The sequence below is a fragment of the Telopea speciosissima genome, chromosome 6 (assembly GCF_018873765.1).
Source record: "Telopea speciosissima isolate NSW1024214 ecotype Mountain lineage chromosome 6, Tspe_v1, whole genome shotgun sequence".
In the NCBI taxonomy this organism is placed as follows: domain Eukaryota; kingdom Viridiplantae; phylum Streptophyta; class Magnoliopsida; order Proteales; family Proteaceae; genus Telopea; species Telopea speciosissima.
The window spans coordinates 54,116,513-54,241,932 of NC_057921.1; the positions used below are offsets into that span (position 1 = coordinate 54,116,513).

At 39.8% G+C, this 125,420-nt stretch overlaps 8 protein-coding genes, 3 non-coding genes and 2 pseudogenes across 17 annotated transcripts; 7 read left to right on the plus strand and 6 right to left on the minus strand.

Annotated features, from left to right (window-relative positions):
- Positions 1-4,434: 4,434 nt before the first annotated feature.
- Positions 4,435-7,078, minus strand: LOC122663761 (probable purine permease 11). Of its 2 annotated transcripts, none has more exons than XM_043859403.1 (2): positions 6,943-7,078; positions 4,435-5,640 (listed from the first exon to the last, which is right to left on the minus strand). In XM_043859403.1, exons 1-2 carry the CDS (start codon positions 6,948-6,950, stop codon positions 4,515-4,517), a joined length of 1,134 nt encoding a protein of 377 aa, XP_043715338.1. In that variant the 5' UTR covers positions 6,951-7,078; the 3' UTR covers positions 4,435-4,514. The 2 variants fall into 2 exon arrangements, with proteins under 2 accessions (XP_043715338.1, XP_043715339.1); XM_043859404.1 differs by having other exon boundaries at positions 4,435-5,632; positions 6,944-7,051.
- Positions 7,079-16,216: 9,138 nt separating this feature from the next.
- On the minus strand, positions 16,217-44,860 carry LOC122666209 (ras-related protein RABH1b-like). Of its 3 annotated transcripts, XM_043862357.1 has the most exons (7): positions 35,590-35,896; positions 33,334-33,404; positions 32,185-32,273; positions 31,716-31,827; positions 28,503-28,593; positions 27,933-28,091; positions 16,217-16,235 (listed from the first exon to the last, which is right to left on the minus strand). In XM_043862357.1, exons 1-6 carry the CDS (start codon positions 35,704-35,706, stop codon positions 27,945-27,947), a joined length of 627 nt encoding a protein of 208 aa, XP_043718292.1. In that variant the 5' UTR covers positions 35,707-35,896; the 3' UTR covers positions 16,217-16,235; positions 27,933-27,944. The 3 variants fall into 3 exon arrangements, with proteins under 3 accessions (XP_043718292.1, XP_043718293.1, XP_043718291.1); XM_043862358.1 differs by lacking the exons at positions 16,217-16,235; positions 35,590-35,896 and adding an exon at positions 44,549-44,860 and having other exon boundaries at positions 27,660-28,091; XM_043862356.1 differs by lacking the exon at positions 16,217-16,235 and having other exon boundaries at positions 27,660-28,091; positions 35,590-35,894.
- Positions 19,270-19,465, minus strand: LOC122666482. Its single transcript, XR_006333665.1, has one exon. It is a non-coding gene; the product is annotated as a U2 spliceosomal RNA (small nuclear RNA).
- On the plus strand, positions 20,983-22,656 carry LOC122666208 (probable purine permease 11). Its single transcript, XM_043862355.1, has 2 exons — positions 20,983-21,079; positions 21,526-22,656. Exons 1-2 carry the CDS (start codon positions 20,998-21,000, stop codon positions 22,641-22,643), a joined length of 1,200 nt encoding a protein of 399 aa, XP_043718290.1. The 5' UTR covers positions 20,983-20,997; the 3' UTR covers positions 22,644-22,656.
- On the minus strand, positions 22,806-22,967 carry LOC122666470. The gene has a single exon (XR_006333655.1). It is a non-coding gene; the product is annotated as a U1 spliceosomal RNA (small nuclear RNA).
- Positions 26,477-26,672, plus strand: LOC122666485. Its single transcript, XR_006333668.1, has one exon. It is a non-coding gene; the product is annotated as a U2 spliceosomal RNA (small nuclear RNA).
- LOC122664422 lies at positions 41,127-58,409 on the plus strand. Its single transcript, XM_043860225.1, has 2 exons — positions 41,127-43,089; positions 58,395-58,409. Exon 1 carries the CDS (start codon positions 41,127-41,129, stop codon positions 43,086-43,088), a length of 1,962 nt encoding a protein of 653 aa, XP_043716160.1. The 3' UTR covers position 43,089; positions 58,395-58,409.
- LOC122666207 lies at positions 50,954-58,409 on the plus strand (annotated as a pseudogene).
- On the minus strand, positions 57,506-111,828 carry LOC122666203 (SH2 domain-containing protein A-like). 3 transcript variants are annotated; one of them, XM_043862352.1, is made up of 13 exons: positions 109,419-109,814; positions 107,017-107,208; positions 106,519-106,725; positions 106,348-106,437; positions 101,168-101,245; positions 100,901-101,065; positions 98,647-99,033; positions 91,552-91,835; positions 90,855-91,017; positions 90,139-90,482; positions 89,716-89,781; positions 89,467-89,498; positions 57,506-57,572 (listed from the first exon to the last, which is right to left on the minus strand). In XM_043862352.1, exons 1-12 carry the CDS (start codon positions 109,569-109,571, stop codon positions 89,468-89,470), a joined length of 2,160 nt encoding a protein of 719 aa, XP_043718287.1. In that variant the 5' UTR covers positions 109,572-109,814; the 3' UTR covers positions 57,506-57,572; position 89,467. The 3 variants fall into 3 exon arrangements, with proteins under 3 accessions (XP_043718287.1, XP_043718286.1, XP_043718285.1); XM_043862351.1 differs by lacking the exon at positions 57,506-57,572 and adding an exon at positions 111,815-111,828 and having other exon boundaries at positions 89,285-89,498; positions 109,419-109,755; XM_043862350.1 differs by lacking the exon at positions 57,506-57,572 and having other exon boundaries at positions 89,285-89,498; positions 109,419-109,813.
- Positions 60,096-87,886, plus strand: LOC122666205. Of its 2 annotated transcripts, XM_043862354.1 has the most exons (2): positions 60,096-60,629; positions 86,593-87,886. In XM_043862354.1, exons 1-2 carry the CDS (start codon positions 60,096-60,098, stop codon positions 87,847-87,849), a joined length of 1,791 nt encoding a protein of 596 aa, XP_043718289.1. In that variant the 3' UTR covers positions 87,850-87,886. The 2 variants fall into 2 exon arrangements, with proteins under 2 accessions (XP_043718289.1, XP_043718288.1); XM_043862353.1 differs by lacking the exon at positions 60,096-60,629 and having other exon boundaries at positions 85,930-87,886.
- Positions 77,439-79,294, plus strand: LOC122666206 (annotated as a pseudogene).
- A 3,025-nt stretch (positions 111,829-114,853) lies between the features above and the next one.
- Positions 114,854-117,140, plus strand: LOC122663741 (acyl carrier protein 1, mitochondrial). The gene is made up of 2 exons (XM_043859380.1): positions 114,854-115,154; positions 116,707-117,140. Exons 1-2 carry the CDS (start codon positions 114,951-114,953, stop codon positions 116,881-116,883), a joined length of 381 nt encoding a protein of 126 aa, XP_043715315.1. The 5' UTR covers positions 114,854-114,950; the 3' UTR covers positions 116,884-117,140.
- A 3,206-nt stretch (positions 117,141-120,346) lies between these two features.
- LOC122665156 (putative invertase inhibitor) lies at positions 120,347-120,919 on the minus strand. Its single transcript, XM_043861232.1, has one exon. It carries the CDS (start codon positions 120,783-120,785, stop codon positions 120,348-120,350), a length of 438 nt encoding a protein of 145 aa, XP_043717167.1. The 5' UTR covers positions 120,786-120,919; the 3' UTR covers position 120,347.
- Positions 120,920-125,420: the final 4,501 nt, after the last annotated feature.

Sequence of the window (125,420 nt, forward strand, 5' to 3'; positions counted from 1 at the left end):
TATATTTAAGGCGAGTACAGGAACTGGAACCGAAACCGAACCGAACCAAATTGTGTAGAAACCAAGTAAGAAACAAAATTGAATAGGTCCCATATGAGTACCAAATTCTGAACCGAGGTGGGACTTGTTCCGAATCTGGATCACACCAACACTCCCTAGAACTGAACCAAAACCAAATCGAATACCTGGTTCCGGACCTATTTACACCCTTAGGCCCCCTTTGTAATTATCACATGCCAATTTAGATAGGTTTGAAAATTTGTGGATTGGTAAATGTTAAGATCTTTTTATTTTTATTAGATCCTATCGAGGGCCCATAGACCCCTAGGGGTGACAATACAAGAGTGCAGCCATGGTGGCATCTCAGCTCCAAGAGGGGGGGAGGAGGGAAAGAAAGGGGAAGGGGGGTACCGAGGTAATAAGGATGTCTGACATCCGATGGGGGGGGGAGAGTTGAATCAACGACCTCTCCGTTGGACTTAGGTCAGCACCCTAATGCATTGACAACCACCACCATGCCAAGAGGCACTTCCCCAATATCTTCTATTCACATGTTAAATTTCAAACAAATTCGAGTTCAGAAATTGAAAAGTCTTTAGATTATCAAAAGGGTGTATGAGACAGTAGTAGGACTTAACTGAATGGAAATTAACCGGAGGGTATACCTGCATATGGCGAATATATTGAGTTTTGATTTGAAATTTAACATGATCAATCTAGACATCGAACGGTCAATATTGCTATTTGACCCTCCCCAGACCCTGTAGTGACTGGAGCCTCGTGGACTGGGTACACTCTTTTTAATCTAGACATCTAACTGTCAGAATTGTCATATATCAAATATATATATATATACATAGAATTGTCATATCACATTTTCATGTATTTAAAAAAAAAATCAGAATTACCATATCACTTTTTCATGTGGCAAAAATACAAAATGTACTAATATAGAAATCAACATCAGATGTGTAAGAAACATTTTTCTCTGATTCTTAAATCAGGGACCAACTTGTACCGAGAATTTATTATTCCACAGTGGCCCCATTCCCTAGAAGGGGCTAATTGCATATATATCAAGGATTGCATCTATTATGAACGCGTAGGGAAAACACTCACCATTAAAAAGTTGGGATAATGCTCTCTGTGCTGCAGCGCAGCCTGTGCTCAGGCACATGGGCAGCCTGTGCAGGGGGAAGGGTGATCATTGCACCCATCCCCATGTGCCAGGACGTAGGCTGCGCTACGGCACAGAGAACAGCGCCCCTAAAAAGTTATATGATTCATATTGCAGGAACTAAAAGAGTCAGAGGTAAACCTAAAATGACTTTAAAAGAAATGGTGAGAAAAAACATGCTTAACAGGATTAGTAACAGGTATGATCTTGAATAGAATTGATTGGAGAAAGAAGATCTATGTAACCTTAAATGTGTAGAAATTGAAATCCATTCATGATGCATAAAACACAACACAAGGATATACATAGTTCGGCAAGGTGTCTACATCCACAGAGAGATGATAGTAGTTTTCACTAAGAGAAAGGGTTGCACGCTCTGTTCCTAACGTCTCTCTGTCTTTACAAAGAATTCCTATAACCCTACTAACCCCCATCACTACCAATTTATAGGAAAAACAAAGAGATACAATTTTCCAAATTACTCCTGTATAAACCCTAAAAATTCAGCCCATAAACCCAAACTACAGAATGCAAGACATCAACCCTCAAAAAATTTATGCTTGCCACAAGGAGATTTAGAGTTTTGGACTATGATTCCAAAAGGGCAAGTAAAATTATTTAAAAAGGGGAATAATCGTTTACATGGTCATTCAATACTGTCCAAATATCTACCACACTGATGCTCCATTTACATTCAAATTTTGTGGAAATGCTATTCACAGCATCTATCAGTTTGGAAAGTTTCATGGAGATACGAAGATATATTTGTTTGGGGTAACTAGAAAGTGAGTTATATTCTTACCTCTTAAAAGTGAATTAGATCTGAATTTACTAAGCATCGTCCAACCTAGGATTTTCCTAGCATCAATCATAATAGTTAGGAAAGACAACCCCAAGCTATCTCCCATGGAAAGCTGTTCATTCCTCTTTGTTGAGCAGTTAAAACTTAGAAGCATGGACAACAGCAAATGCTCTGGCTTCACACCATCAATTTTATCAGAGGAAGCTACACTCTCCATCCACTTTGTCATGACAAAACTACACCAAAAATAGAAAATTAGTGCAACTTACACAATCACACCAATATGAACAGAAAACCAGTTCATGACACAGCATTCCAAAGTTCAAACTAAGATCATCGTGTAGGCATACTCGGACCTCCAAACTGCTCAGTTTCTCCATTAGACTCTTCTATTCCCCACTAGCAAAAGGCCAACCAGGCAAACACACGACATGAAGGCGAGGAATGATGAATTCAGCAGAAAAGAAGTGAATTCAGTGAGTTGAGGAAGAATCGGAAACGAGCAGGGAGGGACACTTGCATTGCAAAAGAGGAGAGGAGAACTAGAATGGTTGCATCTAGGATGAGTATTATTATCGATTACTGTATCTAGGTCTTGGTGTGGTGAATGATGGTTTGGTGATTATAGTTGCATCATAGGCCATGTTCAGTTTTTGTCCTAAGTTGGCAATTGCATAGAAAAAACAAGAAATACTAGTGTTCAAGGAAAGGAAAAACCGTGTAAAAGCCACAAGGATGCACCATAAATTCCTGCCAAAAATGCATAAAAATGCATGTTTCCTTACAAGTCTCAATACATTTGTCCTGGCATTTTTGTCTTAAAACCAATATCTCTTTAAGAATAAATAAATGTATTGACACACAAAGCATCAAGTTCTATCAAATAAAGGGCACTATTAAAATGCACAAGGGAATCGTTCTTGAACTCACTCTGCAACACAACTGAGATATGTTTGATGGGTCCCATCAGATCTGGGACCAAAGTTTGGTAGAAAGCCATCAACTGTTCAAATTGTGTTGCACAGTGAGTACGGGTAGACCATGATATTTTTCTTTCAATGAAACTTCAATTAGAAATTAATGATTAACTACTAATCAGTGATATACTTGGATAAGAATTGATGTTGGCCATAAATTTGAAAGATTTTTCGATACAATAATATGGTATTCTATAACAGTGTAATATATGGATGAGCACAAAGTAGATAGGCCTTTTGAACTACATGGAATTTAATTTTAGTTTCACTTTGAGGTTCTCCGATGAGTTAGAGGAAGAACAGAATTGTAATAACAGAAAACAAGTGGCTTCTATCAGATACAGAATGGGGATGGAGATAGTAGCAGGTTCAATGCAGAGTAAAAGCAGGAAAAAACTGCTTATAACTAGTAAAACAAACAATTACAACTTCAGATTCGCAACAATACAATATTATAGCATCTTTCTTGCTTTCTCCAGCCCTATAGGCCAGGGTGCAGCAACTCTACCACCACTGATCATAGGGCAGTTGTACAAGGCCTTCAATCATTGAGGGGGACTCCAATGCCATGATTTCTTGGTTGAATATTTCTACAGGTGGGTCTTGGAGATATATGCATCTCATCTGGTAAGCCCAGTCCCTATTTTCCCAAGGAGACTTCTCTCTTTCTTGGAAGCTTAGATCAGCAAACTATCTAGCTTAAGTCAGCCAAGGAGGAGATTAACAGGGACAATTTATATGTGGGATCACATCAACTAATGTAAACCCCCCCCCTCTTCTTTCTTTCCTGCCTCGGGCTTCCCTAAAAAATGCACCTTAGGGTGCCCCCATTTTGTTGTCGTCGTGCAATATTCCCCTGGTTCCTCTCTTTTCTTTAATAATTTTTTAATTGTTATTTATCAAAAAAAATTGACACAATAAAATAGATAACTTAGAACCCTCTTGATCACATGAGGTCATGACCAGGAAGTTATTAGTTGATAAAGCTTGTCTATGTAAGGGAAGTTTGAGTTTCAGAAAGGTTCCCATCTGCCATCCACTTGCAGACAGTGGCTTGTTTTGGCCTGACTCTAAATAGGTGAGGTAGGAAGGCCATAAAAAACTTGCAGCTACATTCCAGAAAAAAAAATGCAATCAAATATCTAGTGCTCAGAATCAGTCACAACTAAAAAACACTTGAATTCATTGCAGCATAATAATCACAAAATCGAGAAAGCACTTAATAGCCCCAGATTCAAGAGAGTGCTTTAGTTTATTTTAAGACCAAGTCATATCAGAATTTGGATTCTATCACTATAGACAAGTACAGAGTTCTGAATTGAACTATAAGTCACATTTCATATCTAAAAGATGAAATTAGCTTTTAACAAGCTAAAATCCCCTAGCCTAAAAGCCATTAATGCCAAATAAGTCTGAAAAACAGGAAACACAAGAATGAGGATGAATCAAGGGACCAATACCAGTCATGCAACAATTTGGGAGGAAAAAAAGGGAGAATATATCAACCATTAATTAATTTCCAACAATCTTTTCCATTTCTGTTTGATACAAAATTTATTCAAACGATCTGCCTCTCTAAAGTAGACTCATTACGAACTTCATTAACATTATTTTGTTTTGCCTTCAGCTTAGAATCGTCAAGGTATTGCTGATACAAATAAGAAGCAAAGCCCCAAAAAGCCATCAACATTGCCACCACCTTCACCCCATCCATCTTGTCATGGAAAAATAAAACAGCAGCAATAGGACCAAGAGCCAAAGCCAAGGTACTAATTACATTGGAGAAAAGTGAAGATACCACAAAAATCAACCCCACAACACCAACAGAAGACACTTGCCAAGCCACAGCTGTCCAAACTAATGTCAGAACATAAGATAATCTCCCCTTACCAAACCCATCCATCTCTCCTTTCAAGCCCCTCCATTCACCACTGGCAAAGAGGCCTACAATGCAACAACATGTGGCAACAAGTGAAGTGTAGATCTGCATTTCCAATACCACAGAAAATGTCTCACTTTTTAAAACCTTTTGGAAGGAAAGCTGCATGAGTGAAAGCTGTAGGGAGTAAATGGCTGATGCACCAAGGGTGCACAAGAAGCTCAATACATACTTCCCTCTCGAGACTCCAGCAGGTTCTGTGGAATCAGAATGAAACCCAATTAGGGCAGAAGATAAGGTAAGGACAACAACAGAATTGAGTATTAAAGCAGTGAGTTTTTGAGAATTGATGAAGAAGGCGAAGACTGCATTAAATGCCAATTGGGATGCACATATAAGGGAATAAGTTGAGGCAGAGAGGTATAAGAGCCCAATCGAGTACATCATGTTGTCACCAGCTAGAAGAATCCCAAGTGAGACATAGACAAAGATGATAGTGGTAACAGAAGGCCGACAGGAGATGGTAGTTTTGGGGGTGATCGAAGATTCCTGAGAGGAGAGGATGAAGAGTGGGATAAAGAGTATAGGAAAGGCTACAGTTTGGACAAGCGTTGCCATCCATTTACTATTTCCACCTTGGTCATAGTAGAACCTCCCAAGAAGAACAGCAGTAGTTTGACCAACAATAAGAAAGAAAATATTTACTGCCACCAAAAGCCACCAATGCCAGCGCCTGAACCTGGGTGATGATTGATGAATGGCCTGTCTGTCTGCGAGCAAATGTGGTTCTTGAATCTCTTGTACTGGAAAGAAGACACAAAACTTAAATAAATTTAGTGTGTTGATAATTCAATTGAATTTAAAAAGATCGCTGCAACTGTAGAATTTCAGAAATAAAATATTGGAGAATGCAAAGCAGAGAAAGAGAAAGAGAAGAGCTGCTAAAGTTATTGAAAATCCTTGGATAATGAACCAAGTAATCAAGAATGAGAAATGAAAAAAATAAAAAAAATTCCAGATTAAAGTTTGTCCAACAGGTTAACATTTTTGTATTCTCAATGACATGATTGTTGGATTCCTTTTACACTCAATATTCTAGCAGGATTTTCATAAGGGAGAAAGCATCTGATTGTCCAAGAAGCCACTGGATGCGGTGAGCTTTGTAGTAATCTTGTACTCAAATCAGTGTTAGGAATATTCAAAACTGTAGAATAATTTAATAGACCATTCAGTATTGTAATCCAATTACCTAGAGAATATGCACCAGGGAAAAGCTGTAAGAGCCTTTCTGTCAATTTTTAAAAGATAAATTGCTGTTATTAAGGATAAAAATAAGACAGGGTAAAACTGGATGGAAGCCATATATCTATCCCATTGGAACTTGGAAAAGAAAAAGAAAATTTATGCTTGGTGAATAAATTCTCTTAAATTATTAGTTTGATATGAGGAACAGATAAAACTCCAAATGTATAATAATAATAATAATAATCCACAACGAAGCACAGTGGAACTAGTCAAATGGTAAATTATTGGAAGCTTGAAAACTATGAGAGGGAATCCATGGTTTTTCTTCAAAACTGCTTGGAGGAAGAACAAGAGAGGCTGGGGAAAAGTAGTATTATGATTCATGGGAAAATAGTAAAACCTAATTTCTTAATACTTCTCAATTATTGGAAATCGTTTAGTTCTGATGGCTGTACAGGAAAAGCAATGAGAAACTGTGAGAGAAGATGACCAATTTGTTATCCTTAGCAGGATGGAAAGCAAACATTGGTCTTCTTCTTTTTCTCTCCATCTCCACCCCTCTTCTCCCCCTCCTCCTCCAGGGCCTACTTCTTTAGTGCCCAGAAAGTGTATCAAATTCAAAGCCCACTGCAAACCAAAATAGTTAAATAAAAAGAAATTCAAAACCCAGTTTTGGTTTCATCATCCCTTCATTTTGACTGCTCAAGGAGAAATGAACGCACATGGGTTTCGGCTTTTTTTATTATTACTTCCGTAATTAGGAACTCAGCAGGAATTCACCATAGAAGGAATTCAAAGCCCAGTTTTCTCTCGTTTGCTTATGAAGCATTACGAGAGATGGAGAGAGAGAGAAAGAGAGATACCTGGCATGTTGAGTTGCAGTGGTTGAAAGCTTGGATTTCGGCGAACAATAAAGAAGACGAGACAGAGAAGGCAAAACAGAGGAGAATGAAAGACAACCCTTCTCCTCTCTTCTTCCTGTTATTCCGTTGTCGCATTAGAAATCAGAAGAAAAAAACTCGTTAAACCTTACTAGTAATTAGGGTTTCTTTAGCTTGCCTGAGATGAATCACAAACAACAACACTGAGCAGAATCAATCTCCTTCAGAGAACAGAGCGCTATTATAGCGGGAAACCCAAGCCAGGAGAACACTGTGGAGCCACGTCAGAAAAAAAATATTTTCTTCCAATTTTGAAACAAAACCTGGATGACGTGGAAGGTCTTTAAAATAAGCCAACCAAACTGTGCCAGCATGAGACATGCGGAGATCCTTCTCCATATTTGTACTAGAAAAGACGAATTCTACACGTGGCAGTAAAAGTCTGCTAAAATTAAACTATTTTTATGTCTCTCTCTCTGGATCTCACTGCTCCGGTAATTATCATTGACCAAAAGCACTGTAGAATATATGCTCTCCATGTATGGACTTATTGGGCAATTTTAGTTGGAGTGGGGAAAAGCTTGTTGACTAAATTTAGTGAAGGAAGGCTTTGTACCAAAGTTTTTCAACAAGAACTTTTGAAAAATGTTCTCTTATTAAAGATTGGAATAAGTTTCCTCCACTCATAGAAAATGGTTGATCCACCATTCTAGGGTTTATAAACTCCTTCTAGAATTTCTAAAATATTCTCTAGATTTTCTTTCTTGTCCTCTCCTAGCCTGCAATGAATCACCATGGATGGAAGGAAACTTGGTCTAGAAAGATTTATGAAAATTTTTAGACAAGTAGACCCAAGCATTCTACTTTTATGTTAATTTCCAGTGAATTTACAAACTGATAAAATAAAATATTGAGAATTTGCGAACCACTAAGAGGGTGGTTAGAGCCTTAGAGAACAAGGGTTTGTGAAGTGACAAAATAAATTATTTGATTTTTGTTATTTGAGATAGAATATCAGAAAAATCTTGATTTGATTCATCATCCTTTCTTTGACTCTTGCTCTTTCTTTATCTGGGAGATGATATGATCCCAAATGAACAAGTGTGAAAGTTATAATTGTAAATTACGATCGAATCTATGGAAGAATTGGTTTATACATTCCTCTTAGTCTCGACTCTAGGGATAATTTTTTTCGCTATTTTTATGATAAAATAATATAAAATAAAAGTTAAAGAATTATTAGAGTGTGTTTGGAGTTTGGAGTTTATAGCACAATACATGGGTTTGCCATTACAAACACGGTTTTAAAAATTGAATGGGAATCAGTAGAATCAGCCGTTCAAGTCAGAATCAACCAACCCCGATTTCGATTAATGTTGATTCCTATAATCTATTTTTGTAAGCAGTCATAAATGTTCTTTGAAGTTTGATCTTCATTTTTCGTGAATTTTTTTTCATTAGTGAAAATAGAAAAAAATCAATGAAAGTAACCTATTGCATCTTAACACCAAAAAAAAAAAAAAAAAACCACCCTATTGCAGCAAGTATTATTACTCTTTTATGTAAAAAAAACTTTAAAAAAAAAATCTGTGGAATTCTTTGCTTCATTCCATTTCAATTACTAGGGTTTCAGACGATTCCAATCCAATTTGAATTGAGATCAGTGAAGGCCGGTCATGTATCCATTTCAATTTTTTAAACCTTGTGCCTACCTTTGTTTATAAATTTTTTTTACATAAAAAAAATTCTCTATATTTGATCAATATATTTAAATTTGTGTTATGTATTGTAGTTTAATTTTTCTTTTAATAAAATGCAAGCATAAGTATATCTAGACGATAATATCTAGACAATGTTTTTATATGGACGAGGTTAATTTTGCCACTTGGAAGAGTGATATGTCAATTCTTACTGTTGGATACATAGGGAATGGTTTGGAATGGCTAGGTGTAAATTTCATGTCAAATTTAATCATTTATCTTAATACCCTCTCTTGTAATCCTAGTTTCAAAAATCATATCGAAATGGTAGAAGTGGCCAATTCAAATCAAGGTTGTCAATTCGTGCAACATATTTTGGAACTAATTGTGAATGCTCTTTGATCTTCAATTTTTGTAATAGAAAAATAATGAAATATATTTCTGTTAGCAAGATCTACAAGTCTTTTGAATTAAAAAACTTCAAAAATCATAAATCTACGAAAATATTTACTTCTTCTTTCCAATTCATATTTCTAAAGTGCCAGGTGATTACAACAGATTTTGAGCCAATTTCAACTGATCTTTTATCCAATTCAAGTTGGAATGAATGGCGGCCAATCATGTGTACTATTCCGGGCATTTAATCCATGCTCGAGGCTTTAATTATGCATAATGACCAGCATTTCTTGGGCATTGAATAAAAGTGAAAAAGTAGCTCGGAAGGTTCTCTTTCATATAGGGTAGATTGGCCTAATTCCACTACTTGGCTCCAAGAGGCATGTCTTGCAGATGCTATGGCTTTTGCACGCCTATCTCAATAAACTTCTACTTACCCAGGAAAAAAAAAATAAGGGTGAAAAAGAAACATTGAAAAGTCATTCATATGACCATCCAGCTTTGCATAAAAAAATATAAGAGAAAGAACGGAGCTGGACAGAGAACTCAATCCCAAAAATAGTATATTCTTTTCAAAAGCTTGGGCAGTTAAGCTATAAGTCTAAAGTAGTGATATTTTATTTTCTCTTTAAGTCATTCTAGCAAAGCTTGATTGATACTTTTATTGGTTTAAAGGCATAAATGACATCTATTTCAACCCTGTGAACGGATGATATGACTTAATTTGAACCGTAGGTTACATTGGATGGCCCTTAAATTGGTCATATGTCAAATGATAGTTTAGGTCAACTATATGAGATATCTTGTATTGATTTTTTTGTCAATATACTTTTAGTTTTTAAATTGTCTAACTTCTTTTTTTCCTTTTCAATTATTTCTTAAGCCATGAAACTTTTTGTATAGCTTAAATTTCAATAATTGTTTAGAGGGTGGGTCCCCAAAATTGTATCAAACTTTTTTTTAATGCGGAGCCAAATAATATCCATTATGCTAAAAAGAATAGCATCCACCTTTTGCTAAAGCAAACTTATTTGTTCAGGATTTTAATCCTCTCCAATGTTGTTGGTGAAGTCTGATTTGGTCCAGAAAGTGCAGTTGAATTCTTCGGAGGGTCGTTTCGGCCTCGAAACGATCTCGGAATGCTGAAAAATGGCGGGGCACCATGTCCAAAGCTGGAGTTGTGTTGGGCTCGTCGAGATCTTCGAAATGATTACTTTTGAACCATGTGTTATGTTTTGGTCTAGCCCAAGTTTTTTTGGCATTTTTTGGGCTAGGGGCATTTGTGTACTTTCTGGGGTTAGGGTTTTCTTATTTATTGTTCTTATCTCTTTGAGATAGGGTTATGAGGGTTTGTAACATTTCCAGAGAAAATAGTGAAACATGTTCTACTGCTTGGCCATGGACGTAGCTTCCATTTTGGAGGTGAACCACGTAAATCTCTGAGTTGTACGTTGTGTGTTTTCTCTCTCTATTTTTCGTTTTTCTTCTGCAAATCGTCATCCTGGGCGTTGTTTTCTTAACATCCAATTCCTAAAAGTGCGCAGTGCGACAGTGCTAGTGGAGATGTCGACACCTGTCAGCTCGGACATCCAACAGTCCATATCAATGAGTTTGGACCGTTGGATGTCCGAGCTGCCTGATGTCGACATCTCCACCTAGCACTGCCACACTGCACACTGCACACTGCACATCTTTAGGAATTGGAGAAGATTATTTTTTGTTTAGTCTCACAATGCTTAAAGAGAGGGGTTCACTAGGTGTTGATTATGAAGATGAGACCAAAGATTTAAAACCCAGAATCGGGATCCGAATTGGGTCAACTTGTATGAGCCTAATCGATCTGCTTGTTTTAAATCGGTTAGTAAATTAGATGAAAATTTATTAAAAAATAAAAATCTAGAAAAAAAAAACATATGTTTGAACTTTAAAGTTTAAATATGAAAAAAAAAAACCTTAAAGTAACTTTTTGCTAAATTAAAAATTTTAGGGAAAACTTCACGGACACCCCCTATAAGTATTCAATATGTCACGGACTTACCAAACTTGAAAAAAATATCACAGACTACCCTTATTTTATGATTATATTTCAACTTAGTCCACTTTGCGGTTGAGTTGTTGTTAGTTTTTTCATAATGGCCAAATTACCCTTAGAAGGGATAAACTTACCATAATACCCCTTAAGGGTAAAACCCCCATTTACCCAAAAAACAAAACACATCCATCGTTTTCACCCTCACTGGGCTGAAGGAAGAAGACGCTAGAACTGTGAAGTTGTACAATGAGAAATCTACGATGTGTATCCGAGTCGCAGACTCTGTTGCTTCAAGAATCGCCTGGTTTGTAGTTAAATGGGCGAACTTCGAGTAAGGGCAGGCATCGTTTAAAGCTTTGTAACAGAGTGTGAAATCCTCGGGAGATGTTTCAAATGTAAGAAGGCTTTTACCAGTTTTTGAAGAAACTCGACTATAAAGAGCTTCTGAGAAGTAATACACCAACCGCTCTATTGGACTACCATGTTTGAACGCTAGCTGTCGGAGTTCAACGAGGGATTTCACGGCGTTTTCTGGTTCAGAATCAACGACCCTGGCACAATCTAGTAGGGATTTCAGTAGGGGTGAGATGGACTCGATTTCTAGTGATTGAGCTGCGATACTGGTTGCGGGTTTTTTACGGTCAGTCTCGACGTTACACATTGGAATCTCACCTCAAGCCATCGAAGAAGAGAAGGGATTGGTGATCCAGAAGCTGATTGACGTCGATAATGAGATCCCTGCAATCTCCGACTTCAAATTTGCCATCAAGAAGCAGTTTTCCAACCTAGCAAGGCGATTGAAGCTCTTATCGCCCATGTTCAAAGAGCTCAGGGACAACAAAGACCCCATCCCTGAGGATGCTCTATCACACCCCAAACCACCCCCTAGGCGGGTCGGGCAGATGACCTGGATGTCGAACCACATCCACCAATCCCCAAGGATCCAGAAGTAGTATTTACATGTCACAAACCACACAATGAAGGTAAAAGATAATAAATGAATATTAGAGTGCAACGGAAGATAAAAGAAAAACTACCCAAAAGATCGATTATATTAATTACAGTAAAATCTCAAGTACCTATGTTATATCATATACATATCCATTTATGCTCAAAAATACAGTACACAAGAAGATTATGCTTCCGAAAGGATGGAAGCAATAGAACTACAAGATCTTCACGGGGCAGCAAAGTACGAAAGTTCTACAACTTCATCTCACATTGGTAAGCGAATTGGTACCTGGAAAATCATCTAAAAGAAACAATCCATAAGGGATGAGCTCCACCGAGCCCATCGAATGAATAATAAATCATACAAGTAGGTACAACCATCATCATCATCAATCTACATGCTGGGTTCAATTTTATTACTCTAGTCCACCTAACATCACAACTAAGTCACTAGGTATATGCTACTTGCAATGACTCGGGCAACAACCTCAGTCGCTCTCTTATCGATCTTCGATTGCCACCTCAATCATTGCGGGTGGAACCCGCACTGGTTCGGGAGCACCTACTCCCTCCCTTGGCAGACCCCAAGTTAACCATGATAACCTGACCCGATTTCTGTTGCCCTCGACTGTTCAGGAGGCCATGATCACCCAACACCTGCACCCCTGTTGGGAAAAGCTGTAGCATAAGGGTATGTTCGCCTAGCCCAATGATCTACATGATAAGTATGAGTTGAGTGGTGTCAACCGTATCCCATTCTACGGGTTACCACAAACCTCATTTCTAGTATGAAATGTACGGTGCTCCCACAGCCCATACTACGACTCACCATACCTTTCGTTTCCAAGCCGTCTATTACGGCATCTAATCTAATAGTTCACATAGCCTGCATTTTAGTCATCAATCATTTTATCAACATGCTCATAATCACAATCCACAGTTACATCTATAATTTCAATGTCCAAAAGCAAATAAATAATAATATACCACAGATATCAATAATGAAAAGTAATTTTGTTATCTTTGGCATGTTCACAAGGTTACACCTACAAGGATGATCCAATATCCACTCACCTTGACTATACTCCGCTGATTCCAAAGACTGCCGGTCCACAAAGGTGCTTGGATATGCGTCACCAAGCAAACAATCAAAGTCTAGGTAAATAAATTAGAAATATCATATTAATATACACCAAATTATCCTAAGAGTCTAGGGGTGACCTTGGTCCAACTTCTAGACCAAGCAAGACACAGAACTGCCATGACAGCAGCAGTGGTTGATTGGTACTGGTCTATCCAATGGACCAGTGGCAATGGACCAGTAGGTTGTTGTGGCCAAAAGTCAAAAGGGGTTTATGGTTTTAGACCCAAAAGAGTGCCCAAGTACTATTTTAAGTAACTACAGGGGTTAGGGTCATGTTCTTCATTCATGGTTTACATTGGTTGATTGGACTGGTCTATCCAATAGACCAGTGACAATCAACCCATTGCTCCAAGTGTAGGAACAGGGCTAGAATGATGTGTGTTGTGTTAGGGTTTATACCAAAGGCTTTGGAAAGGGTATTTCAAACTTTGGGGTAGGTCAGGGACAACACAGGTTTAGGTTCCCTACAGTGGTTGATTGGTACTGGTCCATTCAATGGACCAGTAGGGGGTTACAGTCACAGAATTGGAAAAGGTTCACACCAAGGGTTTTAGATGGTACTGCAATAGTTCCATCAGTGATTTGGGTCATGGTTCCATGCCAAATATGAGTTTGGTTGCCCGAGACCTGTCCCGGGATGTCAAATTGGCTCTAAACAGGGGTACAGTGCACTATTTTTAGCTGGGGTTTCATATAGGACCCTATGCATGGCATCACAGACCAAGAGGTAAGTCAGGGGTAACACAGGTTTCAATTTCCTGCAGTGGTTGATTCACAGTGGTTGATCCAATCGACCACTGCAATCAACCAATGCATGAATAGCTCAAAATTTTAAAAGGTTAAGCTGTTTTGGCCTAGATCTTTGGATCTATGAGTTGCATGAATGATCAGGACACATCATTGGGTTCCATGTGTTATACCTGGACCCCGGGAGTATAATTAATTATTAATTCTTCCCCGTGATGTAGTTATCACTGTCACGTATGCCGGTGAGTTGTTCTCACTGGTGGTCAAACCCAGCTATAAAATTATTGACCATAGTACGAGTTTACCTGTGGAAACTAGTCGGGATCACGGAGGTTGCACCTTGACATGTCAGGGGTAAGTAGTTGATCAAATTTGTTGTGTACTTACTGCCCTCTCAAAGCCCTCGAAGTGTGGTCCAAAGGCCCTGACCTCTTATGGTGGGAACCACCTTCCTACTCGCATCGGAGGCAAGGTTCTGGCGCCTCCGACCACCGCATCCAATGTCGCGACAAGGACCCTTGTGGGTGAGACCCTGTGGCTAAGGTACTATTGGTGTCCTGCCATGTTTGACCCTACCCAAATAGACCCTAGGTTACATTTATGAGGCCTTATCCAAATAGGCCAATAAAGGTGATTTTCTATATGAGAGAGATGGGTAGTACTATTCCTTATTCTCTTTTTCTTTCCTAACCTAATCGTGAAAGGAGAGGAGGCAACAAGGAGGAGAAGAAGGAGAAGGAGGGGAAGAAGAAGAAGGAAACGGCTGCTGGGTTTGGAGCTTTAAAGAGGGCACATCTTGTGTATCTCAGACCAGGTAAGCCAAGTGCCCCTTTTCCCCCCTTTTTCTCTCTTTCCCCCTTGCTCGTTTGAGCTTGGATGGTTCTTTGGTTGCAGCCCCAAGATGGGGATTTCTTTTTGGAAACCCAAAGGATTAGCTCGAGCCATGTGTAGTTTCCCTTGTAGGATGCTGTCTTATTTTCTTTACATCCCTTGAGATCTCCAACTAGGTCTCTTGACCTAAGGTTCCAACCACCAAAGGAAACCCCAAATCTGGATTTTTTGAGCTTTTGATCCTTTAAACCCCCTTTAAATCTTTGGATGTTGGGTGTTTCTAACACCCAAATATACTCCAAGACACCCCCTCCCTAGTCCCTTGAGGCTTAGAGAACCAAATGGGACAACCCTGGGCTTTTAAAGACCTTGAAATCACACCTGGATTGCATCAGAGGCAAGACTGCGTGAGTTCGATGTTGCCTCCGATATGGCCTGAGCCTGCAGGGAAGGTCGGACTCAAGGTCAGAGGCAAGACTGCGTGAGTCCGATGTTTGCCTCCGATGTGGCCCGAGCCTGCAGGAAGGTCGGACTCAAGGTCAGAGGCAAGCCTACTGAGTCCGACGTTGCCTCCGATGTGGCCAGAGCCTGCAGTGAAGGTCGGACTCAAGGTTGGAGGCAGATCTCTACTGAGTCCGACGTTGCCTCCGACGCAGTTTTTAAGGCTTATAACTTATGTAAACTATGGGGTTTCTCTATGAGGCCTCCCCTACACTCTCTCACACTCTTATTCACTTCTATAGGCGCCAACATATGTGCAATGGAGTGATTTTGAGCGGGAATCGTTGCGCTTATATAAATTCTATTTGAAGTAATTGGTGAGTGGGTTTGGGTGACTGTTTGAGCTTGTTTACTATTGCTTATTCATGCATTTATGAATTATATTGTGACATTATCATTCAAGCATGATTGCATATTTGCATTTATTCTTATTCGATGATGATGATGATTGATTAGGATGATATGGATTTGTGTTGGGTTACAGTGCCAGGAAGTACTGGCACTGGAACCCCCGGATTACGTGGAATTGTATATTGCATCTCATTCTTGCCTGTATGAGCCGTGTTGTGCTGGTACCTGGGTGTTACATGGAATGGGATGTTGACACACCCGGATGTATCTCAACACGATAGGATTCATGTAGTATATCTGTGGTTAGGCTCGGTTTCCTATGCTACGACCCTTACCAGCAGGGGTTTAGGTGTTGGGTAGTTAGAGCACCTGCTGCCTGTGGAGAGTTAGAGAGGCCAAGCCAGGGGTAGTAATGGTTATCGGGGTCTGCCTCTGGGTGGTGATGACTACGATCGGCGCGGGCTACATAGTAATAATTGAGGTTGCATTGTGGTGAGAATGGAAGGATCCATAATGTCTTCCCGAGTTATTGCAGTAGCATATACCCATTGACTTAGCATTGTATGTTAGGTGGTAAATGAATTAATAATGGCATGCACCATGGACTATTTGTGATTGTGTGATTGTGCATCTCCTTTTCTCTCTCACTAGCTCGGTGGAGCTAACCCCCGTGTACACATTCTTTTTAGATTTTGATGCAGATGATTACTGTGGAGCTAGAGACCGTGACTGAGGATCATGGCGATGGTTGCCCATGATGATTGTGCCTACGGGCTGTATTGATACTTGGGACTTGTTCTCTTCATTTGTTTTTTTTTTGGGTCACGTGCCTTATATAAATATGTATTGTTATACTTGTTTTGGGGTAGTTATGCTATGGTCATTCGGGATATCCATCCAAACTATTTATGTATCACTTAGCCGTATGAACATGAGGTAACTACTGTAAACGCTTCCGCTTATTTTATGATCGTTGGAAATGGAATATTCCTTACCTTTTGTACTCTGAATTTTATGGTATGTTCATATTAGACTAAGACTTAATTATTTCATTTACGCTTCTACAAACTCTAACCTATCTTGGAATGTAATATTCCTTTGTCTTTCGCACTCTGATATTATTGTATTGTAATATTGGTTTATGACTGTGAGTTGGCCATTGCATCGAGATCCTGGCGGTGAGGTGGGATGACATGTGTCACCCCAATCATACCCTGATACTGTATTTTATCCCTTGTCGGGATAGGGGTGTGACACCGTGCATGCTAACCAACATATTCATGGTGGAAATTTAAACATGCATGGGGGTTTGGAGCTTTTGGCTCATGGACATCATGCATGGGCACAATACAAAGGTCTGTAGATTTACACATGTTTTAAGAAGGTAACAGATCTGTTATGGTAGGTAAGCCATGAACTCAATATATAATTAGGTACAGAAATTCATACACCTATAAGACTAATCTAAACTTAGCCATGGGTGTGAGGATCAGCCATCTAAGGCTAGCAATGGCAGTAACAGTGTGTGTTCCTCATGAGCATGATAGATAATAAGCCAGACATAGCAAATCCATGCATGCATGCAAAGATCTAAGCATATAAGGCTAGCAAAGCATGGTTTTCATTGTAAATCTCATGAGAACAAGGTTGGTTTCATAGTTCATAGCAGGGTTACAGCCATGGAAATTGGCAAGAAACAGTGGAGAAAGGCTGGGTTTGGGCTTGCCTTGAAGGATCCAAGCTCAAGGATGAGTTCTAGCTCTTCCTTCCTCTTCTTCCCTTCTCTTTCTCCTTCTCCTTCTCTTCCTTCTCTCCAATGAACTGAATAGGAGAGATTTTTGGGCTGATGCTGGTTTATATATAGGCCCAGCCACTAAGGCATGTTTGCCAAAGGTGTTTTTATGAAAAACACATTCTTGAAACCCATTCTCCCATGCAAATGGCTTCAAAATGGGCCCCACACGATCACATGGTTAGGCAATATTTCCCACGGGTCATTCTAAGTACGGGGAGGTGATCCGAGGTGCGAGACATTGGGCCCCATGCATCTGAGATGCATTCTGTGCAGTATAGCAGTACTGGTTGATCCAATAGACCAATAGGGATGGACCAGTAGGTAAATCCCTGCTGTTTTTACATTTGGGTCCCACTGAGGTCTGTGCCATGCCTAGGGCATTGTCCTCGTATAATTTGCGGCCACTAAACCAAATTTAAACATTTAATCTTGGTTTGGTTAAGCAGGGGTTGTACCTTAGGTTGCCCATCAACTGGTGTATGGAACAGCAACACAAGTCTTGTAGTTGCCTCCGGATCGGTAGGTATGACATCACCGGAGATTCTCCTTAAAAAATGATCATCGGGTCAGTGCACCACAGGTTGCTAGTGGGTAAGACCCAGGATCCATCGGGTTCCGGACCTACATTCGGAGTTCGGGTCAGGGTCCGGGCACAGATGCAACACGCTCTGTGTCCCCTCACGTCTTTGAAGGATGCCTTGGAATCAATTAAGGAGCTCCTTAGATTGGGTAGTTAAGGGAGCAAAACTTATTTGGTCCGTTCTCTATTAACTTCCCTTCTTTTTTTTTTCTTTCCCTCCTTCCGTTTGCCTTTGCGGGGGTTGCTTGTCTGGTGGAGGAGAGTCGTCAATCGCCGCTAGTGCTGGTGGTTGTGTCAGTGGTGGCGGGTGTGGCGATGGGGTCCATGTAGGTAATTGAGCTTGAAGAGAAGAGGGGTTTTTATGGGTGTCCGAGAAGATGAGCCGATTGAGATCGGAGGGAGGGGATGAAGAGAGGTTGAGTCGACTCAAATAGGAGAGGACGGGATCGCCACCGTAAAGTGAGAACTCGGAGTTGCTGCGCCACGTTTCGCAATCGGAAGGAAGCTCTGAGCTTTCCGTCGACTCTCCGGAGCAAGTGATGGTCCCCGGAGCCGGTGATGATGAAATGACAAATTTTTTATTTAAATAACTGAGGGGTAAAATGGATATTTCACCTTTAGGTACTAACTGTGCTTAACGTCAAGGGGGGAGCCAAGTTTGATAAGTCCATGACATATTGGATACTTACAGGGGGTGTCCGTGAAATTTACCCAAAATTTTATGATCAAAATACACTATTTATGTTAAAAATTAGCAAATTCCTAATAATAAAAATACAATATGAAAATAGAAAAAATAAAATGTATTTTTGTGGTAAATTAAAAAATCTAAAGGACTTAGAACTAGGGGTGTAAATAAATAGCCAAAATTCGATTCCATATCCGTATCCGTTTAGCACTATCCGAATCCGTTCAAAAGCTAAACGGATATGGATATGAATAGATTATAGCTATCCGAAAAACTATATTTACATGTAAACGAATAAAATATCTGATCCATATTTGTTTAGCACTATCCAGATTTGTCCAATAACTTATTAGATGCAAATGTGGATATAACACTATCTAAACCAAATCCAATCCGTTTACAACCTACTTAGAACTTATGAGCCAAGCTGCACGTGCAGCCACATACTCAAGGTGATACGTACTTTGATTGTGCCTTACCTGCCCAAGAACCTTGCTTGAACAGGGGTAAAACAAGCGGGCTGCCTTAGGTCTGGCACTGTACCTGCAACCCGGCCTCCCAAATCTTTTTCCAATGCTTTTACTAGGTTTTAGTGGGGTGCGCCAGGCCCGTGCAGTAGTGCAACGCATGGGCGACGCTTGAGAACCCCAATAGCAAGCTACCGTAATGGGAACTCCCCCGAAAAAAATTAATTTAATATCATGTGGGTCGATGACCCACGTATCAGATATTAAACTGATAAGAACAGATACTACACTTGATCTTAGCCAAAAGGCCGAGAAAGGTATGCTTTTGTACGTGTTTGCATTTCCCTTTTATAGGCTACATCGGTTCATCCTCTCTCATCGTTAGGCGATGTGGGACCATATCCACTATGTCACATGGGTTGCTTCTGGGTGTTGGACATTCTCATGACTTCGGTAAGGGCTTCATGACCAAATTAGGCTACAGGTTCTTCATTATAAAACCATTTATATAGGTCCAAAGTATGGCCAAGAAACATCCGTGAAACCAGAATTTCTTCAATTCTGATAAACCTTAGGAAAGGGGTTATTCTTACTAGAGATATTCTTATAAAGGGTTTTAGATTCTCAATTGGAAATGGAAATTCTATACTAATAAGGTGGACAATTGGATAATGAATCATGTACCCTCCTCTATAGATGAATTTATATAAAACCCAGTAGAAGAGTTGAAAAACCAGTAGATTTGGTTTTGAGGGCTACTAGTTCCATCCCTACCTTGATGGAAAACAGAGATTTAGCTCAGTTCTCTCTCTAAGTACACCCATAAGGAAAGAACAAAAAGGAGAAAGTAAAAAAAGGCTAAAGAATTAGGTAAAGAAACTAATGATCTCACACGGAAAGGATGATACATTTGTTGAATCATGGATAGCTTATGACTGCATTATTTAGTGAAAACTACAATAGAATTTCTGAGTTCATCTTGAAAAAGCACAAAAGAACACCCCTCCCCCCACCCAAAAGAGACCTTCAGTATATGAAAAATGGGTCTCTCTGTTCTAATTGAAGAAGTCTGCTTCATGAGAAGAAACCAAGCATGCCAAAGTTGTTACACCTAGATGAGACTAGAGACAGAAGTTAAGCCATCAGTTGTTTTTTCGGACAGGAAAGAGAGATCGTTGCACTCGCAAGTGGAATCTACAAAATTAAGGTGACCTAGAAATTCTTTGCACAGAGGCCGGCCTTACCCAGTGCACAAGGCTCCCGCGTTTAGCAGGGTCTAGGGAAGCTCAAATGTACGCAGCCTTACCCCTGTTTCCAGAGAGGCCATTTCCAGGACTTGAATCCGTGACCAAGCGTTCAGCAAGTGAGCACTTGACTAACACGCCAAGCACGAGGCAACATCTTTTAATAACCTTAGACCAAGTGAGCTTTCTCCACTAGATGATAGGAAGCTTTGATAAGTAGAGGAAGATTACTAGAATGGCCAAATACCTTATTTCACAAGTATTCAGACTCCATATATGAACAAACCATGTATTAACCATCCTAATAACTCAACTCAATCTACTGATATAACCAATCTGTTTTCTGGTTTAGTTTTGGATGACTCCAGAAAGGAGAAAGAAAGGGAAATTAATATAGTCTATGGTTTACTAATGCTTCACCACCAAGTACATTTTATTTGATGCTTTGGTTAGAAACTAGGAGAGGAAATGATTGATTTGTATCAAACTTTTCTATGCAAACATTGACTTGATTCAACTTTCAGAACCCACATGGATTTATGAACTACACTAGTAACAATTATCAAATTTCCTTACTCTCCTGATACCTTAAAACTTCTCCAAACTATTATGTTGAACTACGATTTTGCCTTTGCTGTTGCATGTTCAATCTCAATGGGCGACATTCAAGCACTGCAACTCAAGATGCCAGGTATCTCAAACTAAAGAAACTAAAACAATTTTCATTCACCATCTTTCATCAAAAATTTTATTGAATTCCAATACTTGAATTCCTTCTAATTATCTGGCAGTCAAGAAAGCCCTGAATTCACATTCACACACACCCTCCAACTCATAATCATTTTCTCTTTCAACAGAACCAGAACTGGAGGTTTTCCCTTTATGGATTGAGTACTAACCTTCTATAAGTCCCCAGTTTATCCATCAATGTTTATGAGGATGAGTTGATCATTTATCTCATAATTATATCTGCATTAGCAGCCTCACCCTCCATCTTCCAAACAATAATTAGCAACCTAACTCTGCATCTTCCAAAAATTACCATCTTTTCCTTTGCAAATTTGTACTGTTCTGTTAGAACTATCTTTTTAGATGACTAAATACATTTCTTTTCTGTGTTTTTGCCCCCTTTGAAAGAAACCCAGGAACTGGATATGCTCAAAGATGCAACTGTCATTGATCAACAGACATTCCTCAAGCCCAAACAATGGAAATTGTTGCTTTTTGTGGCACTCAATGGTTTCTTTCTTCTCCTGGGACTATCAGTTGCAACACTTCTAACAAGATACTATTATGAGAAGGGTGGAAATAGTAAATGGCTGGCAGCACTTGTCCAAACTGCAGCTTTTCCAATCCTACTTCCCCTCAGCCACTTCCCCTCCTTTGCCAGTACTACCACCACCACCACCACCACCACCAACTCACCCTCCGTCGCGATCACTTCCCTTGTGTACGTGGCTCTTGGCCTTCTTGTAGCCGGTGACAATATGATGTACTCTTATGGGCTATTTTACCTTCCTGTCTCAACTTATTCCATCATCTGTGGGACTGAATTGGCTTTTAATACAATATTTTGTTTCTTCATCAATTCACAAAAATTAACAGCTCTGGCCCTGAATTCTGTAGTCCTCCTCACCTTGTCAGCCCTCCTACTAGCAATGCATGAGGATTCTTCACAGCCCACAGAAGTTTCTAAAGTAAAACTTGTAGTTGGCTTCCTATGTACCCTGGGTGCATCAGCTGCTTATGCTATGCTGCTTTGCCTATTGCAGCTCTCCTTCCAGAAGATTCTAAGGAATGACACCTTTTCTGTAGTGTTAGATATGCAAATTTATACATCAGCAGTTGCTAGCTGTGCTTGTGTTGTTGGGCTTTTTGCCAGTGGGGAATGGAGAGGCTTGAAAGCTGAAATGGAAGGGTTTGGGAAGGGCAGAGTATCTTATGTGATGACTCTAGTTTGTTCTGCTGTGGCCTGGCAAGTCTCTTCTGTTGGTGTTGTGGGACTGATTTTCACAGTTTCATCCTTCTTCTCTTGTGTGATCAGTGCCTTAGCTTTGCCTATTATTCCTATTGCTGCAGTGATATTTTTCCATGACAATATGGATGGTGTGAAGGTGGTGTCTATGCTAATGGCTGCCTGGGGATTTGCTACTTATCTATATCAGCAATATCTCGATGATTCTAAGCAGAAGTCAACTAGAATCGATGCCAATGAATTCTCTGTTATTTCTACTTCAAATTCTGAATCAGAGTAATTGATTGCTTCCCTCTATTTCATTTGTACTCACATATCAGTGAAGACATCCAAACAGATTCAATGAGTAAAATTTTCTATAATCGATTTAATTCTTGTCTAACTACAATACTCATAAATTATTATGAATCATAACAGAAACAAAATTTGAACTTAGAATTGGGTAGGGGCCGCGCGAACGCGTACCCCCGCTGCCACAAATTATGACGTACATTCTCCCACTTGGGGAGATGTTAGGCGGGGCACCCCTCCCAAGTGCAATGGAAGTCACCAACCTAGGCAATGGGCCTTCTTGATCACCCATAGACCCCGTCCAGGTAAGTATGTTCTAAATCTTCTCCTCCCCCATTATTGTACACTTCTCTTCCTTATCTCCTTTAGTAGCGGACCGATGTGGGACTAAAAGAGCCAACCTCATGTAGCATTCCACCTGAAATGAGTGGAGGAGACTATTAAAGAGGAGGAGCTGAGCAACGTGGGGTGGAACAAGGAAACCTATCAAATCAAATCATATATAAAAACCCAAAAATTTGGATGTGGGTTCTTACTTTCCTTGTTTGCTGTTGCAAGTGTCTCTGTTTCAGAAAGTGAGTTGCTTTATTCCCTGCTTTAGAAGTTTGGAACTTCAAATTTCAGATAATACCTCTCTTCTTTTTATGGACAAAAGACATTGAAAAGAGGAATACTGAGAAAACATTGATGAAAGAGGAGTAGCCGAACCTCTGCTCATTCCTCTTTTCTCCCTCACTTTGTTTTTCTGTCTCGGAAAGACAGACATGTTAATTCTCGTGTAAGGCCACATTAATTAGTTGTAGTTGTGATCCTGACGGTTGTGATAAGTAAGGTGGTGGGTCCAACTTTGAATCAATTTAAAGTGTAAGTGTTAGAATCCAATTTTGGTTTCGATCCATCAACACTTTCCAGCACAGTAGTGAACTGAAAAAAACTCAACCAAACCATATCAGGATTCAGGATCAGAATCTCTTATGAAAATGGTAACAAGCTACCATTTTGGGCTCTTCTCTAAAAGAAAATTTGACCTTAAAAGTGAAAAAGAAGGCTGATAAGAACAGGTACCACACTTGATCTTTAGTCAAAAGGTGGAGGAAGGTACACTTTGTTTAGTAGGTCCCTCTCCTTTTTATAATCAGCACTCCAGTGACCCCTCTTCTCTCCTCTTTAAGAAGTTGTGTGGGACTAATATGTTTGCTTTTTAGCATAAAGTCCAATGGATGCTATTTTGAGGGTCGTTCTTTAGCATATTGGATATTATCTGACTTTGCATTCGGATTTGGTCAATTTTATTTTTAAGGGTGCTGTTCTCTGCCTGGGAGCACACGGAGGCGCAGACTACTCCCAAACACATGGGATGATCATTTCGGCCATTCAAGGGGGCAGGGTGATCATTTTGCCTACCCCCATGTGTTTGGACGCATCATGCACCCCCATTGCAGAGAACATTTCTCCTTATTATTATTATTATTCTTTTTGAAGACCATTTGGTCCATTCAAGTTGAATGTCGATATGGTATGAAATCTCATCCCGTGCATAGTAGCAATTCTAAACGCCACACTCTAAAGGAGAGGAGTCTCTGAACAACCACATAGGTAGGGGTGTAAATGAATAGCCAAAATTCGTTTCCGTATCCGTGTCCATATCCGTTTAGAACTATCCGAATCCGTCCGAAAGCTAAACGGATGCGGATACGGATGGGCTATAGCTATCCGAAAAGCTATATTATCATGTAAACGGATAAAATATCTGATCCGTATCCGTTTAGCACTATCCGAATCCATTCGAAAGCTAATCGGATGCGGATGCGGATATAGCACTATCCGAGCCAAATCCGATCCGTTTACATCCCTACACATAGGGAGTGCACGGGGTGCAGTAAAATGGCATTGTATATTGGAGGGAAGGAAGGTCATTTCATGTGAGGAGAAGAGAGAGATAGAAACAATGGGCCAATGGCACAGAGATCCTTCTTTGGGGAAAAAAAAGAAGGAGAAATGGTTTATGTGAGGAAGTGTGGTCCCTGCACCCAAACACAGAGGGAATGAAATGACCGCCCCACTCTCATGAAAAAAATATGCCCCTACAATTAGTGTTTCCACGTGCACACAGAGGACACATTCCACCACAAAGAACTCTTCTCCCAAAATTAATAATTAATAATGAAAAGAAATGGAAAAACAATGTCATAACGATCATGTGGTAGCTTGTCTAACACTCAATTAGATGTTTTGAAGGGGCTGATCAACCTGAATCATCTAAATCAGATTCAAGAAGTGATAAATCTCCCAAATCCAGGCAGCCATGCAAGTTACTAAAATAGTGCAATCATAAGTTATATGTGATTCATCAAATGGATCTTTCCTTTTGAGACCATTAGTTTTGTTACCCAATTTTTTTTGCCTTAAGTCTGACGTATCACTATGCCTAGTGAAGTATTACACTTCACTATTTGTCACTTGGCAGTACGACTTTATATGAAATGCTTCCCTCGTCATCTATCACATGGACTAACTTGTGTGTTGTCATATGGCAATAGTGAAACATTATACTTCACTAAGCATAGTGATAGGGAAGAAAACCATTTTGTCTTTGTTCTTTCCTTATAGGTATACTATGTTTTTTTTTGAGGTAAAAACCTTATGGGTATACTTTGAGAGAAGTGGGATAAATCTCTTTTGGGGGACTGTTCTTTGCATGGGAGCATAGGAGCAATGAATCTGTGACAACCAATGAGAGCGCATGCACTAACACATTGGGGGCAAAATTTCCGCCATTCATGGGGATTGGGCGGTCATACCGCCTCCACTGTGTCTGGGCGTGGCCCCTGCATCCCACACAGGGAACTTTTCTCCTTCTCTTTTTTTTATTTATATTTTTTGAACTGCAAAGTTATTTCCCTTATGGTTAAATGTTTAAGGGAAATGGTTTAACTTATGAGTAATAGCCTTGAGGTCCTAGTCCATTTGCACTTTGGGAAATGGTTCTCTAAGTTGAGTGCGGAGGGGTGCATTAGCAACCTCTCTCTCTCTCTCTCTCTCTAACTACTCTGCTCCCTATGAACAAAATTGTTTCATCGATCCTCATTGATGTGCTCCCTAATGCCGCTTCCTTAATGAACGGTCTCCCTTGTTTTTTTTAATAATAATAGTAACAAGAGAGAGCAAGGCTACAAAAACCATGTCTATTTAAAGATAGTCTTGGTTGGAAAACTGCTTAATTATACCACTCATAATGAAACCTGGGTTGAAACAATTTCAAGTTTCTATATCCAATTTAATAGATTTAGGTTTTGTGGATCTTCTAAAGGAAAAATTATCTACTCCATTTCCTGCCCGCTCCATTTTTCCAAGTACCCCTAATAGAGGGGGTGGACCCTACTCGGGCAGTGTAGTCGGGCAAGGGTAGGGTGGTCATTTCTACCCCCTACTCCTTTTTTTGAGGAACTTGGGAAAATGGAGCCGATGATGATACCTTCTAAAGAAGGCCAAGGTAAAGTGGCTAAATAAATTGTGGAATTTTTTTATCAAGGAAGGGATGGAACTATCCCTCAGAACCAAATCTACTGGTTTAAACACTTCAAGTGGGATTTTATCTAAATCCATTTATAGGTGGTACATGATCCATTTTTTTATTGTTTCCATCTCCAATTGAGAATCTAAAACAATCTATAAGAATATTTGTAGCATATAAATGGTTTTATCATGAAGAACCTTTAGCCTAGTTTGACCATGAAGGCCTTAGAGTCCCACATCGCCTAAAGATGAGAGAGGGTGAACGGATGTAGCCTATAAAAAAGAAATGCAAACACTTAACAAAGCATACCTTTCTCGGCCTTTTGGCTAAGATCAAGTGTAGTATCTGTTCTTATCAGTTTAATATCTGATACGTGGGTCATCGACCCACATGATATTAAATTAATTTTTCTCGGGGGAGTTCCCACTACGGTAGCTTGCTGCCGGGGTTCTCAAGCGTCGCCCATGCGTGGCACTACTGCACGGGCCTGGCGCACCCCACCAAAGCAGTAAAATTTTTTATATTTGTGTTATATTTAAAAACAATTCGTGATATTATGTTATTCTGTCTAGTTTGTAACCTCAGACCTGTGAACCTAAGCGCCACAATTCAACAAACACTTGGTCTTCTCTCGGCATTTGGATGTTCACATGATTATGGATGCGAGCTTCAATTGTTTCGGTGGAAAGGCATTATTTTTTGGACTTGCCGAGGCATGGTTTTGAAGGCGGCCAATTGGGAATGTGTTGGTTACACTTACCTATGGTACGCCCTCTATGAGAGAGAGAGAGAGGCGATCTAACGTCTGCTTTGGCTAGAAAGGCTTCAGTGTGCTTCAGCTGCTGTCCCTTTCCAACTCTAGACGACATTTTTTGTTTTAAGCATCAAAAGACTGATTATAGACTCGTTCAGATGGCCAAAGTCACAGATCAGAATGAAGAAAAAAGAATACTAGCATGGGGAATTCCATTATATTCATCCATATAGAAATGCTTGTAGTTGATCAGAGAGATTCTATAGAAGAGGCCCCTGGAAACGATGGCAGGTTTCTTGGGCAGAAAAGGCTGAGTTCTATTGACTAATTAATGTTTCAAGTTATAAATTTCTAGTCTGCAATCACTCGTCACTCCCTCAAGTAACTGGATCCCTCTCCTAGGCAGAACTTGAATTTCAAGAGAATTTTAAAAGGCTTATCAAGCTGAATCATCTAAAGATCAGATTCAGGAGGTGATATCAATTTCCTAAATCCAGGCAAGGCAACCTGCTATCCTATGATCATCTGATCCATTTTCTACCGAAGAGACACAAACTAGCAGATCAACTTCAGCAACAGAAAATTCTCATTTGAACTTGTTTCAGAGGTGATCAAAGTTTGAATTGTCACAACATTTCAAAGGTGCTTTAATTGTAACGTATCAGGCCCCAAATTGCCAAATAGAACATGGCTCGTTGACATTGAAATATGTAAAACCATTTTGCATCACAAACTGCTCTGGAATCTTAATCTATTAAAGGGTTCATAATAGATCTTAGTATCTTACAAAAAATCACACATATTAAAACCAATTCACCCACTAAGTTTCTCCTCAATTACTAGATCAATTGTCAGCTGCTTCAAAACAATTCTTGCAAAAGACAGCTCATCATGCAGGCCGACCAACAAACTCTAATACTTCAAAAGAAAAAGTAACAAAAACTTTACAGACAAGCAGCCCAGAAACTCAAAACCAGGTAAAACAACAGAAAATTGCGAGTTACTACCCTGTCTTGGCATTAACAAGAACAAACCCCGGACTGTGGCTGTGACTGTGATGCATGACCAGTGGTAGATTTCAGATTAACATCAACCATGTCTTCTTGCTTCGTTGAAGAAAGTGTCTCCATTCCTGGCAATGCAGCTGCTATCTTGCGGAAAAGTGCCTGAAGAAAGATTCATCAAGACAATAAAAAAATAGCTTAATATAACAAACCAAAAAAAGAGTAATGACATTTTTAAGACTTCTTCAATCAGTTACTCCAGAAAAAAATTTCATGGAGACTTGATAGAAAGAATAAATATATTGGACACATGCACTAAGGAAAAGGGGGTGGGGGGAGGGGGAAATTCGAGGGCACAACCAGTATTTCAAGAACTGGCCTGGAAAACTGGTTTAGCCAGTCACTTGATAACCAAGATCAGTAATTCAACCTTGCAACACCTTGTCTCTTAAGTAGCCAACTGGCCATTCGAGTAGGCAACTGAACCTGTAAACCAGTTGATTGGACAAGTGTCCTATGGAGACCAGTGATCCTACATAAAGCAGAAAAGACAATTTAATCTTACATGCCTACCTTAATGTTGAAGCCGGCTTTGGCACTGGTCTCGATAAACATTACGTTTAGGTCACGAGCTTTATTTTCTCCTTCCTCAATCGAAACTTGCCTGTTAGATCATCCACAAGATGTCGAAGGTGTGACTAAACGAGAACAGAATATCATTAGGAATACAAATATTGGTTGGTTCATCACAACAGAGGAGAATCATGTACTCCAACATATGTCCAAGAGAAATTATTGAGCTTATACACACGTATTAGGATCAGAAAATGAGATTCATTGTGCTAGACACAGCAAACCAGAACTATAATAGGTTAAGTTCATTCACAACATTAATCACAATTAGGAAGGGAAAGGAAACAGCAAAAAAAAGGTAATAATGAAAAACACCAAAAGCACTTCAATCAATACAGGTAACTAGTACCAGCTTAAGTCCCCTTTATGAAACCACATATCACAGTTTTTCACTCAGTTGCACTATTTCATCAGTCTCTGTGCATAAACTGCAACAGCTATCTGCTCATGCAGATAACACCATGCATCATGAGAGGCTTACAACTGAACCAAAGGTAAACATATCACTCTAAATCGAGTCATTCCATACTAAAACCATGACAGGACCCTATTTTAAATTAATCTATTTTGTACTTTTGGCACCCTCCTAACACCAAAGATCTTTGGTCCAATCATTACCAACTTAAATGAAATAAAAGAAGATTCATCCCGGAATTCCCTTTTTTGAATGTTTTGGTAATCAGTAACCGTTAAAACCCAATCCAATTCTTGTATATCATTCTATAACCAAGCAGCACTTGGAGCAACAAATATTTACATGAATCATCACAAAGCAAGTTTTAGCGAGGTTATATTATAGTTGATGCAGGCATCCTTTAGATCCAGCAACCGCCCATCAAAAAAGGCCCAGTCCAAGCCCACAACCCAGCTGCAGATTAAGGCCTAGCCCAGCAAGAAGTTCCAGCCCGAGTCCCTAACAGGGACTTGGGTCTCATCCTCAAAAGCTAGCCGTTAAGGAGAGGGTGTCCAAGTACCTATTAACCCACCCACATCACCATACATATCCCATGTGGGACTATTTTTTCTGCCTTATGCTTGGATATCCCAACAGTTCCCAATCGGACCTAGCAAGAACTAAGCATTATTTTAGACCCAACCAGTCCAATCGTGGACTCTTGGGGCTGCCAAGTTGGACCCACAAGTCAACAAGAAGTCTATGACTTCTCATCTTCCTAAAAGTCTTTTCAACTTTCTAGACTTATTTATTGTTTTCGTGTTTATTGTTCCTAGATGCATGGGGAATGTTTTCTATGTAATGGATACTCCACTAAGTTGGGAATACCAACAGTCCATTAATTACCATACATGTATCTATGGGGTTTTTGGGAGTTCTTCCTCCCCTATAAGTAAAAATCGTGGAGGCAGTTTCTGCAGCCAGAATTTTTTTAAAAAAAAAAAAAAAACCTTGTCTTCTTCTCCTTGAAGAGTACTTGTGAGTTTATCAAGCTTGCTTGGGTGAGAGTGTGAGACTCCTAAAGCGTGCCCTAGGTGGGACCCCTACGGCTGAGACACTAGTGGGACTCTAGTTGTCTAAAACTATCTTATTTGTTTTACATTATCAAGCTCCATTCATCACCAACTACACCTGCCAAATTCACCCAGTTAATCATCTTCATCAAAAACCTTCCTTTCATTCCCCTTTCATTTGCTACCTTTTTTCCACATCCAACCCTCTAGCCGTGGCTCTTTTTTTTACCTTCCATAGAAAACATTCCCCATGCATCTAGGAACAATAAACAAGAACCTAGGAACTAGAAAACAATAAACAAATCTAGAAAGTTGAAAAGACTTCTCGGAAGATGAGAAGTCATAGACTTCTTGTTGACTTGTGGGGCCAACTTGGCAGCCCCAAGAGTCTACGATTGGACTGGTTGGGTCCAAAATAAAGTTTAATTCTTGCTGGGCCCAAATGGGAACTTGGGCTGGAACTTCTTGCTGGGCTGAGCCTTAATCTGCAGCTGGGTTGAGGGCTTGGACTGGACCTTTTTTGATGGGCCGGTTGCTGGATCTAAAGGATGCTCTGCATCAATAGGTTGTGACCAGAGGATTTTATTTATTTTCTTTTAATTTAATATATTTGTTCATTTATACATTGTATATGTTATATTCTCTTCCTTTATGTAGGTATGTCCTTTTGAAATTCAAAACCATTGAAAGTAAAACCTAAATGCCACTACAGCATATTAGACATTAGGATTCACAGCTCAAAATAATATATTGACATTTTGTAGATGAATGTAGGGTAGCCAGTTTATCATGGAGGCTCCATCAGGCTGGAAGCAAAGTGAGGGAAGGAAAGCGAACTAAAAAAAAAAAATTGTAATCATTACAAATAGCCAAATAATGCTTGAGCAACTAACTCAACAACTTTCTAAATCCAATAATTAAATTTCTAAATCCAGAACTAAATTTTAGTTTACTTCTCAACCATATTCTTGGATTTGAATAAGAAAATAAAGGTTCTATTTGAAAAGTTCAAATAACATAACTGGAGAGATGTTAAGTTAGTAACAACTAACAAAATCATTATTACTGAAGTTCTATTTTCTTTCTTGAATTTATTTCACTTCCTTTCATTTCCCTTTGCCTACAACAAGATGGAGAGGAAACCATTTTTTTGCTGTCTAGAAGTTTGATTTGAAGCGCAGTTACCCATCCCCACATCACTATACCCAACAAAATTATTGGCCCTTGATGTAAAGTATCATATAAGCCCTGAGAGTAGCACTGCTATGTTGAATTTGTATTTTATTGTGATAATGATAGCCAGAAGCCATGGTTTAGTATGAAAAGCTGTTTGGTTGTCAAGGATTTAAAGACCGGATAATGCATTACTAACCTCGAACCAGTGTATGCCAAGAAATCTATTTTTTCTCTAAGAACACTATCTGAATATCAACAAGGTCGAGATCTTGAAATTGTTGTATTTCTGTCTTTTCAGTCCTTTCAACCCAATGAAATGCATATACTAAGGGCAGTTAAAACATGTAAAGCATAGTGCATTTTACTTGCACCGTTTTCCATGAAGAAGAATGTATTTTTCTGTATAGCAAATAGCAAATTAAAAGATCCTCAAAAGTCAAAACAAGTTTGGGGATGAAATAGAAAAAAAAAAGTTCAAGACAAAAAATCTAAAAGATAGGTTAGTCTTACCTTTTGTCAACAAGATCTGTTTTGTTGCCAACAAGAACAATAATAACATCACTACCCCGCTCAGTGCGAACCTCTTCAATCCACTTTGCAGTATTTAGAAAAGACTGTCGACCTATACCATAGCAAGTTGCTAAAACAGTTAGCAAACAAACATGCCAAGGAAACTAGAAATGTGTTTATAAGAGATAGTCAGAAAAGACTGTCGACCTATACCATAGGAAGTTGCTTTAGCAAACAAACATGCCAAGGAAATTAGAAATGTGTTTATAAGAGATAGTCATTGAACAAGGAATAAGCTTCATGACCTAAATTTTGACCAAAGCATTACAAGAATAGATACTTTGCTTCTAACTAGCATACTGAAGTACCTTCTATTTGTTTTTAAGAAAAAAAAATTCAACTTGCAGGAGTCAATGTATGAATAGAAAGGGAATTTCTAAATGGAAGAAAATCAGGGAGATTTCTGTACTTGCAACATCAAATACAATGACTGCAACGGAGGAATCTCTGATGTAGCTTGGAATGAGGCTCCTGAATCTTTCCTGTCCAGCTGTATCCCTGCAACCAAATAAAACACATGTGACAAACCTTTAAAAAGAAGACATCTTGTGTAGTGTTAGCAGAAATATCTAACATCACGCCCAATATAAATTTAACAACTCTTCTGACTTCCATGGATGTTTAGGTCCAGTGGTTCGTTCTTGTAATATGTAATTCATTTACAATACATGCATATATACAAAAGTTTTCTTATCAATCTCTATCCTATAGCTACATGTCATGCACATGCATGGCAAAGTTTGCAGATTACTTAAAATTAAAATAAGTCAAATGTCCCATTCCCATTTTATGGATACATCATCTAGTTACCCTGTATGGATGCTTGCTTTTAAATCTTTAAAAGACAGGCATTAACTTTTGCTTGAAATTAGCCTATCATGATGGGGTTGAGCATGGAACTCATTTTGCCCAAACCAATCTTGCACAGGCAAAGTCGCAAAGATTTAAGTATCGGTATCGGGTATCGTACCGGAGAGGTGATTTTAAGAGATATTGTATTGTATTGTATCCTATCGGAGACATGCAAGATACACCAAATATACGAATGGAAATGGTCAAGAAATGCATGGATGTGCTCATGATGCATATAAAATACAGTTTTGAAGCATAAAAAAAACTTATTATACAACAACAACAACTTAGGCTTATCCCAACTAAATGGGGACGGCCACAAGCATCCTTGCCCTCCTAATCAGCTCTATTCAAGGTTATACTTGATACAAGACCTAAGCTGTACATGTCTTTTAAAGATACCAATAAAGTGTTACTGCATTACCAACCCTACTCATCAATAGTGGGAGATGCAGGCATGATTTATTGGATCACTTTCTTTTCCCTATTGAAGATTTTCTTGTCTCAAAAATATAAACAGAATTCAATTTATTTTTAATCTCAAACAGGAATCAACTTCACACCGATATAAGACCTCCCTCATAGTGAAACCATCCTCTTAACCTCAATCTGATGATTGATAATCACCACATCTACAGATTGGGTTATTGTTTAGCAATAATTTTGAATGGACAGACTTTATAAATCATGAAGTACGTAAGCTTACCATAGCTGCAGCCGAACTGTTCGATCTTCAAGGTACATTGTCTTTGATAGAAAATCGATACCAATTGTAGCCTGATAACCAATGAAATGATGCTATATAAGTTTGAATAGGAGTAGAACAAAGCTACAATCAACAAAGTGATGTTATATAAACTTGGAAAAGAAGGAAAAGAACAAAATCACCACTGCTTAGAGCTGGACATAACTGCAAGAATAAGAAAGATGTACTTAGGTAAGTAGCCCTTAGTACACCAGTACTACAGAATAACAGACCCTGTAAAAGGAGTTAGGATGGCAAATGAGGAAGAATAGGAGGCTGAAATCAATAGCCCTTTCTTGGAATTGATTATTAAATAGTTTTTTATAGGTAGACAGGTAGTCATTAAAATAGTTTCTTTTGTTCAAAATAGATTTAAGCATCGTTTGTGGGAGTGGAAGTAACTTTTTCTTCTTCCTCTTTTTTTTTTTTCCGTTTATCTTATGACTGATTAAGTAGTTGTGTCAACTCAGTAAGTCTTAACGGTCACGAGCATCACAGCATCATATTGTAAATGATAGAGAGCTGGGAACAAGAAAAAATATGGCATGGAATGAAAACAGAGTATACGCAGCATATGAAGTTCTAACCGATAAACCTGTTCATCCCTATTGATGGCCATGCCAATAAAGTGAGATTTTATCAAATTTATAACAATGAAAACATCAATATGTGTTCTGATCTCATATTGTCTGCCTTGACCATTACTTGGGCAGTGACAATGAAAATCCAATTAGCTCTGACAAATTGTTAATGAGATATATTTTAATAAGTTAACATTTCATGTGTTGCTTAGTCTTGTAAATAATAGATTAGAAGGTAGGAATTTAATGCATATGACCTGACGAGTACAGGGCAGGCAGGCTAGGGAGTGTTGGGATCATTTTGCTCTCTGGGGTTATTAGCTTCATTTGTCACTTTTTGCAAAAAACTTCTTTGCTGTTGATCTGTTGTTATAAGAGGCATTAAGGCATCAACCCATTTGGTTCTTACAGCTCGAATTTTTTCAATTGCAGTTCAGTACAGTACTTCAGCAAACTATATGTCATTTTCTCCTTTTTGTAATAGGGGTGTTTGATGCTGAATATCACACTCTAGCAAATTTTTAGTCTTTTCCTATAAGTTTTACCCAAAATAAATAAATAAATAATAACAATGAGAATATCCCTAATGTTCTTAAGAAAAATTAATCTTTTATGATTTTCTCTTTTGGTAGTGGGCGAGACTTGGTGCAACGGTTAAGTTGCGCTATTGCAACCTGTTGGCTGTGGCTTCAAAACTTGGAAACAGCCTCTACTGCGAAGCAGGGGTTAAGCTGCATACATTTGCCCCTCCCAGATCTTGCAGTAGCAGGATCCTCGTGCATTGGGATGCTCTTTTATGATTTTATCTTTTGGTCACTGTTTGGCTATTGCTTGGCTGCACTTCACCTAGAGGAACCAAAATGCATGGACATCAGCTACACGATACCAATTATCAGAAATGTCACAACTGTTAGATGTTCTCAAGTCTAAACATAGGCATCAGCTACCCCCTTTAGCTAGCTTGAAAGAACTTCTTCCACGTACCATTTATCAGAAATGTCATAACTGTTAGACATTTTAAAGACTTTTCCATCAAAATGTCACCAGACACACTTTCAGAGCCAAAAAAATCTTTGTCAGCTTCTCTATAAGATTGACATTTTCTCAAATCTCTAAACTGGCAAAACGCTGGAATCATTAAGCAAGGCCCAATTTTTCCCATAAATAAAAGCTGCGCTATATAACAGAGCAGAAATCATTATATCAAAGGTTGTCTATGAACTTCAACCCTAAGACACGAAGTAATGACGTACGAAAGATTCACTTCTCTTGTCAAATCAGTAAACCATATCCGAAAGAGCGTGTTTTCTGCTTTTACTCAGCAATTCCAGAAAAAGGAAATGTTCAAATTATGAGAAAACACAAGTTACATGATTGATTGCAACTGATAATTTCAGATCAGCTAAACTAAGCAACCAGGATCGTCACAAAATGAGTCAAAAAGAAGAAAGCACGAGACAGCAAAAAACGATGGGTAAACAGCACATAATCGACAGATCCAATAACTTAAAACGAAATTCCCAATCCGATCTCGCTACAAAAAAAAGAAAAAAAAAACATCAGGATTTTTTTTTTAAATGACAACTTTTGTTCTACTATCAACGACGCGATTTGATTCTAATTGCTCTCGTGATACCTGATAAGTATTGTCGAATTTATCGTACATGAAACGAGTAATGATGCTAGTCTTCCCAACAGATTGATCTCCCAAGAACACCAGCTTATATTTTGCGAGGGCAGAAACCGGAGCCATCAGAGGGACGAGATCTCTCCACTAACGACTAAAAACACACAACAAATTAATTCTCAAGATCTCCGACGAATTAATAGGACTATCGTCGGAAATCGTACGAAAATGTCGCCGGAGAATTCGAGGAGCTGCTCTATGCTCTGTGCTATATCAGAAGAAACCGCAACTTTGCTTCGCTTCTGACCGTGCTTAGGCGTTTGAGCCGATCCAGAGTCCAGACCTCAGCGAATGGAGCAGAGAGAGAGAGAGAGAGAGGAGAAAACGTTTATTAGGAGTAAAGGGAGTATCGATTTGAAGCAACGCTGACTTGTAACAAGTTGTCTTTCCGCGTTCAATGGTGGTTTCCGTTCCCGAATCTCAACGAAACCCTGCGTTCTTGGAACTTTCTACCCAGGTTCTAAAACCCGGGTTTCGATTAGGTTTCGAGTAGTTAAGAAACGAGTTCGTCTCAGTTTTGATAATGTCTCAATCGAAATCTAGGACTTTCTCCAGATTAACTCGAACCTTGATTTTGAGGCCTAGAAATTGTTTTTTTACCCTGATTCTTATTGTGTTGCCTATTTTTGATATTTTAAACTCAATCCATGCATTAGTTTTACATAGAGAATACTAAAAATATTACTTATGGTTTTGATCCAAGTTTGATATTGTATATTGTTCTTGAATATGGTATCGAATAAAGTTTGACAGGAGCATAACTCCTTTAATATAAATGAGATTTAAGTAATATTGGATTTGTTAGAAACTTTGTTTTGATAGTTTTCCAACAAGTGCAAGATTGCTTAAATCTGATTTACATTGAAGGAGTTATATATCAGTCAAACTTAATTTGGTATGCACGAATGCTGTCAAAATCTCTCTGAATAAAAATATTTTTCTGGACATCAAAACAAATGAATATTTTACTGTACTTTTGGTTTTTTGCAATGTTTTACCATATTAAAATTTATGAAATTTTTAGATTTGAGAAAAACCTTAGTATTAAAAAGTTGAAAATTGCTCGAAAATCCAATTTTTGTTTTTGAACTGGGGGTGGGGGGTTGACTTTTTTTCCTTTTAGAATTTGATTTTTTTAACTATTTTTATTGGATTCGAATAAGGGTATTTACTTATTTATGAATAATATCTTAAGTAAATGAAATACAAATAAGAGCCAAGTTCCCCTTAGTTTCGATGGGCATATGTGTCGAAATTACCGAAATATGGTTGAAACCCAATCGAATCCAGGGATTTTATAAAATCCCCCTGCAACTCGTCTCGAAAACCTACGAAACCAAGTTAACTCAGTGGTTTCGACAGGTTTTGGTCGAATTTTTCTTCCATATTTTCTACTTTAGAACCGAGATACTATGTTGGTTTGGATTATGTACCGACAAACTTTCGGGTTCAAATCGTTTACAATTTTCTTATGTACCGGCACGTTTTTGTTAGAGTTCAAATGGTCTTCAATTCTCTTTTTTTTTTTTTTTACGTCATAGTCTAGAAAATGGTTTTAAAAAGGAAGACAAAAAGATTTACAAAGCTACCATATACACACTACAACCAATGAGGGATTGGAGAATGTTATCTGGGGTCTACATTAGCCCACATGGTTAAAATTGGAGAAAAAAAAATATTAGTATGGGTCCCATCATTTATCATGTGAGGGGGTATAAAGGAATTTGTATAAAGGTCAGTGTAGCAATCTTTTTATGATTTACGTCGCATGTTAAAAAATGGGAGAGGGTTTGCTACACGAACAATGTGCAGTTTCATGCCTTGGAAGAGGAATATTATGGGAAAACATTAAAAGTAGGGAGCATATGAGATATCTTATAGGAGGTGTGTTACAGTAATCTGAGTCTTATGAGGTAAATTTGAAATTAAGCTGATGTTGTGCAAATCTTTTGCCCTAAAAAAATTCATCTAATCCCCATATGAGATATTTTCTTATATGCCCAAAGTAAAAATAAATAAATAAATAAAAAGCTAAAGGAATAACAATTTAATGAGAAAAAGGACTTGTCCAAGAGCGTGACTTTTGCGCTAAAAAACATGACGTAAAAATGACCACCTCTCTCTGTTAATGCTTTTTTTCTTAACCCGAATATTATCTGGGACCCAAGCCTCCCCTGTTGCAGCTTTTCTATGTGCTCCGTAGGTACCATGCTCCAGGACAGAAAACCCTTCCTCCAACTTCAAATACTCCTAACATCCTTTAGCTCCCTTACCAAAAAAACAAAGAAATCCTTGAGCTCCCCCCACCCACTCACCCAAGTTCTTCTTCATTGAATCTTATCACTTTTGTTGGTGGAAATAATCTTGATGAGATTGAAAAATCAGCTCAAGTTTTTGGCAAATAATTCATCCAAAATCAGATCATGATGCAACAATCATTACACCGGTTGTATTAACAACTACAATATTGGCTTGTCATTTTTATTTTACAGCCATGAATAGTGTATTCAATATCAGGTCAAAAACTTGGCAAGATACGATTTTTTCATTTTCAGAGTCTTGTTGAAGAAGATAATTTTCGATCAATCACTATTGCACATTGTGAAGCAACGACGTACACTCATTTCCAAGATGGGATATATAGCCAAGTACACAATTCCTGAAGGTCTATCGGGTTATTCACTTCAACAGATCTATTGGGTACCTATACATTTGCAAAGAGATCGAGGTTATCAATTTCTTGGGGTTCAACTCTCGTTGTTTCTTTCATGTTTTCGCTGGTTCTTCACCTCTCATAATTTCTAAAATCAGCAACAGTAGAGAAGCCATGACGAGATATAGAAGAGATACCTTATGACAACAGTAGATGCCAAAATCTATGCCTCCTTAAGGGATTGGCCAAGGCTGACCCTATGCTGGTCATTCGGAATGTTTTAAAATGGTTATGTGATTTAAATATCCATCTCCCATCAAATGTAACCCCCTAATTGCATCCCCACAGTTCACACAATCCATTCCTAATTTGCATCAGATTACTAATCCGGTTCTTCAACTACCTGATTTAATGTGCGCAGGCATATATGAACCTCAGCTAAGATTAATCGATTGGGTTTTTTCAAATTTGCTTGTTGGCCACCCAGTTTTAAAATCTTTTTTGTCTCCCAACTCATGACGTGAGAGAAGCAGAATTGTATGGACTTTTGCAGGGGTAAAAACATGCTAAAAGATCTAACATCAAAATAGCTGAAATTGATGTTGTGATAGAGAGCTATACTCCTACCTTAGACCTTCGGACCAACTGTGTTTACTATGGAACTTAGTTAAAGGTTTTTTTTTTTTTTTCAAACTCGATGTACAGTTTGGCTCCCGCCACTGTGGGGTCTGGGGAAGATCATAATGTACGCAACCTTACCCATACTTTTGCAGAAAAACTGTTTCTAGATTCAAACCCATAACCACTTGGTCACAATGGGGCAACCCTTACCAATGCACCAAGGCCCACCCTCGATGCACGACCATGCAAAGCCCAGCAAAATTATAAGGCATTGATTGCATTTACTAGTTCTTTTTCTAGCCAGGTCCCTCTCCCTACTGGTATCCAGCCCAACCCATTTCACACCATCCATGGGTGGTCCCCACACCCCATGGAAGGTGTGAGATGGGTTGGGGGTGGTTGCACAGTTGCACGGCACCTTAATTGGTGGCGAATTATTATTATAACAAGGGAATGATATGTGGGTGGGTGGCAGCAGGACGTACGTACTGCAAACTTATTTCCACGTATTTTAATATTAACCGTTGATTAACCATGAGATTAATCTCAACTATTCATTGAATGTACATCTAGTCACCTATTATTAAAGTTTTTTTTTTTTTTTCTTTGAACTAGCAGATGCAACTGATAATATTTACTAACATTAATGTCAAATGGGATAACAATAGCCTTGTTTATAGTAAAGTTATGGACTTGGCTCTTAAAGCCATAAGGACCTATTGTAATGACCCTCAACTCGATGTATAATTTCTTTAAGTTAAGAATGCACGGCCATGCAAAGGGTGTACCCAGTGCACGAGGCTTCTGCCACTGTGGGGTCTGGGAAAGGTCATAATATACGCAATCTTACCCCTGCTTTTGTAGAGAGACTGTTTCTAGACTCGAACCCGTGACCACTTGGTCACAATGGAACAACCTTACCATTGCATCAAGGCCCACCCTCGATGCACGGCCATGCAAAGCCTAGCGAAATTATAAGGCATTGATTGCATTAATTAGTTCTTTTTCTAGGCAGGTTCCTCTCCTATAGGTATCCACCCCAACCCATTTCACACCATCCATGGGTGGTCCCCACACCTAATGGAAGGTGTGAGATGGGTTGGGGGTGGTTGCACAGCTCCTTAACAAGGGAATTATTATTATAACAAGGGAATGATATGTTATTTTTCCAAATTTTACAAGACATTTATTCTACAATGTAGATAGTTGATATGTCTATTCAGATCATTGGATAAAGAGGACATGATCTAGATTAGTTACATATCAAATTTAAGACTCTATTTCAATGAAAAGAATATGTTCTCTATTTGGGAGTGCACCTGCACCTAGACATAGGGACATACAAAATAACCACTACATTTAAATGATTTGAATGAACTTGACCTTCTGAAAAATGCAATTTTTCCTCAATAGAATAATTGAGTTCCATGGTTTCTAATCTCAGATTGGATCAGTTGATTTTGGTCGGATCGAATCGATATCAACCGAGATCGATCCCGAGACTGATCCGATATACGGTGTGTGGTCGGGTTGTGGTCATCTTCAAAACTAATACGACATGAAACAGCCGTATCAGACAAGTTTACCCTTGGATTTTCTTGACTATTTAACCCCTTGTCCATACCATGGTATCAGTATTGGTCACCTTCAAACCGTGTAGTATCGACCGTATCGTCAAACGTCAAACCTCAAACCTTAAACCATGGATACTTGTACCGATAAGGGTAAAAAGGTCAAAGATTTTTTTTTTTTTTTTTAATTACCAAAAAGGGGCAACTGTTTCATATTTGGCCCGAGGGGGATCCTGATCCGATCCGTATACCGAGATTTCGAACCATGGACTACTAGGGGATTTTCGCGAAGATCATAACTGGATAAAGGCTATAACAGTAACTGAAAAATGTGAAAACGTGCTTGCCGCCACGATCAGTCATATCTCATTTCTCTAGAAACTTTGAAACTTCCTAAACTTCCTCAGATGGAGAATTCTTTTGTGAGAGAGTCAAAGACAGAGACGTGGTTACCAATTTAAGGAAAAGCCTAGCAAAAGAATAAAATAAACAGATGTCAGACAAGGAGAGTCTTTTTTTTTTGGTGCGATCAGACAAGGAGAGTCGGTTAGTCAATTATCCTACAACGTGGAGCCCAAGTGACCCGTCCTTATTTAAGAAGACCAACACATAACGCATTTCCACAGACAATTTTACACAACATGTCACCTCCTCATTCTCTTCTCCTCGGCCCTCCCGAAATCCACCTCTCCACCCCTTCTTCCGCCGTCCCTTCCACTCCATCCGCCGTTAAACCAAAGGTAGCCAGCTCCGGCGATCCTTTCATCGATGCTTTGGTATCTAGCTTCAACAATATCACCCCTAAACCACCGATGGGGTTCACGGAAAACAACTCTCTCACCTTCCTATCTACAGGCAACCCCTGCCTCGACTTCTTCTTCCATGTCGTCCCAGATACACCACCCGAGAGTCTGAAACAGCGATTAGATTTGGCATGGAGCGACAATGCTTTAACCACTCTCAAGCTTATCTGCAACTTGAGAGGTGTCAGAGGAACTGGAAAATCAGACAAGGAAGGATTCTATACAGCTGCTCTATGGCTCCACAAAAACCACCCTAAAACCCTCGCCTGCAACGTGAGGTGGTTTGCAGAATTTGGTTACTTCAAGGATTTGCCGGAGATTCTCTACAGGTTGATCGAAGGAGCTGATGTTCGAAAAATTGCAAAGGAAGGGAGACGGAACAAAGTACGAAGGAAATCGGGAAGGTCGAGGCCGATCTTTAAGAAGAAGAAGAAAATGTCCAAGACAGAAAAGCAGGAACGTAGACAGAAAATTGAGGCTAAATACTTGGTGCCGCAAGAGGAGAGGATAGCGGCTGCTATGGAGAAGGTCAAGATTCAGAAGGAGAACGCCAGAGATTTCAGGAAGGAGAAGATCGTCTCCAAGGCGAAGAAAGCTGTCGAGAGGTATAGCCGTGATCCAGATTACAGATTCTTGCATGATCGGGTCTCTGATGTTTTCGCTGAGCTCTTGGTCGCCGATCTTCAGTTCTTGAAATCTGGACAACTCGGTAATATAAGCCTTGCAGCCAAGTGGTGTCCCTCTCTCGATTCTTCTTTCGATCGATCTATTCTCCTCTGTGAAAGCATCGCAAGGAGAGTCTTCCCGCGCGATTCTTACCAAGAATACGAGGGCGTCGAAGAAGCTCACTATGCCTACCGAATCCGCGATCGTCTTCGTAAGGAATATTTGGTTCCACTCCGAAAAGTTTTAGAGTTGCCGGAGGTTTACATGTCTGCAAATTTGTGGAATTCGCTCCCGTACAATCGTGTTGCCTCGGTGGCCATGAAAACCTACAAGGAGCACTTCCTGAAACACGACAAGGAGCGGTTCCAGGAATACCTCGACAGTGTACAACGTGGAGAAGCCAAAATCGCTGCCGGGGCATTACTGCCGCACGAGATCATAGCATCCTTAAATGACGACGATGGCGGTAAAGTTGCAGAGCTTCAGTGGCAGAGAATGGTGGACGATCTTTCAAAGAAGGGGAAGCTAAGAAACTGCATTTCGGTCTGCGACGTCTCTGGAAGCATGTATGGGACGCCAATGGAAGTCTGTGTTGCGCTGGGGCTATTAATCTCGGAGCTGAATGAAGAGCCATGGAAAGGGAAGGTAATCACCTTCAGCGATGTTCCTCAGCTTCACATGATCGAGGGAAATGATCTTCTAGCGAAGACTCAGTTCATCAGAGAGATGGATGCGGGATTTAACACAGATTTTCAGAAAGTGTTTGATCGAATTCTGGAAATCGCCCTTGAAGGAAAGCTAAAAGAGGAGCAGATGATAAAGAGGGTCTTCGTGTTCAGCGATATGGAGTTCGACCAGGCCTCGGTGAACAATTGGGAGACCGACTATGAAGCAATACTGAGGAAATTCAAGGAAAGTGGGTACGCATCGGTGCCTGAGATTGTGTTCTGGAACCTGAGGGACTCACGAGCGACACCGGTTCCCAGCAATCAGAGTGGGGTTGCTATGGTGAGTGGATTTTCCAAGAATCTGGTAACACTGTTCTTGGAGGGCGATGGGGTGGTGAACCCAAACAGCGTGATGGAGCTCGCCATCTCCGGCGAAGAATACCAAAAACTCGTCGTTTTGGATTAATGTTTTCCAAACCCAAATTACTTGTGAATGAAATAAATTAAATTTTGCTCAATTTTTTTTCTATCATGCTTTTCTATTTCAGCCACCCTGCTTTTATACATTTAAATATCAGCTAAAGGTGGTTTTCAGAGGATCTGGTCATGATGTAACAAATTACAAATCCCATGGACATTGCAAAATAAATAGGAAAAAAAGGGTTGCTTTTTCTATTTTGTATATGGATTGTTTACAATGCTTTCAGACAAAGATGGCATTGCATCAGGACTACAAATGTACATAATGGATTGCAGCCCTGGTATTCATCTAGATTCTCACCCCCAAAATAAAAATGAAATTGAAGAGGAAAAAGATTGCATCCCTGGTATTCATGTGCCATAATATTATTTCATTGTTTAGGGAAGATTATGAAAGAGGGGGGGGGGGGGGAGCAGAAGGGTTGCAGCTGGAACTTACCTCCTGTGTATATTGAATTATATTAACAACAAAAAGGCTTCAAAGATATTTAGAAGAAATAGAGAAGTCTTAGACAAGCATCACTCAATAATTAGAGAAGAACTAATTGTATTTTGTTCTGTAAAATATTCCATTAAAAGGATGTGGGAAGAATGTTAGAGACTACTACCCCTTCATGGATTGGGTGTTTAAAAGGAGGAGGGTTCATGTTTTTGATGGGCTATAATCAATTAGGACGTTGAGAAGAAAAAATGAATTCTCAAGTCCAAACATAGGCATCAGCTACCTCCTTTAGCTAGCTTGAAATAACTTCTTCCACGTACCTTTTATCAGAAATGTCACGACTGTTGGATATTTTAAAGACTTTTCCATCAAAATGTCACCAGACACATTTTCAGAGCCAAAAAAATCTTTGTCAGCTTCTCTATAAGACTGACATTTTCTCAAATCTCTAAACTGGCAAAACGCTGGAATCATTAAGCAAGGCCCAATTTTTCCCATAAATAAAAGCTGTGCTATATAACAGAGCAGAAATCACTATATCAAAGGTTATTCTAAGAACTTCAACCCTAAGACACGAAGCAATGACGTACGAAAGATTCACTTCTCTCGTCAAATCAGTAAATCATATCCGATAGAGCGTGTTTTCTGCTTTTACTCAGCAATTCCAGAAAAAGGAAATGTTCAAATTATGATAAAACACGAGTTACATAAAAAGGAAATGTTCAAATTATGATGAAACACGAGTTACATGATTGATTGCAACTGATAATTTCAGATCAGCTAATCTAAGCAGAGATCGTCACAAAATGAGTCAAAAAGAAGAAAGCACGAGACAACAAAAAACGATGGGTAAACAGCACATAATCGACAGATCCAATAACTTAAAACGATATTCCCAATCCGATCTCGAATTTTTTAAAAAAAACATCAGGATTTTTTTTTAAAATGACAACTTTTGTTCTACTATCATGGACGTGATTTGATTCTAATTGCTCTGGTGATACCTGATAAGTATTGTCGAATTTATCGTACATGAAGCGAGTACTGATGCTGGTCTTCCCAACAGATTGATCTCCCAAGAACACCAGCTTATATTTCGCGAGGGCAGAAACCGGAGCCATCACAGGAACGAGATCTCTCCACTAACCACTAAAAACACACAACAAATTAATTCTCAAGATCTCCGACGAATTAATAGGACTATCGCCGGAAATCGTACGAAAATGTCGCCGGAGAATTCGAGGGGCTGCTCTGTGCTATATCGGAAGGAACCGCAACTTTGCTTCGCTTCTGACCGTGCTTAGGCGTTTGAGCCGATCCAGAGTCCAGACCTCAGCGAATGGAGCAGAGCGAGAGAGAAGCGAAAACGTTTGTTAGGAGTAGAGGGAGTATCGATTTGAAGTAACGCTGACTTGTTACAAGTTGTCTTTTCGCGTTCAGTGGTGGTTTCCGTTCCCGAATCTCAATGAAATCCTATGTTCTTAGTACTTTCTCCAAATGTTCTAAACTCGGGTTTCGAGTAGGTTTCGATCAAGCAGAAAATGAGATCGTCTCAGTTTCGACCAGATCTCAATAGAAACTTGGCACTTTCTCTAGGCTAACTCAAACCTTGGTTTCGAAACCTTTAAAGTTGTCTTTTTTACATTGATTCTTATTGTGTTGCCTATTTTTTACATTTTAAACTAAATCCCTGCATTAGTTTCACGAATTTTTATCGTGTGCGGTTCCTTGACTGGTGTGGTGCCTCTCACAAGAGGAGGGTGGATCCCACTCGGGCAGAGTGTTGGGTCAGGTGCCTCGGGTGGATCCCACCCCCTCTTGTGAGAGGTACTAGGGAACCGCACCGGTCAGGGAACCGTAGACGATATAAATCCTTAGTTTCATATAGAGAACACTAAAAATATTACTTATTGTTTTGATCCAAGTTTGATATTGTATATTGGTATCGAATAAGGTTTGACCGGAATATAACTCCTTCAATATAAATGAGATTTAAGTAATCTTTGATTTTCCATAAGCGTTGTTTTGATAGCTTTCCAACAAGTCTAAAATTGCTTAAATCTGATTTATATTGAAAGGGTTATGTGCCGGTCAAATTTAATTTGGTATGCGCAAATGCGGTCAAAATTGCTCTAAATGAAAATGCTTTTTTGGAATCAAAACAAATGAATATTTTACCGTACTTTTGGTTTTTAGCAATATTTTACCATATTAAAATTTATGGAATTTTTAGATTTGAGAAAAATCTCAGTATTAAAAAGTTGAAAATTGCACTTACCGTTTAAAATCCAGTTTTTATTCTTAAACTGGAAGGTTGACTCTTTTACCTTTTGAAATTTGATTTTTTAACTATTTTTTTTTTATTCAAATAAACGGTATTTGCTTATTTATGAATAATATCTTAAGTAAATGAAATACAAATACTAAAACATTTACTTAGTTATGATATTAGACATAACTAAGTATCTGGCCTGGTTTCTGACAGTTTCTGGCAAAACATGTATGTCATAGTTTCGAACCAAGTTTCCCTTAGTTTCGGTGGGCATATGTGTAGAATCCACCAAAATATGGTCGAAACCAATCGAAACCATCGAAACCCAATCAAATCTAAGGATTTTATAAAATTCCCCTTCAACTCGTCTCGGAAACCTAGGAAACCAAGTTAATTGATGGTTTCGACAGGTTTCAGTCGAGTTTTTCTTCCATGGTTGTGTTACAGTAATGTAATTCTTATGAGGTAATTTTGAAATTAAGCTGATGTTGTGCAAATCTTTTACCCTAGAAAAATTCATCTAATCCCCATATGAGATATTTTCTTATATGTCCAAAGTAATAAATAAATAAATAAATAAATAAAATGCTAAAGGAATAACAATTCAATGAGAAAAACGACTGTCCAAGAGCGTGACTTTTGCTCTAAAAAACATGATTGAAAAATGATCACCCCACCCCCATTAAAGGTAGAAATCCCTCCCGTGTTGAGTTTTTTTTTATTTTTATTCGAATATTATCTGAGACCCGAGCCTCCCCTGTTGATGCTTCCCTATGTGCTCCGTAGGGACCATGCTCCATGATAGAAAACCCTTCCTCCAACTTCAAATACTCCTAACATCCTTGAGAAATATCCACTCTCCTCCCCCCCCCCCCCCTTTCTTCATTGACTTTTATCACTTTTGTTGGTGGAAATAATCTTGATGAGATTGATAGATCAGCTCAAGTAATTGGGAAATAATTCATCCAAATAGATCATGATGCAACACAAATCACACCGGTTGTATTAACAACTACAATATTGGTTTGTCATGTTTTTTTAACAGCCATGAATAGTGTATTCAATATCAAGTCAAAAACTTAGCAAGATACGATTTTTTCATTTTTAAAGTCTTGTTGAAGAAGATAATTTTCGATCAATCACTATTTTTTTTTTTCGATCAATCACTATTGCAGATTGTGAAGCAACAACACTCATTTCTAAGATGGGATATATAGCCAAGTACACAATTCCTGAAGGTCTATCGGGTTATTCACTTCAACAGTTCTATTGGGTACCTATGAATTTGCCGAGAGATCGAGGTTATCAATTTTCTCTGGGTTCAACTCTCATTGTTTCTTTCATGTTTTCTCTGGTTCTTCACCTCTCATAGTTTCTAAAATCAGCAACAATAGAGAAGCCATGACGAGATACAGAACAGATACCTTATGACATATTCCCATTAATGCAAGTACCGTAGATGCCAAAATCTATGTCTTCTTAAGGGATTGGCCAAGGCTGACCCCATGATGGTCATTCGGAATGTTTTAAAATGATTATGTGATCTATCCATCTCCCATCAAATGTAACCCCCTAATTGCATCCCCACAGTTCACACAACCCACTCCTAATTTGCATCAGATTACTAACCCGGTTCCTCAACTACCTGGTTTAATGTGCGCAGGCATATATGAACCTCATCTAAGATTAATTGGTTGGGTTTTTTCAATTTTGATTGTTGGGCAGGGGGTTTTTAAATCAGCAGGTTGTCTCCCAACTCATGACATGAGAGAAGCAGAATTGTATGGACTTCTGCAGGTGAACACATGCTAAAAAAAAACTAACATCAAAATAGCTGAAATTTGGTGTTGTGACAGAGAGCTATACTCCTACCTTAGATCTTCGGACCAACTGTGTTTACCATGGAACTTAGTTAAAGATTTTTTTTTTGGAACTAGCAGATGCAACTGATAATTTTACTAAAATTAATGTTAAATGGGATAGCAATAGCCTTGTTTATAGTGAAGTTCTGGACTTGGCTCTTAAAGCCATAAGGACCTATTGTAATGATTCTCAACTCGATGTACAGTTTCTTTAAGTTAATGAAGTTTTTCTTTCCATAAGAAAAATCTGTCTACTTATATATGTAAGCACCTGAAACAACTAGAGCTTGAAGGATGCACGACCGTGCAAAGGGTGTACCCAGTGTACGAGGCTCCCACCACTACGGAGTATGGGGAAGGTCATAATGTACGCAATTATCTTACCCCTTCTTTTGCAGAGAGACTGTTTCTAGACTTGAATCCGTGACCACTTGGTCACAATGGAGCAATCTTACCGTTGCACCAAGACCCACCCTTGATACACAGCCATGCAAAGCCCAGCAAAATTATAAGGCATTGATTACATTAACTAATTCTTTTTCTAGCCAGGTTCCTCTCCCTACAGGTATCCACCCCAACCCATTTCACACCATCCATGGGTGGTCCCCACACCCCATGGAAGGTGTGAGATGGGTTGGGGGGTGGCGAATTATTATTATAACAAGGAAATGATATGTTATTTTCCAAATTTTACAAGACATTTATTCTACAATGTAAATGGTTGATATGTCTATTCAAATCATTGGATAAAGAGGACATGATCTAGATTAGTTACATATCAAATTTAAGGGTCTAATTCAATGAAAGGAACATGTTCTCTGTTTGGGAGTGCACCTGCACCTAGACATCGAGACATGCAAAATAACCACTCCACGATTCGATTTCCTATACCTTAAACCATGATTTGAATGAACTTGACCTTTTGGAAAATGCTATTTTTCCTCAATAGAATAATTGAGTTCCATGGTTTCTAATCTTGGATCGGATTAGCCGATTTTGGTAGGTTCGAATCGGTATCAACCAAGAACGATCCCGAGACCGATCCGATACACTCGTGGTTTTAATACACGGTATCAGGTCGGGTTGTGGTCATCTTCAAAACTGTTACGACATGGAACGGCCGTATCTAGGGTTGCAATAGGGTCGAGTTGGGCCGCGCCTATTAAAACCCCAGCCCAACCCTAAGTCCCCTTAGCTGTGTCAAGGCTCGACCCGGCCTTGACTCAGGGCCAGAAAAATCCAACCCTGACCCTGATTGGCCCTAGCCATGGGGGGGGGGGGGGGAGTGGAGATGCATGGGCTGGCCAAGCTGAGAAAGGGAGATGTATGGGCTGGCCAAGCTGGGAAAGAGAGATGAATGGGCTGGTTAGATTGGGAAAGGAAGATGCATGGGCTTGCGAGGCTGGGAAGAAGAACAAAAGAAAGAAGAAAGAATAAAGAACAAGAACAAAAACAAAATATAGAAGATAAGGTCGGGTTGGGCCGGCCAGGCCCGACCCTGACTTAGGGTCAGAAATTCCTGACCCTAATCCACCCTCAAGGTCAAGGTATCTCAACCCAGGCCCTATTCGGGCTCAGGGCGGGTTCGGGCCGTCAAGGCCAAACTTGCAGCCCCGGCTGTATCAGACAAGTTTATCCCTGGGTTTCCCTAAAAATGAGTTTTCTTGACTATTTTACCCCTTGTTTGTACTATTCCATCGATACGGTATCAGTATTAATCACCTTCAAAACACGTGCAATATCAACCATATCGTCATACTTCAAACCATGGATACTTATACCGACAAGGGTAAAAAGGTCAAAGAAAGTTTTTTTTTTTTAAACCGAAAAAGGGCAAATGTTTCATATTTGGCCTGAGCGAGATCCTGATCCGATCCGTATACCGAGATTTCGAACCATTAATAAAAAGTGGTTACTCGGATTTTCGCGAAGATCATAACTGGATAAAGTCTATAACAATGGTGACCTGCTTTGTCCGTTATGCAATCAAGAGGAAGAGACTGAATGGCATATATTCTTTTCCTGCGAATTCTCGGAAAGGATTTGGGCAGCTGGCTCATTAGGACTGAGAACAGCTAATGTCCAAGCTAGAGACATTACCCAGCTGCTACGCTCATTCATGGAAAGCACAACACTGACAACACACCAAAAGAGAACTATTCTCAGTGTGGTCTGTATCACGGGCTACTTCATTTGGCACGCCAGAAATTCAATGGCCGGCCTTCAACAAAAACAAACCAAATCCAGTGAATATCATCCAAAATATTAAAAGATGGGAGCGGGAGCTGAAGATTTTTGACAGCATGGAGGAGTTCACACATACCCAATCTATAGAGGAAAAATCCCACCCAGCTTCGATGGAGGATCTCCTTGCCTGGGCTTCACAAGGGAAATGTATCATAATTTTAGATGGGAGTTTCGACCAGAAAACTTCAATAGGGGGGGTGGGCAGCAGTTATTTATTTGTTCAAACCATAAACTCATATCTGCATCTATGGATTTTAGATGTATAGGTACAGCTGATGAGGCAGAAGCCAGAGGACTCCAACAAGGACTACAAAGTGCAATTTCATTGGGATTGGGAAGAGGAAGCGTAGAAGTATGGACAGACTCTCTGCACCTCAAACAGTGGATTCTAGATCATCAAACTCACCCATGGCCTTGGGAACTTTTCAGTCTTCTATTTGATATTAAAGCTGTAATAAATAAATTTAGTGACTTCAAGCTTATTAACAAAACTAGGGAAGAAATCCATATAGCTCACCAACTCGCCATTTATGCGAGACGGTACTTTTATCATGGCAATGTAACAGACGATATTACCCTTTTTGTTTAATTTATGTCTTTGCTTTCATCAAAAAAAAAAAAAAAAAAAAAAAAAAGCTATAACAGTAACTGAAAAATGTGACAACGTGCTTGCAGCCACGATCAGTCATATCTCATTTCTCTAGAAACTTTGAAACTTCCCCAGATGGGGAATTCCTTTGTGAGAGAGTCAGAGAAAGAGACGTGGTTACCAATTTAAGGAAAAGCCTAGCAAAAGAATAAAATAAACTGATGTCACAGTCAGACAAGGAGAGTCGGTTAGGGATTGAATTGTCAATTATCCTACAACGTGGAGGCCAAGAAACCCGTCCTTATTTAAGAAGACCAACACATAACGCATTTCCACAGACACAATTCTACAACATGTCTCCTCCTCATTCTCTTCTCCTCGGCCCTCCCGAAATCCACCTCTCTACCCTTGCTTCCGCCGTCCTGTCTACTCCTTCTTCCGCCGTTAAACCAAAGGTAGCCAGCTCCGGCGATCTTTTCATCGATGCTTTGGTATCTAGCTTCAACAATATCACCCGTAAACCGCCGATGGGGTTCACGGAAAATAACTCTCTCACCTTCCTATCTACGGGCAACCCCTGCCTCGACTTCTTCTTCCATGTCGTCCCTGATACACCACCCGAGAGTCTGAAACAGCGGTTGGATTTGGCATGGAGCGACAATGCTTTAACCACTCTCAAGCTTATCTGCAACTTGAGAGGTGTCAGAGGAACTGGAAAATCAGACAAGGAAGGATTCTATACAACTGCCCTATGGCTCCACAAAAACCACCCTAAAACCCTCGCCTGCAACGTCAGGTGGTTTGCAGAATTTGGTTACTTCAAGGATTTGCCGGAGATACTCTACAGGTTGATTGAAGGAGCTGATGTTCGGAAAATTGCAAAGGAAGGGAGACGGAACAAAGTACGACGGAAATCGGGAAGGTCGAGGCCGATCTTTAAGAAGAAGAAAAAATTGTCCAAGACAGAAAAGCAGGAACGTAGACAGAAAAGTAAGGCTAAATAGTTGGTGCCGCAGGAGGAGAGGATAGCGGCTGCTATGGAGAAGGTCAGGATTCAGAAGGAGAACGCCAGAGATTTTAGGAAGAAGAAGATCGTCTCCATGGCGAAGAAAGATGTCGAGAGGTATAGCCGTGATCCAGATTACCGATTCTTGCATGATCGGATCTCTGATGTCTTTGCTGAGCTCTTGGTCGCCGATCTTCAGTACTTGAAATCTGGAAAACTCGGTAATATAAGCCTTGCAGCCAAGTGGTGTCCCTCTCTCGATTCTTCTTTCGATCGTTCAATTCTCCTCTGTGAAAGCATCGCAAGAAGAGTTTTTCCACGCGATTCTTACCAAGAATACGAGGGCGTCGAAGAAGCTCACTATGCCTACCGAATCCGCGATCGTCTCCGTAAGGAATATTTCGTTCCACTTCGAAAAGCTTTAGAGTTGCCGGAGGTTTACATGTCTGCAAATTTGTGGAATTCGCTCCCGTACAATCGTGTTGCCTCGGTGGCTATGAAAACCTACAAGGAGCACTTCCTGAAACACGACAAGGAGCGGTTCCAGGATTATCTGGACAGTGTACAACGCGGAGAAGCCAAAATCGCTGCCGGGGCATTACTGCCGCACGAGATCATAGCATCCTTGAATGACAACGATGGCGGCAAAGTTGCAGAGCTTCAGTGGCAGAGAATGGTGGACGATCTGTCAAAGAAGGGGAAGCTAAGAAACTGCATTTCGGTCTGCGACGTCTCTGGAAGCATGTATGGGACGCCAATGGAAGTCTGTGTTGCGCTGGGGCTATTAATCTCGGAGCTGAATGAAGAGCCATGGAAAGGGAAGGTAATAACCTTCAGCGAATTTCCTGAGCTTCACATGATCGAGGGAAATGATCTTCTATCGAAGACTAAATTCATGAGAGAAATGGATTGGGGAGCAAACACAGATTTTCAGCAAGTGTTTGATCGAATTCTGGAAATCGCCCTTGAAGGGAAGTTGATAGAGGAGCAGATGATAAAGAGGGTCTTCGTGTTCAGCGATATGGAGTTCAACCAGGCCTCGGTGAACAATTGGGAGACGGACTATGAAGCAATACAGAGGAAATTCAAAGAAAGCGGGTACACATCGGTGCCTGAGATTGTGTTCTGGAATCTGAGGGACTCACGAGCGACACCGGTGCCTAGCAACCAGAGTGGGGTGGCTTTGGTGAGTGGATTTTCTAAGAATCTGGTAACACTGTTCTTGGAGGGAGATGGGTTGGTGAACCCAAATAGCGTGATGGAGCTCGCCATATTCGGCGAAGAATACCAAAAACTCGTCGTTTTGGATTAATGTTTTCCAAACCAAATTACATGACTGAAATAAATTTTGCTCAATTTTTTTCTCTCATGCTTTTATACATTTAAATATCAGCTAAAGGTGGTTTTCAGAGGATCTGGTCATGATAGTAACAAATAACAAATCCCATGGACATCGCAAAATAAATAGGAAAAAAAAGATTGCTTTTTCTATTTTGTACATGGATTGTTTACATGATCCAGTATAACAACATCCAGAGAGAAATTCCTGCATCAGTACAAGGCAATTAAACAGGAATGAGTGTCAATTAAACCAGAACATAACAGTACACTAATTTAATGTAAAATATAGAAAAATAGAAGAACAAATCCAGGCAGGGGTGCACATCTAGATTCTCACACCCAAAATAAAAATGAAATTGAAGAGGAAAAAGATTGCATCCTTGGTATTCATGTGCCATAAAATTATTTAATTTTTTAAGGAGGATTATGAAAAGGTGGGGTGGGGGAGAAGGGTTGCAGCTAGAACTTACCTCCTGTGTATATTGAATTATATGAACAACAAAAAGGCTTCAAAGTTATTTAGAAGAAACAGAGAAGTCCTAGACAAGCATCACTCAATAATTAGAGAAGAACTAATTGTATTTTGTTCTGTAAAATATTCCATTAAAAGGATGTGGGAAGAATATTAGAGACTACTACCCCTTCATGGATTGGGTGTTTAAAAGGAGGAGGGTTCATGACTTTGATGGGCTATAATCAATTAGGATGTTGAGAAGAAAAAATGACTAGAAAAGGATGGAATTTTTCAGAAAAGAATGCATTCTGAGGAACTTAGGAGTAGCTCCAATAAGTGCCAAGATCAGAGGAAGTCAATTGAAATGGTTCAGTCATGAGTAACAAAGATCAGGGAATGCACCAGTGACGAGTTAAATGATGCAAACCAAAACTGTTACAAAGACAAAGGAAAACCAAAACCGGCTTGGATTAAGGAATCATGACCTTAAATAGAATGGAATAGCAAAATATGAATTTTGAGACGGAACCTAAGTAACTGAGATAAATTGAAGAACTGAGTTAAATTGAGTCACCCTTGGGAAATAGTGGATTGTCTGCTGATTTTAAACAAGTCCTAGCAAGTTCAATCTCTAGACTTTTCAATTAGAGTTCTATTTTGTAGGAGAACCTTGTTCTTTTTTTTTTGTGGAAAATGTAGGAGAACCTTGTTCTTTTTTTATTTATGGAAAATGTAGGAGAACCTTGTTGTTTGATTAAGCTATAACTTACTTCTTTTGCATGTAGCTGTAGCATTTTGTTAGATTTGAAACCTCTTGCTTCGCCCTAATAAGGAGGAGTGATATGATTCCGACTGAAGAAGCTAAAAGAGTGAGGGGCAATGACCATAGGAGAAGTTGTGAGGAAAAACATACATAGTTTAAGTCTTGTACCATGTGTGACCTCAGATAGAGCCTTTTGGAGGGCAATGATCCATGTAGCAGACCCTATTTACCAGAGTTTCTCTTGACTTGCTAGGTTGTGCCTCTTTCCTCCTACTTTTATGTGTCGCTTTTATCTTTCACTTTTCTTTTATTTTCCATCGCCCATTTTTCATTTTCCATTTTTCACTCCTAATCTCATTTCCCAACCCTCTTTTTCCATCTCTTCATTCCACCTTTTTTTTTTTTCTTTTTCTTAGACCTCAGTTTTACTTACTTTCTTTGTTTAGATCCATGTAGCGACCCCATTAAGTTGGGATAAGGCTGAGTTTTGTTGTTGTTATTGTTGAAACCCCTTCTTCACAAAGATACTTTATATTATCAAGGAAATGTTCTTCTTTCATGGTTTCTGATGAGGAACAAAAAGAGGAAAAAATTAAAAAAAAAATAAAAACAAAAATGTCAAAAAGTTAATGCTATTATGTTAGCTTATCCTAAAATAAGTATTCTCTGTTTCAATAAGCAAATGTAAGTGAAAGAACAGTAAAAATAATTCATAAATAAATAGTTTCACAAATCACAGGAACAATTTCTTTGAAACTAAAGGATTTGACACATTAGCTATTATATTGGATCATGCATGAATCCTTATGATATGCTAAGCCTCAAGCGCATGCTGTTGGACTGCATCAATCATTCTCCAGGTATCCATTTTGCTACATCACAAAGTGTGATTGCTTAACTGATGAAAACATATAACGCAGTTCAAATGCAAACACAATTCAAGCAAATTTTGGCCAAGCTCATACAAGCCGAAATCCATTAAAGTTTTCAATTGCAGGTATTCATTTTGCTTCTGATTTAGCCTTTCTTGATTCATTTTCTTGTTTTTAAATTAAAGACCTAGTTAGTTTCTGGAATCGACAAACCAATTGAAGCCAGCACAAAGAAAGTCAAGGACAAAATGGTTGTAGATCTTCAAATCTCATTGATGGTTAAGACAACCACCTTCCAAGAGGCACTTTTCTGTCAAACATCAAATTGTTAGTAGAAAAAGCATGAATAACAAAGACTGATAGGACAAGTCTATTCCATTAACAGCATACAATAAGGCATTTAAGTATCTATTTCATCAACTGTTTACCAGAGACTTACCAGTCATATAAATGTTGTTATATAATGGTGAGACTTTAGAGTGTTCTATAGGAAACCATGTTCCTAGTAGCATTAGAGTATGCATAAGTGTCACACTCTGATAAATATATAAATGCAATAGAACATATAAACTGTACATTATAATTCTACAAAATCCATAACCACATGCTCATAACATAAATAAGAAATGACATTCAACTATGATATCTGATATAGGAGATAACTATAAAAGCATAACTAACTTTGCCACCAACAATAGTCCAAACACCATCACCACCTTCTTCAATCTCAGAGCACATGAACTGTCGATGGATAATTCAAGTGGAGGGTTCTGTTATCAGAAAAAAGACATTTCTTAAGCAGAGAACCGCATGAATTACAATAAAAACAAACAAATAAATAAATAACTCTCAAGCAAATTTCTTTAAATGCACCTTCACAAGGTGATCCTTAAGAGAGAAAGTCCACGACTTGTGCATAATGAATGTAACTCTGAAATCTCCATCCCTTGCACCTCCAGCCAAAGACCCCTTTTTCATATCATCCAAAGTAGAATCATTCTTTAATGGAGATGATAGTGGCTTCTCCCCCCACAAAGAGGGGAAAAGGAAAAAAAGAGAACCCAACAATGGCAACCCTTTTGCTGCAACTCCATCTGTAAGGAGTTGAAAAGAAGAAAAATTACTCCATTATCAAAACTACACATATTCCATATGGATTATTGACTCCTACGAGACAGAAAGAAGCTCGAGAATTGAGACCCATTGGAGGTCGTCATCCACCTCAGCCATGGAAAGATAGAATGTAAAAGCTACAGTCTACAGAGGAGAGACCCCTCAAAGAGCAAAACTCAAAACTAGCAGAACTAAATCTAAATGGCTTCAGGTAACAAAAACCACACCGATCGAAAGTGGGTACACAATGAAGACTACACAATGAAGACAATCTAGATTTAATGGCCAAAAAATGATTTCTGTGCAAAAATAATTGGAAAAAAAAAATCTTAAAATCAGAAAAAGTAGGAAACCCTGAACATAGCAAAGGAAAAGTCACAGGATCCGGTTCCTTCCAGGTCTGCCTTTACAGTTACACATTACAAATCCTATGGACATTGTGAACTAAACAGGAAAAAATGGATGTTTTTCAATTTCTGCCACTCTGTTTTATACATTGAAGTTCATATTTCGATCATCTAGAGGTGGCTTTCAATACATTAGATAATTTGTTTGTCAATACAAGTAGGCTTGGCTTCATCAACTCTCCTAAGACTTATTCGCAAAATAATTCAAAAATCTTAAAAAATTAAGAAACTGGTTGATTAAGCCTGGTTCACATGAAACCCATCCAGTTAGACGTGATTTTGCCACTCTAGAAACTATGAAAAAGTAACAATTTAAGAACTTTAGAACCAGAACCATTGAAGAAGAAAAGAGTTGAGAGGAAGGGGGGCTATCTAGAGAGATTTGATCAATTTAAGAACTTTAGAACCAGAACCATTGAAGAAGAAAAGAGTTGAGAGGAAGGGGGGCTATCTAGAGAGCTTAGATCAATTCTCCCCCCCCCCCCCTCCCAATGTCTTATTTATACCCAACAGATTACATCACTCAAGATTCCTATTTGTAATGAGAATCTGAGATAAAGTCTAAATACAACTTTAGGAGTTAGGACTAAATTAGAAACTAATCTAAAGACTGACTTCAGTAAAAATCTTGATGGAGGAGAAATATCCTATCGAGTTACACTTTAATGTACCACTCAGAATCAGCACTAATATTTAACAAAAAAAACAATGAAAACTAAGAAAATGGCTGTGACTCAAAATATTACAGGTCACGTGTATAGCATCAGACATATATAGAGGTCCCTCCGACAGAGCCAGAACCACATAAAGGTCACAGGAACTGGTCATGCTGTATCAAATTACAAATCTCATGGACATTGAAAAATAAATAGGAAAAATGATTGCTTTTCTATTTCAGGTCCTCTATTTTGTACATGGATTGCTTATATGCCTTCAGCCAAATATGGCACTACATCAGGATTAGGGCACTGCAGAGGATTTTTTTTTTCCACCAAAGATGGCACTACATCAGGCCTACAAATGTACATGATGGACAAAAGAAGGGCGAGCTCATCAACAATCAGTAATCTTCACTAACTGAGGAAGGTTAAGCGGCCTCCATTTCCATTTTAAGCATGATTGGTAAGGTCCCATGTTACTCTGGATTTCACATCAAAGTCAATCACAAGGATGAATATTTGTGAGATGATCTGACCACAGCTCAAAAACACAACCATTTGCTACCAATTGCCAAATTTATGGCTGAGGGGGGAAGCAACATCAACCAAACCCCATTTGCTATCAGTAGTCTCTGTGCTATTGTATAACAGAAGGAAAATAAAACCTGCATTCTGGAAATGAGGAACACACAACCTATGCCAAACATGAGTAACAACCATGCTACCAGCATCTGGGTAGGGCCAACACTGATAAGTAGGAAAACCTTAGAATGAAAGTCCTTGGCCCTTGGAGTCCCCTTGAACCTCTAAGTGATCAAACCTTCTATCCAATTGGCCGATGTAAACATCCACATGGCATTTATACTATCTGTCCGAACAAGAAAGCTACCGGGTATAAGCAGTGCCACATCTTCTCAAAAATTTCTAACAGTAATTTGGGTTTGGGTTCTCAGTCCCTTCAGAGATGTGGGAAGAATATTAGAGACTACTACCCCTTCATGGATTGGGGTGTTTGGAAGGACAAAGGTTCATGTTTTTGATGGGCTACAATCAATGAGGATGTCGAGAAGAATAGATGACTAGCAAAGGTTGCATTCTGAGGAACTTAGGAGTAGCTCCAATAAGTGCCAAGATCACACAGGATGTCAATTGAAATGGTTCAGTCATGGGTAACAAAGATCAGGGAATGCACCAGTGACGAGTCAAATGGTGCAAACCAGAGTTGTTACAAAGACAAAAGAAAACCAAAACTGATTTGGATTAAGGATTCATGACCTAAAGTACAGTGGAATAGCAAAATATGAATTTTGAGACTGAATCCAAGTAAAAGAGAAAAATTTATGAGTTGAGTTAGTAAATTTGAGTCACGCTTCAGAAACCATGTACTCAGCAATAAGGTATGTATTGATAGTGGATTGACTGCTGATTTTAAACAAGTCATAGGAAGATAAATTTCTAGACTTTCCAATTAGAATTCTATTTTGTGGGAGAACCTAGTTGGTTAACTAAGCTATAGCTTTCTTCTGTGATTGATGCACAGAGAGACTTTTGCATGTAGCTGTAGCATTTTATTAGATTTGAAATATTGAACCCTTGCTTCGTTCGTAAGGATACTTTATAGAGGGAAATAAAGTACAAATACTATGGACATTGTGACTGATGCACAGAGAGACTTTTGCATGTTCTTTCATATTTCTGATGAGGAGCCAAAAAAAATGGAAAAAAATAAATAGAGGGAAACAAGAAATGACAAAAAGTTAATACTATTAGGTCAGTTTATCCTCAAATAAGTATTCTATTTGTTTCAATACATAAATGTAATTGACAGAGCAGTAAAAATAATCCATAAATAAAGAGTTCCACTCGTACCAAAAAACAAAAATAAAGAGTTTCACACATCACAGAAACAATTTCTTTGAAACTAAAGGATTTGACACATGAGCTATTATATTGGATCATGAATGGATACGGCCTTATGATATGCCAAGGGATTGCCCCAATCGCATTCTGATGGACTGCATCAATCATTTTTCTTCTTCTTCTCCCTTCCCCCATGGTCAGGGCCTGATCAGTCCAATCCAACCTTGAGGGTGGGTCAGGGTTGAATTTTTCTGGCCTTGACTTAGGGTCAGGTCGATCATAGACCTAGCTAAGGAAACTCAGTGTTGGACTGGGGTTTTAAAAGACCCAGCCCAACCCAACCCAACCCAACCTTGTTGCAGCCCTAGTACCAGTCAAGTCAGTAAGCAAGAGAGAGGGGGAAGGAATGGGTTGTTAGGTTTATAAGAAGTACAGGTGTTGCCTCTCCACAGTTCACTGGAGTGGAGCCGAATCCGAGAATGATCCATTCCCTAAGAGGAATTTGGAATGGATTCAGTAATAAAATCTGGGTTTTATCAGTTACCTATTTCATAGCAATGAGCCCGGTAGTATTCCTGTAAAATAGGGAGGGAGAGAGAGAAGTGTTCCTATAAAAGAGGGAGAGTTCCTCCATCAATGGCGGACGGATAGGAAGCATGGTGAGGGAGTAATTATCAGAGAGAGAGGAGATTACCAAAAGGGAAAGCCGAAAGCTTGAAGCCCAAGAAACTAAGAGAGAGATAGGAGATTACCATAAGCGAAAGCTGAAAGTTTGGAGGCCAAGAAACTAATTAAGGCCTGCGTCAATGGGTAAGATACATGGCGGACGGATGGGAAGCAGAGAGAGGTGGTTACCAAGCTGAAAGCTTGGAGGCCAAGAAACCCGTCTCTATAAAGAATAGAACACATTACCCATTTCGACAGACCATTCTCTCAACATGAATCCTCCTCAGAGGAAATCTTACGCCCAAGCTACGGTATGGGACCTCTTCGCCGATGTTACGGTATCCGACCCTTCCGACGATGTCGTATATAACTTCAACAATGTCATCCCCAGTTCCACCCCACCACCCCCCAAAAAAACCAATGTCGCCAGAAAACCGCCAATGGGGTTGACGGAAAACTACTCCCCCACCTTCTTATCCACCGGAAACCCCTGCCTCGACTTCTTCTTCCATGTTGTCCCTGATACACCACCGGAGACTCTGAAAAAGCGATTACATTTGGCATGGAATCACAATGCTTTAACCACTCTCAAGCTTATCTGCAACTTGAGAGGGGTTAGAGGAACTGGAAAGTCAGACAAGGAAGGATTCTATACAGCTGCTCTATGGCTCCACAAAAACCACCCTAAAACCCTCGCCGGCAACATGAGGTGGTTTGGAGATTTTGGTTACTTCAAGGATTTGCTGGAGATTCTCTACAGACTGATCGAAGGAGCTGATGTTCGGAAAATTGCAAAGACAGGGAGACCTATCAAAGGACCAAGAATGATAAGGCTAAGGCGAAGGCGGATCTTCAAGAGAAAAAAGAAAAAGAAGTTGTCGAAGAAAGAAATTCAGCAACGCAAACAGAAACGTGTAGCGCCGGCGGAGCAGAGGATAGCAGCTGCAATGAAGAAGGGCAGTATTCAGAAGAAGGCGGCCAGAGTTTTGAGGAAGAAGAAACTCTTATCCATGAGGCAGAAGGCTGTATGGAGGTATAGCCGTGATCCAGACTACCGATTCTTGCACGATCGGGTCTCTGATATCTTCGCTGAGCTCTTGGTTGCCGATCTTCAGTTCTTGAAGTCTGGACAACTTGGTAATATAAGCCTTGCAGCCAAGTGGTGTCCTTCTCTCGATTCTTCTTTCGATCGATCAATTCTCATCTGTGAAAGCATCGCCAGAAGAGTCTTTCCACGGGATTCTTACCTAGAATACGAGGGAGTCGAAGAAGCTCATTATGCCTACCGAATCCGTGATCGTCTCCGGAAGGAATATCTCGTTCCACTCCGCAAAGCCTTAGAGTTGCCGGAGGTTTACATGTCATCAAAATTGTGGAATTCGCTCCCGTACAATCGTGTTCCCTCGGTGGCCATGAAAACCTACAAGGGGCACTTCCTGAAACACGACAAGGAGCGATTCCAGGAATATCTCGGCCGTGTACGACGCGGAGAAGCCAAAATCGCTGCCGGGGCGTTACTGCCACACGAGATCATAGCATCCTTAAATGACGATGATGGTGGCGAAGTGGCAGAGCTTCAATGGCAGAGAATGGTGGACGATCTGTCAAAGAAGGGGAAGCTGAGAAACTGCATTGCGGTCTGCGACGTCTCTGGAAGCATGGATGGGACGCCAATGGAAGTCTGTGTTGCACTGGGGCTATTAATCTCGGAGCTGAGTGAAGAGCCATGGAAAGGGAAAGTAATCACCTTCAGCCATCGTCCTCAGCTTCACATGATCGAGGGAAATGATCTTGAATCGAAGACTGAGTTCATTAGAAAAATGAATTGGGGAGCAAACACAGATTTTCAGCGAGTGTTCGATCAAATACTAAAAGTTGCCGTTGAAGGGAAACTAAAAGAGGAGCAGATGATAAAGAGGGTCTTCGTGTTTAGCGACATGGAATTCGACCAGGCATCGGAGAACAATTGGGAGACAGACTATAAAGCGATACAGAGGAAATTCAAGGAAAGCGGGTACGGATCGGTGGTGCCGGAGATTGTGTTCTGGAACCTGAGGGACTCGCGAGCGACACCGGTGCCGAGCAACCAGAGTGGGGTTGCTCTAGTGAGTGGATTTTCCAAGAATGTGGTGACGCTGTTCTTAGAAAATGATGGGTTGCTCAGCCCAGATATCACAATGGAACTCGCTATCTCTGGCGAAGAATACCAGAACCTCGCTATCCTGGATTGATGTCTCCGAATCAAATTACATGAATACAATAATGAGTTTTTCCCTCATTTTTTTCCTTCCTCATCTTTGATTGGTTTCTTTCTCATTATGTGTTTTTTTTTTGTAAAAATTGTTCTATTGATTCGCGGCATTCACCCATGAGAAAGACGAAAGATGGTATTTTCTTTTGCGGATGAAATTGAGAGAACTCAATGAAGGCTTGTTGAGCTGCCGAAATAAAATCCTCCATACTCAATTTTGATTTTTTTATGATTAGATAAACGCTTAAATGATGAACATTTTATAAAAGTGGCTGAAATGAAAGGGAGCAGAAATTTTATTCCCAGCAAATAAACGTAGAAACAATCAATTTGTAAATGGATTTGTTGATTTGATGTTGAATTGTGACTTTTTTCATAGAGTTGAACCATATGGAGGGATTTTCATCTCCAACAGTTAAAATATGGGCAGTGGTGTATTTTCATCCTCTCATGTGTTGGATGGACGGATTTTCAGGTTTTGAGCGTCCTAGCCTGTCCTGTTTAGTCAATTAATGCTGAAGAACCATATCAACCTATTGTATGTAGGGCTGTAAACGGATCGGATTCGGCTCGGATAGTGCTATATCTGCATCCGCATCCGATTAGCTATCGGATGGATTCGGATAGCGGTAAACGGATATGGACCCGGATATGGATCCAGATATTTTATCCGTTTACATATAAATATAGCTTTTCGGATAATTATAGTCTATCCGTATCTGTATCCATTTAGTTTTCGGATGGATTCGAATAGTGCTAAACAGATACGGACACGGATATAGAAATGGATTTCGGCTATTCATTTACACCCCTAATTGTATGGGAGAAATGGATTTCGGCTATTCATTTACACCCCTAATTGTATGGGTCATCGAAGGAATTCAAGCAGTCACATGAATCCCTTTCCCTATAGGTTATTCAACTTAATCCACTCTCTCTAACACAAAAAATTCATTTTTGGTTTTTTAGCCTAGGTGTAGGGGAGGGGGCGTGGAGGGGTGAAGCATGATTGGTTGTTTTATCAATAATTGTGAGTTGATCACGGCAAGGTCACATTTTTTTTTTTTTTCCGGTAAGAGGCAAGGTCACATTCTTACATACACAAAATTTTCATTTTGTTGAAAGCAGTTAAGTGTTTCTCCAATCATCCATATGAGATGCAAATCTACAAGCTCTTTGGGCTTTATATATTTTTTGTGGGGAAGGGGACTCAATTATTCCTTCAATTCCTGCACTACGAGCATCGATAGCATTAGAATGCAAAAAAGGAGGGTAGTTTTGACATTGTCAATAGTGGGCAAAACCGTGATAATGATCCAAAAGTTTAATCACATGGTCACTTCACCCTTTAAGAAAGAATTCTTCCTTCACTGTTCATGGTGTTTCTAAAATGTTTTGGAAACCTAAGAAAAGTTAGATAGAGAGAGGACTAGGGATTGGATTTTATTCGCTTCAATGTTGCATAAAATTTTTGAAGCCACTTTGGACAAAACTTGGTAGCTAAAAATTTATCTTGGTATGATAAATCCACAACATATCCAAAAAATAAACTGCAAACATCAAAAATAAAGGAAAGAAGTACCTCAACTCTTGAATTCAAAGTTCTCATATCTTTGTTTCACAAAGCCATTGGATGGGAATGAGGGTCTACGATGCACCACCTCAACTTCATCTGATGGCTGTGTTGGTCATACAATATATGGGGTTCCTCCTCCACACCCCCCCCCCCCCCCAACCAAACCCCCTCTTCCCCCTTCCCCCCAAACCCCCCCTTCCCCCTTCCCCCTTCCCCTTTTTTTTTTGAGTTAATTGTTACAAAGCTTATGCATCAACGGATGCTATTCGTGGGAAAAAATCGTGTTGGTGCTGAAATAATTCATGTACTTTGGCAGATAAAGTAGGAAACCTGAGCTTAGCAAAAGGTCACAGGGTCCGGTCCCAAGTCTGCCTTAACACATTACAAATACTATGGACATTGTGAACTAAACAGGTCATGTGTATAGCAGCAAGCATAAGACATATAGAGAGGTCCCTCCGACGGAGCCAGAGCCACATAAATAAAGGTCACAGGAACTGGACATGATGTAACAAATTACAAATCTCATGGACGTTGAAAAATAAATAGGAAAAATGGTTGTTTTTCTATTTCAGGTCCTCTATTTTGTCCATGGATTGCTTACATATTTTCAGCCAAATAAAACCCATCACTACACTGCTATTGTATAATAAAAGGAAAATAAAACCTGCATTCTGGAAATGAGGAACACACAGCCTATGCCAACATAACTAACAACCATGCTACCAGCATCTGGGTGGGGCCAACACTGATTAGTAGGAAAACCTTAGAATGAAAAGTCCTTGGCCCTTGGAGTCCCCTTGAACCTGAGTGATCAAACCTTCTATCCACTTGGCCAATGTAGACATATCCACATGGCATTCATACTACCTGTCAATAACAAGAGAGCTACCGGGTATAAGCAGTGCCACATAAAAAGGTCGTACCCAGTGTACAAGGCTCCCGCGTTTGGCAGGGTTTGGCGAGGATCAGATGTACGTAGCCTTACCCTTGTTTCCAAAGAGGTTGTTTTCAGGACTTGAACCCGTGATCAAGCGTTCAATCAGCAAGTGAGCACTTGACCAACACACCAAACACGACCTTTGTTACCCATGACTGAACCATTTCAGTTATTGGAGCTACTCCTAATTAAGTTCCTCAGAATGCAACCTTTGCTAGTCATCTATTCTTCTCAACATCCTCATTTACTGTAGCCCATCAAAAACATGAACCTTTGTCCTTCCAAACACCCCAATCCATGAAGGGGTAGCAGTCTCTAATATTCTTCTCACATCTCTGAAGGGACTGAGAAACCAAACCCAAATTACTGCTAGAAATTTTTGAGAAGATGTGGCAGTGCTTACCAATCATGCTTAATCAACTTCTAAGAGGCACTTTTCTGTCAAACATCAAATTGCTAGTAGAAAATGCATGAGTAAAAACTCTTCCTAATTAAGTGTCTATTTCATCAACTGTTTACCATAGACTTACTAGCCATAGAAATGTTGTTATGTAATGGTGAGATTTTAGAGTATTCTACATGAGATGGAACATACATATATCTTGGGCAAAGAAATAAGGTGAAGCCATATATGTCCCTAGTAGCATTAGAATATGCATAAGTATCACACTCTTGTCAATGTTTGGTATGCATTTTTAGAACGTGTTATAGTTTGATTTTTTATTCTCAGATGATAAAAATAGTTGTTTTTGTGGTCTGAGAATGCGACATCGACCTACAATGCATACCAAACACAGCTTCTGATAAATATATAAATGCAATAAAACATATAAACTGTACATTATAATTCTACAAAACCCATAACCACATGCTGAAAACATAACTAAGAAAGGGAAAATTACATGATTAGCCACTATTGAGTTTCACTTTACAAAATTATCTAACACTTGTTTGTTTAAACAAAACTACTCAAAATAAGTATAGGTATTACGAAAATAGCCAAAACAGTGACTAGCATACCGATTGCTTCGTATTTTCCAAGACGATGAAGTCGCCGAAAATTAGAGGATGAAGTAAGTAATTCCCAGAATTTGCAGGGAATGGAGGAGTCGCCGGAAACCATAATTAAAAAGCCCTAAATCGTTATGTATGAAAACCTAACTCAGATATGTGAAACACCATTTTGGATCATCGGTGAAGTTGAACTCTTACTAGAGAAAGGCCATTAAATCTTGTCGTGAATCCCTCGATTGAGAAGAATCATTGCCAAAAAATGAGGGACTACATAGTGAAATTTTGGATTGAAGATGTAGTCAAAGGAGATACTCCCCGGAGATTGAGAGTTGCAGAGGGAGACAACACAGATAACAGAGAAAACCCAAATTAAAGTGGTCACAGAGATAGTTAGGTGGTGACAGACAACCAAGATGGGTCAAAACGAAATGCAAAGCCAATTGTTGAGAGATGCAAAAGCAACTTCTGAGGTAAATTATCATTGTCTCCCAGCTACACACTTGAGAGCGAAAGACTCTCAGCACCGAAGGCATCACTTGAAAGCAAAAATTTGAACCTAGCCTTTTACTAATCATTCGGTTTTCCAAATCCATAGTTATGTTTCTTATTTTGAATCCCTATTCACTTTCGATGAAGTTGAAATGGAAGTCCTCATAGTTCATGTAGGTGGCAATACTTCAGGTGCACTAGTCGGAAAAGGCTTCGCGATTGGAAGGAGAGACAAGTGGTGGTGATCGAGTAGGGCTTTGGCCGGAGGAGCGAGTAAGCGACTGGGGGTAATGTCGAAGTAAATGCAGAAGAGGCTTTTCCCATGGCTGCAGGAGGAGGAGATGGAGAAGAAGTGGGCGCCTTTGGTGAAGCCACAGATGGAGTAGTCATCGGAGAGCCCCGGGTGATTAGCCGGCGGCAATTGTGACGATGATGAACTGGATTTGGTGCCACCTCTGGAGCCCATTTGTGCAGCGATACATTTTGACACAGAGAGACAGAGAGAGGGAACAAAGAAGAAACGTAAGAATACGGTACGATGATACTGGTTGGTTATTTTCGAATACCAAAACTTGTTTTTGTTGAACACACAGTGCAGATGGCAGTGACTGTGTGTTGGTTGTCATTGTTGTCAACACAGTGCATGTGTGTTGTTGTGGTCAATACAATGCATCTTGGTGCAGTTATAACGCTCAGGCCAGTCAAGCAGCATTCTAGTTGAGTAGACATGCTTATGGCAGTGCATGTAGTGACTGGATTGTGTCCTCACCATCCCCAGTAGTTCTTACAGTGTTCACTACGGCAGTGATATCATTACAGGGGTATGGCAATGTATACAGAGGTCCCATAGTGTTTGGGAGTCATCCAGGGGCATTTTGGTCATTTGATAGTGTCGTGGCATGTTGGCAATGATACTGGAGCATCCGGGGATTATGTGGCAGGATGAGATTGTTCATTGCAGTGTTTGGATGCCTTATACAGCTTTTGGTGAAGGCTAGGTGCATTAAGAATATTGATTTTACAGGTTTTCGCACTAACTGCGTGTTCGTCGGTATTTTTGGAGGATATATTGATAGAACTGGGTGGAGTATTCTACATGAATATTTTAGTTCGTCGAGTTTTCTTTCCATCGGTTCAAACGGTTCGTCAATCCGACGTCAAATGAGGGAGTTATGATTTTTTCCGTTTGGATGCGTAAATTAGAAGCAAATCTGGAAAGTTGGATTTCAAATTTTGCTCTCGGCCAGCAGCTTAAGATCACTTTTTGGACTCAAGGGTTTAAATGCAAATAAATATAATTAATGTCTATGATGACATAAATAAGTGAGGTTAGAGGGACTCTTTTTTAAATTATCAAAGTTGAAGAGATTTTCAAAAATAGGAAATCATTACTCTCCCACGTGAAGGCTGTGAATGGATGAGTTAAAAAGCTTTTCAAAAAGTCTTTGATTCCATTTAAAAGCTTTTGATTGGTTCTTCAAAAAGTACTTTGGATAACTGTGCCAATCTCTCTCTACCTTAAGAGAAGTACTTTAATCAATGCTTGATTGAAGATTCATTTTATGTAAATTCCATTGGTCCATCTAAAAAGGGCTATTTAGTTTTTTACTTGATCTTTTGTAGAAAGAAGAGAGAAATGGTTCTTCTTCTTCTCCAAAATGAAGAAGAAGCTTCAGAATCGTGTAGAGAAAAATAGAAGAAAAAGGGAAAAGGAAAAGGAGAGGAAAAGAGCAGGAAGTAAGAAGAAAAAAAGGGGTTGCAGCCCTAAGCCCTAAGAGGTGTTGTATGATTTGAGTCTCCCTCTCTATCTCATGTCTCCAGCCCTTCCTTGATGCCATTGATATTCTGAAATCATAGAACCAGAACTTCTTTAGGTGGTTGTAGCCAAGAAGGAAGAGGGAAAAGAGAAAAGGAAAAAGAAAGAAGAAGGAGAAAGGAAGAAGAAGGAAGGAAGGTTTAGTGCAAAAAGAAAGAAAGGAAGAAGAAAGAAAGAAAAAGAAAAGGAAAGGAAAAGAAGAGAAAAGAAAAGAAAGGGAAGGAAATAGAAGGAAAAGAAAGAAAAGGAAGAAGACAGTGGTTTCCCACACTGCCAGGAACCACTCCAGGACTCCAGTGACAGAGCACACTTGAAGATTTTAGTTCTCCATCAAATTGGGAGAAATTGAAGATTCCAGTGAGCCGCCAGAGTTGCCAGACTCCATCACCGGACATCAGTGATCAAAGACAGTGCATGGTTGTGAGATTTTCTACACTTTATTGCCTGTTGTGTTTGATATACTGTATTTCCATTGCATATGCTAGCTAGGTTATACTGCCATAGACCAATGCTATGTGGATTTCATTGTAGGGCATTTGTATAAGCCCAATTATTTTTATTGAGTTGTCGATTGCATCCGGACACAGTCTTAGTTACCGAGTGGGTCTTTGGAAAAACCATTGGGGGTAACACCCTTGTCTCTATACTTAGAGATAGAAGCAGGTCAGATGTCCTGAGTCATAGGTGTGACTGAAACATCATCTGTCGTGGGTGCGGCTTCTCAGTTTTATGCTGAAAAAATTAGTGATGAGTAGATGCTGAGGTCCAAGTGACCATTACTCCGTGCACGTAGGCAACTTGCCGAAGCACGTATATCTCTGTGTTGTGGATGCTTTCTTGCTTTAGTTAGAAGTGCCTTTCTGCAGGATGGGTGTACACACTTGGTAGAGCCTTTGAGTCTGGCTGGGGTGTGTACATGATTTTGTGGTTTGTATTCAGATCCTCCAGTTGTGATTGAGTCAGTGTGCTTGAGTGAGGGATCTCCAACAGTTGACATAGCAGCTCTTGGCAGCACTTTGTTTAGCAGCTCTTGGCAGCAGTATCAGTGATTGTGGTTGTATGTAACTATGTCAAGATTGCTAGTTAGAGTGTGGTTGTGTGCCTGTTTGCTTTTTAAGAAGACTGTGTGGTTGGTTGCGGTAAGTGTTAAAGATCTCAACAGGTGATCTAGGAGGTGAACCTGCTTGAGGGAAAAGATTTTTATAGTCCACTGATTCACCCCCCCTCTCAGTGGCCATCACTGTTCAACAATTGGTATCAGAGCAAGGTCCCTGCAGTTAGCTTCAGCAGCTTAGGGTGATCTTGGTAGTGATGGCAGCAGTCGATAGCCTTGGACATCCCAGATTTTCTGATTCAGGAGCACCTATCTTCTATGGTATAGATTATGTTTTCTGGAGATGCAGGATGGACTCATACATTGGAGGTGAAGGAGGCTATGATGTGTATCAGGTAGTCAAGAAAGACTGTGGAAAGTCAAAGAAAGAAAAAGGGTTTAATTTCAAAGCCAAAACTCTTATACTTGATGGATTGAGTGACAGCATTAAAGTTAAGGTTAGTGGATGTACTTCCTCCGAGTCTATGTGGGATAGACTTCAGAGCTTATATGATTGTGAACCATACAGAGCAGTTGTACAGTCAGCTAGCGATGAGTCAGCATCAGAGGTAGCTAGTAGATCATCAGGAGAGTGTTCTTCTATTCATTCAGAGACAGAGGTGGATAGGCCTGTATGTATGGTTTCTGATGAGAGAGAGAGCATGGCGATTCAGAGTTCACATGAGGAGTCTGAGGATGAGGTAGATGATGTAGAGATTGACTGGAGAGGAGAGCTGACATCTACTCTCAGTGAGTTGAGACTGGAGAATGATAGACACCAGGAGATCTCCAGAGATCTCACAGATGCCAGAGAGACCATCCAGTCCTTGAGAGCTCAGCTGAGAGAGTCCACAGTTATAGTGGAGGAGCTTGAGGCTCAGGTTATCAGGAGAGATGACCTGTACAGCAGTCTGCAGGAGGAGACTACAGCTCTGAGATCATTACTGAAGACATCAATACAGGAGTTGTGTGATAGTCAACTTGAGGAGAGATGCAGAGGATTTCAGGCAGAAGTCATAGCATTGCAGACATAGTTGCAAGAGCTTCAGAGCAGTCAGACATCCATCCCATCTGTGGTTGTAGGTATTGATTGACAGCCAGCTCAATCTGTAGATTGTCAGAGACCACCCATCATTAGTTCTGATTCTATTACAAAGCAGGGTGAGTCATCTAAGAGAGTTGCAGAGACAGACTTGAACAGACCACAGAGATTGAGCACTAGCACAGCTCAAAGGAGGACTCAGCAGAGAGCTCAGAGGAGACAGAGACAGAGAGATCAGAGGCACAGGCAGATGAGACCTCCAGCACACCAGGCACAGTGTGGAGGTAGTCCTCAGCAGAGGCAGATCAGAGGTATCACCCAGCAGATACAGAGGAGAGGTATAGAGTTCAGAGGTAGAGGCCAACAGAGGCAGGGCAGACATGGTGACACAGGGAGATATAACATGTTATATCAGAGATTAGTTGGGCATGGCAGGTTCAGTAGATTTCCCCATCAGAGGCAGATGGTTCCTACGGGTTGGCATAGAGTACCACCCAGTTGGCAAAGGCAGCCCCTAGTGAGACAGTCACATTTTCATGGGTATTGTCACAGGTGCAGTGGGTATGGACACAGGAGTGCAGAGTGCACTCAGAGAGTAGGATCCAGTAGCTGTGGAGGGAGGACTCCCATAGCACCACTAGGCAGACAGTCAGTGGAGTGTCTCAGATGTTACCAGCTTGGACATTGGGCCAAGCATTGTAGGACTGTTCTCTCCCCTCATCTTGCTCAGCAACAGAGAGATTATTTACACTCCAGAACCAGGAAACCTAGAAGAGGTTCTAGGAGGCAAAACAGATGAGTAGACAGCAGCAGAGACAGGAGAGACAAAGATCGACTGCCACAGTCTAGTGACCGGTCTCGAGAGGGCCTTGTGTTGTGTGTGGAGAGTGAAGGGTTCACCAGAGACACATGCAGCAGTGAGACAGACCAGTACAGCTAGACCATCAGTTGGGCAGGCAACAGAGAGGTCAGTTGGTTCAGTTGAGCAGAGACAAAGGCACAAACAGAGATATAGAGTAGTGACTGAGCAAAGAGATAAGCAACAGAGCAGGAGAGTTTTTGAGAAGAAGCCCAGACAGAAGACCAAGGCAGTTGGTCAGAGAGTTTGGAGAGAGAGGCACACTGAGGTGTGTGCAGCTACACTCACCACCCTCACACCACTCAGCTTGGGTGTGGGAGTGGGCACACCTCCCAGGCACTAGGTGCACTTAGGTGCACAAGAGAGGGGGAGCTCACTAGATGTTCATTAGTGCCCCCAACAGGACTCAGGTTATAGCAGTAGAGTTCCTGTAGTAGTGCTTGGATTGGAGACATCAGTTGACACATAGTGCAGTTCTCGACAGTGTGTTGTTGCATTTGGTGGATATGGCAGTCATCAGATGAGCAATTTCAGGACAGTGAGAGGACAGAGCAGTTAGTGGTGATGTCAGAGGTTTGCAGTTGATGAGTGTGGCACCATCCCCAGTAGTTCTTACAGTGTTCACTACGGCAGTGATATCATTACAGGGGTATGGTAGTGTATACAGAGGTCCCATAGTGTTTGGGAGTCATCCAGGGGCATTTTGGTCATTTGACAGTGTCGTGGCATGTTGGCAATGATACTGGAGCATCCGGGGATTATGTGGCAGCATGAGATTGTTCATTGCAGTGTTTGGATGCCTTATACAGCCTTGGGTGAAGGCTAGGTGCATTAAGAATATTGATTTTACAGGTTTTCACACTAGCAGCGTGTTCGTCGGTATTTTTGGAGGGTATATTGATAGAACTGGGTGGAGTATTCCACTTGAATATTTTAGTTCGTCGAGTCTTCTTTCCATTGGTTCAAACGGTTCGTCAATCCGACGTCAAATGAGGGAGTTATGATTTTTTCCGTTTGGATGCGCAAATTAGAAGCAAATCTGGAAAGTTGGATTTCAAATTTTGCTCTCGGCCAGCAGCTTAAGATCACTTTTTGGACTCAGGGGTTTAAATACAAATAAATATAATTAATGTCTATGATGATATAAATAAGTGAGGTTAGAGGGGCTCTTTTTGAAATTATCAAAGTTGAAGAGATTTTCAAAAAAAGGAAATCATTTCTCTCCCACGTGAAGGCTGTGAATGGATGAGTTAAAAAGCTTTTCAAATAGTCTTTGATTCCATTTAAAAGCTTTTGATTGGTTCTTCAAAAAGTACTTTGGATAACTGTGCCAATCTCTCTCTACCTTAAGAGAAGTACTTTAATCAATGCTTGATTGAAGATTCCTTTTATGTAAATTCCATTGGTCCATCTAAAAAGGGCTATTTAGTCTTTTACTTGATCTTTTGTAGAAAGAAGAGAGAAATGGTTCTTCTTCTTCTCCAAAATGAAAAAGAAGCTTCAGAATCATGTAGAGAAAAATAAAAGAAAAGGGAGAAGGAAAAGGAGAGGAAAAGAGAAGGAAGGAAGAAGAAAAAAAGGGGTTGCAGCCCTAAGCCTTAAGAGGTGTTGTATGATTTGAGTCTCCCTCTCTATCTCATGTCTCCAGCCCTTCCTTGATGCCATTGATATTCTGAAATCATAGAACCAAAACTTCTTTAGGTGGTTGTAGCCAAGAAGGAAGAGGGAAAAGATAAAAGGAAAAAAAAAGAAGAAGAAGAAAGGAAGAAGAAGGAAGGAAGGTTTAGTGCAAAAAGAAAGAAAGGAAGAAGAAAGAAAGAAAAAGAAAAGGAAAGGAAAAGAAGAGAAAAGAAAAGAAAGGGAAGGAAATAGAAGGAAAAGAAAGAAAAGGAAGAAGACAGTGGTTTCCCACACTATCAGGAACCACTCCAGGACTCCAGTGACAGAGCACACTTGAAGATTTTAGTTCTCCATCAAATTGGGAGAAATTGAAGATTCCAGTGAGCCGCCAGAGTTGCCAGACTCCATCACCGGACATCAGTGATCAAAGACAGTGCATGTTTGTGACATTTTCTACACTTTATTGCCTGTTGTGTTTGATATACTGTATTTCCATTGCATATGCTAGCTAGGTTATACTGCCATAGACCTATGCTATGTGGATTTCATTGTAGAGCATTTGTATAAGCCCAATTATTTTTATTGAGTTGTCCAGTTGCATCTGGACACAGTGCTGGTTACCAGTGGGTGCTGGAAAAACCATTGGGGGTAACACCCTTGTCTCTATACTTAGAGATAGAAGCAGGTCAGATGTCCTGAGTCATAGGTGTGACTGAAACATCATCTGCCGTGGGTGCGGCTTCTCAGTTTTATGCTGGGAAAATTAGTGATGAGTAGATGCTGAGGTCCAAGTGACCATTACTCCATGCACATAGGCAACTTGCCGAAGCACGTATATCTCTGTGTTGTGGATGCTTGCTTGCTTTGGTTAGAAGTGCCTTTCTGCAGGATGGGTGTTAAATCCGTGCCCAAAACCCGGTTTGAAACGCGATCTGACCACCGGTCTGGTTTAAACCTTTTGTGTAGAACCAAGAGTGGAGTACGCTCGTGAACTGTGGGTCATAATACTCAAGCCATCACACGAGATTGTCGACCGCGAAACAGGGGAAGTCCTCGAGGAAAGATCCACCGTCAGAGAAAGGGGGAAAATCGTCCACGAAAGCATATTCTTGGAATTCCCTTATGATAGGGATCCGCGGGGCCCGCACCTGAATCGCCCTTATCCACTTAGCGATGATTGGGAGTAAGTCACTATCCGAATAATTCATGCCTATGCATGACCATTAATAAGCATAAGAACTAGAATGGGCTTGGGCTTAGGAGCATAGTCTCTTTCTAATTGTAACTAGAACTTAGGACATGGGCCATGGGCCATGGGCCCAAGTGGATCCAATAGCCCAATGACTTAAACTAGACCTTGGGCTTATACCTAACCAAACAAGCTCCTAAACAAATGGACCTAAGGACTTGAGACTAACCAAACAAGACCTAATACCTAGATGGGTTATTAAAGACCCAAAACTACTATTCACCTCACATTTCAATCCTAAATCGTGGAGAGGAGAGGAGAAAAAAAAAGAAGAAGAAAGAGAAGAAGAAAGAAGAAGAAGAAAGAAGAAGAAAGCAGAAGAGGAAGAAGGAAGGAGAAGGGAGAAGTATGGTGGAGCACAAGCTATCATCATCAACCCTTGGTGAGTCTCTTTCTCTCTCTCTCTCTCTCTCTCTCTCTCTCTCTCTCTCTCTCTCTCTCTCTCTCCATCTCTCTTTCCCTAATTCTATTACCTAGGGTTTGAATTGGTGGAGCACACCTTGAGTGCTCCATCTACTCAATTAGAAGAGCCATTAATGGCAAATCCTTGATGTTTAACTATGAAGCACCTAACCCTACCTTAAACCCATTCACCCTTCTCCATTTATGAACCCTAAGTTGGGGATTTACCTCCATTTATGGGTTTTACCAACCCTCATGGAAGACCGTAGATGTGTGGGTTTGAGGGATGTTAAATAACATTGATTAAAGACCCTTTCAAAACCCCAATACCCAAACCCATGAGTTTTCTTTCCATATGTATTTTAATGGAGGAAAACCTAATCGATCATGGGGTTTACAAATCCATGTTGGGTGTGTGCTATGGCACCTTGGTTGGAGTTGTTCTCATGGCCAAAGAGACCCCTAAAAAACCCCAAAGAATACCCCATTTTAGCCCAAGACTTTGGGGCTGCAAAATCATTCTCGGAATGGCATGAACAGCAAGACTGGCACGTGGACAGGCACATGCAAGTGCCAGTCCCTGAGAAACTAGATCTGCCGGTGGGAAGTCTAAGAGGGACAGGCACATGGACAGGCACATGCAAGTGCCAGAAAGATCTGCCGGTGGGAGGTCCGAGAGGGATAGGCACATGGACAGGCACATGCAAGTGCCAGTCCCTGAGAACCTAGATCTTCCGGTGGGAAAGTCCGAGAGGGACAGGCACATGGACAGGCACATGGACAGGCACATGATATAGCCTTGCTGTATGTGCCGGTCCCCTATTTTAGCCTTGTTTGATAACTTATGGGGCCCAACTCTTCTAGCCCTAAGGCACTAATCTCTCCCCACGTTGTACACTCTCTTTAGGTTGGTGACCGGCTCGGGGCGTATTAGTACGTGGAACAGTGTACTTGGCATCGAACGCCGATTTGAAGAGCTCCGCATCGACGATTGACTAAGAATCGGTGAGTGAGTTAAGCAAACGTCTTAATTTATGGAATGTTTGTGTGTCGTGTCTTGCGAATGTCATTCATGCATGTGTGCTATAATATATAATTATTAGTAAGATATAGGACGATATAAATGTTTAGATGTTGATAGGACTTTACATTCTTGTCTTGCGATATTATTTATTTTATTGCACTATGGTGCGAATGGTGTTGGATTTAGTTATGGGACTCGTGCGGTTGGTTGGACCGGGATTCCATAATATGGACTCACTCATGGCATGTAGATCTAGGGCTTTGGAGCGGGATCCAAGTGCCGGTGGGTGCTGGGCTTGAGATCACCGTACTTGAAATTGCATTAGAATTGTCCATTGCATTAGGTGGAAACGGGATGGTGACCGACCGACTATCTTCGGTATTCACATCTCGTACTTGTATACGCTTATGGGCTAGAGGGGCGAGAGGATAGCCGACCGACCGTATTTTGGTATCTATGGACTCGGCCTCTGGCTTATGCACATGCGTACCTCACTCATACAATAGGTGAATGCTGGCTAGGATAAATGTTTACCCAGTACTATGACCCTTACCGACAGGGGGTTAGGTGTCGGTCAAATCCGTGGGTTCCTACCGTTATTTGGGTATACCCACCCGGGAAGTTCGGGCGCCAACCGTATTTTGGGCCGAACGCCGGGACGGGATTTGACTTGGGGTTTGCGTATATCTCTTGGTGGAGACCGGCACAGCGAGGCTTCAGCGCGACTCGGGTTTGTCATCGCCAGTATACCATCCGTTTATGGTACCGATGTCGGGGATGCTACCTAAGGTGTTGCTATAGTACTATACCTGACTTAGTTGTGTGTTAGGTGGATAACAATAAAACTATACATCATCATTCATTCATGTAGCATGATTGTAAATTGTATGTGATGTACGGTCTACCTTGGTGGTATGGGACACCTTGGTATCCGTCCATCATGTATGGTTTGCGATCAACCCCATTCATTATTATTATTGTGTATGTTTGTGTGGCTTAGCCACTCATTGGGCTCGATTGGAGCTCACTCCTCGAGGAAACATATTTTTAGTTGATGCGGTACATTCGAGCAGAGTGGCACAGAGTACGAGACTCCTGAGGCTGGTTACGTTGATTGGTGGACTCCGGAGATCGTGGAGCATGGACCAGAGTGTTGCTGCGATGTGTGTTCCTTGGCGGGACAGTGACTTATGGCCGGTGGCTATCTTTTGATGCACTTGATTATTCATTTTGAATTATAGGTGTATTCTTTTGATTCCTTTCATGATAGATGTATTATTTATATAGTAGGTAATACATAGGTCCTGATTAGAACGAATTGTACTTGAAGGGGTAAACTTGAATAGATGATATTTTATATGCTATCACCTAGCTTCTGCTAACTCTGATGTTATTAATATTAATCCTTTCTTTTTTTTACCTATTATCTGTCGTTGTGAATGAGTAAGACTTGGGTACTGCATCAGTGATTCTGGTGGTTGGAGAGCGTAGTTGTATGCTCCGGTTGCATTTCCCGTGGTTCAGGGATGGGGGTGTGACAATGGGTGTACACACTTGGTAGAGCCTTTGAGTCTGGCTGGGGTGTGTACACGATTTTGTGGTTTGTATTCAGATCCTCCAGTTGTGATTGAGTCAGTGTGCTTGAGTGAGGGATCTCCAACAGTTGACATAGCAGCTCTTGGCAGCACTTTGTTTAGCAGCTCTTGGCAGCAGTATCAGTGATTGTGGTTGTATGTAACTGTGTCAAGATTGCTAGTTAGAGTGTGGTTGTGTGCTTGTTTGCCTTTTAAGAAGACTGTGTGGTTGGTTGCGGTGAGTGTTAAAGATCTCAACAGGTGATCTAGGAGGTGAACCTGCTTGAGGGAAAAGATTTTTATAGTCCACTGATTCACCCCCCCCCCCCCCTCTCAATGGCCATCACTGTTCAACAGTTTTGGGTGATTTTGTTGGAGTAAACATCTGCTGGATAATTTTGTAAATTGAAATTCAATAGTGGCTAATCATGTAATTTTACCAATAAGAAATGACATTCTCAAAGAGGAGTCTAGCAATGAGCCCGGTTATGAGGGGGAAAGTATTCCTGTAAAATAGGGAGAGTTCCTGCGTCAATGGCGGACGGATAGGAAGCACAGTGGGAGGATAATTATCCGAGAGAGGGAGGAGATTACAAAAAGGGAAGCCGAAAGCTTGGAGGCCAAGAAACCCGTCTCTATAAAGAATAGAACACATTAACCATTTCGATAGACCATTCTCTCAACATGAATCCTCCTCAGAGGAAATCTTACGCCCATGCTACGGTATGTGATCTCTTCGCCGATGTTACGGTATCCGACCCTTCCGACGATGTCGTATATAACTTCAACAATGTCATCCCCAGTTCCACCCCACCACCCCTCCAAACAAACAATGTCGCCAGAAAACCGCCGATGGGGTTGACGGAAAACTACTCTTCCACCTTATTATCCACCGGCAACCCCTGCCTCGACTTCTTCTTCCATGTCGTCCCTGATACACCACCGGAGAGATTGAAAAATCGGTTACATTTGGCATGGAATCACAATGCTTTAACCACTCTCAAGCTTATCTGCAACTTGAGAGGTGTTAGAGGAACTGGAAAGTCAGACAAGGAAGGATTCTATACAGCTGCTCTATGGCTTCACAAAAACCACCCTAAAACCCTCGCCTGCAACATGAGGTGGTTTGCAGATTTTGGTTACTTCAAGGATTTGCTGGAGATTCTCTACAGGCTGATCGAAGGAGCTGATGTTCGGAAAATTGCAAAGAAACGGAGACCTGTCAAAGTACGAAGAATGATAAGGCTAAGGCCGAGGCCGAGACCGAGGCCAAGGCGGATCTTCAAGAGGAAAAGATTGTCGGAGAAAGAAATTCAGCAACGTAAACAGAAACGTGTGGCTCCACGGGAGCAGAGGATAGCGGCTGCAATGAAGAAGGGCGATATTCGGAAGAAGTCGTCCAGCGTTTTGAGGAATAAGAAACTCTTATCCATGAGACAGAAGCTGTCTGGAGGTATAGCCGTGATCCAGACTACCGATTCTTGCACGATCGGGTCTCTGATATCTTCGCTGAGCTCTTGGTTGCCGATCTTCAGTTCTTGAAGTCTGGACAACTCGGTAATATAAGCCTTGCAGCCAAGTGGTGTCCCTCTCTCGATTCTTCTTTCGATCGATCAATTCTCATCTGTGAAAGCATCGCCAGAACAGTCTTTCCGCGGGATTCTTACCTAGAATACGAGGGTATCGAAGAAGCTCATTATGCCTACCGAATCCGTGATCGTCTCCGGAAGGAATATCTCGTTCCACTCCGCAAAGCTTTAGAGTTGCCGGAGGTTTACATGTCATCAAAATTGTGGAATTCGCTCCCGTACAATCGTGTTCCCTCGCTGGCCATGAAAACCTACAAGGGGCACTTCCTGAAACACGACAAAGAGCGGTTCCAGGAATATCTTGGCAGTGTACAACGCGGAGAAGCCAAAATTGCTGCCAGTGCATTACTGCCGCACGAGATTATAGCATCCTTAAAAGACAGCGATGGCGGTAAAGTTGCAGAGCTTCAGTGGCAGGGAATGGTGGACGATCTGTCAAAAAAGGGGAAGCTGAGAAACTGCATTGCGGTATGCGACGTCTCTGATAGCATGCGTGGGACGCCAATGAATGTCTGTGTTGCAGTGGGGCTATTAATCTCGGAGTTGAGTGAAGAGCCATGGAAAGGGAAGGTAATTACCTTCAGCCAATATCCTAAGCTTCACATGATCGAGGGAACTGATCTTGAATCAAAAACTCATTTCATAAGAAAAATGGATTGGGGAGGAAACACAGATTTTCAGCGAGTGTTCGATCAAATACTGAAAGTCGCCGTTGAAGGGAAGCTAAAAGAGGAGCAGTTGATAAAGAGGGTCTTCGTGTTTAGTGACATGGAGTTCGACAGGCGTCGGGGAATATATGGGGGAAGAAATGGGAGACAGACTATGAGGCGAAACAGAGGAAATTCAAGAAAACCGGGTTCGGATCGGTGGAGCTAGAGATTGTGTTCTGGAACCTGAGGAACTCAAGAGCGACACCGGTGCCGAGCAACCAGAGTGGGGTGGCTCTAGTGAGTGGATTTTCCAAGAATTTGTTGAAGCTGTTCTTAGAGGGTGATTGGTTGGTTTGCCCAGAGGCCTCAGACGCGGCAATGGAACTCGCCATCTCTGGCGAAGAGTACCAGAAACTCGCTGTCTTAAATTGATGTCTCCGAATCAAATTACATGAATAAAATAACTTTTTCTCATTTTTTTTCTTCCTCATCTTTGATTGGTTTCTTCTTTGATAAAAGTTCAATTCTGATTTTTTATTCTTTTGATAAAAACGGATCTCATTAGTCCATTGAAAAGCACGTGGTGGAAGAAATTCAAAACTCCATCAACCACGTAGTGGAAACCTTCAGCCGTAGTCTTTATTGAATATAAATAACATCCATGCAAATAGATACTGATAACAATACCAACACAGGGAGACTTATGGTTTCTATGACAATGCCAACCCACTCCACTCTTCTTGTCGTTCTTGCATCGAGATGCATCAGTATTCCCCTTCAGGAAGGGAGCAGAAAATTAATTACCAGTAAAGAATTGTACGGATCATCGAAGGGATTCACATGAATCCCTTTCCCTATAGGTTATTCAACTTAATCCACTCTCTCTAACCCAAAAAAATCACAAAATTTTGGTTTGGTTGAAAGTAGCTTAAGTGTTTCTCCAAGCATACATATGAGATGCAAATCTACAAGTTCTTTGGATTTTATATATATTTTGTGGGGAGTGGGGACCCAATTTTTTATTCAATTCCTGCATCATGAGCATCGGTAGAATTAGATTGCCAAAAGGGAAGGTAGTTCTGACATTGTCAATAGTGGGTAAGAGCATGATAATTAAACACGGTCACTTCACCCATGAAGAAGGAATTATTCCTTCTCTGTTGATAGTGTTTCTAAGATGTTTTAGAAACCTAAGAAAAGTTTGCTAGAAAGGACTAGGGATTGGACTTTATTCGCTTCAGTGTTGCATAAAATTTTTGAAGACACTTTGGACATAACTTTTAGTAGCTAAATTTTATCTTGGTATGATAAATCCATAACATATCCAAAAAATAAACTGCAAAGCGCATAAACAAAGGAAAGAAGTACCTCACCCCTTGAATTCAAAGTTGCTCGTGCTTTTGTTTCACTTTATAATAATGCTTAATACTATAAATCGATTTTAAGGAAGAGTTTTAAGATCATGTACAAAGCCGTTGGATGGGAATGAGGGTCTATGGTGCATCACCTCAACTTCATCTGACGGCTGTATGCATGGTCGGTCATGCACACACAACCTTTTGCCCTTGATTTTTAAGACTCTTTAATCTATGGGGTTCCTTTCCCTATTTTAGAGTTTTACACAAGCAAAAGAGGTACTAGATAAATACAACTGGGTAAAGAGGTACTAAATAAATATAACTGGGTTTCACTCTAATACTAGTATGGATCAAGCACAGTATGTGACATGCATTTTAAAAAAATGTAGGCCACCAATTGAACTGACAACAGCTCAAAAAATGCAACACTCTTTGCTACCGATTGCCAAATGTATGGCTGAGGGGGAAGCAACATCAACCAAACCCCATTTCCTATCACTAGTACATTTTGCTATTGTAACAGAAGGAAAATAATATTTTTAAAAAAAAAACCTGCATTCTGAAAATGACAAATACACCTATAATCAATTGAAAGCATTCAATGGTGAAGTGTGTAATTGGACCAACATAAGTAACAACCAAGCTACTAGCATCTGGGTGGGACCAACACCGAGAAGTAGGAAACCTTGGAATGAAAGTCCCTGGCCCTTGGATTCCCCTTAGACCTCTGAGTGAACACTCTGCCTCATCGTGTGTAATAAAACCTTCTATCTGTCGATAACAAGAAAGCTACTGGGTATAACCAGTGCCACTTGGCATCCTGCAATTCTACGCAGAAGCTCCAAGTCCTTGAAACGTAGAACAAAGAGAACTCATCAGGTTTCAAGATATTTGTCACAAAAACCAAATGCAATAATTGCTCAGCAAACTCCTTTCTTCACACCTACCATGTTCAACTGGCTTGGCTAACCTTCAAAAATAGATTTCCTGACCCTCATTAGTTTATCAAGAAGTTCAAGATGCAGTGACTGACCCAATTCAACAGTAACAATGTCATGCCAGATTGCCAGGGTATATTCAGGGATTTAACCGTATGACCAATAGGTTTATATTCCCATAAGACGAAATCACCAGGTTGTCTCACCATACTCGTGTTTTCCCATGGCTAGGAAAATCAATTTCAACTCATGAGTTCTTCAGTCTTCTATAGAGGCAGTAATTTTGAGTGTGTCCTAAAACAAATACAAGTTACCTGTTCTGTTAGACACCTAGTTCTGCAGCAAGAGATCCTCATGAACTGCTCTTCAATCTCAAAAATTGCATTATCCCAAAGAACCTGGTGGCTGTTTTGTGAGCTTGAGTTCCACACTTGTGCTCCTTGTACCAATTGTTTTGCAATTAGATTTGCAGATTCAAATGGCACCTGGAAGTCATTGATGGTTCAAAAATGTTGACTGATGATCAAACAGCCAATCATTTGTCCATTTTTTTTTTTTTTTTTTTAGGGAGGGGTGGGGGGGGTGGTGGTGAGAGGGCAGCTATTGAGTATTCAGAATTCAAGAAGCAAGAAAGTAATAGAGTATATAGCATTGATGGTTCAAAATGTTTATTGAGGTCCCACTATTTTCCTAAAGCAATAAAATATGAGAATGTCTCAAAACATCAAGCAATCTATGCGTTGGATATTGGCCATTTTTTCTTTAAATGGTGCTAGGATGATTGTCAAAAGGGCTGAAGGAGGGTCATTTCTTGATTTATGCTTTTGCAACTGCTTATAAAATTCCTCATTTCTATACAAAAATTTGGCATAACTGACCTCTCATGTAACATCTACTATATATATGAGTATATTAAGTTGACTCTCTCCCTTTGAATTTACTTTGAGCCTACAACATAAATTATCTCATAATATATTTTTTTCTAATCCAAGGCTAACCACCACATCCCAGGTTGAGTTAGAGTTAAGCAGAATGTACTCGGGTTCATTTTGGAAGGATATCTCTACGGTTTGACACAATAGTTCCAAAGGATGGACATGGTCAGGCCCCGATAGGCCCAAGTTGCACCCAGCTTCTATTTGGGTTCCATTTTTACAGGTACAGCAGAGCACAAGTATTGAATTTGTTAAAACCATTACCTATGGTGAAAACACCCTGTGTACAAAGAAATCTGCTGTGTGAAGTCTCCCATCTCCGAGTCAGTAGCAGATGTGGCAATCTCCTTCAGCAGTAAAGCTCACTAATTTATGCTTCCTAGGCAGTATTTAAACACTGTCAAATCTGAAATTGGCTTTTTAGAGATTCTCACCATCTTGAAAGCGGAAATTCTTGCTTGAACACTTTCAGAATCAGATGACGTACTGTCTGTTCCTTCAATGCTTTCATGTTTCTCCTCCAAACTTTTCCCAAAAGCATTCTCATCCTGCATGTGGTGGTGAACAAGTAAGATTAGAATTCTAACATACAAATAACGATAGATTTTTTCTTAGGAAAAAGAAAAAAAGGCATTTCAAAAAGGAAAGCTGTGCTGAGGTATTTAGACCAACAAATATGCATGGGGTGTCAATATCATGGTCCCTAAACATTTTAATAAAAAATAAGAACTAATATGGAAAATTTTAGTGAAAAATATTCCCAGATCAAAAAAAATTTGTGTCCAATCATTGATTCATACAAGAGGGAATCAAAGTGGATTTTGTTCCAACAAATACTAACAAATATTTCATTCAATGAAAGACAGTAAAAATAATCCATAAATAAATAATTTCACAAATGACAGGAACAATTTCTTTGAAACTAAAGGATTTGACACATGAGCTGTTATATTGGATCATGAATGGATCCTTATGATATACAAAGCCAGCGCATGCTGTTGGACCGCATCAAACATTCTCCAGGTATCCATTTTGTTACATCAGAAAGTATGATTGCCTAACTGATGAAAATAACACAATTCAAATTCAAACATGATTCAAGAAAATTTTGGCCAAGCTCATAAAAGGCAGAATCCATTAAAGGTATCAATTTCAGGTATTCATTTTGCTTCTGATTTTTGCCTTTCTTGATTCATTTTCTTAGTTTCTAAATTAGAGAGTTAGTTTCTGAAATCGATGAACCAATTGAAGCCAGCACAAAGAAAGTAAAGTACAAAATGGTTGTAGATCTTCAAATCTCATTGATGGTTAAGACAATCACCTTCCGAGAGGCACTTTTCTGTCAAACATCAAATTGTTAGTAGAAAATGCATGAATAACTCTTCCTAAGACTATTATAGGACAAAGTCTAATTTTTAAAATTTCAGAATAATGTTAAAAGTAACCAACTATTCCATTACAAACATTTTTGTCCCCGTTCATTCCCAGGAACAAAAAAATGAACCGGTGTTAACAAACACATTTCGGTTATTTTTTTGTTCCCAGGAACAAAAAAGAAATAAAGAAACAGAAGTGTTATCATGCAGGCCCCTTGTGTCAGGGCCCTTGTGTCTATGCCCAAGATTTGTATGTTCCATCTCATGTAGAACTCTAAAATCTCACCATTATAGCATAACATTTCTATGACCAAGTCTATGGTAAACAGTTGATGAGAAATAGAAATAAAGAAGCTCCAATTTGAAGCTTCTCTATCCCAGAAATAAAAGGAAGTAATAAAGGGGAGAGTTGCTTTTTAATGAGCACATGGTTAATTTGATGGTCAAAGCAGTAATTTCAAGTTCAAAATAAAACACCACCTCCAATGCAACTTCAACCACCGCCACTACCTCCACCACCACCACCATCACCTCCAATGCCACCACCACAACCATTACCACCTCTCCCTCCACCACTGCCACCTCCACTGCTGCCACCGCCACTAACACCACCTCCACCACTACCACCACTACTACCACCGCCACCACCACCTCCATTGCCGCCAGCACAACCACCGGTACTACTGCCACCTACATCCCCACCTCCATCTCCACTGCCACAACCACCATCTCCTCCTCCACCACCACCACCACTGCCACCACCTCCACCAAATTTTTGGGTATTCAATGGCATTTTTGAAAATTTATAGAAGTTCCAGAGACAAAAATTATTGTGCATAACAAACGTATTTCTATTGAATACGCAAAAATTTAAGGAAAGCGAAACTGTTTTTTTGTCCAAAAAACACGAAAATACTATGTGTTTAACAAACATGTTTTTTTATCAAAAAATTTGGCCCAGTAACAAATTAAAAAAAAAAAAATTTAAATCATTCCTGGAATAGAAACATGGCCCAGAAACAGAAATATTACCATGCAGGCCTAAGGTGTCAGAAATGTCACCCGATGATAAGAAAACCATGTTTCTAGAATCATTAGAAACTTCAATATTGTATGCACAAGTATTAGTGTATTACACTAAGATAAATATATAAATGCAATAGAACATATAACTGTACATTAGAATTCTACATAACCCATAACCACACACTGAAAAACATAAATAAGAAATGACATTCAACCATAATATCTGATATAAGAGATAATATAAAAGCACAACAACCTATTCACCCAAAAAAAAAAAAAAAAAAGGCACAACTAACCTTGCCTGCCACTAACAACACTCCAAACACCATCACCACCTTCTTCTTCGATCTCAGAAGCACATGAACTGTAAATGGATAATTCCAATGGAAGGTTCTGTTATCAGGAAAACAAAAAGGCATTGCTTAAGCAGAGAACTGCATGAATTACAAAATAAATAAATAATTCAAGCAATTATTTTTCTTGCACCTTCACCAAGTAATCCTTAACAGAGAAAGTCAAAAGCACGACTTGTGCTTAATGAATGTAATTCTGAAATCTCCATCCCCTCCACCATCAGCCGAAGATACCTTTTTCATATCATCCGAAGTAGAATCATTCTTCAATGCAGATGATAGTGTTTTCTCTCCCACCACCATCCCATTCATGTGAAGGCAAACAAAATCTATAGATACCTAGATATCTTTTTCATATCATCCGAAGTAGAATCATTCTTCAACGCAGATGATAGTGTCTTCTCTCCCACCACCATCCCATTTATGAAAAGGCAAACAAAATCTAAAGATACCTAGTGTTAAACAAATCTAGGAATAAGCAATTCATGATTGCACTATTTTAGAGATTATAAAAGCTTTGCTCTAACAATAATTACATTAGCTCTTATGTGAATACACCAAGAAAAAGAGGGTCCCAATTTCATTCAATGATTATGTCAAAATAGGAGGCAGGGAGAGATGGAGGGAGAGAGAAATTTTTTTGTTTTTTTTTAGCTATAAAAAACTTATAATATAGAACCTTTGCAAGGCAGAGTTTACAAAACGGACTTGGTAGTACCAGCCAAGTCAGCAAGCAAGAGAGAAGAGAGGGAGTGGATTTGGTAACAAAATCTGGCTTTTATAAGTTACCTATTTCATTGCAATGAGCCCGGCAAGAGGGGGAATGGGGAATGGGGAATGTTTTCCTATAAAATAGGGAGGAAAGCTTGGAGGCCAAGAAGGGGAGAAAAATGTAAATAAGATTGTAACAGACTAACAGACTAAGAGAGTCCTGCGTCGATGGGTAAGATACATGGCGGATAGGAAGCACGGTAGGAGAATAATGATCCGAGAGAGAGAGAGAAAGGAGGTTACCAAAAGGGGAAGCCGAAAGCTTGGAGGCCAAGAAACCTGTCCCTGTTAAGAAGAGAACACATAACGCACGCATTTCCACAGAGATAACATTCATCATGGATCCTCCTCATTCTCTACTCCTCGGCCCTCCCGAAATCCACCTCTCCACCCCTTCTTCCGCTGGAAAACCAAAGCCAGCTAGCTCCGGCAATCCTTTCATGGATGCTTTGGTATCTGGCTTCAACAATATCGCCAGTAAACCGCCGATGGGGTTCACGGAAAACAACTCTCCCACCTTCTTATCTACCGGCAACCCCTGCCTCGACTTCTTCTTCCATGTCGTCCCTGATACACCACCCGAGAATCTGAAACAGTGGTTAGATTTGGCATGGAGCCACAATGCTTTAACCACTCTCAAGCTTATCTGCAACTTGAGAGGTGTGAGAGGAACTGGAAAGTCAGACAAGGAAGGATTCTATACAGCTGCTCTATGGCTCCACAAAAACCACCCTAAAACCCTCGCCTGCAACGTGAGGTGGTTTGCAGATTTTGGTTACTTCAAGGATTTGCCGGAGATTCTCTACAGGCTGATCGAAGGAGCTGATGTTCGAAAAAATGCACAGGTATGGAGACCTAACGGAGTACGAACGAGAAGGCCGAGGCCGATCTTCAAGAGGAAAAAGTCGAAGAAACGTAGACCGCAACGTGTAACTTTAGAATCCTTTATGCCGCGGGTGAAGTGGAATCAGAGGATAGCGGCTGCAACGGAGAAGGTCATAAATTTGAAGAAGGAAAAAGTGATCTCCAAGGCGAAGAAGGCTGTCGAGAGGTATAGCCGTGATCCAGACTACCGATACTTGCACGATCGGGTCTCTGATGTCTTCGCTGAGCTCTTGGTCGCCGATCTTCAGTTCTTGAAGTCTAGACAACTCAGTAATATAAGCCTTGCAGCCAAGTGGTGTCCCTCTCTCGATTCTTCTTTCGATCGATCAATTCTCCTCTGTGAAAGCATCGCCAGGAGAGTCTTTCCGCGGAATTCTTACCTAGAATACGAGGGGGTCGAAGAAGCTCATTATGCCTACCGAATCCGCGATCGTCTCCGGAAGGAATATCTCGTCCCACTCCGCAAAGTCTTAGAGTTGTCGGTGGTTTACATGTCTGCAAATTTGTGGAATTCGCTTCCGTACAATCGTGTTGCCTCGGTTGCCATGAAAACCTACAAGGGGCACTTCCTGAAACACGACCAGGAGCGTTTCCAGGAATATCTCGGCAGTGTACAACGCGGAGAAGCTAAAATCGCTGCCGGTGCATTGCTGCCGCACGAGATCATAGCATCCTTAAATGACGTCGACGGTGGCAAAGTTGCAGAGCTTCAGTGGCAGAGAATGGTGGACGATCTGTCAAAGGAGGGAAAGCTGAGAAACTGCATTGCGGTCTGCGACGTCTCTGGAAGCATGGATGGCACTCCAATGGAAGTCTGTGTTGCACTGGGGCTATTAATCTCGGAGCTGAGTGAAGAGCCATGGAAAGGGAAAGTAATCACCTTCAGCCATCGTCCTCAGCTTCACATGATCGAGGGAAATGATCTTGAATCGAAGACTGAGTTCATAAGAAAAATGAATTGGGGAGCAAACACAGATTTTCAGCGACTGTTCGATCAAATACTAAAAGTTGCCGTTGAAGGGAAACTAAAAGAGGAGCAGATGATAAAGAGGGTCTTCGTGTTTAGCGACATGGAATTCGACCAGGCATCGGAGAACAATTGGGAGACAGACTATAAAGCGATACAGTGGAAATTCAAGGAAAGCGGGTACGGATCGGTGGTGCCGGAGATTGTGTTCTGGAACCTGAGGGACTCGCGAGCGACACCGGTGCCGAGCAACCAGAGTGGGGTTGCTCTAGTGAGTGGATTTTCCAAGAATATGGTGACGCTGTTCTTAGAAAATGATGGGTTGCTCAGCCCAGATATCACAATGGAACTCGCTATCTCTGGCGCAGACTACCAGAAACTCGTTGTCTTGGATTGATTTTTTCGAACCAAATTTATATGAATGAAATAAATTTTTCTCATTTTTTTCCTCCCTTTGATTGGTTTCTTCGATTAATCCAACTTTGGTGTTGTGTGCAACCGTGCATAGTCGCAAGGTTTTAGGTATTGGTAACTGTTCAAATTTTAAGATTAAATAAACCCTTAGGAAAGTTTCTCCAATCATCCATGTGAGATGCAAACTTTTATGGGCAATTGTTCCCTGCCTGGGAGCAAAGGCTGTACTCAGGCATATGGGTCCCCATTCAAAAGGGCAGGGTGGTTATATTTCGCCCATCCTCATGTGTTTGGATGCATCTTGTGCCCAGCACAAAGAATATTTGGCCAAATTTTATATATTCTTTGTGGGGAGTGGGGACTCAATTATTCTTTCAATTCCTTCACCATGGAGCATCGATAGCATCGTGCGGGGAAAGGAGGACTTGGGTTTCCTCTAGCTGTGGCTAGAGCTGGAGGATCCAGCCTAACAAAAATAGGGGGGCTCACTTGTGAAACCCTTGTGTGAAATGACCCAAACACCCCTTGTTTTACTGGGTTGGATCCTCCAGCCATAGTTGGAGGAGAGCCAAATTGTCAAACCGCTGAAAAGGAGGGTAATTCTAACATTGTCAATAGTGGATACGAACGTGATGATGATCCAAGAGTTCAATCGCATGGTTACGTTCTATTGGCCATTAAAAGACTCGCAAAGAGTCTACAAGGGCCTAGGGCTGCACTTAATTGAAAGCATTAAAGGAGTGCATGTCAAGCATGCAATACGGGAGGAGTGACTTGAACTCGAGATGCCAACCACCAGGGCCAATGCCTATGTCCATCACATGGTTACTTCACCCCGTGAGTTCATGGTGTTTCTAAGATGTTTAAGAAACCTAAGACAGGTTAGACAGAGAGGACTAAGGACTAAGGTCCGGACTTTATTCGTCTCAGTGTTGCATAAAATTTGAAGACACTTTGGATAGAACTTAGCAGCATAAAATTTACCTTTTTATGATAAATCCACAACATATCCAAAAATCTACTGCAAAGCGCATAAATAAAGGAAAGAAGTACCTCAGATCTTGAATTTGAAGTTCTCATGTCTTTGTTTCACTTGCTCAATTCTATAAATTGATTTTTAAGACTCTTTAAATCTCTTCCCCCCCCTCTCCCCCCTCTCATTTTTCTTCAGCCAATTTAAAAAATTGCAACTTGAGATTCATTATTTGCAAAAGATTCCTGGCACACATCCAGGCATGCACCCAGCCAGCCCAGCCGTTAGATGCTCATTGGGTATTCATTGGGCGCGTTCCTCATTGGAGAGGATCTGGATCCCATATAGAGGTCCCTCTAATGGAGCCAGAACCACATAAAGATCACAGGAACTGGTCATGCTGTAACAAATAACAAATCTCATGGGCATTGCAAAATAAATAGGAAAAAAATGGTTGCTTTTCTATTTCAGGTCCTCTATTTTGTACAGGGATTGTTTATATGCCTTCAGCCAAAGATGGCATTACATCAGGACTACAAATGTACATAATGAACAAAAGAAGGGTGAGCTCATCAACGATCAGTCATCTTCACTAACTGAGGAAGTTTAACCGGCCTCCATTTCCATTTCAAGCATGATTGGTGAGCTCCCTTGTTACTCTGGATTTCAAATCAAAGTCAATCATGAGGATGAGACGAATTCAAGCATCACAGCTGAGCATACAAAAAAAAATGTGTGAATACGTAAAACCAACATGTGGCAGCAATAGAAATCAGATTTTGGTCCTCTGATTGCACTGTGGAGACCTGAGATTAGAGTTTCAAATCCTCAAAATTGAGAGGGGAAAAGAAAGAGATTAGATAAGATATATCTTGCCTTCCCAATCGAGTAAGTTCAGGCTCTGCCAATAGCAAGTCTTGCAATTGTTTTTGATTTATATCCCTGTGACAGGATTGACTTAGATCATGTCAATTTCAGTGGTAGAATCAAAAGTTTAATAAATAGATGTTTACACAAGCATAAGAGGTACTAGATAATTATATACATAAATATAACTGGGTTTCACTCTGATAGTAGTATGGATGAAGCAGAGTATGTGACATGCATTTTCAACAAAATCTAGGCCACTAGTTGAACTGACAGCAGCTGAAAAACGCAACACCATTTGCTACCGATTGCTAAATGTATGGCCAAGGGGGAAGCAACATCAACTTCCTATCACTAGCACTTTTTGCTATTGTAACAGAAGGAAAATAAAATTAAAAAAAAAAAACTGCATTCTGGAAACAAAGAACACACCTATGATCAATTGAAAGCAGCCTATGGTGAAGTGTGTAATCGGCACCAACATAAGTAACAACCAAGCTACCAGCATCTGGGTGGGGCCAACACCGAGAAGTAGGAAACCTAAGAATGAAAGTCCCTGGCCCTTGGAGTCCCCTTGGACCTCTGAGTGAAGACTCAGCCTCGTCCTGTGTAATCAAACCTTCTATCCACTTGGGTGATGTAGACAGCCACATGGCATTTATACTATCTATCGATAACAAGAAAGCTACTGGGTATAACCAGTGCCACATCTTCTCAAAATTTTCTAGTGTCATATAGTCTCCGCATCCTGCAATTCTCCGCAGAAGGTCCAAGTCCTTGAAATATAGAACAAAGAGAATTCATCAGGCTTTCAATATATTTGTCACGAAAATCAAATGCAATAATTGCTCAGCAAACTCCTTTCGTCACACCTACCAAGTTCAACTGGCTTGGCTAAGGTTCAAAGATAGATTTCCCGACTCTCATTAGTTTTCAAAGTTCCTAATGCAGTGACTGACCCGATTCAACAGTAAGGTCAACCCATGGTATTTTTCAGGGATATAACCGTATGACCAATAGGTTTATATTCCCATAAGATGAAATCACCAGGTTGTCTCACCCTACTCATGTTTTCCCATGGCCAGGAAAATCAATTTCAACTCATGAGTTTGTCAAATGTTGGGTGTCCTAAAACAAATACAAGTTACCTGTTCTGTTAGACACCTAGTTCTGCAGTGAGAGATCCTCAAGAACTGCTCTTCAATCTCAAAAATTGCATTATCCCAAAGAACCTGGTGGCTGTTTTGTGAGATAGAGTTCCACACTTCTGCTCCTTCTTGTACCAATTGTTTTGCAATTAAGATTTGACACCTGCGAAGTCAAATGGGTCATACTGATTCACTGAATGGTTCACTAAGACAGGTAAAGGATATAGTACAAAGCTTGGAATAGACTACAAATATTACCAATTAATGGCATATCAGTGCATATGGTGCAAAAGCAAGAAGAGGGTTCCATCGACCATTTGGTGGGCAAAGTAAGAAGCCCCCATGCCACCTTAATGCAGGTGATGATCAAAACCAGACAATCATTTGATTTCCTCCCACATTTTTCTTGTGTGTGTGTGTTTGTGTTGGGGGGAGGGGCAGGATTTGGAGTATTTGATGGATTCAAAAAGCAAAAGAAAGTTACAGTTTATATAGAATGGATGGTCAAAAATGTTTACTCAGGTCTCAATATTTTTCAAAAGCAATAAAATAGGAGAACATATGTAACCATCAAGCAATCTATTCCAGGTGCATGCTTTTGATGTTTTTTCCTCTTTGAATGGTTCAGGTGATGATCAAGCAATCTATTCAAGGCTAACCAACTCATCACAAGTATCGAATTTGTTAAAACCATTACCTATGGTGAAAACACCCTGTGTACAGAGAAACCTGCTGTGCTAAGTCTTCCATCTCCTGGTCAGTAGCAGATGTGGTGATCTCCTTGAGCAGTAAAGCCCGCTCATTTATGCTTCCTAGGCAGTATTTAAACACTGTCAAATCTGAAATTGGATTTGTACAGATTGTCACCTTCTTGAAAGCGGAAATTCTTGCTTGAACACTTTCGGAGTCAGATGGGGTATTGTCTGTTCCTTCAAGGTTTTCATGTTTCTCCTCCAAACTTTTCCCAAAAGCATTCTCACCCTGTGTTTAGTGGTGAACAAAATAGAATTTTAACATACAAGTAAAGATAGAAATTTTCTTTAGAAAAAAAAGCATTTCAAAAGGCAAAGTTGTGGAGAGGTATTTAGACCAACAGATGCATGAGGTGTAAATATCATGGTCCCTAAACATATTACATAAAAAAAAGAACTAATTTAGAAAATTTTGATGAAAACTATTTCCAGGTCAAAATAAATTTGTGTCCAATCATTGATTCATATCAAGAGGGAATCAAAAAGGATTTTATTCAAACAAATACTAACAAATAATTTATTAAGTAAAAAAAAAAATAGGACTGAAGGAAAGTGGGCCCCCAAAACTCCTCAGTTTGTATCCACAAACAGTTGAAACTCAAAGGTAGATCGAATCTGGTAAGAGAAGAGTATACAAGAAGAAGAAGAAGAAGGAGAGAAGAGATGAGAAGAAGAGAAGAGAATGGGAGAATCGATTGTGTGTGTTGAGAGTGATTCTCAACACACATATTAGCTTCATTCATTAAGTCTTCCAAATTACACAAGCCTCCCTAGGAGGTAAGGAGAAATAAGACAATAAAGTAAAAATACAACTTAGTCATGTCTTATAACTAGACAATGAAGAACTACCCCTATACAAGATATTCTAACAACTCTAACACTCCCCTTCGTGGAGAATAAATGTCATACATTCCCACTTGCACAATAGAGTACTAAATAGACTCGCTTTGGATGATATCACCATTAAGCAGTTCATAGTATATCTTTGTACTCTTCTGAATGGCATTTCAAGATTTTGCAATAGAAACGAATAATGGAAAGAAAATGTAAATACCTGATTAGTGGTGAAGACATTTGAGTTGTATACAGGCTCTAAAATGGGGTCTCAGCCTGGACCCTCACAGATGATTTTTCAGGTCCTGCTTTTTACACGCTTTTGGAGAAGGAGCGAACTTAGGATCGCGTACAGTTGATACTGGAAAGAAACCATCACCAATATTGTGTTGAATTTCTGGGGATCCATCATCCAAACCCAGGACTGAGGCCCATCAAGTAGATGAGCTGAAGAAATTGACTTTAACTGCAGAGAGGACGTCCGGGTATTACGGTTCCTTGAGATGCATCGGATTGGGCGAGAGTAAGCCTCAAAAAGGATATCTTCCAGTGATCGGAACCAACCAGCCAATCAAGCATCTGTGTAGCCTTCAATCACGTAAATGGTCATGCCTGGAAAATAAAAGGCCCTTTCCTGGACAGGATTTCAAGTATTTGATGATGCGATATATCGCATCCAGATGTCCACCCCTGGGAGCATGCATGAATTGACTCACCACTCCAACCGCATAAGAGATGTCCGGTCGAGTTAGGGAGAGATAGATTAGTTTCCCAACTAACCTACGGTACTTGCTTGCATCTATAAGAGAAGAACCACATTCATCACCAAGTTTATGATTCGGATCAATGGGGAAGTAGCTGGTTTGCACCCCATCATCCCTGTCTCTTCGGAAGATCCAAGACAAATTTCCTTTGGCAAATGTTGATCCCTTTCCTTGATCTAGATACCTCAATACCCAAGAAGTATTTTAAGATTCCAAGGTCTTTGATCTCAAACTGTTTAGCCGAGATAAGACTTCAATCTATCTATCTCAAGAACATCATTCCCAATACCACAATGTCATCAACATAGACAATGAGAGCTGTAATCGTACCATTACCTCTCCGATAAACAAGGTGTGGTCAGCTTGACTGGAATACCCATTCTTCGAATGGCTTGTCTAAATCTCTCAAACCAGGCCTTAGGAGACTGCTTTAGGCCATAAAGAGCTTTCTTCAACAAACACACTTTCCCTTCAATTGGGACACTTAAAACCAGGTGGAGGCTGCATGTACACAACTTACGCTAAATCTCCATGAAGAAATGCATTCTTCACATCTAATTGGTACATAGGCCAATCTTTATTGGCTGCTTGAAAGAAGAACCCTGATGGAGTTATGCTTGGCTCACGAGGGCAAAAGTCTCCTGGTAGTCAATGCCATACACCTGACTATACCCTTTAGCAACCAGCCGAGCTTTGTACCTTTCCACTATACCATCGGATCTATACTTGATTGTATAAACCCATCTACATCCAAGCGGAGTTCTCCCCTTGGGAAGATCAACAAGTGTCCAAGTATTGTTCTTCTCTAGAGCCACCATTTCCTCAGTCATTGCTTGCATCCATTTTGGATTGGATAAGGCCTCTGTGACATTTTTGGGAATAGAAGAAGACTCAAGAGCAGTGGAAAAAGCAACACCTGTAGGAGAAATGGAGTTATAGGAAACAAATCTGGGCTATGGGATTAGTACGAGTTCTCTTCCCCTTTCTAATAGCAATGGGAAGATCTAATTCGAAGGAGAGGAATTACCTGATCAAGAGGATGAGGCGAGGATGTGGATCCAAAGAGGGGTTTTGGCAGGGTCGCTTGTACCATGGTTGCTTCCCTTTTTCCTTCAACAAGCATTCACCTCTTATGAATACACCATCTTCTTTAAATCTTATCCCCTTGTATTCCTTTTGTCTGCTAGCATCACCATCGCCAATACCATCAACATCAGCATCATCCACAACATCCACTTCTTTATACTTTCCAATATCAAATAGAAATGGGGAAGTAGAGGTAGGTAAAGGAGATAGGAAGGGAATGACATCCGCATTCGTTCATGCTAATACTCTCCACTGAACGAATGGCGAGGGGAAGAAGAAAAAAAGGAATAGACTCAAAGAAGGTGACATCTTTGGAGAGAAATCGCCTTGGGAAGAAGGATGGTAGCACTTATACCCTTTAGTGGAATCGGAGTAACCTAAGAAGATGCACTTGAGAGCTTTGGGATCAAGCTTGGTGCGGGCTGATTTGTTGACATGTACATAACAAACACAACCAAAGACGCGTGGAGACAAGGAAAAAACTGAGGATTGAGGAGAAAGAAGAGCCAAGGGGGATTTGGAGCCAAGGAGTGGACTTGGCATCCGGTTAATAAGAAAGGCAGCGGTAAGAAGGGCATCAGACCAGAAGGTCTTAGGCACGTGCATACCAAAGAGAAGACCCCTAGTGATTTCCGGCAAATGGCGGTTTTTGCGTTCAGCCACCCCATTTTTTGTGGGGTGTCAACACAAGCTGATTGATGGATGATGCCCTTATCGAGAAAAGAATTGTTGGAGCCCCCATACATGTACTCACCCCCTTATCGAGATCTAACAATTTTGATGTGAGTACCAAACGAATCTTGATAAAGTGATAAAACTCCTTAAAAGCATCACAAACATCACTCTTTTGTTTTAACAAAATAGTCCAAGTAGACCGAGAATAGTCATCCACAAATGAAACAAAATAACGAAAATCAGATAAGGAAGTAGTAGGAGAAGGCCCCCAAACATCGGTATGAACAAGGGAAAAAGGTCGTAGATCTATTACCACGATAAGGATAAGATGTGCAACAATGTTTAGCAAAAATACAAGATTCACATTGAAAAACATAAGATGCGGGAAAGGAAGTAAACAAGTGGGGTAAGTGTCTCCTCATAACAACAAAAGAGGGATGACCCAAACGTTGATGCCAAAGCATAACAGACTCAAAGCACTCGGTCGTGCCGACCACAAACATAAGCTGCAGCAGATTGAGCAGTGATCGTGGCTCAAGAAGATAGAGTCCTCCTTTTCGGTCCCACTGCCAATAACCCTCTTTGTCTCCAAATCCGAAAGACACAATAAGAAGGAAAGAAAGTGACACAACAATGTAAGGATTTGGTTAGGTGACTCACGATAATAGGTTAGTAGCAAAGTCGGGAACATGAAGGACAGACTCAAGGGAAATAGAAGGAGTAACCCCGACATTACCCTTACAGAGACAGAGAGGAAAGGGAACCATCAAGAACCCTTACCTTGTCCCGGCGTAACAAATGGAATAGGAATCATAGAACCGGGACATACCGGTCATGTGATCGGAAGCTCCAGAGTCAATGATCCAGTGGATGCAAGTAGGGGTAGCAGATGAGACCTGCAGAGCCGAGGCGTATAGTCAACCCTCCGAGCTAGAACCATGAAGTCGACCCTCCAAGGTGAGACATCAACCGACGTAGGGCTGCAATATCATCCCTGTGAGAGGGAATCAGGAGCAGGCTGCGGTCCAGGTGGCTCGGACTCAGATGTCACAGAATGAGCCTTAGCTCCCCCTCGCTTGCCTCCACGGGCATGAGATGAACTACCACGCATACCAGGGGGCTGCCCATGAAGATCCCAGCACCGGTCCTTGGTATGTCCAAGCTTGCCGCAATGGTCACATTTGTATCTCTCACGGCCTTTCCCCCCACTTTTCCAGTCTTTTTGGGAACTGGAAACAAGAGCAGACCTCTCTATTGATGGTACAATATCCATAGTGGTCCTCCGGGTTTCCTCACTTTGCAAATAATCGCACACATCATCCAAAGATGGAAATGGAGACCTCCCCTAAGATTTTTGGCGAAGGGGCTCATATTGAGTTAAGACCACCAAGCAAAATAAGGATCCTTTCCTTTTCGCTCCTGTAGACTTTTGCACGATCCTCAGCATTGGACAAGCTGGAGATTGGTATAATGATCATACTCCTCCCACAAGCTAATAACGAGTTGTAGTACTCGGATATACTCCTATCACCCTGTTTCATATAAATGATTTTTGGAGAATTTGATACACTTTCGTGGAATCTCCAACTCTATCAAAAATTCTGGATACACCATCCCAAATATCTTTAGCAGTCTCCTTACTCATAAATCTCCGACCTATCTCGGGTTTCATGGAAAAGATCAGCCAAGTCACGACGGTGGAGTTTTGGTCTCCCACTGAGATAACCCGCATCGATAGTAGCGGAGCGTGATAGACCCAGTAATGTACCCCAACTTCCCCCTACTACGTAGAGACAACTTCACGGAACGGGACCAATCCAAATAGTTGGTATTGTCCAACTTCACAACTGAGATCTGGGTGTTGGGGTTATCAAAGGAAGCCATGGTTGGGAAACCACCACTTGGGCTGCCGGCTGTAATTGGTCCACTGACCTCAGAATCTTGTCCAGACACAGTGGACATAATAGGCAAATACTTCAACAATCAATATAAATTGTTTGCGCAAGTGGGGAGTATACTCAACCCAAAACAAGGAGACAGACCAATACAAAATATGGTCCCAAATCAACCAAACCACAAGGCTGAGGCCAAGCCTAAAAAACAGCAAGCATATGAAGAGCAAAAACTTGTATAACTCAAACCAAATTCTGCTAGTAGCCAAGAACCTTTAGTCCATAATACCCAATAAGTGTATCAAGATGTAATACTATCACATTCAGCCATCCAATACAGCAGACCTCGAGAAGACAAAAAAAGAGCAGCCGATACTCGTGTAGAGAAAAAAAAGATGCAGTCCTCGACCCTCCACCTTCAGGCAGGCTCTTAGGGCTTCAAAAAGCACTCCCATACGACACAAATGGGACAAGTTCCAAGGTCATCCAAGCTGCCAAAGGCAGAATCGAAAGCGAGACACTCCTAGCGGCGGAAAAACAGAGCCTGGTTTCAAGTCTTCAAAAACATCTAGCAAAGAAGGCAAGCATTTCTTTTTCAACAACCAAGAGCTTTGGGGTCTGAAACAACACCCCTAGGCGATGCAACTCCAATAGGTCTCATGCCAAGATGTGGAGAAGAGAAGGAGAACCAAGAAGAAGCTTCACAAGCTGGCGGTAACTTGCCGTCTTCCTCCATTGCTTCAAGTCACCTTCAGCGCTCGAAACTCTCTCCAACTTAGGGAATACCACTCCCAAGATCGTAAGGAGTATAGGTTTCACATATACAGCCTCCAATGGAACCCCTTTACATTTATAGGGTTCCAAAGAGAGGAGAAGATGAGGATCGAGCTCAGGTGACTCTCAAACCGAGAGATGTTGGCTCGATACCAAGTTGAAACTCAAAGGTAGATCGAATCGGTAAGAGAAGAGTATACAAAGAAGAAGAAGAAGAAGGAGAGAAGAGATGAGAAGAAGAGAAGAGAATGGGAGAATCGATTGTGTGTGTTGAGAGTGATTCTCAACACACATATTAGCTTCATTCATTAAGTCTTCCAAATTACACAAGCCTCCCTAGGGAGGTAAGGAGAAATAAGACAATAAAGTAAAAATACAACTTAGTCATGTCTTATAACTAGACAATTTCAGAACTACCCCTATACAAGATATTCTAACAACTCTAACACAAACCTTTAAAAGTGAAATAGAGACTCGAAAGAATTTAAAAACCATTCATAGTTCAAAAAAAAACAACAAGGTGTCTGATTAACAAATTACAGGAATGGGGGCCTTATGGGGCAAACAAGATCTTTTAAATATCAAGACACACCCTCTTTTCTATTAATATCTGAGGTGCATGCCCGTCAACATAAGGAAAACACCTCAATAACTTTCTTCCTCTAATGCTGTCCCATGAGGTTTCCTCCTTGAGCCTTGTCTTAAGGGGTTATCAAGGCATAAGCCTCATATGCCTTTTCAAACATCGCATGAAACTTATTAACCACAGTACCAATTAGAGAAAAGAACCCAAGGTTCCAGCTATATGAAGAGAAGATTCAACCAACAGTAAGGCTCTCTTCGGTGTAGTTTAAATTTATGTTTATGGCCAGCACCTAATAGACTTCCTAGGTACAAAATAAACTGCTTTGGATGATATCACCATTAAGCAGTTCATAGTATATCTTTGTACTCTTCTGAATGGCATTTCAAGATTTTGCAATAGAAACGAATAATGGAAAGAAAATGTAAATACCCGATTAGTGGTGAAGACATTTGAGTTGTATACAGGCTCTAAAATGGGGTCAGCCTGGACCCTCACAGATGATTTTTCAGGTCCTGCTTTTACACGTTTTGGAGAAGGAGCGAACTTAGGATCGCGTACAGTTGATACTGGAAAGAAACCATCACCAATATTGTGTTGAATTTCTGGGGATCCATCATCCAAACCCAAGGACTGAGGCCCATCAAGTAGATGAGCTGAAGAAATTGACTTCTTTAACTGCAGAGAGGACGTCCGGGTATTACGGTTCCTTGAGATACATCGGATTGGGCGAGAGTAAGCCTCAAAAAAAGGATATCTTCCAGCTTTTGGTGAATCAAATCGAATACGGAAGAGCCTATTGTCACATTTTGATGAAAGCTGAAACGGAAAAAAGGGAAATAATTCAAGAAGTTTTCTTTTCAAACCAAAATAATAAATCTCATAACAAATAGCAACAGAACTTGGTAATGATATAAACAAAAACTTTATCCCTATACAACTATGAAAACATAGTCTATATCCAACTTGTCATTGTATTGCAGTAGAGAAGCATTGATTTGGACATGGGATGTCATAAATAAGGCAATGGTCATCAAAACGAGTACGAAGCACACCTTTGAAACATGGACCAAGCCACACAGTTGAATTGGAGTTAACTGGAACTGAACAAATGTTTTGTTAGTTTTGAACCTGCATCAAACCAGCAGGTTTCGGCAGTTTTCTATGAACTGTGAAATTAAAAAATCTGGCCTAGTTTGGGAAAGCCCAAAATTTAATGGAGACAATTAAAGCAGTCTACTTTCCAATTTTGACTTCCATTACTTATTTGAAATCTCTAAAATTTTGAATATTTTAAAATTCTCCTTAATTTGGGAAACACGAGCAAAAGAGAATCTCTTTTAAAATATTGGCGCCAACTTGGATTTTTTTTATTTATTTTAGAATAAGCTCCTACATTAAATGAAACTTAAATTCGGAAACATGGTTAAAGGAGACAATCTCTCCTAAAAAGCTTGCACCAACCTAAGATGGAATTATATTGAAAAAAAAAAAAGAGAGGAAAAGAAAAACTTCCATATTGGGCTAAAAATTACAACTTCTAGATCCAAATACAAAAGAAAAAACTATCTCCTAAAATAAGGGTGGCTGCCAACTTACAATTGGTGGAATTGGATTTAAAGGAACCACAATATAAAAGAAATGTACCAGCTTTTGAGATCCAAATTCGGAAATTCAAGAGGACCCAATCTCTCCTTTAAAATAGACTTCAAAATAGGGATTCCACATCAAACATGGTCTCGTCTAAAGATTACATAACTTGTTTCTATCATCACACTCTCTCTTTACCTTATCTCGTCATTTCCCCCCTTCTTTCTCTCCTCACACACTCTCTCTCTCTCTCTTCAGTCTCCATTCTTCACTTTCTCTTTGTATGAGAAGAGGGCTGGGATTGGGTTTCCCCCTAAAATGGATTGCTAGTTAGAACTTCAGTTTAAAAATAATTTTCCTGATTCCCAACTTTAGTTAATTTTCAATCCACTTTTTATATGTATGCATGTTTGAACAGTTAAAACCAGACAAAAACCAGAACCCAGTCTCTTTTTAATTCAAAGCAGTCTGATTTTTTAAACTACGATTCAAACCGTTTGCATGAACTCGACCTTCTGAGAAATGCAATTTTTCCTCAGTAGAATGATAGGGATCTTTGCCAAAAGAAGATTATAACTGGATGTCCAAAAAAGAAAAGAACAATTCGGACTGGCCACTAGTTCACACCATGCGGACAATTCTGACTGCCAGCATAAAATTTGCCTATTAAACTGTATTTTTTATCCTGTCCATAGATAAAGGCTGTAAAATCCACAACAAAAGTCGTTCAAATAGACTCAAGGCCCAGTGACCTCTGCATATTCTCCTCAATTCAACATTTTTAACGAATCCAGTATTCACTTCAAAAAAAATCAAATCAAGGAGGACAAGCAGGTTAATGGAATAAACCTAAGGTACCATTGAGTAGATTGCAAGGATAGTCTCCTTTTCCAAGTCAAGTGATTGTATCTGTGTGACAAAGGAGACCTCTGACCTTAATCATTAAGCGGGTGGCATCCAATTCTTGCATTAGCGCAATGCATACTAGCAAGCTGTTGCTAGAGCATCATAGCAATATACAGATATACCTTAGACATTCCCATTAATGCAAGTGTAGAAGGTGCCAAAATAAATGTCTCCTTATATATGTAAGCACCTGAGATATCTTGAGCTTGAAGGATGCACGACCATGCAATAGTTTACTTGGTCTATCATAAGACGCATACTCGATTCCATCATAGCTTGTCAAAAGGGGAGCTTCTGAATCCCTGGGCTTTTCAACAGGTGCTCCATTGTCAGCATATAAAAGTGAAGCAACAACCTGGAGTACAAGCAGCAGTCCTTGTAAACAATTGAGCAATTTGGGGAGAACTTGTACACAATGCTTCTAACTGTAGAAGATAACAAATCAGGGTGTACAAACCTCCATTTCTTTGTTTACAGGATGACCAAAGGCATCCAGTAAAACGACGTCTAGAGAGAAATTCCTGCGACAAGATGCCTGTGATTTGGTAAATTATCAGTACATTAAACAGGAATAAATCAATTGAAAGTACATTAAAAAAATAAGGACAAGGATTTTGCTCCAAAGTCCAAATTAGACTTACCAAAACAGCCTGTATGATACACAGGGCAGATTCTCACCAAAAAAAGATACACAGGGCAGATAACACTAATTTATTCAATTAGGAAATATGTATAGGAATTAGGAAGCACAATCTTAATCAAGGATAATAGCGAAGGCCATAGACCATAAATAAAAACCAGTTTTTTGAATTCTTTTTAATGGTGAAATATATTTTACATCAAACATAATATGTCTTCTACGTAATTAGATCAGAAATTTTTTATATTGAATTTGTGGCATGTATGAGAAATATATTCTACATCAAATATAATATGTCTTCTACGTAATCAGTTCAAAATCTTTTATATTCAATTCGTGGCATGTATAATCCTCATGCGGAGTTTCAATTCATGTCATCAATTTTTAAGAAAAATATTTACAGAATGAAGTGTGGCAGAAAGTATAGAGAAAAAAGAGATGGCACATAAACTGATGAGCATTCGCTAAAATAAAAGTAGAAAAAAAAAATTTTGAATGCTTTGAATGCCATTTTGATTGAAAAGCCTATGGGAGAGAAGCAGGGATGTGGCATCCACTTTTGAGTAAGAGAGAAGAGTTACAATACTCAGTGTGCACTCGTGTCTTTCTTTTTTTTTTTTTTTTTTTTTTTGTGTGTATGTGTGTGAGAGAGAGAGGGGGGATTTTAGACAGGTCACTTTATAGGGTTAGACATTAGAGAGCTGAAGTGAAATGCATAGAAAGGAGAGAGGGAGAAGGTAAATATTTGGGTGAGCAAACAGAAAAAGTTTCTCAAAAGGGTAGGCATGCCTTAATTTGATGTAAAATATAGAAAAATAAAAGAAAAATCCAGGCAGCGCTGCACATTTTGATTCTCACCCCCCTCCCCCCAAAAAAATGAAATTGAAGAGGAAAAAGATTGCATGCCTGGTATTCATGTGCCATAAAAGTATTTCATTTTTTAGGGAAGATTATGAAAAACAAAGGGGTGGGGGGAGAAGGTTGCAGGTGGATCTTACCTTTGTCCTTCTGTATATATAAAATTATAGTAAATGCAAAAACGCTTCACCGATATTTAGAAGAAAAAGAGAAGTCTTAGACAAGCATCACTCAATGATTAGAGAAGATCAAATTACATTTTGTTTTGTACCATATTCTATTAATTAGCATTTTAGTAACATCAAAAAGGTGACCCAAAATGGTAAGGAAAGAGGATAAGTTCTCACATGTTTGCCCCTCGTTGCAAATCAAAGTTCCACTGTTAATCACTATTTTGAAGTCTGGAATGATGAAGTTGTCTTGATCCCAGAATTTAGAAGGTCATTTCAGTGGTGAAAGATTCACTTTCTCTCCAGTTAGTGAGATACTCCACTGAGGTGGACATGTCCCAAATGGAGGAAGCAGTACTTACGGGATCTTCACAGTGAAATATTTGTACTCATGCTTAACTAGTGATATGGGGAGGGAAAGCACAGAATGGGAATTTTTTTAGTCTCCCTTCCCCACACCCAAGAAGTAGCACACCAATTTCTCCATTTCTGTGTGACTAGCACCATATGAAGCTTTTATTTATTTATTTATTTATTTATTTATTTTTTATAGTTAGATCCCAAGGAGAGTTGAATTCATGAGTTCTTAATTGTGAGGTGTTGGCCCTTGGCAACTGAGCTACCCCTTGTGATGCGGATCCGGGGTTCCGAAACCTGTTTCGGATCGCTTGTGGGCCCACTCAAACATTTATAATCCAAGTAAAAGAAATGATGGCAAATTTGTAATTAAATGGAATCTCAAAAGGGTAAATTGGTAGTTTCAATGGGTGTGGGGAAATGGAAGGAAATAAGATTTATTGTAAGAGGGTAAACTTGGAAGTAAGATAAAAATAAGGACATGAGTGACTTAGGGGTAAAGGAAGGGGTATGGGAAAGTGGGGTAATAAAATAAGGAACCTACCCCCAAGGGGTCAGCTCAGTTGGCAAAGACCAACTCCTCAAATAAGAGGTCATGAGTTCAAACCACCTTGGGGCCTATCCCCATCCCCTATCCCCACCCCCCTATTAAAGCTCTCCAATTCCTAAACAAAAAATAAGGAACCTAATTAAATCGTGAAAGAGGGGAACTTATCTTCTTTCTCACGATACTCAACCAACAAAAGCGGAAACCAGTCTCGATTTGGAGAAGAAATCTCCCCCAATACAGGTTGGATTGAGTTGGGGATTTAGGGAGAGTATCGCAACTACTTATTCTATGGAGATTATCGACAACCGAATCGATAGATCAAAGAACCAGGTAAGAATCAAAGTCTGCAACTGAATCTGACAGACAGTCCTAAATTCTGGGTTTAGTTTCCAACAGAAGGGTTTCGAAATACAGACCTTGGATTTCTTTTAATCGATCTGGGAGGAAAGCCAAACTGATGAAGCTCTAACAGATTTGCAAAGGTCAGGACTGATTACTCCATTAGAACAGCATACGGACATCAAACCAGGTGAACAGAATACGTAATATATAATGTGGGATTAAATAAGAAGGTAACAGTAGAAAAGAAAAGATAATAAAAGAAGAAGAAGAAGGAGAAGAGGGGCTCACACGAGCAATCAAACCACACGAGGTTTCAACCAAACAAATCAATTCATTCCAATCTAAATCTTGCATAGGTTAAAAACTTAAATTTAAAGATGAAATGAAAAGACTCTTAATTGTAATTTAGAACTGAAATTAAAACTCAATCTATTTGGGACTCATAAACTCCTAAATAAACTCTATCACTAATTAGCCTAATAAAACTAAAAATAGAAAATTACAAGATAAATCCAACTAATAAAAATCCAAATAAATAAATAAACTAAGATATCCTACTGAATCCAAAAACCTAATTGAATCAGATTTGTATTCATATGGGTCCCCAACTGGTTTGAGTCGATCCAAGGGATTGCTCCTGCATCACCTTGTAGTCAAAGAATTACATTCCGTATAAAGCTATTTCATCAATTGGTTCAAGATATAAAGGTTTTCACCCAAATATACAAGCAGTAATTTGGGTTTGGCTTCTCATTCCCTTCAGAGATGTGGGAAGAATATTAAAGACTGCTACCCCTTCATGGATTGGGGTGTTTGGAAAGAGGAAGGTATGAGTTTTTGATGGGCTACAATCAGTGAAGATGTTGAGAAGAATAAATGATGAGATGAGGATAGACATTATCAGAAAAGAATGCATTCTGAGGAACTTAGGAGTAGCTCCAGTAAGTGCCAAGATCACAGGAAGTCAATAAAATGAAATACGAACAAATGCGCTGGTCGTCATAGATCGACTTTCATGCTAGCTCTTGCTCCAGCATGAAAGTTCCATTTCAGGGAAGGAAGACGTACCATGATACTTTCTGTTTCATTGAGACCTGATTTGATCTGATTGAAATGGTTCATTCATTGGTAACAAAGATCAGGGAATGCAACAGTGACAAGTCAAATGGTGCAAATCAGAACTGTTACAAAGATAAAGGAAAGCCAGAACTGACTCGGATTAAGGGTTCATGACCTTAAGTAGAGTGAAATAGAAAAATATGAACTTTGTGACTGACCCCAAGTAGAAGAGTTAAAATTGATGTGCTGAGTTGATTTGAGCCACCCTTGGGAGACCATGTACTCAGCAATAAGGTGCGTATTGATAGTGGATTGACTACTGATTTTAAACAAATTCTAGCAGGATCAATTTCTAGACTTTCCAATTAGAGTTCTATTTTGTGGGAGAACCTTGTTGTTTGATTAAGCTATAGCTTTCTTCTGTGATGTTGATGCACAGAGAGACTTTTGCATGTAGCTGTAGCATTTTGTTAGATTTGAAATATTGACCCCTGGCTTCATAAAGATACTTTATATTATCATGGAAATGTTCTTCTTTCATAGTTTCTGATGAGGAACAAAAAAGGGGGGAAAAGAAAAAAAAAGAAATGACAAAAATGTAATGCTAGTAATGTCAGTTTATAAGCACAGAAAGAGCAGTAAAATGATCCATAAATTAATAATTTCATAAATCACAGGAACAATTTCTTTGAAACTAAAGGATTTGACACATGAGATATTGGATGATTTGGATCATCCATGGATCCTATTGATAAGCAAAGCCTGAAGCGCGTGCTGTTGGACCGCATCAATCATTCTTCAGGTATTCATTTGCTACATGAGAAAGTTCGATTGCCTAACCGATGAAAATAACACAGTTCAAATTCAAACAAGATTCAAGCAAGTTTTGTCCAAGCTCATAAGAGACAAAATCCATTAAAGTTTTCAATCTCAGGTATTCATTTTGCTTCTGATTCAGCCTTTCTCAATTTATTTTCTCATTTTCTAAATTAAAGACCTAGTTAGTTTCCGAAATCGCTGAACCAATTGAAGCCGGCACAAAGAAAGTCAAGGACAAAATGGTCATAGATCTTCAAATCTCATGGGTGGTTAAGACAATCACCTTCCCAGAGGCACTTTTCTGTCAAACATCAAATTGTCAGAAGAAAATGCATGAATAACTCTTCCTAAGACTAGGATAGGATAAAGTCTAATTTTTAGGTTTCAGAATAATGTTAAAAGTGACTATCTATTCCATTAACAGCACACAGTAAGGCATTTAAGTGAGCATCTATTTCATCAACTGTTTAACATAGACTTTATCTATTCCATTAACAGCACACAGTAAGGCATTTAAGTGAGTATCTATTTCATCAACTGTTTAACACAGACTTACTAGTAATAGAAATGTTGTTATATAACGGTGACATATTTTAGAGTTCTATGGAACATACATATCTTGGGCATAGACATAAGGTGTCAGAAATGTCACCTGATAAAAAGAAACCATGTTCCTAGTACCATTAGAAACTTTGATATTGTATGCATAAGTACCACACTTTGATAAATATATAAGTGCAACAGAACATACAACTGTACATTAGAATTCTACAGAACCCATAACCACACGCTGGAAAACATATGATATCCGATATAGAGATAAATATAAAAGCACAACTAACCTTGCCACCAACAACACTCCAAACACCATCACCACCTTCTTCAATCTCAGAAGCACATGAACTGTCAATGGATAATTCCAGTGGGGGGTTCTGTTATAAAAAAAAAGACATTTCTTAAGCAGAGAACTGCATGAATTACAACCCAAAAAAAGAACAAATCTTTTCATGCACCTTCACAAAGTAATCCTTAACAGAGGAAGTCGAAGGCACGGCTTGTGCATAATGAATGTAACTCTGAAATCTCCCATCACCACCCCCACCAGCCAAAGTTACCTTTCTCATATCATCCAAAGTAGAATCATTCTTCAATGCAGATGATAGTGGCTTCTCTCCCACCACCACCCCATTCATGTGAAGGCGAACAAAATTTCTAGATACCTAGTATTAAACAAATTTAGGAATTAGCAATTCATGATCACTATTAGAGATTATAAAAATTTTACACTAACAATAATCACATTAGATCTTCTCCTAAAGCACTAAAGACTCTTAAAGGAAAAAGTACATGTCAAAATGCAGAAAGGGGGGAGGAAGAAACCTTATGTGAATACACCAAGAAAAATAGGGACCCATATTCATGCAATGATTATGTAGAAAAGGAAATAAATCTTTGAAGCAATCAATTCTCTTATTTGATGACCATAAAAATTGCAGTGTGATGAGACAGACCTCACATCCAACATGAACCCATTTGTCCAATGGACACTCGATCTCTGAAGATGTGGATGAAACTACAGTCCATGAAGTTGAGTCTCCAGGATTTGAAGCTTCCTTGTGCAGGAATAACAAAGGGAAAAGCATCATTTTCTTCTCCTCATTCAAGACCAGAAAGGGTGCATCATCTTCAATGTCAGACTTCATCTGTATAAGCAGAAAATATGATTATTCATCCTCTCATTGAGGGGAAAAAATGTGAAACAGATTTTCATCCCAAGAGAAAGAGATAAGGAACACAAAGGGACAGCATGTTTTGATACGGATATATCCTTAACTATGGCTGTATTTGCTTCTGTAGAAAACAGAAATTCATTTGTTTTCCAACAGACAACATCAGTCATAATAATGATTTTGCAGCAAGACAAAAACTTCTGTCAAAGTTCAATTAGTGCGAAATTTCTATAAATTCAATATAGAACCAACCGTTCATCAGCTTATAATTAATATGTCATAGAATTTGTGGGCTCTGCTGCAGAACTGAGGTGGAGTGACCGTCACAGTATAATGCTCACAAACTATATCTTAAACTTCTACAGTCAGGGACTTTATCAGTTTTATATAACGAAGTTCCATGTATAACCACTTCTACTTAGTGATCATGGATCACGTAACCATTCAATGCTTAAAAGATCTGCATACCCTGGAACTGCAAAATTCACAATCTACATGACTTATTTGGAGGTGGGGGTTGGCGAGATGAATCTTGAGAACCAACCCTTCGACTTGATGATAAAACTTGAGTAGAAACAATTAGGAAGAGAAGTAGCATCAGTGTCAAAAGCACTTGCAACAACAACTTAGCCTTGTCCCAACTGAATGGGGTCAGCTACACAAATTGTAACAAAAGTCAAAAACACAAACTAGCTCGGGTTGGCTACATGGATCCTTGCCCTCCAATCAGCTCTATTCGACATCATACTAGAGACTAGAGACAAGACCTAAATTATGCATGTCTTTCCTCAGCACTTCTCCTAGGGTTATTTTAGGCCTGCCCCTAGCTCTTTTAGTACCTTCAATCTGAATCAAGTCACTCCTCCAAACTGGGGCATCCGAAGGCTTACGATGGACAAAGCCATACCACCTCAAACGACTTTCTCGAAGCTTATCTTGAATCGGGGCTACTCCCAAACCATCTCTAATATGGTCATTCCTTACTTTATCCTTCTTGGTTTTGCCACTCAAAATCCTCATCTCCGCTACGCTTAGCTTATCTATATGACACTTCTTAACTGCCCAACACTCCGCACCATACATCATAGCCAGTCTTATGACTGTCCTGTAAAACTTTCCTTTTAAGTTTTAAAGGGATCCGTCGATCACATAACACTCTGGTTGCCCCTCTCCACTTCATCCACCCTACTTTAATCCTCTGTGAGACATCATCTTCTACATCACCTTCCATACTAATAATCGATCCTAGATACTAAAATGGCTACTTTGCGGAATCTTCATCCCATCAACTTTGCGGATCACATAACAGTCCTGTCAACTGCACTTGAAGAACCAAAAAAAACAAAAAACGCTTCAATCTTCCTTAACTGTATGAAAACAGGTGATGGGAAAGCTGTAATTTCTCTTTTCTCTTGACAACCCAGCTGGGGTTCTTCTTGATGATAAAAATACCAGGGGATAGAAAGAAAGGGAATGAATCCCCTTGAGCAGTATCCTGTATATGAGTATCCCTGGAAGCATAATACACCAAACTTTATTTTTATACATACCACATGCAAAAAGGATGAAGCACAATATAAAGTTCTTATGATCACTTGATTCAGTCAACATAGCATAAACTGAACTACAGTCAAAAGGTTGGACTGCATTTTCAGTTGATCATATGCATTCTTGATATAGCTACCTTGCAGAAAAATCATGGGAAGAAAAAAGACATCAAATGGTACTAACATTGAAATAAGCACTCCCAGAATCAGGTAATAATCAAGAAATTCAATATTGCTTCTTCTGATGACAAGTTGATGTTGAAGATATACATATTGGAACTAGAAGGAACATTTATCAACTAGAAGTGGGTGTTGCGTATTCAGATGAAATAATTGTTAGTGAAATGTTATAACGGAGGATTACTACTCTCACGTATTAAAAAATGCAATTGGGTATATTAAAAGAAACACCATCCAACATTTCCATGTACTAACAATCAGTGACAAGAGGGAAATGACAAACGAATTAACAAGGTCCAGGTTTTGCAGGTTATGGAAATAATGTACAAACAAAGGCGGAAAAAAATTAACAAGGAAAACAAAAACACCAGAAGTTATTGAAACAGAACAATCCCAGGAAAAAGCTACATAGATGGATGGATAGATAGAAACAGAGAAATAGGGGGAATGAGAGACCTGACGAATGATTGTCGCTGGAACGGGGTTGGAGCTTAAAAGGTAAATCCAAAGACAGATAGAGAATGTGTCTTCCACTGTGTCGATTTCCAGTTTCAGGTCTTTGAGCAGCGAATACTCATCGTCGTGCACAACTGATTCTTTACTAGTCATGGTTGTGGCAGTTGAAATTGAACGAACCCAGGTAGGAAGTCTCCTCCCCCGTATCCGAGAAGAATCTGAGACTCTCTATCTCTGGTTACCCAGATGAAAATACAAATTTTGGAAGTTTAAGAGAGCAACGAAGAGGGAATTTTAAGCGCCTGAGTAGGTTTTGGTGTCTGAGATGCTGAAGTCTCTCTCTCTCCATCGGTCTCTCTCAGTCTCTCTTCTTTGACGGCCGTTAATTAACGGTCGGTGCTGTTTTTCTTTCTCCCGCATTTTATATGTGGTCGTTTTCCATTTCTTGTGCATGAAATCTAGGGCCAAGGGCTGTGCTGCTCGGTTCGGTTGGTCACTGATAGTGGGCTTGGGCTTGGGCTTAGGTTTGGGCTGATACCAACAATCCACCATGATTTTTTTTATTTTTTATTTTTGACTACGTTTGTTTGCAAGGAAGTGAGGAATGAGAAGTAATGAGAAGGGAAAGGAAGTTAAGGGAAATATTTACATTTTCTCTAAAATTTATTTTACGTTGTAGAAAAATATCTGCTTTTTTTTTTTGCAACCAAACACCAAAAAAGAATTTTCCTGTAAAAGACATTTCACTTCCTTGAAAAAATATTTGCATTTCCCTTACAATCAAATAGAATCGTGAAAAATCAAGTGTGTTACCGTAGTTAGTGGAATCTTAGATTGGTTCATGTGATAAAGACCTCGTGTTCATCTCATAATTTCAAATTTTAACTTGACACAAACATGGGAAGAGTTTGACAAGTGTGTTTTAACTTTTGTAGTTAGAAGATGTTACAAATCCAGCTTCTACTCTTTTTAGGGTCTGGTTGCGTAAATCTGTGTGTGCGCATGTATCGAGTCTAAGTGTAATTCCATAGAGAGACTTTCTGTGGATTGGTTTTTGTGCCAAATTAACTGTTTGGTTATCCTGATTCTATGACCTAAATCTTACTGAAAAACTGTTTGGTTACCTTGATTCTGTGACTTGAATCTTTCTTAAAAATTGTTTGGTTACCCTGAGTCTGCCAATTGGTTCATCATGAATCTGACAAATAAAACTGTTTAGTTATCCTAAGTTTGTCACTTATTCATCTTGAATTAAGCTAAATAAACAATGTGGTTTCCATGAATCTGTTTAATAAATAAACAAGGTGCTATTTAAGACATCTCACTATTCGAAGGGAAAATGAAATGTGTCTTGGCATGCAAATGTGTTTTGCACGTTGACTTCATAAATTAAAAATTAACAAATCGACCATTTGACAACTAATAATTGGGGTTATTTTTGTCATCTAATTCATAAACATTAAACTTATACTTAGTCCTAATTTGGTATTATTTCTATTTCAATTTCATGGGGTGATTTCTATTTTGAAAATTGTTTAGGCTCATTCCCCCCCCCTTTTTTTTTCGGGTAAGAGCACATTATTTTAGTGAATAGAAACTCTGAAATAGCTCATCAGCTATTTCAAAATTTCTATTTCATTTGATTTCATCCTTGTTCTTTAATTAGCATATGGTTAATTTGATGGCAAATTGGCAAAGTACTAATTTCATGTAAAAAATAAAACACCATCCTTCTTTTTTTCTTAACGGTCTCACCACTACCATGGCACCACCCCTCCATTGCCACTACCACCACCACTACCCCACCGCCACTTCCATGCCACCACCATCCTTCCCAAAATATATAGAATCTATTCTCATAAATTGAACTACCAGATGGATTTTTTATTCTTAAAATATTTTATATTGATACAATCAAAACAATTTCAATTTCTTTACAAAAAATTTATTTGTTGACTATTCCATAAAATCAATCCAAAAATTAAAATAAGAATCAAACCAAATCTGGCCTTAATTGTTTCGTAGTTGTTAATAACATGGTTTAAGGAATTGGTACTAGTGGCACTCCATCTTGATTCTAGTCATTTTTTATAATCATTTTATGAATCGCTTGAGGTTTCATGTTTAATGTCTTTGATCTTCATTTTTGCTATTTTTTTTTCTTCTTTTGGTTATTTGTCCCAAATAGGGAAGATATCAAATAAACAGGATCTCCACAGGCCGTTCAAGAACACAAAACAAATAAATAATAAAGGGTCAAAGTAGAATCACTAATCTTGTTTCAAATCCATAATGATGATAATCACAGTGGAAAATAAAGACCAATGTGCTTCCCCTCTATTCTCTAAGATCACTGGCTTGATGAGAATACCGTATGCAATAGGGATGATGAAGACTGAATATCTCTCTCTCTTTCCAAAATGCACTCCTTCAACTTAGATTGAGAATAATAATTGTGATGGGTTAGAGGGGGGAACCTAGCTCTCTTTATATAGTATTTTCTATAAGGCCTCTCTCATCATAGTTACAGTAGGAATCTAAATGCCCACACCAAAATCAATCCACATAGGACTCCTAATATAACTCAATTACCCTTTTTATTAGACCAATAATAGGTTAACTTGATTTAGGAGATTTAATAAGAGTCCATAATTGGATAGAATATTAGTCACTAATTAAATCGAATTCTAACCAAAATATCAAGATATCGATGAAATTTATCTCCAGCAGCAAGATCCTCATGTTTATTGAATAAAAAACTTTTAAAAAATAACATATATTTTGGAAATCTTTGCTTTAGTTCTGAATCCATGGATTCAACTTATTCCAATCCGATTCCAAGTCAATTTCGACCCAATTGGATTTTGAATAGATAGAAATCGATCTCATCCCTGATTCTGTTATGTTGGACCTTGGTTAATAAAGATGAAACAATTTGCTTTTGCTACCAAAATATGGATATGATAAAACCAGTTGATTCGGTATGTTTAGATCTATAAATATCCATTTAATACTTTTGTTTTGGGGTACTCAGACTATAACAACCATATCTAAAGAGACTAAGAATTGAGAAGAAATCCATGTAGAAGTGGAGATAAATAGTTCAATTCACCATCAATGTCGAGATAATTCATTTTCGTTCAAGATGAGATTCGGCTCCTGTCCAGCACTCTATCCGGGCTGCATGTGCAGCGCCAGACACAGTGAGGTGTGAAAAGACCGCCTCATCCCTGTCTGAGCGCCTTGCTCGAGCAGGGGTGAGGTGATCTTTTCATGCCTCACTGTGTCCGGCGCTACACATGCAACCCGGGCAGGATGCTGGACAGAATCCTTTTCATCCAACATGAACTTGAACAATGAGATTCTATTATGAAGTTGATCTATTCAAATGATTTCAGCATTTAGTCTAAACCAACTTAATTTCAAACTTAGTAATACCAAACTCAATGCAATTCAATGATGCTTGGTTAATTTGAATATTTAAAAGCACAATGTGGCAACCATTGAAAAGAATGCCCGTTTTTTATTGCGGTAAAGTATATACCTTTTGAACAACACATCACATAAAAAATAATAGGGGCGTTGTTCTCTGTGCTGCAATATAGGCTACGCCCAGGCACATGGGGGTGGGCGCAATGACCACCCTGCCCCCCTGCACTAGGGGTGTCAATACCCAACCCGAATCGATGAAACCAGCCCGAACCAGCCCGGGCCACACCGAACCAAACTCTTAATGGTTCGGTTCGGTTTGTGGATCCAGAGAGGCAAACGGTTTGGTTTGGTTTGAGCTAGCCCGACGGTGCACCGGTAGCCCGAACCCAAATCGAACCGACCTAACCCGATAAATGAGTAAATTAGTAAATGCCTAATGCCCCATTGCCCCCTAAATGTGTTGTGATAGTTTCTCACTTTATCTCATATCCTTTGTTAGTGATTATCCAACCAATTGTATCCATAGGCCATAGGACATAGGATACAAAAATGCATTGTATTTGAAATATTTTATGTACTTATAAGAGAAAGAGAGAAAAAATTAGCACTAACCGGACCTTACTAGTTATATAAAACCGGTACCAAACCGAATCCAAACCGATATCAACCCGTTATCATAAACCGAAACCGACACGAAACCAAACCGCACCGAAACCGAACATTTCTTAATGGTTTGGTTTCGGTTTCTATAAAAGTCACACCGAAACCGAAAAGCCCGAACCGAAACCGGCCCGTTGACACCCCTACCCTGCACTAAGGGTGTCAAAACAAAATCGAAATCGAACCGAACCATTTAAACCGGAACCGACAGACCGTTTAAATAAATGGTCTGATTATGGTTTCAGAAATGCCACCGTTTAGCTAAACGGTTTGGTCCGATTTTAACCAATTAATCCAACGGTTTCAGACCGTTTAATCCAATTACAACTGATTATAACCGTTTAAATTAAACATCAAAAGATTCAAAACCTAGCAATAGCAACTACTACGTACTAACCACTAAGTCACTAACTCACTAACTCACTAAGTTAAGTGTCTTCAATAAATGATTTCCTTTTTTCAAAAAAAAAAACAACTAATAACTTCATAATTAATAACTGATTACTAATAACTATTTAGTATTAGTAAATAGAAGGTAAACCGTTTTCTACCCAAAAAAGGAAAAAAGAAAAAAAAAAGGGTAAACAGTGGTTGAAGGTACAACATTTTCATGGGATCCATCGTCCATTGAAGGTATTTACTAATTAAAAGAGATGCACTACAGGTTACAACCCATTTTCTATTAAAAAATGCAGGAGGTTTGGTTTGAAAACTATTAAACTTTTTAGTAAATCAGAGATGTTATTCATAATCGGCTAATCCAAACCGTGTATAACCATTTAACCGAAACCATTTAAAAACTGTATAACCGAAACCGTTTACTAAATGGTTACGGTTTTGGATGTGCAACCGTTTAACTAAACGGTCTGGTTACGGTTTCTACCCTCAAGCAGTCAAAACCGAACCAAACTGAACCGTTTAACACCCTTACCCTGCACAGGCTGCCCATGTGCCTGGGTGCAGCCTGTGCTACGGCACAGAGAATATTTTCCCAAAATAATAATACAAATTACGGTAAGAGAACGCTATGAGGCTGTGTGACCCCTACACCAAAATAATGGCTAATGAGAGCGTTCGCAGGGGCATCAACATGGATATAATTTTTTTATTTCTAGGAGCAGGCTCGACGCAGTCTGGCATGGATCTTTTTTCCTATAAATTAATTTATTTAATCATAGGTTTGATTTGGGCTGTGTTGGAAGTTGGATAGGTTTAATTTGGGCCGTGTTGGTAGTTTTGAGTCCAACAACCTGTACTAGCCATTGCTAGGTCCAACTCCTCCCAGTCTGCCGAAATTGCCCTTTGCTTATAATCTTATTGCCAATCTTATCTTCGTCAGTTCGTCTAAACTCCAAGGTAAACGGCGAGCGTTAGACAGTCACTAATCGAGATCAAGGGCGTGAACGAGAGCGAGAACCAGAGAGAGAGAGAGAGAGATAGATGGCTCTGAGAGCTGCGATTCTCCGCCACATTCGAGTCCCAGTTCAAACAACGGCACTAGATGGATTGGGATTGCAGGCATGGAATCTCTGCAACTCCATTCGGTCGATGTCATCCCATGGAGACGATCATCTCGAGAGGGAAGAAGTGATCGAGAGAGTTCTCGACGTTGTCAAGTGCTTCCCCAAGGTCGATCCTTCCAAGGTCAGTTTCTTGATTAGAAAGACTTTACCTATCTTTTTATTATTGTTATGTTTCTGATTCGAGTTTATCGGTAATTTGTTAGCCTGTGTTGGTATATGAATGCTCTTTGGATTTCTACTGTATTAACTTTTCCTAATTATGTGAAACCCTTGAAAATTTGTTAAATTTAAATTCTGCTAAATTCCCTGGTTTGGAAACTGATTCTATTCACAATTTACTGCAAAAACCCTAGGATTACCACAGTTGGAATAGGAAAGCTCTTATTTTTCTTTAGTATATTTTAATTGGAGGATTTAATTCTCTCAAAATTTGAGTTTTGTGCAAAATTATTGTAATATTCGTTGGAGCTTCGCCCCGTCCTGCTATGTACATTGTTTTTTCTTGTAATCTTCGTTGGAATAGGGCCAATTGAGTATTTGCTACGAAGTCAAAAACAATGTACATAGCAGGTTAGGCGTAGCCCCCAACCCCAGCGAAGATTACAAGAAATTGCACAAAACTCACATTCTTTTTTCGGGCAAAAAACATTCTTATTCATCAGAATATGAAAAATTCATATTTTCAGAGTTACAAGCCTCCAACAAACATGGAGTGGCATTAGGCCATACTGTCATAGTTTTTGTTGGAGCTTATCTCCATGGTTGTTGAAGGCTTGTAAGTATGAAACTATGAGTTTTTCACATTCTGATGAATAAGATTGTTTTTTAACCCCACCCCACATGCACAAAAAAAAAAAAAAAAAAAAAAAAAAAAGAGAGTTTTGTGCAGAATTTCTTGTAATCTTAGGTGCGGCTACACCCAGTCCTGCTATGTACAAACGCTGGGGTTTTGTGCAGAATTTACTTCAAAGTTCAGAATTTTTGCAGTTCCCTTCTTTTTCATCCCAAGATGATGTCGTTTTTTTAATGTACATGCCCTTGGTTAGTTTACCGTACACCAATTCTGCCTTGGATGCTCATCTCTCCCAAAGTCCTATCAGTTCCCTCTTTTCTTCGCATTTAATTGTACTCAGCAATCTATTTCTTTTTCCAGTTTCTGGTTATTAGTTTTTATGGCAATAAATCCTTCACCCTCTTAGTTCTTGTGCTCTCACATTGATATACTTCATTTGCTTTATTTGATTACCTTGAGTGTCCATTCAAAACCTAGTGGATATGAAACTCTCTGTTGTTTATGGCATTTCAAATGGGTTTATTCGATACCATGTCCAAGAGCAATATACACTATGAAACTTGGGTTAAAACCAAAAGTATTATTTTGAGTGTTCTCTATGTGAAACTAATGCATGGATTGGGTTCAAGATGTTAAAAATAGGCAGCATAACAAGAATCAGGGCCAAAAAATAACTTTTGGGCCTCGAAACCAAGGTTCGAGTAAGCTTGGAGAAAGCATGACGTTTCTACTGAGATATGGTCGAAACCGAGATTTAGAACCTTGTTCTCTCCTTTTCCCATATATCCATTGCAGTGGTTTAACTTCTCTGCTCAGTCATGCTCATGTTGTCAAGCTATGATCTCTTATCTAACTTAAACTGGAGTTTGCATATCTGCAGGTTACCCCTGATGTCCATTTCGAGAAAGATCTAGGCTTGGATAGCTTGGATACTGTTGAAATTGTAATGGCTTTAGAGGAGGAGTTCAAGCTGGAGATTCCAGATAAGGAGGCTGATAAAATTAATTCCTGCCCCCTCGCTATTGAGTATATTGCAAACCATCCAATGGCTGGCTAGTTCTAGGTTGTTGTGTCCAGAATGTAATGATTGGGTCATCCGTTTTTGCTCAACTTTGTTGAGTAGTTGTAGGAATCTGATATCCACGGTGGATGGAAAAATAATTTTGATCCATTTGATAATGTAAGTCATTGATAAACTATATATTTTCTTGGATTTCTCATGCTTCAAGCTAAAACACTTGATAGTTCTTTTGTCTTCAATCAAATTTGTGCTTTTGATTGCCTCTTAGATATTTATATTTTTTGTGTTTGTCATATTAACTTGTGATTTCTTCCTGCGATCCTTGTGAATATATTTGATGAAGCTTGTTGAATTCCAACTCTTTCAGGTTATGGTTTTCACCTTGTATGGGATTCCCCTAGAAAGCTCTCAATGCATGTGCTTTTTTTAGTGAGGGTTTTCTTCTGAATTCCAAGTTTTCTCATCATCTCTAATACTTAATTTTGCACCTGGTGTTACCCAGGCTTTGTTTTAAAACTTAGAACTGGCTTGCAACTACTGGTGAATCAATTGATGTGGCAAGGGCTTGCAGTGATCCAAATAGCAAAATCAACACGATTATGCTCTGTCCAATAGTCTGAATTTAAAGGGTGGATTTTGTTGGGTGCAAGTCCTGCTTGGTTTTTCTTTTTTACTTATTGTTTTGTGGGTTTCGGTTTAGCTAGGTTTTCAGGTGATCTCAGCCTTCTTATATGGGAGCATTGCTAGTTTAATGTATACCACTTCGATGTTCGCTTCCTGGTCCATCACCCTTTAAGCCACTCATTTGCCTTCAAATGCTGTGAAAATTAATGGAAGGAAGGTGGGAGGGGAGAATGGCTTCGTCTGCCATTTGGAAGCTGTTCTATAGTTTATTGGTGAGAAACCTTAAGTAGAATTTATCTCTAGTTGGGACTGAACAACTGGGACTGGTGCTCAATTCAGAAATAGCTGAACGGAGGTTAGACTGTTGAGAGTGACTTCTTTACCTGGTTAGGTTTGTCTTACCCATTCCCACTCTTGCCTCCCTTTTCCGGTGTGAGTAATAAGATTTGCTTTCCCATTCCCCTTCTTCCCTCTTACATTCCCGCTTTCCATAAGTGTGTGTTTAATAAGATTTGCTTACCCATTCCTAAGGCTGCATATTGGTTCGTTTCTGGTTAAAATTTTTTGGTTCTAGATGGAATAGGCATAAAATGAAATTGAACAGATTAGTATTTGGTTTTAATTTCTCAAACCAATATCGAACCATACTTGGATCCAGTAACTTGGTTCTAATTCGGTTTCTCTCTCTTCACCTGGCTAGAGGGAACCTCATCTTCTATCTCTGCCCTCTTTGCACTCTCAAGTAGAGCTATGGTTCCTGTTGGGATATTGTATTTACTAAATGTTTTTTTGTGATTACTAACTTGTGTTTGTGTGATGAAAAAACCGAAGTCTGCTTCAAGAACTAATTCATGGAGATTAAATGCCTCCGAAGCAAGAATGGCAATGAACATAATCAAAAGATGTTCTTCATCGTTGCAAGCACTTGTTATAGTTTTCAATTTGGTTTATTCTTCTAATTCCTTAGATGGATTGATTCTCATAGCTCATAGATAACCAAGGACATAGGTAAAGCTTAATTGGAATCAAACGCTAACATAGGAGGTTGACTATAGTGACTTAAACCTTTTAAGACTCATGTCCTTTGTTTCATGGTTGTCTGTGAATCAGAGACAGATGTCCGAGTTGAGAAGAGACACTTTTAGGTCCTCTGTTTGGAGGATCCTCCGATGATCTGCCATTAATATATGAACAAGTGAATGTTTAATTGCTACTAAGGGATAGCAATTATGAGAAGGCATGATACTCTCTTGATAGTGAACGTAGGCAAGTGTATTGAACTATTCTAAATCACTCTAAATCAATAGTTCATATCTCTTTCTATCTCCCTCACTTTTTTTTTTTTTTTTTTACTTATACCTTTGCATAAATCGTTTGGTTTGGGTAAAGTTTTAATGTATCATTAATTTTTATTTTTTTTTGCACTACCCAATTCACTCCCTCTTGGATTGCCAGCTATCCAACGATTGATTTCACAAGACATCCAATTTGAAAAGCCAAGTAGTTTAAGTTTACCGTTACTAGAATTGGGTATTGAAAAACCATAAAAGGACTGAGGGAGATAAAGCTGCAAAATAGAATGAGGCAAAAAGCAATGAAGAAGTGATTAATAGAAAGATGAGGAAAAGTTAAGCCTTGGAAGCTTTTTAAATACACAAATCTGGGAATGATTAAATCATTGAATCTAATTCAATCACTACATGGGTTTTGGAACTGGGGACAAAATCACTCTATGGAAACCAGTGGAGGAAGCTGGTTGCAAGGAAATGGAAGTGGGAATACACTTGGAAAAAAACCCTCAGCAGTGCCTTCATCTTGTGGTGCCTTGCAGTTCGGGCTTAAGAGCTCGACACGTGAAAGATGCGATATCCAACGGTACTAAGCTTGAGAAGAAAGAACAAAAAAAAAAAAAAAAACTGAGTCAATCGAGCTCGCAACGTTGGATGAAGCATCTTCCACATATCAAGCTCTCTAGCCCAAACTGCAAGGCACCACAAGATGTAGGAATTGCAGAGGATTTTAATCTACATGCACTTTCAATGGTTCAATATAGAGTAAGGCATATCTAAAGTTTGAAATAGGAGAGCCTTCCTTAAAAAAAGAATCCAAAGAAGCAAAATGAGGTTTTTTTTTTTTTTTTAAAGGGGTTGATTTACATTTCAAAGAGAGAATAAAATGGGGCTTATTCTTAATAAAATGCCCTTCCTATTTTCCGTGATACCCTCTTCCATCCATCCAAAGTAGCGGTCAAGGGATTTCTCTTCATCGTGGATTAAAGAAAACTCAGTCCTACTTTATACTAATAAATTAAAGAACTGGGTTTTCCTCCACCCACAGTGAATGAGATCCTGTGAGGGATTTGAATTTTGAAATATACTAAAACCCTAGGATGGTGGGTAACCCGTCCTCAATGGGTGGAGGGAAACTTAGTCCTAAATTAAATGTCTTATCATCTTTATTCTTCGAAGCAATAAATCTTAATAATAAAAAATATAACATAAAATTGATGCTAGTGATAATGATAACAAAACTTGTAACCTTTCTTCTCGGAAAGGATAGATGCTGTTTCACTTTTCCTCTTCTACAAGATAATATAATATAAGAGCAGGGGGATTGTGCTGGTAGAAAGATTATTTAGAGTCTATCAAGTGTGAACCGTGAAATAAATTCATAGGCATAATGTGAATAAGAGAATGAAAATAGAGGGCGAGCATAACATTAAAGTTGTTCCGTTGTGACCTAGTGGTTGCGAGTTCGAATCGAAAAATAGAAAATCAGAAGCTGTGAACATGTTAATGAAAATAATAACAAACCTACCCTTTAATTACTTCACTATAATTACTATTATCTAAAACAAACACATAACACTCACTAGTCTAGTCATTCTTTGGCTGACTAAGCTCATAGGTAAAATACAAAGCCAATTCATTTACAGAAATCATAACCTGATTCAGCTTCTTCAAAGGGAACTCTACACCTCTTCTCTCATTAAACCCATCTTCACAATCAAACGCTGAATCAAATGCTGCACTCATATGTACATTAGCTGTTCCATAATCCCTAACCTTGTAAGCCATTGTTGCTACCATCACTGAGTCAATCCCATCCGAGTAGAGTTCCACACAATCCTTCAAGGCTTCCTTCACGTATGAATCATTGAATTGCTTGTACTTGACCAGGTTCTCAGTGTAAGAAATCAAGCGACTCATTTTGATTTTGTCAAGTTTCAGTGCTATAAGTCCAAGTCCTTCAAAGCTTGCATGATGGCTGTTAGGGTCTGTTTGGAGAGCTGTAACGCAGAACTTGTAGGTCATATATTTGCTGTCTTTTGAGGCGTCTTTGCAAACTTTCTGGATCAAAGTTTGTGATTTACCATTGGAGGGAAAGAGAAGAAGAAGAAAAAGAAAGAAAGAGAGGAGAAGGCGATCGGAAGAGAAGATAGGACTCATGTTTGTGATGAGGTGAACACAAAAAAAGGGGGTTTCGGTTAACTTGTAATCTGAAACACCTAAAACAGTTATGCTCATCAAATTTGTTCTCTCCCCTTAAAACTCTCAACCGTCTTATCATGGTAAAGCGATCTTTTCTTTCTTTTTAATTTTTAAAAAAAAATGGAAAGTTAGGGTTTTAGAACACGGAATCGGTCATTGGTGATTCCGACCCGGATTGAAATCGGGCCGAATTGGTGCTTAAGAACCCTAAAATCGGTCTTCAATCGGCCATATCAGATTGGTGGAAATCGGCATTGGTCATGGTCGATTTTCCGATTCACCGATTCGTGATTCTTAAAACCCTTGATCTAATTTAGCAATAGAAGCACATACCAGTATCTGGGGTGTCAACGGGCCGGGCTGGGCTAGGTTGGGGTTGCAATCCATAAACTCAACCCAATCCCAGACTTGCCCTGCCAGGGCCTAACAAACCCTTGATCTAGGTTTTACCCTAGCCCAACACTGATTGACCCTGATTGTACAGGGTTGGGCTGAGCTAAGCAATGTCGGGTGGCTCAGCCTCAAGTCTCAACCCTAACCTTCATTAATAAAATAGTAAATCCATTTAAGAGAATCCATATAAAACAATTACTATCCGGAAACTATTCGAACCCATCTGAAAACTAATAGGATATTACCCCGAATATAATCTGATATGAATATGATAATGAAATTCCTATGTACTCTACTCGCATAATAAATGATGTATTTATGTCCTATTTTGACCATGTGGATGATATCATTTTTCAACCTCTCATTGGTTGTAGTGTGCAGATTCCTTCTTACATTATGTTGGTAGGAAACCCTCTTCCATTATTGTAATACCTATAATTTTTAAAACCAAACTGAACCGATCCAACCGGTAAAAAATCGATCCGGCCCTTTATTGATACGCCTTGAAACCTTTTTTATTTTTAATATATCCTGACCCCTTTGTTTGAGGTATTCAATAATCTATGGTAATACCCTACCACAGACAGGCATGGAGCTCTCAGATTTTTAAAAAAATTATTTTTCTTCTTTTTTTTAAAATTTAAAATTTTTTAATTTTTCATTGAAGTTTTCTACATATTCTGAAAATGTCAATTATTTCAACTTATTCGTTTCTATTTATGCACAGATTATTTGTAGAATCTCAAAAAGAAAAGGTAAGCATATCCAAAATTTTCAAACCAATCGATCAAAATATTGGTAGAATCTTTCCATAAAAAAAAAAATATTGGTAGAATCTTATGCTCAACTAAACTTTTCATGAATTTGCTGACCTTGGTTTTTGGTTTTCATGGATTTGCTAACCATGGATACTATTGAGTTGTCATCCCATGTGGGACACCATAGTGTTCTAATAGGACCGTGGGGATTTTTATACAATTAGGATTAAAAAATCCTTAATTTTTTAATAATTTTCAGGGAAAGAGAACGCCACCCGCCCCTATGTCAGACACAGTGGTGTACGAAATGACCACCGTACCCCTGGTTATTTCCATCTTTTCAGGGGGTGTGGTGGTCTTTATGCGTGCTCTAGCGTTTGGACTCTGGATGCAAAGGCGACGTGTGCTGCACGACTAGGTGGCGTTCTTTATATATCCCTAATTTTCAATTCTATAATAGCTCTTAGCTAGGAAGAGGGATCTACATCCTCGTGCTTATATTGGTATCTTAGATGCCAAACTTATAATGGAAAACAAAATAATATATTTAATGAGGAAAGAGAAGGGAACCCACATATTTAATGCGAGGTAGGGAGAGATTATGAGAGGTTGCCCAACTCTTATCTTTTTTTTTTTTTGGTAGAAATTGCTTCTATTCAGGAACCAGATTACACTCCTGCCGTCTACCACATAGGGAGTAGCTAGGCAGGGATCGAAATTGGGCCAAACAATCCTATCCGTAACGGATTGGGCCCTCCTGGCAAGGGTATCTGCTACAACATTAGCAACCCTTGAAACAAACTGAAATTTACAATCATCAAAGTAAGAGGCAAGATGAAAAATATCCTCAAGGATAGGCCGGATGAGTAAGGCTGAGTCCCTACCAGGGGGCAAAAGGGCCGCGACCACATCTTGACAATCACTCTCAACCTCCAGTTTCATTGCCCCTTCCGAGATAGCTTCCAACAAGCCTTGCCTAATCGTCAAAGCCTCTCCCACAAGGACATTAGTGAACTGTAACGGGTCAGAGATAGCAATTTGACAACAGCCCTGGTGGTCACGCAGAAGGTAACCCACCCCACTTCTATTGCCCTCCTTATATAAGGATGCGCCACAGTTAAGCTTAGAGTACCCCATGGGGGGGGGGCATCCATACTTGGTTGATTGCCGGTCTCACCGTTGGTGTGGGTGTTGTTACCTCCTTGGTGGCAGCCAAGTATTCTGTGCACGCCCTTTCAGCTGCACATATCACCTCTTCTGGTCGCCATATCTTACGTACGAACAGCGAATCATTGCGAGCAGTCCAAAGGTACCACAAGATGAAGGAGCAAAGTGTGGAGCTTTCCTTTGACACACGCTTGCCATGATATGTAAGCCCTGACCACGTCACCAACCATTCATAAAATTTGATATTCTCCTTTGGCGGTACCCTATGTGAGAGAGAGCTTCCAAACCAGACCTGCTTCGCGAAAGGGCAGGTAAGTAGAATGTGGGTACCTGTTTCCTCTTCCAAATCGCATCCATGGCACATTATGTCGACCGGGATCTGTCTCTGATTCAACGCTAATGCCGAGGCGATACCATCTGCGCACACCCTCCACATGAAGCTTCTGATTTTAGGTAGCGTGTCGCATTTCCATATTAATTTCCAGATATTAGAGGGCACCTCATCCCAAACATGAGACTTGGACGATGCTGGCTCTAGGCAGGCCATATCTTGCTTGCAGTTACATAATAGATGATAACGGCTCTTTACTGAGAACGTACCTTGTTTAGACCCCCCAACAAGCCTATTTGCATAGTAAAGAAACCCAATTGAATCTGGTAGATTCTCTCTCTGTCAACTGGGTGGAAGTAGCGATCAATAACACCTTTATTCCAACACCGGTTTTCTTGGTCTAGGATCTCACTAACCTTGACCAAAGGACATTCTTCTAGCGGAGGGAATTGAATCTTGAACCCTGGAGCTTGTGGGATCCAGTTATCACCCCAAATGTTAATGCTATCATTCCCACTCTCCACAGAAGACCAGCCTTTAGAGCCTCACGTCCAGCCAGGATGCTCCTCCATGCCCACGATGGGCTTGAACCCAAAGTTGCCTCCGAAAAATTACACTTAGGGAAGTAAATATCCTTCATAAATCGGGCCCAATATGATTCTGGGTCACTCCACAACTTCCATGCTACCTTGGCTAGTAACGCTTTATTATGCAGAGATGGGTCCCTAAATCCCAGTCCCCCATTTTCCTTTAAGCTGCATAATTGCTGCCATAAGATCCAATGGATCTTCCTCTTCTCCAAGTCACCACCCCAATAAAAATTTGATGCTGCCTTCCGAAGGTGGGAATGGTGTGAGGCCGGTAATTTAAAGTGAGAAGCCACAAAATTGGAGAAGGAAAAGGCTATCGATTTCATCATAATCTCTTTCCCAGCGTGAGAGAGTAATCTATGTTTCCAGCCCTCAAACCGCTGCCCCGCCTTATCTGAGATCTCCTAAAAAAGCTTGGCCTTAGAAGTCCCAAAAGAAGTTGGTAAGCCCAGATATTTATTTGGGCCCTTGCCATATTTAACTTTAAGAATTCGGGAGAACCATCGGCAGAATTTTAGTGGGACATTAGGGCTAAAAGCCAAGGATGATTTTTGCAAATTAACGGCATGACCACTAGCTTTACAATAAAGATCCAAGCACTCACGCAGTTGACACACCTCCTCCAACTTCAGCTCCGAGAAGAGTAGGCAATCGTCTGCAAAGAGTAGGTGAGTGACCGGCTCGCCCCTGTTGCGCACTCGGATCCCCTTAACCAGCCTTTCAAGTACTAGCCTTAGCAATCACACTACTAAGGGCCTCGTGGAGCGAGAGAATGAAGAGAGCAGTAACAAGGGGTCCCTCTACCTAATGCCACGAGAGGGGTTAACAACTCCACATATCCCGCCATTGATAAGGAGCTTATATGTGACAGTGCCGAGACATGAGAGCACCATATTAACCCATCGAGTGGAGAAGCCAAACTTATGAAGTAGTTGATCTATAAATTTCCACTCCATCCTATCATACACCTTCCTCATATCCAGCTTGAGAGCTAAAAATTTTTGCTTTCCTTTCTTCTTGTGATGTATGTAGTGGAAGAGTTCATAGGCCGTATATATGTTGTCTGAGATTGATCGCAATGGAATAAAGGCAGATTGCACTGGTGACACCAATTTCTCAAGTACGTCCTTCAACCTGGTCGCCATGATCTTGATTATCACCTTGACAACTACAGGACATAGGCTAATGGGGCGGTATTGATCTGCACCTTCAAGATTAG

Excerpts from the sequence above, each read along its gene's own strand:
- LOC122666209 (XM_043862357.1), bottom strand. The coding sequence starts at position 35,706 with ATGGCTCCGGTTTCTGCCCTCGCAAAATATAAGCTGGTGTTCTTGGGA. Across the intron at positions 31,828-32,184 it reads CATTGTATTTGATGTTGCAA|GTCGACAGTCTTTTCTAAAT; the intron begins GTACAGAAATCT and ends GCTATGGTATAG. Across the intron at positions 28,594-31,715 it reads ACAGATCTTGTTGACAAAAG|GCAAGTTTCGATTGAGGAAG; the intron begins GTAAGACTAACC and ends ATGATCTAACAG.
- LOC122663741 (XM_043859380.1), top strand. The coding sequence starts at position 114,951 with ATGGCTCTGAGAGCTGCGATTCTCCGCCACATTCGAGTCCCAGTTCAA. Across the intron at positions 115,155-116,706 it reads CCAAGGTCGATCCTTCCAAG|GTTACCCCTGATGTCCATTT; the intron begins GTCAGTTTCTTG and ends GCATATCTGCAG.
- LOC122665156 (XM_043861232.1), bottom strand. The coding sequence starts at position 120,785 with ATGACCTACAAGTTCTGCGTTACAGCTCTCCAAACAGACCCTAACAGC.
- LOC122666208 (XM_043862355.1), top strand. The coding sequence starts at position 20,998 with ATGTTGAACTACGATTTTGCCTTTGCTGTTGCATGTTCAATCTCAATG. Across the intron at positions 21,080-21,525 it reads ACTGCAACTCAAGATGCCAG|AAACCCAGGAACTGGATATG; the intron begins GTATCTCAAACT and ends CCCCTTTGAAAG.
- LOC122666203 (XM_043862352.1), bottom strand. The coding sequence starts at position 109,571 with ATGACTAGTAAAGAATCAGTTGTGCACGACGATGAGTATTCGCTGCTC. Across the intron at positions 101,246-106,347 it reads GGAGTGTTGTTGGTGGCAAG|GCATCTTGTCGCAGGAATTT; the intron begins GTTAGTTGTGCT and ends ACCAAATCACAG. Across the intron at positions 99,034-100,900 it reads TCAAGCTCAAGATATCTCAG|CTTTCATCAAAATGTGACAA; the intron begins GTGCTTACATAT and ends TTTCCGTTTCAG.
- LOC122666205 (XM_043862353.1), top strand. The coding sequence starts at position 85,939 with ATGGATCCTCCTCATTCTCTACTCCTCGGCCCTCCCGAAATCCACCTC.
- LOC122664422 (XM_043860225.1), top strand. The coding sequence starts at position 41,127 with ATGTCACCTCCTCATTCTCTTCTCCTCGGCCCTCCCGAAATCCACCTC.